Source organism: Populus trichocarpa, chromosome 4 (assembly GCF_000002775.5).
Source record: "Populus trichocarpa isolate Nisqually-1 chromosome 4, P.trichocarpa_v4.1, whole genome shotgun sequence".
Classification (NCBI taxonomy): Eukaryota; Viridiplantae; Streptophyta; class Magnoliopsida; order Malpighiales; family Salicaceae; genus Populus; species Populus trichocarpa.
This window is the reverse complement of record NC_037288.2, coordinates 6,642,172-6,764,067: the sequence shown is the minus strand read 5'-3', so window position 1 is coordinate 6,764,067 and position 121,896 is coordinate 6,642,172. Positions and strand designations below refer to the sequence as shown.

Genomic DNA, 121,896 nt, shown 5'->3' with positions numbered 1-121,896 from the left:
TATAAAGAGACTCTAATCCAAGTTTCTCTTGGTAGAACGCATTTTTATATATATAGAATAAATACTAAAATACATAGAAAAATAAAAATAAAATAATGTGAAATATATATATATATATATAAACATCCAATATTCTTTACCTAATAATGTTATTATTAGACTATTTGTTTATCAACTTTTTTACATATAAAAATAATAATAATTGTGGCTTGGTTCAAACATCAAACCCGTAACATAGTTTTTACTAAACGCACCCTCCCGTTCTAGCCTTCGCTTATTTAAACCCTGCACGTCCATCAAAGATGCCACAAGAACCTTTCCTCCTCTCCTCCCATATCTTCAAGCAAGACTATCCAAAGACTTGATCCAGCGCCAACAATGGATCAACTACAAAAATGTGATGCAAATTATGTTCCTCTCACCCCTGTAACTTTCTTGAAGAGAGCTAGTGCTGTTTATGCCAACCGCACCTCTGTTATCTATGAAGGCACCCGCTTCACATGGAGGCAAACTTATGAACGTTGCTGCCGCCTTGCTGATTCCCTCCGGTCCCTTAACGTCGGAAAGAACGATGTTGTAAGTTCATCAATCTTTGTTCTTGGATTTTCTTTTGACTTTTTGACGTATCGTATCATCATTTTTAATGTTTTTTTTGTTCTTTGTTTTGCTTATGTACGTAGGTGTCCGTGTTGGCTCCAAATATTCCAGCAGTATACGAGATGCATTTCGCTGTGCCTATGGCTGGAGCAGTTCTCAATACTATCAACACAAGGCTAGATGCCAAGAACATAGCCACCATTCTTATCCATTCAGGAGCTAAGGTTTTCTTCGTGGATTGCCAATACAAGGAGTTAGCGGATAAGGCCCTTCGATTCCTGGAAGGCCCTGTGCCATCAATTATTGCTAGTATCGATGACGTTGACACACCTACCGGTGTCCGATTCGGTCAGTTCGAGTATGAACAACTTGTCCAAAGGGGCAATCCAGGATACACAGGTGAACTAATTCAAGATGAATGGGATCCTATTGCCTTGAATTATACATCAGGAACAACATCTGCTCCGAAAGGAGTTGTTTATAGTCATAGAGGTGCTTATCTTAGCACTCTTAGCCTAATTCTTGGCTGGGAAATGGGAAGTGCGCCTGTTTACTTATGGTCTCTCCCCATGTTCCATTGCAATGGCTGGACATTCACTTGGGGTGTCGCTGCACGCGGCGGAACCAACGTTTGCATACGCAACACCAGTGCTAAAGACATGTACCAAAGCATTGCTGACCATAAGGTGACTCACATGTGTTGTGCACCAATTGTTTTCAACATTCTGCTTGAGGCCAAACCTCATGAGCGCCGCGAAATCACTTCACCGGTCGAAATACTCACAGGAGGTGCGCCCCCACCAGCCTCATTGCTTGAAAAGATTGAGTCTCTCGGATTCCACGTGACGCACGCCTATGGCCTCACTGAGGCTACTGGGCCAGCACTTGTGTGTGAATGGCAGACTAAGTGGAACAAGCTTCCACAGCAGGATCAGTCAAAACTCAAGGCAAGGCAAGGAATTAGCATACTGACACTTGCCGATGCAGACATTAAGGATTTGGACACCATGGCTAGCATGCCGCGTGATGGCAAGACAATGGGAGAGATTGTCCTAAGAGGGAGCAGTATCATGAAAGGTTACTTCAAGGATCCTGAGGCAACTTCCAAGGCCTTCAGGAATGGATGGTTTGTTACTGGAGATGTTGGTGTCATTCATCCTGATGGATACCTGGAAATTAAGGACAGGTCCAAAGATGTTATTATTTCTGGTGGTGAAAATATCAGCAGCGTAGAATTGGAGTCTGTACTCTATAGACATCCAAGAGTCCTGGAAGCAGCTGTGGTGGCAATGCCACATCCCAAATGGGGAGAAAGTCCCTGTGCATTCATCTCAGTGAAAAAGAATTCCAACGGCGAAACGAATGATGTTAAAGAATCTGAAATTATTGCTTACTGCAGGAAAAATCTTCCCCGTTTTATGATTCCAAAGAGGGTGGAATTTATGCCTGAGTTACCAAAAACTTCAACAGGAAAAATTCAGAAATTCCAGTTAAGGGAAGTGGCCAAAAATTTTGCTGTCAATGAGAAGTTGCCCAGCAAGAAACCTACTGGAAGCAGCACGCCTTCAGTTTCTGGTCAAGTCAATACAGAAGTTCCAGGATATGCTCATGAACAAGTTCTTGCTATGTCTCGTCTTTGAATTTTGAATTCAATACTTGATTAAACATTGAAATAAGATGTGTACAGGGTGGTTTACAACTTTTTAAGATTAATGAGCGTAATTTCTTCTTTTTGTCTTTATCTTTTTTTCCAATGAGAAATAGTTTTAAGAATTAAGAGGCTTCTCTTCTATCAATAAAATTTTATTTCTTCTATAAATATTAATGTTGCTCTCTTTTTTTTCCAATTATGTTTTGACTGTGACAATCAATATATATATATGATCATTTGAATGCTAAATTGCTGTTTAAAATGATTGTGTCTCATTCTTTTCATCTTCAACCAATTGCCATGTGATAGTACTCCACTAAAATTAGGTTTCCCAAATGTTAAAATTACAGGTAAATTATAGAGAACTTTGATTTGATGAGTACTGTAAATCAATAATAATAATCTTTAATAATTTGTATAATCAATCTCTAATAATATAAATAACACACAATGTTGTTTAAATATGAGATAAAATTGACTTACCTAGAAAACCATATCAAATAAAATTCTAAAACCTAACTAGAAAAAAATAATCTGAAATTAACTAAAATAATAATAATGAATACATCATCTAGGTCTATTTTAAGCATGTTCTCAATTTGAACCGACGCTTAAGGGTCAATTCTAGTACAAAACAAAATTTGTAGAACACTTTGACAAAATTGTAATCGATCCAACACTCAGATTGTTATGCATGTTTCATTTTAAAAACTCATTGATATATTTAGACTTATTTTTGAACTTGAATTTATTGATACACATAACATCTCAATATATTTAATTAAAAATAAATCATCCATGATAAGACTAGAAGATTCATAAAAGTATATTTTCTTGATGATGTCTCAAAATCTGATAAGCTTGGGAAAAATATTATTTGATATTTAGATAATGGTTAATCAAATGTTTATATCAATATTTTCATTTTCATAGCACAAGAAGTAAATAACTAATGTAGAAGTCCTGGTACCTATATATAAAATAGTCCCTTTTGGTGGGATTTAGAGACCCTTTAATAATAAAATCAATAACTTTAAAGGAGGAGTGTAATAAATAAAAGAAAAAACTTTAAATTTCTAAAACAAGAATGTTTGTTCTTGCTTTTATATGATAAACGCTCTAAGAATTAAGATATGAATGCTTGGATAGTAGAAAAAGATGATTCTTTTACTTAGGTGGTTTATGAGGTATTTATAATCTCCAAACATTGTTGTTTTGATGGAGTGGAGAGACCATAGAGTTATTTTCTTCTAATGACATTGATAAAAAATAAAAATATCTTACATATTATTAATGAGAAACAAATATCTTTTATAAATTATTAATGAGAAGAAAATATGATAGGCCCTCTGAGAGACATTTTACACATCTATGGATATAAGGAGATGATTAATTTAACATGAATAATTCATGTTAATAGTTTTAAGATATTAGTATTAGGAAAAAACCTTATGGTCCTTATATGGATCTTTAACCGCCTTTATACCTATTGGGTTTGGTGTGTAGCCAAACCTAGAGGAAACGAGTTTGGTGTTTTTCCAGACTCATGTTGCATTGAACTTAGCACATGTCTGAACCCATATAAGTTGGGTTTGATGATTCGTCAGACTCACGTTACCTTGAGCTCAGTACATGGTTGAACCCAAGTAAATTAGGTTTGGCGATTCGCTAAACTCACGTTGGACTCAACACATAGTTGACCCAAACAAGTTAGGTTTGGTGATTTGCCAAATCTACATTAACTTGGACTTAGCACATGACTAAACCCAAGTATATTAAATATATCAATATGCTATGTTCATGTTTTATTGGACTCAGCAAGTGATTGAATTCAAATATATTAAATCTAGTAATTTATTAAATTTATACTAACTTGGACTCTGTACACAACCAAACCAAGTGTGTCAAGTTTAAAAGCTTTCCAGACTTGCATTCACCGATATCATACCTAGTTATGAGTTTAACAAAGCATAAAAATCCCAATTCAAACATCATTTTTTAATATCTATTCTTGAAACTGTACCATGACCGACCGGCTTGGAAAATATGCTCCCTCACCTAGCTACTAAATAAATGGACAATGACGAGTGATTTCAAATATTGCTACGGACGCCATTAGACATTCAAAAAGTAGCGTCCATTGGAGACGAGAAGAGCCCCCCCACAAATTATATAGCAACATACATTACAATTCTCATGAAAATAATTCAAAACAAGAAACACAAATAACGAAAAAAAATGAATATATTTATAGCCACTTCCACCGTGCTGTGTTCAGTTAAGATGCTAACTTAGAAGCACTTTATTTTAAACTCGGGACATGACTAAATTCAAATAAATTGAGTGTTGTAATTTGTCAGATTTATGTTGACTTGAACTCAATACATGATCGAATTCAAATATATTAAATATGATAATTTGCTATATTCATGTTGTATTGAACTCAGCACGTAGTTGAACTCAAACATATTAAATCTAGCAAATTACTAGCTAAACCTATACCGTTAAACCCGACACATGACCGAGTCCAATATATTAAGTCTTGAAACTTTCCAGACCCACGTTAACTTGTATCATACCTTTTTATAGGTTTAAGCTTCTTAACAAAGCATAAAAACACTTGCAACCTATTCTTGAAACCATACCATGGAAAATATGCTCCCTCACCTAGCTACTAAATAAATGGACAATGACGAATGATTTCAAATGCTACACCATCGATCTACACCTTCAAAAAGGTAGCGTCCATTGGAGACTAGAAGAGGTCCCCCACAAAATAATTATATAACAACATACATTACATATTCTCATGAAAATAATTCAAAACAAGAAACACAAATAACGAAAAAATGAATATATTCATAGCATATCCCACTCTGCTGTGTTCAGGGCGGAGCCACGACACTTGGATTTGTAGCCAAAAAGAAAGCAAAAGTTCAAATTTACTAATTTTAGACATAAAATTTATAACTATTCAAGGCGAAGGACGGGAAAAAAAAAAATTTTTGCAGGGGGCGGGGCCTGACAGCCACACCCCTGCCTCCGCCCCTGGCAGTGTTGTCTCGAGTAAAATACTACGTTGTGTTGCAGTATGCATATATTTATTAGATCCAAACTAGAAAATCTAACCTCAACAGCGTAGCATTTCTGAGCTTTTGTTGTCGTCTTTTAAAAATATTTAAAAACACATTTAATTTTTTTTATTTTGTTTTACTTGAATTTTTTTATTTTTAAATTATTTTGATACGCAGATATAAAAGTAATTTTTAAAAATTAAAAAAAATATTATTTTAATATATATTTAAATAAAATATATTTTAAAAAGTAATCCTTATTACGGTTCAGCTCCGTATTTTATAACTAACCGATAAGAAAACTTGCTTTTTCTTGAGTGTACCAAATCGATAGAAAATATATTCTTAAAATTATAAAAAAAAATAAAATCTTGATCAATACTGATGAAAAAATTATTTTACAATAGAATGAAAACAGCGAATTTAGAGGTAGAAAATGAATAATAAATTCTTTTTTTTTTAAATAAAAATAAATTGAAGCGGACACCGAACATCCATGGTTGTATCGTATAGGAATATCAATTAATCTTCTCAACAACCCTTGTTTTGGCTTTTTCTTGATGCTGTCAATCGTTAGGGACATATCATATCGGTTTCTTCCTGTGCAATATAACCTAATTAATAATTGAGATTTAAGCTGCAATATATAAGTATAATTCAAATCGCAAGTTCTTGGATCAAAAAGAGACTCCTAACTATATAATAGTTTTTATTTGGTTCCTCAAATATTTTTTTTTTCCTAATAAGACCCTTCAAAGCTCATTCACAATCTTCTTTCAAATTCATGTAAATCTGGAAGAGTGTGGCTCAACTTGTCAAATTCTAAGTTTGTTTTCTAAGTATCACCGGTTCAAGTTCTATAAATTTCAGGGCTACTAGAGGCTTACATGGTCATTAACTTTAAGGCTCATGGGATTAATCGAGATGCGCGCAAGTTGGACCGGACACCCACGTTAATAAAGAAAATAATATACAAGTTTCAAAAATCTCTTTAATTAATATTTATCTCCTTTCCACTCTTTCAATAACTTCTTAGAGGAATTCCCAGAACAAATTGAAATTGAGTCTATGCCTCCCTCCCTCCCTCCCTCCCTCTAGATTAAATCAACTGACATCTGTTCTCTTGCAATAATCTCTCTTTGGTAATAATAAAAAAAAAAAAAAAAAAACTTGGAAGGGTCAAAACCTCCTCGAAGGGACCAAGAAAATGGTTGTTATAACTATCCCTTATTTGGAGTGTAGTGCAGTGTACAGGCAATTGCATTATATGACTGCTACCATGCCTTTAAAAAAACACAAATATTTGTGTTGGGCTCTATATTTTGTAGGTTTCCTGAAGGGGTTTTGGTTTGTTTTTAATACACAAGTGGGAGGAACGAAGCCAATACTACAAGAAGATGAGAATTATTAGCCTCATGGAGGACCATAGGCACTTTAACCTCTCAGCTGACATGTACTAGCTTGCAGCACATGAGCACAGGGATTGCACTTGTTCATACTTGTCCATTTCCCTTTGTTTTTTCTGAGACATATCATGTGGTGTTCTTTAGTTAATTTGGGTATATTAATTAAAGCTAAATTCAATTTTTTAACCACTAAGAATTCACTAATGTTTGATTATAACCCATATCTTGCAAAAAAAAAAAAAAGTTACCATAACCGAAGCACATGCTTCTCATATAATTTGATTGCTTGGAATATGTCTTGGAGGTGTAATGCCATCAAAAGGACAAAGCCAAATCTTTGATGATACAAATGTAATCTTTAGCTGGGCATATGTGGGATCGATGAAGTTGTTTGAGGGCCCTTTTTCTTAGAACGAAACAATACTAAGGTTGTTGAGGCTAGATAATTCACTTATAATTCTTCGAGTTTTGGATATATATATATATATATATAAAATGAATTGTCCATATTTTCAATGTCAATCTAAACAAGAAAGAAAACGAATAATTCTGAGAGTTGTAGTTTAATTGCTTTGTTATTTAAAGATTACAAGTTTGAGTTTTACATATGGTCGTTAATTTTAGGGCCCGTGAAATTAGTTGAGGTACACGCAAGCTAACATGGACATCTATATTAATAAAAAAAAAAGTCTTTTTGGGTCTAAAATTTTTTATTTTAAATTAAGTCTTTTAATGTTTTAAGATATTTTAATATCGGAATTCTATAGAAAAGTACCCGCACAGTACACCGACGTGCGGCACGAGTCTAGAAATCTGGATGGATGGCATCATGGTGGGCTCATTGTTTGAAAAGTGAAGGATTAGTCATTGAGCAATATGATTCCCCACTCTTTTACTAGTCTCTCTCATTCTTTGGATTTGGCCACACCAGAGTACATCAAGCTTTTTGTCAATTGTAGATGTTCTTCATAGTAGACTTTTCTAGCGCAAATAAAGCTAGGGATCTTGAAAACATTCCTAGTGCCATTATATTCATTGCATGTTTTAAGCTTTGTGACAAGTCAACAGGAACTATTAAAATTGGATCATAGAAATTAGCATTATTCATTTCAAAATGATCATCATTTATGTTTGTCTACGCGGTAACGTCACGTTTTAAATTTTAAAAAACATTATTTTTCAAATGCAATTTGAAAAATAGCCTAAAAAACTAATAACAACAAGAAAGGAGAATAAATATTATTGCCAACACTGCCAATTTTCCAATCTTGCTAAGGAAGTAGTCAAGGAAGATTTTATAGATTAAAGCTAAGCTCTTTCCTTCCACTTCTTTCAAGAAAGACTGGACTAAGATCCTGAGAAAACATCCAATCAAAATGAGTATTTGAGGATTCAGATTCTGGGAAAATGCCTCTGTATTCCTGTGGTTGCATTTTCCACAGAATTTCACTACCTGTGATGAAGACTTTCAGTAGACTTTTCATAATATCTTTTTCCTTGCGGAAACAGCCAGGTTGTTGTATTGTATAGGTTAACTTTGTACTTGTTTTTTTGAGGTCAATGTGGAAAGCAAAGCAAGTGGTTGTAGAATTCCGATTACTTTTTAAAATATATTCTATTTATAAATGTATTAAAATAATATTTTTTTTATTTTTAAAAAATTATTTTTGATATCAGCATATTAAAATAATTTAAAAATACTAAAAAAAATTTAATTTTAAATAAAAAAAAATTTAAATTTTTTAAAATAATTTTAAAAACGCTTTTAAAACAAACAGGGCAACCTTCCTTGAGCAAGACTTTAGTCATACATAGAAGTAAACAAAACCCCATAGGAAGAGTTAAATATGGAGTTTAGTTATTTTCTTGAGATATAAAAAATTGAGATAATAAAAATAAAAATTTATCCTTTTATTTTAAAAATATGAAAATTCAATCCAAAGTTGTTTTTTTTATGTCTTTACAATCTTTATATCTTCTTTTTTTATATATATAATGAAACACTAATTAAATATAATCCAAGAAAATGAAAAATAATTAGATATATGTTTTGCCTGTTAAAAAGTATTTAATTAATTGACATACATCATAACCATAATTTTACTCTAAAATCTTTCTTGAAATCTTAATTAAAAAAAAACTATAATTTATAACCTTTTTTTTTAATTTATATTTTCAAACTACAACCATAAAATCCATCAATACACGAAACATGAAAACATGAAAACATGGAAGGGAAGAAAGTCGGACCCAAAAATCCTGTGAAATGGTCAAATCTATAGTCCTCCATCAAAGTTGATCACAACCAAACAGCCTCCTATGTATTTGATCAAACCATCAGTGATTATTCAGATTGAGTCGTTTTGCAGTGGGCTTTGTCAATATTGTCTGTAGCTGCTGCCTGCTGTCGAATGCAAGCTCAGTTCAAGAAGAATAATACTTAGCGCAACCAAGTTCTTTAATTGAACATGGAATTTATTCATCCCTTTCTTAGGTTTTTACCTTGTACTATTAACCTATTCATCCCTTTCGATTTTCCCTTTTCTTTTTGGTCATTACAATGGCATGTTGGTATTTGATATTGGTGCACCTTTGGCTGCAGGCAGGACTGCAACTCTTGTCATCGGGGAAGAAAAGGAATCGAAACAATTGAGACAAGATTCTGGAATTTCTATAAATTAATTTTCACAAGTCTACAGAAGGAATTTGAGCTACAGTAAATCACCTAAATGCATTTGCCCCACAAAATACCACGATGTCCTCAGCTTCAGAGCCTAAGCGGCAAATCTACAACCCCTACGACATCTCCCTGAACCTGGCAAGGGCCTTCTTTTGAATCAGCGTTTTGTAACTATCCCCAGCCTGTACCTCAAGGCTAGGATCCAACTTCTTCTGCTGACTCCCAAGTCCTGCTCTCCTATCTATGGCTTGAGCTTGGACTGGTTCAATCATTCCACTTCCATCCTTCCCCAGTCCCTGCAAATCACATCGATCACCAAAAACCAGAGAAGACAATCCCCACAGTGAATAAGAATTAGAATCCAGTTACATGAATGCTGCAAAAGCATTGACCACCAGTATATTCGATTCAACTTTAGCAGTGTAGGGCAGCAAACAAGTAACAGAACATTGTAGCCATAAAAAGATGAGAGGAAAATCATATGATAGAAGTAATTTCGAATATTGGCAAAACTGTAATGAAACTAGTTGCATGCTTGATGCAAAAGCATTGACAACCAGTATATATGATTCAACTTTAACGGTGTAGGGCAGCAAGCAAGTAACAGAACATAGTGGCCATTAAGAGATGAGAGGAACATCATATGATAGAAGTCATTTCGAATATTGGCAAAACTGTACAGAAATGGAAGATTTTTTAAGAGCACTTTTGAGAATTTGCTTTCAAAATACTTAGAATATGATTATAGAAAAGGAAGAAAAGGCTGCACTAACTAAAACCCATATTTCACAAGGATGACTGGCATCGTTATCAGCAGTAACCAATGATTTACAGCCTACAACCCATTTCAAAAGAATAACCATTGCGAACAGTGGTCAATAAATTAGCAGTTAAAATTGTCAGGAGCAAGAGAAAGGAATGATACCGAGCCTTCTTGCCAGCCCATATTGCGAAGCATTCGATTGCCTACATTGCTCTCGCCAAGTGCCTTGTCAGCTGTAATCACCTCATAGCTCTGAGCATCTCCAATCCCACGTCCTCCTCCAACACCAGGGGGAAATGGCATTGAATCCAAAGCACTCCTTTTGAATGCAGACTCTCGATCTTTAAGAGATCACAAATAGAAAACACAAAGGATTCCTCACAAGTTAATATTTCTATCAAGACATAAAGTAAAGTGTTGGGACCCATTCACTCAGACCGAGAAGTTTGAGAAAACCAAGATCTGATAGATATCCAGGGCAACTAAGCAGACAGAAGTAAAAGGTACCAAGTACAGTGTTCCTAATATCTTATGACCTTGTAAAAATAAAGGTATAGTAAAAAACATATCGCTAAAACTTACGTGAATCCATGTCAGGCAAATCATCTCCCACAGAAGATGAACCATACAAACTCCTCCTTTCAGCTGCTCGATCCCTGTAGGAAGTCTGTGGTTGCTCCTTGTGAGTAGAAGCAGAAGGCAGTGGCATTTCAGAAAATCTCCTCTTTCCACTCACAGCAGCAACAGGTGGTGTGTAAGAGCCCAACGCAGATGCATCTGTCCTAAAAGGAGTTGCAGCTGGAAATGTATCAGAATTTGTTGATGAACCTGCCATAGTTAGTGGTATGGCAGCATTGGATGTAGAAACACCAGCAGATGGTATAGAATATGAAGTATCAGACTTCACAACACCTCGTCCAGAGCCCCTTATAACTCCCATCAAAGTCCCTCCTGAACTGTTGCTCGCAGGTCTTGGCTTCACTGGAGACTCCAAACCAGTAGTTTGGGCAGATGGGGTTGCGGCAACTCCTGAACTGGACATAGTGTTCTCCTTTGTGGTTGTTGAATCAGATTTAAACTTGCTCTTTGTGGATTGCCCAGCTGAAAAGAGCCTATCATCAGCTGGAACAGATGGGTGACTATCATCAAGAGCCACACGGGTGGCTTGTCCTTCATGACTCCTTTGCTTCCACATTGATAATACGTTGTTCATTTTCTTCTTGTTAGCCAAAATACTGCTCTTTGAAGCAAGTTTTATCTCTTTTGCCTTCTCCTTCTCTTTCTTCTCAGCAGCTAATGCTGCTGTAGCAGCAGCCTGGACTGCATCATGTAACGAGGCAGGCTTCTCCACGGATGATGTTATAGTAGCAGCCGGTGCAGAAATTACAACTTTTCTGTTACTGGAACCATCAGATGACTTGGAATTCTCGGACTGTTTACCAGAAGCTTTATTGTCACTGTTCTCCGTGTAAGGGATGTACTGCTGAGTTTGCTGGTCATATGTGTACCAAACCCCACTGTTACCATCATAATAAAGACCTGCATATTACAAGTGCATAATACTCAATCAAAGAGCCGATGACTTGCAAAGGAATTATGATTTCAGCTTAAACTCCTAAGATGACCCATGTAGAATGCTAGTAACAACTATTCAAACTGTATTCAAAGTTCTTGTCCTAGAAAATAATTCTAAACAGAGCATAAAACATTCCCCATGCTAGCAGGAAATATGATCACCTTAATGGCAAATGCACATTCTACTAGGGTTTAAACCTCACAAAGTTTCACTCCAAAACATACCAAACACCATATCAATCAGAAGGGGTATATGATTCCCCACCCAAATTCTTTTAACAGACATCCCCGTGGATACAAAAAAATTTATCTCATACAATGCAATTGCAATTCCACACCATGCCTGGGTCTCTGTGCACTTTCCGAGGAGCATGTTTTTAGTTCACAGCAACAAACATGAAAAAAATTCCTAGAAGACAACCACTTCACCACAGCAAAATAATCTCTTCCTGCCGAATCTTTGAAGATGTTCCCAACAGTGTTGTCAAATGGTGCCTGGGTGCTCGCTTAAGCGCCGGTGGGGAGGCGAGGCGAGGCGAAGCCGTGGCACCTTTCTTAGCCTGTGCATGGGAGGCAGGCGATAAAGGTGTCGCCTGATGAAAATTATATGACACTGACACTGACACTGACACTCAGGATTAGTTTGAAGAGACGTCTCTTTGATTTCTGCTTTTTTTTAAAAAATGACTTATATTTTGTCTTGTTCGTCTCCTTTTCTGGTCTTACACAAGAAAAAAACATAAGGGTAGTTTTGTAAAAAACATAGATTAAGGTAAAAAAGAAAAAAAGAAACCGACGTGAAAGTTAAAGATGAAAAGAAACAGACGTGAAAATTGAAACAAGAACAGAAACAACCACGAAACACCACCAAAGAAGAAGAGAAAGAAGTCAAGAGTGAAGACAGATAAAAAACAAAGGTATTCCTTATGATTTTTTTCTTCTATCATCTCATCTTTTTCTTTCTTAATTTCTCATATAAAAATTCTACTAAGTTATATCATATAAAAATTCTGTGGAGCTGGACCTATGTATGTGGCAAATTACAAAGATTATTTGACCAAGTCATGACACATGCAGTTTGCTTGTATATGATATATATTATATTCTATCAATACAAAGATTACTTTTATATATTTTTGACCATGACTAGACTAGTACACACAGTTTGCTTGTGCGTGTGTGAGTGTGTGTAGTCAATATGCGTACTGAACTTGGCCACTTTTTCTCGATTAATTGTTACAAACTTACATCATGTTGACCATGTGTGTACTTGGGGGCTTGCCACCTCACCTGTTTTCAACTTTTCATTATTCCAGCAGTAGTGGTACTGTGATTATTTATTTGTAATCCCTAGAACCAATACTAGACAACAAACAAAGTTGAGAGGTATATGAACATCAAGTGCTAGAACTACACATGAAGAGGGATCATGTTCTAGTTTTAAACAAGTGCAGTATGGTTTAAGAGATGAAGATTTGGATTATAATCATGAAATGGACGATATGGAGAGCTCAAGTGAAGGAGAGGAAAGCATTGATGAAGATGTTTTTGAAGATTAATGAACAATGATGATATTTAAGTTTGCGTTTTAATCTATTTGGCTACTTACTACTTTAAATTGTTTTGTTTTGTTTTGTTTTAAAGGTGAAAAATGTAACTTTATATGACTATATGGTATTTTATATTTTCTTTTGATTTTCTAATGATCTAATCTTAATTGGTATATATTTTAGATTTATATATCATAATATAATATTATACATTTAGTTTTTTATATCATACAGGTTGAGCGCCTTTGTTCATTCGAGTGAGCACCTAGGTGTGCGCCTAGCACCTCGGGCATTTTCTAGGCTTGGCGCTTATTAGCACCTTTCGCCTTTGACAACACTGGTTCCCAAGGAACAATAACCAAGTTTTAAATTTTCATCACAATTCTCCTCAACAAGGAACCAAATTGAAAACAACTTGTCCAAGGAAACTAGACACAAAATTGCATCTTCAGAAAACTAGAAGTGAAGGTCAAAATGTTCCTCAAAAGAAATTTATGAGATTAATTTATGGATCGCAAGCCTCTAAAAGTAAAGCAGGCATACAGTTAAGTAGCTCCCGTCAATTCATGGATGACAATGAAGTAAATCACAAGCAAATGCACCATACATGTAAAGTTGTAAGCACCTTATTCCGTTTTATAAACTCATGTAGTTGTCCCACTACATTTTTCCTACTGCATACAAATCACCATTGTCCAGGCAGTTATTAGAAGCTGGGAATTTCAAGCTCCAAAGTTAAAATAGAAATAACAGTCAAAAAATCTCCACTGACTGTATATGCCCACACAAACTTATCAAAAAAAAAAGTAGGTCATATGTTCCCAAAATATTCTGCCTAATCAGCACTTTTGCAAGATCTACAGGAACTATCTTAGCATTTGCTCTCAAAATCTCAGTGACTAGCTTGAAACTTAATGATTTTGTACTAGCAAGAATGCTAGCGTTCCTAGAAAGACAGTTAAACATGAACATGATTTCCAAGTTCCACACAGGAATAGTATTCCCTCCTTTTTCTCTGCACAAGAGTATAATCAGATAAAACTTCTTGACAGGAATAAAAATGAAAATATATCTTTATACTACTTCAGGGAGGGAAAAATCTATTAGCTTGTACCAGGGAGAAAACCCATGGATAAAGCATTTGCAAAGAGCCAAACACACCAGTTATCTATCCAATTATACCACAAAAATGAAAACAGCAATGCCCCTTCTGGATTTTTTTTTAACATGAAGACAACAATCAGAAACTTGCCATCTAGTAAAAGATGCCTAGATCAAGTTACGACATTCATTATAACAATAGCTCAAATCCACAATGCATGCAAAATGTTATCTTCCACTAGGTGCAAATCAAACAAGAAATGTAGAAGGAACCTGTATTTCCATCAAAGTAGAAGCCAGAAGCAGCATCATAGTAATAACCAGATGCTTCATCCCACACAAAAGCAGATTGTGCAGCAGAACCATCCTTTTGGACTGTAATCTCCCCACCAGCTTGCTCCTGCCCACCGACAGATTGTTTTTCATCTGGGTTATATTCCTTAGGTGCCCAGCCAACAGCGTCATACTAAAAGATGAAAAAATAAAATTTGAAGAACTCAAATATCATATTTAAAATCAGCATATTCAAAAACCAGAAAGCAAGCACAAAGAATTAAGATGAAGGGTACAGGTAGTAATATAACTAGAATATAACAATAATATTCACTAATATTCCAAGAGACAGAGAAGTGATAGGGACAAGAAGAGAATTCTTAGGAGTTATATCTCCATTCAATGAACCATAACAAAACCTGTGTCTAATGCATCAATGAAATCACAAAAAGATCAACATCAAAAAGTTCGAGCACAAATCCATTAACGTGGAAGTAGCACCTTGACAAACACCCAGACACATTCATCTAAAGTTTTCCTTGTCAACCTGACTGATTGCCATAAACAAATTACAAGTTGATAGTGAAATTTAGTCTTTGATCAAAAGAAATGCCTACAGCCTCACAGATAATAATATAAAAAACTTCCTAAAGTGGCTATTCTGAGGTATGAAATAGATGTATCATATCAGAATATCAATTTTCTCTAATCTGTTCATCAATCTTCACTTCACAGAACCATTTCTCCAGAAAAAGGGGCCTTTGATATGAAGGTATCTTTTACATTTCTATGGTACATAGTACATAGTACATAGTACAAGTACAATGTCAACTTTCTCCAACTTCCCCACCAACAATCACTTCATGAAAAGCTTTCAGTGACTTCAAATAACAGAAAATTAAAGTAGTTTCTAGGCTGTGTTGATTTTCTTCATCCAAAAAAAAGTTGTTTTTCCCTGGGCTTTCAAATTCTAAGTATGAGCAAACCATGTAAAATTTAGTGCTTCAATTTAAAATGTGCGACAAAAAAGAAAATACAATAGTTGAAGAAAAGATTCATTGATATACCTGTTGTGCAAATGCCGCTGCCTCAATCGCAGCAGCTGCTAAGCTGCTTGACTGCGATGGTCCTGACGACCCTGGGCCAAGAATGCTCTTTGCATATGCCACTCTTAAGATCTGCCCATTCTTCTCAAGAGTGGTTCCATTGGTCGCATCAAGGGCTTTAGTAGCATCCTCAACCTACAAGACAAGAACCATATGATTGCAAAGAATGCATCTATTATTTCTGCTAGGAACTCCCTTTTGTTGTGTCTCTAATTCTGAAAAGAGCAAGTAAAATCTTCATACAGAGGGGCAGGGGTCTTGCAGGATGCAGAGGCCATACAACTAAAATTTCAAAAGAAAATCTTTAAGTAACACAAAGTACCTAAAGTACATCAGTCTGAAATGGGATTTCATTGGGTAGCTAAGCTATAGATATCAGCAACATTCAAAATATGCGACAACCACCATGGTACCACTGTTTGTATTAGTTTTATAGCCTAGAATGGAAGGTGAAAGGAAAAACAATACCACCAAATCATAGTTTGTTGTATAATCTTTCTAAATAATTTCATCATAAAAATACCACTGAATCACTGTTATTAAGTTTACCTTAGCTCCTAACATATATTTGTCAGTTGTGTATTGTTTATAATAAATTTGGACTCGTAATTGTTTGAATTGCATGACAACCATCAAAGATTATTTTGACTAAGAAAAACTGGAAAGCAAAAAATAAGAGGAACAAAATATTCAACAAATCCAATCACCAATAACAAATGAATTTACCGAATGGAAATGTACAAAGGCAAATCCCCTTGAAACATGAGTAAACTTGTCTCTAACCAGTCGAAGATCCTGCAAATTAGGAAAGATAAAAGCATGAACATGCCAAAAAAGGGGGGGATTTTCTAATAAAACAAAAATGAATTTTACAGCATTTTGTACCTTAATTGGAGCATGCTTGGAAAACTCATAGCGAAGCATCTCCTCATCCGCATTTTCATCCAATCCACGAACAACCAAAACATGAGTTGGGCCTGATTAGGTGTCAGCTTAGCAAGTTGTGGCATATATATTAAAACATGTCAGGAAAAAAGAAACATTTCAAACCAACCTGCCTCAAATCCTTTCTTTCCTGAGGATGGTGGATTTGATAAAGTCATATCTGCTGATGGTGCATCATCAGTTCGTGGCTCATTGCACTGCAACATATAATAAAAGAGGCCATTCAACGATTTGTTTTCAAGGATCTTAATTCTCAAACCATTATAAAATCCACCAGAATCCCTGGGTAAAGTTTTTCTTTTCCATTTGCTGTAAAATCATTAAGCAAGAGCTCTGCACAAAAGAATTACAAGTCCATACTATTTAACCAAAGCACGTCACAAAGCAAAGTGGAAATCTATCCCTTGTACGAGACCCCTCTACTAGAGCTAAGGGGTCTTCAGCTTAAGTGAAAAGAGCACATGCTTAACACAAACGAGGGAAATAAAGGATCACTTGAAGAAGCTGAAACTTATTAGGGACTTCGGGAACAAGAAACATTGGGCACTTCACTTAATAGAAGGGAGAGGAAAAGGAGACTCGTCAAATCAGAAATAAGGCATAATGAGAGGTTAAGAAAAGGCTCTTATCACCATGGCATGTTAAAGGTGTCAATGTGACTTCCAACACACATTAACCTCCAAACAACACTAGAAAAAATAATGATTGTCATTTCAACACTTGACATGCGTGCTCAGCACCAGCGGGGAATTGTTCTTGCCGTGCTAGTGCTAACAAATGAAACTAATGGCTGATTGTGTATTCATAAAAAATTATAACTGTTCAACTTATAAAAAATCAAATAAGGAGAAAATGAGATGGAAAAACAAACCTGAAAGCAGGATGTACGCCTTGCAAAATTGACACAACCACAGATAGTGCACATCCAATCAGATGGCACTGTGATGTTTCTGTGCTGACCAGATTTCTCTTGACCAAAAGGCCCACCTGCCCCCCCAGTTGGTTTACTACTGAAAGACAACAGAAATCAAAGTGATAATGGTTATGCTTGAAGCCAAAAATGTGTCATAGGGCCACCATATGTATGTATAACGACATTAATGTAGCGTTTTCATCAAAAAATGCCACCATCAGTCAGATATTGAAGGAGAATAGTGCTAGGGAAGCCAGCAACAGCTAAAGTAAGAATGTATCTGGAATTCACCAGTATGTGAGATCCAACATACATGCACAATGTACAACTTCGAGATACTAGCATGGAATAAATAATCACAATTGACTTTCATGATACCACAATCATGGCAATGATGAAAGAGAAATACCTGTACTCAAAGAAAAGCTTTCGGCCATCAACAACAAGACCATCATCCCCAATCCTATCCATCATTGTGCATGCTGCTCCCTGTTTCAGACAAAAACATTATTTGAATGCCATTCATGAAAGAAAATGCAACCTTGCCAGATTAGGCAGATAGATACCACAGAAGGAAAATCAATAAAGGCAAATCCACGGGAGATGCCAGAATTCCTCTCTTTGATTACACGAACATGGCGAAGTGGTCCCCACTCAGCCTGATGGCCACAAAAAGCAAATAAATGTTATGAAAACATCTAATGAGGAAAAGCAACAGTGCCCGGATAAAGAGTGTAAACTAAGACATTACAAGTATCTGGTAAAGATCTTCCTCGGTTGTCTTCTGTGAGAGACCCTTCACAACAACGGTTGCAGATGGGGCCTACAAGAGACAGAATTCTTGTTAAAGCCCGGTGACTCACCACAGATCAAGCCAGGCAGTAAATAACAATAAAGAAGGCTGTATGTAACATACCACGTCATAATGGCCACGCTGACGCTTGTGTTCACGGTCCCTCCTCCTTTCACTCCTCTCATGCCTGCCACCATCATAGCTGTCCTCCCTTTGACTTCGGCTATGACTTCGGCTCCGAGGAGACCTTGATCTAGGACGATCATCATATCCACGAGACCGAGATCGTTCATGCCGTCTGTGTGGACTCTGAGATTTTTCCTGACTCAAACCTCTCTTGTCATGTTCTCGATCATGGGATCCACGCCTCCTCCAATTGCCATCTCTCCTGCTGCCTCTTTCATAATCAGAATCATAACTATGCCTACCATATTCATAATCCCTCTCATGGCTATCCTCCCTATTTTGATAAGAAGTGTGTGACTTATAGTCATAATCATCATATGCATAATCATCACGGTCACGTTCCCCAAACCTAGAAGCCCTATCAAGTCCGTGATCACGGTAGTTGTCGATGCTGTGGTTGCCATCCCGATCATGAACAGCATCTATATCATGGTAAGTATCGAAGTATGGTCTCTCATGTCTCCTTGACTCCCTATCAAGTGGGTATTCTTCTTCATAACTTCTCCTTCTTGATTGAGGCCAAACATCAACAGCAGGAGGTGGGGGATAGTTCTCTCTCTCTAGAATGTTCCGGGGGATGGCATGTCTTGGGTATCCATTATCCCTTGAATACCGGTCATTGATAAACCTCCTCTCATCATATGAACCACCACCCCTGCTAAAATAAAATAATTTAATGGAAGGGCAGACATGAAAAATCATGAGCCAAAGCTTGAAAAAGAAATAATGACAATAAGATTACAGACCACAACAAAGGAGACATTTAGAAAATATCAAGCATAAGAGGCTTCTGGAAAATCTTGCATGAAATAAATACCTTAAGCAACAAAACTCAAAAAGGAAAATAAGAGTACACAAATTTTCAAATAAAATATTTTACCATGAAAGCCCTGACAGCAAGCATCGGGCCTTACTTACCGGTAGTTAGGCTCATGGACTGCACCATACCCCTCCAGAGCCTGTGGATTCAAGAGAATAAGCTTATGTCAGCAACAAATACCAATCAAGATAGGAGGAGGTTACGCAAATCCATTCCATATCCTCACTGCCCCCAACAGCTTTCTCTTATTTTTCTTTTAAGGATGAGATAGATGATGCCCAAAAACTAATGGACAATCCTAAAAAATTTCTTGCATTTTTATCAGTATTTTTAAGGAGGAAACCACAATTACGCTGTTATTATCCCATCCTTGCTGAAGGCCATAGCGACCAGGATCCATGTCTTGCAAGCAAAACCACTCTGCAATGCTCTTTCTCGATGATCGAATGTTCTAATTCCTTTTATTCCCTGTAATATATGCACAAAAGAAACAGACACACAACAGTCATGCCCTTGAATCAACCTTTACTCAATAATTCCCCCACGTATCGAGTTCTTATTAGCCTTGACGTTCGTAAATCTTCAAATAAAATCAAATCCACTCCACAAACCAAGATTTAACCAAGACCGACTTGACCATTCCTCCAAAATTCTCTCAACAACAACGAAACAAATATAAAAGCCATGATCTTGATTAGCAGAAACCAAACACCGCATCCACAAAATAAAGTTATACAGGAAAAAAAAACTCAAATTGTGAATTGCGTTATAAAAACAAAATCAACAGAACAACTTCTTCATATTAACAGATAAAGATCGGCTAAAAATGCCACAATATTCTCTCCATTACAATTTACACTGCAAAATTAAAAAAAAAAAAAATTCAGATAAAACCAAACCCACTTCAGAAAATCAAGAGACAAACAAAACCCATTCCATCATTTGTCCAGAATTATCTAAAAAAAATATAAGCAATGATCTTGACAATCAAAACCCAACCCATAACTAAATATCATCCAAGATTCAATTATACACGAATCAAAAAAAAAAAAAAAAACCTCAAAAAATTGTGCATATCACTTCTAAAATCTCTCTTTTGACACAACAAAGTATAGAAAGTAGGGTTCTTATCATCGAATAACACAGAACCATCAGCTTAGTATCATAACTCAAATGAAAAAAAATCCCGCAAAATTGTGAATTTGCATAATAGAAATGTCTCTATCAAATAAAAAAAATCATAAAATAACAGAAACCCATCAGCTATATATATGTGTATGTATCTATAGTACAATTAATATTGCAAAATTTGAAGTGAGTCTTTAATTTTTGAAACTAAATCAAATCAGTGCATACCAGGCAAACCGTGGATGCGATTTGATATGAAAAAATAAGCGTTTTTCTCCGAATTGGGATTTGTTGTTTCTTCTTTCTCGTACCAACGATCGGTTCTTGTAACAAAGTTTGGTTCTTGCGATTGTTAGAATTGTTGTTGTTGTTGGGTTTTTGGTTTCGTCTATGTTTGCTTTTAGGGTTACGGACGTTTGTTTCCTCGGACGAAGAGACTTTTTGTCGATGACAAAAGTAAATAAAGCTAATTTGTTTAGGAGGTGTTTTGTTTTTTCACTCTTATTACTACTCTCCTTCGTATATTTTAAAATTAGTCCATACCTTATTTCATAATTTTATATTAATCTTTTTTAAGAAATCAAAGTGATAAAATCTAACTTTATGATTCAATTTGGCAAGATACTAATTCATGGCAGTGATAGAAAATCCAGATGTTATTTCAAGATATTTGGGTTAAAAAAATAATTAATTCAATTTGATTTAATTAAAAATTTAAGTACTCAATTCATAAAGTAAAAACTACTTAAAACACATTAATTATTTTAAAAAAAGAATTTGTCAAAATACTTTTATTTTGATTATTTAAAAAAAATATCAATTTAAATTAACCTACTTATCTTGTGATCGGATTTTAAAATTATAACTTTAGAACTTGGCCTAGCTAAATTAAATTTTTTTCTCTGTTTTTTTTTAGTCCCCCAATAAATACTAACTTTTTTATTGAGTCATCAATTTTATTCCACCCAAGTTTAATTAATTTTTTTTTAATTTAGTTTCTAATTCTTTAATAGCTCGTTAACTTAGTCTCACTTTTTATCCCGATCAAACTAAATAAAAACCTAACATGAAAGAGAAGTTGGGAAAGCATGAAGAAGAAGACAATTGACGAGTCGAATTAACATGATCTAGTTCGTGAATTTTACAGTTAACACATGTTTGTCATTAACGATTCAATATAATAGTCTCAAAATTAAACAAATGCATTAAATTTGCTTGACACGAAATATTTTTTTATGTTGTTACGATCACGTCTGTATTTTATTTTATTTTTAGTTGTTGAAAAAAAAATTACTATGTCCTACAGCAAAGCACAAGACAGCTGGCTAATACTCAACTAATCTCACAAGAATTTCTTAAACTATCTAGCTTTTGAAAGCATCGTGTAATTACAATTAAAAAACATGTAAGCAAGGCCATGGTCATGCTCAAATCGATCCCAAATGTCATTTTGAAGAATTTTGAAGAAATTGAGGAGAAAAAAAATAGTGTCACCATGGAAGACACTTCATTCTTTAAGTCTTAACGTCCTGTTTGTTTTTGCGTTTTAAAAGTATTTTTAAAAAAATTTAAAATTATTTTTTTACTTCAAATTAATATTTTTTGTGTTTTTAGATCATTTTGATATGCTTATTTTAAAAATAATTTTTAAAAAATAAAAAATATATTATTTTAATATATTTATAAGTAAAAATCACTTTAAAAACAACCACAACCACACTTCCAAACAGATTTTCATGTTCGAAGCTCCTAGCCTCATGTAGTCAAAAGCACAAATGCTAGCCTCATTTTTTTTATATAGCAATTCGTAGATATAATCCTTGTAAAAATGAATTGCATCATATATACAATGATAATGATCAAAATCCATAAAAAAAAAAATTACCAAAACCTTGAATTAATTATAATCAGAAACAAGTAAGTGAGCAACAGATGTTATTAGCTGGGCTCGTTTGTCATCATTAATCATGATTATGATAATCGAGCTAAACCACGGGCTAGCTTATTACCAGTTCTCGGAGTATAACACAAGCGGAAAGATAAAAAGAAAAAAGAAAAAAAAAGATTTGCTAAGATCTATAATGCCTTCGATAACCATGTAGGTGGTGGCTCAGTGGTAAGAGCTTGGGATTAAGAGATTTGCTCTTTTTGTGGTCTCAGGTTCAAGCCATGTGGTTGCTCATATGATGGCCACTGGAGGCTTACATGGTCGTTAACTTCAGGGCTCGTGGTATTAGTCGAGATACACATAAACTGGCCCGAACACCTACATTAAACTAAAAAAATAGGAAAGGTCCGAGGCTCAACTTTGTTGGAGTTGTAAGAGATTAGTAATGAATTTATAAGTTCGAGGGAAAACCTTATCTCTTGAAACATAAAAACAAATGCATTGCGTGGTGTTTAATATTAATAATAGTTGATTTTTAAAATATATTTTTTTTACTTGAAAATATATTAAAATAATTTTTTTAAAAAAATAAAATTTTAATATTAATATACCAAAACAACTTCAAAAAAATAATCAATTCTTTTAAAAAACACAGGCTAGTCACATAAACAAAGAGTGACTAAGATAATGTTTGAGAATATAGTTGAAATCGTATTTTTTAAAAATTTAAATTTTTTTATTTAAAATTATTTTTTTTTGTTTTTAAATTTTTTTAATATGCTAATGTCAAAAATAATTTTTTAAAAATAAAAAAAATATTATTTAATATATTTTCAAGCAAATAACATTTTACACCATAACCACCATGACACTCTAAAAAACATAGCCACCGCTGCAGGAAGTAGAAGAGAGCTTTTCATATGCAGACACCATAATATCACCACGATCATTTCTGATGACTATTCCAACTCCTTTATTGCCATTCTCCCAAACAACATCATCAGAATGAAGCTTGTAGGAGCCTCGAGAAGCAGTGCATGCATTAATGGGAAATTGTGGTCGATCTGAACACTATCTGTAGACTCTTTAAACTGGTACAAGATCAACAGGTCTGAGCTAGTTCTCATAAGATTGATAGGATGAAGGATCTATTGATGCTCGAAATTAACACTGCTTATTACGAGATTTCCAAATTGTCCATGCGACCACTGCTGCAATTTCCCCAACTGACGTATCTTACTCAAGAACTTCAAGAACCATCATCCAGTTTGATACGCAATAAAGGACTAGCGAACCACAAGGATTTAGCATGTGGTCAATGTCACAAAGACCACAAGTTATATCTACAACTGCCTCTCTTGTAAGAAGATTTGATCGAATAGAAGAGCTATTTTTCAAAGCCCTCCACAGGAAGTGTCTGATTTTAGGAGGGATGTGCGTCGCCCATCTACTATTCTGCTTCACTAGCATATTGTAGGCATTCTTACCTGTAAAAACTACATTCTTCATGTAAAGTCAAACAATTTTGTCAGGAGGCCTCCTTGGATATAAATTCAATTTATGATCCCTGAAAAGGGAGGAAGATGCTGTCAACAAGATCATTATTCCACTCCATACCATTATCAGCCGTTAAATCCCTCACGGTTGCATCTTCAGCCAGTACTTTTGGAGGAGTCCAAATCTTGAAACCGTTCTGTTGTGGCAACCATGCATCGTTCCAAACCTTTATGGACTCCCCCTTGCTCACTCTCTATCTTGCGCCTTTAAACAGAAAATGTCGTGCCTTAACAAATACTAAATATCCAAGTATAGTTTGGGTAATTTCCTACTGTGCAGTGAGGAAGCTTGATCACTGATCTCAGCGTAGAACAATAGGTGCCTGATCTAATTTCTGAAGTCTTAGATTCTTGACAGATTGAGAAGAGATCATTCCAATTCTCATCACCTAAAAATCTGTCCAACCGTTCCTACTTCCTACACATCTTGAGTTCCTACCCTTCCATTAGTCCATGTAAAACGAAAAGCAGTAAAGCCAATATCATGCAATTTACAATCATGCAAGACATAATGGAAAACTTGAATAAATTTTGATTCTCGAAGCTGCCCTCCTTTCTTCTCTTGCAGATACAGAATTTCATTAAGGTCCCCAAAAACCAGCCATGGAAGATTAGATTGTTGCCGAAGTTGTCTCAGCCAAGTCCATGTCTTATGTTTGTTTACATCTTCCATCCAAAACTCCAATTACCGTCAAGAACAAATTAGCATCTGGTTGCTTGACTTCCATATCTTCATATTGTTGAGCCTATATAAAATCAAACCTCCCTTTCTTTCACTATCTTCTCCATTAATTTCTTGTTGGTTGTTCCCACATTGCGGATTTCATACTTGCCATACTGTATCGCAGCTTAACATTATGAGTTTGATCTATTACTTTTTGCATTTTCCAGGTCATTGCATTGTTCTGTTGAGAGGCATTACGCTGCTTTTTTCCAATAAGGTCACTACAGTCAGCCATGGTGTGTTTTTACGCTTGGTTTCAGGTCTTGAGATTCTTTTCCCTTTTGTTTTTTTCGTTTCATAGTTGCTTCACTGTTTTTCTGCAGTTTGTTGGCTTCTTATGACTTGATTTGTCGGTCAGGTGGCAATTAGCTCCTTTGGCTTTCGTTACGGTCACCTTTGCTTGAACAACGTGTGTGTCTCTTACGTTTCACATGCTTTGCTACCCCTCACTGATATGTTTTTCCTTTTTTACAGATTTGGAACGCTAGTTGCTTTGGCCCGTTGTTCACTTCTTTGCCCTTATCTTCGATTGACCTCGCTTTGATTCGAACATACAAGGCATACTTTTTTCTTATTATCTGATATATTTTCTTATTATTAGCACTCTTCCCAAAGGTTGCTCTTTTCATCATTTATCTTTTTTTTTTTCAAAAACTATGGAAGCGGCTAAACCTCAATGACACTTTACCTCGTGAACCTCTTGTATATATTTGATTTTTGGTTGTCATTGAAAAGGTGTTTTCCCCCTTTTAGTTTGCTTGCTCATCTAGAATTCTACCCTCATATGTAGATTCCTTAATGCTTTTTAATTGTACTATGTTTTTCCATTAGTTTCATGATCTGCGCTACACCGCAGATTTATTTTTTATTTTTATAAAAAAATTAAATCTTGATGTTGGCAGAACCCAAGGCTATTTGGGTCGTGTATAACATGACCCAAGTCTATTTTGGGTTCTGCAGCATGCGGGACCCAAAGATAGGTGGGGCTTGGCGCAGTCCAAGCACCACGTGTGCGCTGGGATATGCCTAGCACTGAGACAGGAGCCCAAGCACCACGTGTTTCCACGTGGTTTTTTTTCGATATTAATAACAGTTTTTTAAAATTTATTATTGATAATAATAATAGTAGTAGTAGTAATTTTTAATTTTACCTTTCAAATCAAATCTATTGTTGTTTTTCCATGCTAAGAATAATTTTTTTCTAATTTAGTAATTATTTTATTAATAATATTAATTATTATAAAAATAATAATATTTATAACACAAAAGATAATATTTTTAATATTAATATTTTTCATTATAAGAAAAATAATAATGTGGCTTTATACAAACCCAATATGCTTTCAATTTTTTATTTTTACTCTCATCTCCCTCTCCTTCACAGCAAAACTAAGACAACAAACCTTTTTCCTTCCCCTGCATTATTTTCCAGTGGAGCTTTGTTTAAGCAAGACAATGTTGCTTCTTAGCATGGATAAAATCCTTTACTTTGATAAATCTGCTGCTAAAGGTGTTATAACCTTTTTTGCAGGTAATTTTTTTTTGTCATGTGTTTCCATCGCCTCCCTACATCAATTTTGTTCTTTTACATTGCTGCCATTGGTTTTAAGGAAGCGTTTGGGAAAGTGATTTAACCCGCGTTCCTAAAAAATTTGAAATTTTATTTTTTTGCTAAAATTTAATATGGTTTGTACGTTTTGGATCGTTTTGATGTGCTGATGTCAAAAATGATTTTTAAAAAATGAAAAAACATCATTGATATGCATTTTGGCACGAAAAGTTATTTGAAAAGCACCCGCAACTACACTGCCAAACACGCTCTAAATCAGTAATCAAAACATATTACTAAGCTTTTTATTTGTCTTAATTAAACTTATTGTCATTTTACTTTGTCTTTCTTCTGCTGAGCTTACAGATCTGCTAAAACAAATTCTACAACCTGCTGCTAAAGCTGTTTCGTTCTTATCATTTTACTTTGAGGTGCACTTGTCAGATTAGCTTTTCATTATGCTTAGCTACCTTTGTGAAAAAACAACTTTTTGCCCACACTGTCTGATGAACTGTTGAGTTTTGATTGATGTCTCACTAGACTTGATTTTGTGGTTGCTCACAACCAATTTCTTCTGGGATTTTATCCCAATTTTCTGGGTTCATTAATTGTCTCAGTCTCTTACAGAACTAAATCAAACACATCGTGGAAAAGGAATAAACTCAGTTTGCTCATCGTAACCATTTTATTTTAACATAATCATCAATATGATCAAATTAATCCCTAAACAAAATAGAGTTTTCATTGCATACTTCTTACTTATTCCATCTATATTACTTGAGGCAAGTCACCGTTTCCTCGTTTGTCTTTGTCTAGATGGTCGAATAAATTACATATTTGTATATATAGCCTTAGTTCAAATAGCCGACTATGATACCAAATGATTCATATTAGTCTTTGTCCAAACAACCAACCAATTCATACATATGAATCCATAGTCTTTATCTAAATAGCAAATTATGATACCCACAATCCACATTAATTTTTGTCTAAACGCCCGACTAATTTACACATTTATGTTCATAGTCTTTGTCCAAATGACCGACTAATTCACACATTCATATCCATAGCTTCAATCCAAATAGTCGACTGTAATACCGAACAATCCTTCCATTTATTTCTAATTCAAACACTTAACACATCATTCAAATTATAGTATATAATTTGTTTATTCACATTTCAAACATATAATACAACATGTATGATATTTTAATAAGAATAAGGTGTCGAGCACCTACCTACTCTTCTTGTTAAATGAGCTCCTTCTGCGGAAGGTCTAGCTCTAGTGCTTCTTTTAATTTGAAAAGAGATGCTATAATTAGTATATCATCCACGTCATATCATAAGTCTACATTCATATAACAAAATTCTATTCTCACTTAACATTTTTTTATTATAATTATTCTCTTTGATTCCAACATATTGTACTTTCAATATTTTTCCTTTTAACTATCTATTCCATACTATTTCATCTCATATTTAATTTCCTTATTCTTCCATGATATACACATATAACACACATTTTTTCCTTTATATAAATTTTATAGCTATTTTAATTCTTGAATTTTTCATATTAACAAAGAACTATTGCAATTCTAATTAAATCATTCCTTTTTTTAAATCAAGTATTTTATATAATCAAAATTTCATATATGGCTGGCTTAAGATGCTAACTTCCCATTGATTTGTAAGTTGATTCTTTCCATCATTTCACTCTAATTAACAATCATTTTATGCAAATTAACCCATTTGCAATTAATTTCTCTTTTTCCCTGAATTTTGCTCGAACTTTAGAAGAGAAATTAGAGATTTCTTTCCCCACACATATCCATACTTCAAAAATAATAATTAAATAGAGTAAATTTTGAAACCAATTTATCACTTCCTTTGCAAGCTTCTCTTCTAATTATTCTTCATTCTCCAGAAAGCCCTTGTTCTTATCTCACTAACTCTCAACTTTTCATCTCCTACAACCCTCTTAAATTCTTGATTTAAAGTGTTTTTTCCTTATTAATTCCACCTACAATATCCCAAAACCCTATCTTTACAGAAGATTTGAGTAAAAATATAAGAAAAAGACAATGCTTTTTTCCTTCCAATAATGGTCGCCAACCTCTATTTCTAGTGGGAGATAAATTTTTTACTTGATTTATGATCTTGCCACTAGTCAATGTTTCTTTGTTATTTTAAGTCAATTTCTCGGCCACCAGTATTATTTTATACTGTCAACCTACTAAATTTATATGTATTCCTCAACTGATATTTGGAAAAGCTTCACCTCAATTTATAACATATTTTTTATTTTTTTATTATTTATTTCTTTTCGTCAAGATTTATGTAATATCCCACATCGACGGGTGAGAGAGTAGTAGCTAGTCTTATTAAAAGTGCTGGTTGCTAACTTGTCATACGCGTTTTGGGATGTCAGACTCTGAAATGAGCTCGCATCACCGGGAACAAAATCATAAAAATGATAAGGTCAAAAGCGGACAATATATGACAGGTTAAGTCGGGCTGTTACAATTTACCACCATTCGACAAAGATTCATTAATTTTGTACTAAATGATGTGCAATTATTATTATGTTTGATTAAAACTTATTTAAATTTATCATAATACTTTTAATAAATTTTTTAAAGTTTTAGATTGAGGGTTTACAAAAATAAAAAATATCATTATATAAAAATAAAAAAATTTATCATGATTATCCACAACAAAATATATAAGAGGTGCATTTTTTTTTTTATAGTAAAACCCCTTTATAATGTTTCTGAGTGGACCTAGAAATGGACTTGATTTTGGCACAGAAAAATTAGCCTGAAGAAAAAAATAAAAAACCAAAATCAAAGGTCAAGAGGAGCAAGGTAATAAGTTATAAGTTTTAACTATGCTATTTTGATATTATTTTAATATGTTAATATGTTAAAAATAATTTTTAAAAATTAAAAAGATATTATTTGAATATATTTTTAAATAAAAAACACTTTAAAAAACAATCACAACCACACTCTCAAACACAGATTTTAAAGTTAGAGTTATTTTTTAAATTATTTTTTTGTTTAAAAATATATTAAAATAATATTTTTAAAAATTTATTTTTAATATTATAATTTTAAAACAATTTAAAAAAATAAAAAAATTTTTTTTTTAAAAAAAAATTAAATTTTAGCAAACTTGTATTTCGGTCGCATCTTTATATTAATAATGTTAAAAATATAGGGACTAAAGAGTTGTTTATCAAATATTTCATGTGATTATTACAGAGATTTATTTATTTATTTACTTAGGTTGTCTTTGTTAAAATGCAAACACCATGCATCCCTCCTTCTCGATCAATGGCCACCCATCGTCTCCCTCTTCCTCTTCCTCTTCTCTGACTAACAAACCCTAACTCTCTCTCTACAAACCTCAAGATTCCAATCTCAAGAAATGATGAAGAAGAATACCCTCATTTCCTTCTCTTTACTATTCTCCCTCTTTGCCTTCTCTTTCGCCATAGAAGATGATGTCACCTGCCTTGAAGGAGTCAAGAACTCCTTTACAGACCCCCTGGGTCGACTCACTTCTTGGGATTTCAACAACAACTCTGTTGCTTACATTTGTAAGCTCAACGGTGTTTCTTGCTGGAACGAGAAGGAGAACCGAATCATCAGTCTTCAATTGCCGCTGTTTCAGCTCTCAGGCAAGTTACCGGAGTCTCTCAAGTACTGTCATAGCTTAACAACGCTGGATCTTTCAAACAATGATCTTTCTGGGCCGATCCCACCTGAGATTTGTAACTGGTTGCCTTATGTAGTCACTCTTGATCTCTCCGGGAACAAGTTTTCAGGTCCGATCCCACCGGAGATTGTGAATTGTAAGTTCTTGAATAGTTTGATTTTGAGTGGAAATAAGCTGACTGGTTCGATTCCTTATGGTTTTGGTCGTCTTGACCGGTTGAAAAGGTTTTCAGTTGCTTCTAATGATCTGACCGGTTCGATACCGGAGGAGTTGGGGGTTTTTCCGAAGGATGCATTTGATGGGAATGAAGGGTTGTGCGGTAAGCCTCTAGGGAAGTGTGGTGGGTTGAGTAGTAAGAGTCTTGGCATTATAATTGTTGCTGGGGTTATTGGTGCTGGTGGGTCTTTGATTTTGGGGTTTGTGATTTGGTGGTGGTTGTTTGTTAAGGGAAAAAGCGGTGGTGGCAGTGGCGGCGTCGGCGGAAGTGGTGGTAAGGGTGATGATTCTAGTTGGATTGGGTTATTGAGGTCACATAAGCTGGTTCAAGTGACATTGTTTCAAAAACCTATTGTTAAGATCAAGTTGGCTGATATTTTGGCTGCTACTAATAGTTTTGATTTTGAGAATGTTGTGATTTCGACGAGGACTGGGGTTTCGTACCAGGCGGATTTGCCTGATGGATCTAGTCTTGCTATTAAGAGGCTTAATACTTGTAAGCTTGGTGAGAAGCAATTTAGGGGTGAAATGAATAGGTTAGGGCAGCTTAGGCATCCGAATTTGGTACCATTGTTGGGTTTTTGTGTTGTTGAGGTGGAAAAGCTTTTGGTATATAAGCATATGCCTAACGGGACTTTGTATTCTCAATTGCATGGGAGTGGATTTGGCATTGGTCAAACTAGTGTTTTGGATTGGCCTACGAGGGTGAGGGTTGGTGTTGGGGCGGCAAGAGGGCTTGCTTGGCTTCACCATGGGTGCCATCCACCATATATTCACCAGTATATTAGTTCCAACGTGATACTTCTTGATGATGATTTTGATGCAAGGATTACTGACTTTGGGTTGGCAAGGTTGATTAGTTCTCCTGATTCTAATGATAGTTCTTTTGTCCATGGAGATCTGGGGGAGTTTGGATATGTTGCTCCTGAGTATTCCAGCACTATGGTTGCATCGTTGAAAGGTGATGTTTATGGCTTTGGTGTTGTGCTTTTGGAGTTGGTCAGTGGACAAAAACCTTTAGATGTCAGTAATGCTGAGGAAGGATTCAAAGGGAATTTGGTGGATTGGGTTAATCAATTGGCGAGCATTGGTCGAAGCACAGATGCCATTGACAAAGCTCTAGTTGGGAAAGGTCATGATGATGAAATTATGCAGTTCTTGAAGGTTGCTTGGAGCTGTGTTGTTTCCAGGCCCAAGGATAGACCTACAATGTACCAAATCTATGAGTCTCTGAAGGGCATGGCTGAGAAACATGGTTTCTCTGACAAATACGATGAATTCCCACTGATCTTTGGCAAACAAGATCCTGATTATAAGGAGTAGCATAGGCAGAACAAGAAGAACAAAATATTGTTATCCTTGTGGAGAATAGTATCATTGGGGCATCTTTGCATGCCATGCTATGTTTCAAAAGACCTTAACTAAATGGTATGCTTCTTGTTATTGTGCTCAATTGTTGGATAATTATGTATATTTCATGAGGCATAAGGCATTGTAGCTTTAATGTAAGCTTTAATGCAGCCTAGGAAATTTTTTCTCTTCCCCACTTGCAAAATTGTTTCTGATTGATCTTTCATTTGTAAAATGTTTCTACTGGGAAAAAGCTTGTTTTCATTGAAGACGATGCTATGTTCATGTGACACAAAGTGATGACCTATATTCTATATTTGACTTCATGCTTTTACTGATGGTTTTTGTGCAGGTAGTAGTTATCTGTTAAGCTAATATTTTCCAACTTCCAAAAATCTGAATTGTGAGAAATTGAGGAATTAACGTGTCTGCAAATCATGATTAATCTGATCGGGTCCTTTGTTTCATGGTGTCTCAAGATTTCTTATACTTATTGTTCAATAAGTTTAGCAGTTTTCATTTTCACCTCGCATGATTTTGCAATGCACTGGATTATGCATTTGCAAATCAAATGAAGATTCACCTGCCTAGTTTGAGACTGCATTGATTCTTCCAAAGGCCCTGTTAACGGCCACTGGCCTGAGAATACCCTTCTCCAGTTTCCATTTTCCATTTTCCAGATTGTAGGGTATATACTCTTTGTAATTGATCGACATCATGTTTCTTGTTGATTTCTTTATGATTGCCTCATCAAGTTGTCCCAATACTCAAAATTGGAAACAAAAAACAGCTCGCAAGTCTTTCGAAGCTGAAGTTCCAACTGAAAACTCGCATGAAATCTTTAAACTTCAAATCAAGCTCCAGGGGAAATGGCAAGTTCTCCAGTACTAAATTGATGCCTTTAGCTCTGCCTTCTCTTTTTCACTTTTGTTGAGTGGAATAGATTCTTATTACTTGCCTTTTAAGATTCCTTTGTTCAAACTGCTCTTGGTACTACTGACCCAAAGACAAGTGGCATTCGAAAATTATAGAGCTAAGATAGCACTTGCCCTTCATGTCTGCCTCCATCCATGAGGATGTGACCCCATAAAAATCTCTTACTGCAGCTGGAGATGTAGCCACTAGTGCCTTCAACTGATCCATACAGACCATCTCCTAAAATGCCTTGGATTTATTCAGTTCTAGATTATTTCCGCTGCTGCAATTCAATGGAATTATTTTTGTCAACAAGGAGCTAAAAAGTGGAGCCCATTAAGCTCGAAATTAGGAGCCTGTTCGGCCTAGAGGTTGGCAATAGCGGTCTTGGTGTCGGTGTGAGCGCTCAGAACCAACCTTGAGGGGCAATCTCGTATTCGTGTCCATACTTCCTAGCTATTCACAATTGCTGCTTTCTCCACTGGCATGATCTCTTCCTGCTCAATTGATCAAGCTCATAAATCCACAGCAGAGAAGAAGAGGACAGTCATTTCAAATCCCAGAAGCACAAAGTTCTCGTGATGACATTTAAAGTTATCCCAAAAAGAGTGAGTTTGACAGTCAAAATTGTCTGGGTCATATGCATTGATTTTGACCTGGCTTTTTGTCCGGGACCATGAATGGTGACTTTTGAGCATGTGGGGCTGAGCTAACTTTATGCCTACATCTTCTACTTCTATACAAGTAATGCATGGCTTTTCTGTGCCTGGATTAGGGGCATTGCTCGTGTCCTTCAAGTGCATGAGCACATGTTCTTGACCCCACCCTCCATCAGTGACCTCCTCTGCGATAGATTTCAACTCATCTGTTCAATGCGCTGCTATTGTAGAAGAAGGGCAGGGAGTTCCAAACTTCCAATGGTGGATTTCATGTACAGGGCAAGAAGCTACAGATTTTATCTTTATAATTATTGTTTTTTTTCAAAGGAATGAATTTCAAGTTCCTGCAAGACTTTTCAATGCCTAACTTAAGTAGGTAGCTAGTAACCAGAAAGATCAATCAATTTCTTCCAAGCAGGCCTGCTTGAAATGTCCTCCCACCAAGCAGTCACTTTCCCTCTCTTTCACTGAGTGCCCTAATCCAGCTTTATTGACTATGGTGGCAGGCAGATGGTAAATCAACAAGACTGAAATTATGACCAGCTAGATATTTGCTTTTCCTAATTAGTTTTCACCAACTTGGAGTCACCTTGCTGCCCCATTCATGGCAGGATTTCAACTTGGAAGACAGTATTGAACACCAATTCTTTGAAACTGGGGGCTTCAACTTCTTTCTTCGTTGCATAGTATCGTACTGATCCTTGACCCGTGCCATGCAACGATTGGATCATTTTTTTTAACTTAAGAAAATATGAAGGCATTGTAGACGTATTTTTAAAAAGAAAAAAATCATAAATGCGAAAACCGATGCATATTGAGTGATATTGTTTTAGCTATTAAGTTGATGATATATTAAAAGATTTTTTTTTATTTAGATATTAAGATGATGATATATTAAATTGATCCAAAACATCTTTAATTAATTTGTAAAATTTGTAATCTAAATCATGAGATAGTAGTAATTTAAAAAAAAAAACATATCGAACCAAACTATGAAATCCAATTCTCAATCAACACATTGTCAAAGGAAAAAAATTTGGGAAAAAAATATTTTTTTTTAAAATGTGATGTAGGTCAACCCCGACAAACCTGCGAGACTCGTAACTCGAGGTATGAGAACGAGATAATTACATAGAAAGAAAATAAAAAAGATTATAAAGCTCAATTCCCAACCTAATGCGAAGGATGAAATAAAAAAAATCAACATGAAAAAAAAAACTCAAGACAACTCGGGTTAACCTGTAAGATCTTATTTTATATATTTTGTGAAACTATTTTTTATTTAATTATATGGTAACAAAAACATACGCTCGCAAAATTAAGAACTAATCAAATGTTGGAATGTTTGTTTAAGATCACGATAACGATATATAAAGTAAATCAAAACAAATTATGAATCTCAATTCAAAATCAATAAAATATTGAAGGATGAAATTGAAAAAAACAATTAAAAAAAAATCTAACATTGAAGGATAAAATAAAAGAAAATAAAAAAGATAGAAAAAAATCTAAATAAAAAACTATCCAAGTCAACTCGATTTAATCTTCCAAACCTAAACCCGAAGGAAAAATTAAGAAAATGTTAAAAAAAAAATTGATTAAAAAAATGTAGTGTGCAAATTGTGAAAATTAAGGACCTAACAATGTTTTTTGGTTGACTGGATATGAGGGTTTCGTATACTGAGGAAAACTTCCAACGCCTGGTTGGTGCTTAGTTTTGCAAAATAAACTTTAATTTTATTTATTTAAAACAATCAAGGCTTGAGGGATCAAATTTAAAACTAAAAACAATGGGATGAAATCAATCCGTTGGTATATTCTAGAGAGTTGAAAAAGAATTACTGCAAATGTCACTGCAACTGTTAACTCACCGATGAAATTATATATGGTTCTCCTATCAATGATATGCTAAATCGTACCGAGGGAATTACCAACGAAATAAAGCTGGTATTTTTTTGGCGTGCATGTTCCGTCTGTAAAGCCATCGATAAATTTATTAACGACGGACTCACCAATACACCAAAAATTACCAACGAGCGTTTTTCTGACAGACGTTTAGTGTAAATACCGACATAAATTCTTATTCGTAAAACTGATAAATCTGGTGGTGTAAAGAGAATGGTGGGACACTTTCAAAGCCACCTCAGAAGGCAACGTTTGGACATGAGATGATGCAGCCCATGCCGCCCAATCGCTATCGCATGTGTCGCACATGCCAGCTATTATTCTTTTAATAATATTCATATTATTCAAAAGACCAAATCATCATTTGTCAACTTATTTATTACAAAAAAAAATTTAATTTGAAAAGACAAAAAAGACCCTTGATGTATGTTTAATTTTTTTTCTATTAAGGATAATATATATAATTTTTAGATTTTTTCTTATAAATCTTATAATAACTAAATTAAGTACCATAATAAAAAAAACTATTTTACTCTCAATAGTTTTTTATTGAAAGGATAAAAAATAGTAATTACACTACTATGATTGATGAATGGTAATCTGTTTCTATGGGGTCTTGGTTAATTCACCATGGATCTTAGTTTTTTTTTTAAAAAAAAGAAATTAATGCCCCATACGCCAAAAAGCAGAACACTTGAAATAATAAAATAATTGTTAACGTTTTTCGTCTTTCACCCTGTTCATCTGTTACTCTTGGGACCGAAAACGCGGGATTTTTTTTGGTATAGAAATGATAGGCAGAACATAGCAAAAACGCATGCAAGACATGCATGCATGTTAATGACAGGCAACAATGGCACCAGCATTAAGCAGCTTCATATTGCATCCGAAGTCATCATATACATGACAGAAATACAAACAATGATAGTTTAGTCGTCAAATATCTGTGCAACGGAACAGAATTGATAGCGCCAAAGAAACAGCGATCGAGACTCCATTAATTGATGAGAAGCCATGGATATGAATCCAGAGCTAGGGTGGACAGCATCATCCTATATAAGCAAATCAAAAATAAATAAATAAATAAAAAAAAAAATAAAAATAACACAGATAACTTTCAAGATAAGAAAACATAAGAGACAGAATACACAGATAACTTTCAAGATAAGAAGACTTTGCTTGATGCACGAGCTAGTTAGATCACCATTCGAACATAAGAGTGATTTTGTCCTAATTGGGAGAAAAAAGGGATTGTTGGGGCTCCAGAAACGAGGCACTTGTAATTAAGAGCCATTCTAACTCCATTAATTTCCAAGTCAATTCTTTAAGCTCTAATCTACAGTATCATTCAAACAAAAGTTTATCATGGAAAATAGACGGGGGAAATCTCCAAGCAGTACCATATAAATTTGCAAGATCGCTGGATTATGAACATAAACTATCCAACAAAGAAATTAACAATCGAAGAAGCTAAATTACAACCAGGAGGATGCAGGAGTAGTCCAGCCATAAGGTAAACACACATATTGACGTACTATCTAGTGGACTTCATGCAACTATAAGATCTAGCAGAAAACATCGATATCTAGAAACTTGCTTTTACTCGAGCTATGGCTGATCTCCTTCTCTTTATAATAGGTATTCAGTGTCAAAAGAGAAGGCCTGAATTGGGAAGTGAAGGAGCCTCTGGAGTCGAAGAAATCCTGCAGGTAGGACGCTGATCTTGTCTCCTCCTTCTTATAAGCAGCAGAGAGCCCCTCACGGGCAATATCTTTAGACCCACTATCAGTAGCCATATCTAGGAAATAAAAAAGATACCGAAGAAACAGTAGTACAACTTTATTTCCACACAGAAAACTATGCTTCTATTTTTCTCTCTCGCACACTATGACTAGGGTTTTTTCAATGCCTTGTTGAAGACGAACGACTAACCTGATACATGCACACGCACTTATATACTCTCCTATACCGACCAAGGATGTATCCTGCCCTGATTCGGATGGCAGCTAGCTAGGGCCAACCTGGATTTACTCTGTTTCCAATATCCTCCATGTTAAGGAAATTTAATCCTGCTTAAATTTTGATTACTGAGAATATATACTTGACAACATTCATATCCTCTTCCGATTAGGATACAGATTCTCTATGTAGATTGAAACATGCGATAAATGCATGTTTACTTTTAATCCTTGGCTTAGATGTCAAATTACAAAACAGTCCCTAAACAAACAAATGGGCTTTCAATATATATAGTGATCGAAAGAATGAGAAACAATTTGGCAATAATATTTTCTTCTTCTTTTTTGTTCTTTCATTTATTGACTTTGTCTTGGTTTGTATTCAAATTTTGTGAGCTTTACAGGAAAATAAAAGCAAAGGCCACCTTCTCTCTGGAGACAGAACAAAAAAATATCATACATTCAAAATGCCAGACCACATGGTTTTTTTCCCTTCTCCTCCTCCTTGCAATTCTCTATAGCATTTAAGCCTTAAAATGGGATTAAATTTTGACCATGCATAATTTTTTTTTTATATAAAAAAGTTAGAATCATATATGGGGTATTGGTTTTAGCCATTTAGACGAGGCTTAAAATGGCTAGAATCCTTGTTGTTCGAGCCATGCTCGAACATCCTCTCCCTCGTACACTCGGACTCACCTAAGATGTAGAAAACATCATTCTCTTCACCAATAGTAGTACAACGATCACCATGAACCAATAATTAATACCACTACTAAAAAATTGATAAATACAAACGGAAATACCGAGGGAATATTTTCATCGGTAAATTTCCGAGGGATTTTACCGACGGAATTTACCGACGGAAATATTCCCTCGGTATATACCGACGGAATTACCGTGGGAAAAAAATTTAAAACAAAGCAAAAAAAAGAAAGATGACGTGTCATTTTTACCAACGGAAATACCGATGGAAAATGAAAATTCCATCGGTAAATTGTGAACACTGTTCATCATGTCAATTACAAAAAGAATCACCGACGGAATTTTCCAGGGAGTGTTATTTGGCGGTTTTATGAAAAAATTCAATTAATTTAAAATTTTCATTTAAATATTACAGACGTAATTGTTGGCGGTTTCTGAAAAAATTTTATGAAATTGAAAATTTAAATTAAATATTACCGATGGAATTACCGACGGAATAATTAAAAAATATTAATATTCAATTATCCGTCGGTAAATCTGTCGGTAACGCGTCCCAATAAAAAGCCTGAATCCCCTTATTTCACAAGAGACAGACTCATTTCTTCTCCTTATTCTTCTACTTATTCTTCTTCTTCTTCTTCTTCTTCACTATATGTAAAAAACATCAATATATATTTCTTTCTTTTCTTTTTTCTCCTCATCTCCTTCTCTTTTCCTCCATGCTTGGGTATGTCTTCTTCTTCTTTCTTCTTTTATCCTCTTAGTTTTTTTTTTTTAATTAATATGCTTAACGAAATATTTTTTCTCTCCTTAGCTTCACTTGCAACTACATTAAGGTAAGATTTTTTTTTTCTTCTTTTTTCATGATTTTTTTCACTATATTTGTTTTTTATTTTATTTTTAATTGTTTTTGTTCTTAATAATTGTATAAACGTTGTTGTGAGATTTTTTTTTTCATATGAGATCAATTTTTAGTTGATTTATTTATAGGATTTTTCAATTTTTAGCAATTGCAACTTTATTTTTTTAGTTGAATTTATTTTTTCGTTTTATTTATTTGTTGCAAATTTGTTTGAGTTGATTTTCTTATTCTTTTTTTCCAAGCATTTTGAGTATATATTATACAGTGTTAATTTATGCTAATTTAATTATTTTATAATTTTATAAAATGAATTTTTTTAAATGTTTTTAAATAATTACCGACGGAAATTCCATCGGTAATTCCGTCGGTAAATCCGTTGGTAAAAAAAAATTATTACCGAGGGATATACCGACGAAATGAAGCGGATAAATTTATTTTTTTATTACCAACGGAAAAAAAATTACCGAAGAAAGATTCACCGAAGAAGCATTTCCGTCGGTGATTCCGTCGGTAAATTAATTACCGATGAAATATGTGTCTTACGCCGACGGAAAAATTCCGTCAGTAAAACTGTTAAATCTTGTAGTGTACCAACTTCTCCATCAATGATATTTGTGTTTCTTCACTCATTATAAGATCACTCTTTATCATTGCTTCACTCAACACGAGTCATCTACAACTCTACGCACCATAAGGTATTCACAACATCACTCTCCACACTCTATGAGGTAAGTTAATATGATCAAAGTTTATAAATATCTTCGTCTCTAAATAAACAATAAATCAACTCCAAGATAACTCAAGTAATTCAAGTAAGAGCTTCATACAAACACAAGCATTTAAGTTCTAACAAGAACATTCACTATATATTCGCTCTCACTTTCTTTACTCTTTGATACATTTTTCTTTTTATATATTTATTGATTTAAGTATTAGAAAATTTCTTGTTCTTAATGGAGATTTTTGTTGTAAAAAATATCAATCATAGAAAAAAAACCTAAAATCAAGTCATATATTTTAGTTCAAGACACAATACTTGAAAAGATCAATTCAATTTTGAAGTATTCACCACTATCAAATTTCATTCTAACATTGAATGAATACTTGTTGTATGGGTGTATGCATGCTAATTTACATATTATGAATAAGAAAAAAAAACATTTTTTTCACACTAGGTATATAATTTTTATCAGGGTATAAATAAAAAAAATGTTAGATTAAATGTTAGAAATGTCTATATTAAAAAGTTTTCAACATTCAGAAAACTCTTGGCTTATGTTAGTAATTCTGGTTTGTTTTTTATTCTCAGAGAATAAAAGATTGAATAAATTTTAAGAAATAATATTCCAATTACAATACAAGCACTAGAGAGTAAGTGATAAATTATTTTAAAACTAGAGGATTGATTCCCTCAATTTACAACTTGAAATTCATATTTTACCAACAAGTTTGTAAATTGATTTATTTTACATACTGATATATATATGTGTGTTTATATGTTTATGTAGAAACCATTGTTAGGGGAACAACAATTTTGAGTTTCAGTTCATGTTTTTGTTGAAGGAGATGGCACTCTCGGAGATGGAATGATGAGAGATTTTGCATAAGCAAAGGCAAAGAAACTATCTTCTTGGTCTTGCTCGCATATGCCCTCTTTGTGAAGTTGTTGCAATCGTTAGCCTCTATCTCATCTAGTATCTGGCGATACATCAGCAAGGATGCCGAAATCTGCAACATCCAAAAACTTTGTGTGTTCACATGGAAATGAAAGCAAAAAAGATACTATCAACTATCAAAAGAACAACCTAGTTATGACTCTAAACTTCTCAGTCTGAAATGCTGATCCTTTCATTTCGTTTGCCATGATCACACTGTTACTTTGTTGGATTGCTTAAAAGATGAATTTCTGATATCTCGTTGCTCACGAGAGCTTTATAAGATGAAGCTTTGGATCTATTCACAGCAACAGCAATATCAAAAAGTAAAAAGAAAAAAAGGGCAAAGTCATAACTGAGAACAATTGCCAGGACCTTCCCCGGCTAGGCTTCCCTTGTGTGTGATTGCCTATGTAAGACAAGGAAATGACTGGTTTGTGTTAATTGGGGTGGTGCGTTTGTTCAAAGCCAAACATGTCACGATTTTCGATCTTCAATTAGTTTCATGATTTCCATTGTCCACTCAAGGCCTAGACAAATCGTTTTTGTCTTGAAATATCGAGAGATGTTGTTGATTGTTTACCGGCCATCGACTTGCAGCACTCAGTTCTGTCACTCCTTTCTCTGCCTCGTCAAAGAACATCCTTGCTCTCTTAATTTGATTCTTCATAAAGTTTCGCCATTTTTCTGTCACCTTTGCAGCAAATATGTCATCATCGGAAAGCCCTGCCTGTGTCAGCTCATCTTGTGGTAGATAACCCTTCCTCTTCTTGCGCTGCAAACAAAGCATCAGGAAAGGAAAGGGTAATGAAAAGAACTGCATGTACAAAAGGATGACTAATATAAACAAAGAAAAATAGGTAGGAAAAAAAAATTATATGATGAGAATCAGTTCACCGGAGACTACTCGATGCAGCATCCAACAAACAGCGGGTGCCAAGTATTTTTTAAGTTTGCGGCGTACAACACTCTGCACTTACTCTTCTCCGACATCCCTGAGTATGTTGGTGAGCTGATTAGCTATCCCTAATGCCAAGGCAGCATTATAAACACTCTCGGTTGGTGCCTGAGATTCAGGTGCAATACCCATTACTGGAACACTCAATAGTCCAACAGTCCCTGCAACATAATAACAGTAAAGATAGAGCTCATCGAAGTTTTTGTATCTTGATTTCGTCAGATCCATCCTCATTCCTTCAATCATATCTTTGAATGGCTGTAACAAGATGTCATAGGAAAGAGCATCAGATTGTGATTGACTTCATGTCAAGTGAGAAATAAATTAACATTTCAGTTTTAGGCCATGACTGCAAATAAATAAATAAATAAAATGTTTCCAATAGCTGCTAGAACGAAGTCAGAAAAACATGACTGCAGATACCCAATAAACACAGAAATAGCACTCTACATTCATGCTGGAAAATGATCTCAGAATTATCTACAGCTACAAAGGTCATTACAGTTCGAATGAAAGCTGCCAACTTACTTACACATTGCTTATAGAAATATACTGAAGTATCCTACAAACACGATACATTGCAACGCCAAAAATATTTTTGATTGGTAGTAGAGTAATTATTTTCCAGTTGAGATGTAATTTGATTTTAAAAGTACTGCCTAACCTGAATGTCAACAGGAAATTTAGCCACCGTGTCTGCTAGAGCAGCATCCATCATATCGAATGGACGTCCTTGGAAAAGATCTTCCAACCTTGCCTCCCACCTATCTAAAGCTGTCGGTGCAATGCGTGAAGCATTAGGCCCATCAACCAGCTCGTCGGTCCTCCTACACCACACTACATGTGCAGAAAACATTGTAAGAAAGAAGCAAAAGGCTGATTTTCTGTCTTGAGAGTCATCGTCTCTTACATCCATAGAACCTTCCGATATCATAAACTGCACAGAGCTGATCAAAATTGATTTCAATCATGAATTAGAAGAAAAACATTAAGGGTAAACATCAGGTGTTCGATATTGAAACCAGTTCACAGCATACGCTTCTCTTTGAGAAATATTGTCCACAAAATTCTGATTATCAAATTAATTAAAATTTGAAATAAACTCCTTGAAAAGAGCTCTCAAGGCTTCACATATATCCTAGACAGGAAAAGATCAGTTCTTATGGTTCTCATAACACATAATTAGCTCCACGATTAGCACCAATATTTCACAAACTTCAGAAAATAGATTTCTTCTTCCTTTAGATTTGTTTGCTCATTGTTTGATAATCAAATCACATAAGAACACATGTATGCTATATAGGATTGGAATCACCCTCCTCCAACTTCAAACTTCCCTTAATATTCCAAAGGGAAAAGAGAGAATGATCATTTCTGATAGAAAATCATATCTCTCACTCACCATATATTGCCCAATTAGCCCTTCGCCTTTCCAGGGTCATGAGCAAAGTTCCTGAGAAAGCAAAAAGCAAATTATAAAATCATCCACAAGTACAGCATATTCTGGATTCAAAACCCAGAAAGAGCCAAGAAATTAAAATTCCATTAACTGAACAACAGGAAGCTAACCCAAGTAAAATGTCTTGGCATACTCAGCACAAACTTCTCCGCACCGATCATAAGCTTCACTCAACAAGCTCGAAGTCCCTGGAAGAACAACATCTGGATTCACATCAAGATCACCTCTAGACAGACTAGACTTCAGTTCTTTCTTAACCAAAGCTGCCTGCTTCATCACCGCATTATAAACCATCTCATCGGATGACAAAACAGCCATTTCTCCAGCATGGCTTGCTACAATGCTTGATGTTACAGGCAATTTGCTTCTATTACTATTACCACCTAAATACCTCAGATATGTATTGATAGAACATGACTTCCATTTCTGTTCCCTACCCTGTTTTCCTCCAACCTTAGAAAACAAACTCCGATCTCTAGAATTACCAAACTTTGTTGTATCCGAAACCCTGATAGAATCCAGCAATCCAAAACCATTGGAAACCGTTGTGCTTGGTGTGGCACTACCAACCCAAAACAATGCTACAGCCATTTCAAAAAACTAATCTTTTTCCAACCACACTCTCTTGGAATCCTCCTTAAACAATCCCAATTCACTTAAAACACCAAAGTTTTCTTCATTTCAAGATAAACCCACTTCAACTTTTGAAGCAAGAATCATAAACAGCAGCTACCTTCTTCCCACGCGTAAAAAAAGCAAACAACTTTTTTCAAAAGGAACCCCTCAGACACCAGCTCTTAAATATATCGAAACAGAAAGAGAAGCTTTGTTTAGGCTATCTGTAATTGAAAAATTTAAAAAAACAATTCATAGTCAGAAACTATATAATAAGAAGATGATAAAGATTAATGTGCTATGATAAACTGATGATAAAAAGCCAACCTCTTGCACCACTCACTTAACAACAAGAGCTTTCTCCAATGAATTGATGAGACAATAAGTGTTTTTATAAGTAACGACTTCACATGAATTTGGAAAACTAACAACGACCACTAAGCAAACTCTCCACTCTTCCAGGGACTCTTACAGAAATAGTAGCAACGATTTTGTTTTGTTTAGTGTTTTTTTTCTGCTACTAACCCGGTGACTACAACCTTTTTGGTTAGAAAGCAAAGTAAATTTGTCTCTCTTATGTTATCATCTCGAATTTGAATTTAAGGAATAATTTTTTTTATTTAACATGGAAAATCAATTAATTATGATAGATGACTTGCCAAAAACTCCATGAAAAAAAAATAAAAGAGATTATTACATAAGCTTGCCTAATCATGATTTCGTTAACCTAAATTATAGATCAAATATTTGCCTAATCATTTCACTTGGTTTTATTCGTAGTGTTTAAGTTATTCTCATATCGGTTTTTATTTATTAAAACCACATTTCATTTTAATTGAAATTTAGACATGCTATATATATATATATATATATAAACTAAAACTAAAGGGAAAAATATTGTGCACTTAGATTTATTTGGTTTTAAGTAATGTTTTTATTTTATTTTATTATTATTATTATCATCAATGAGAGGCTCAAACATCAGATAACTAAGAGAGAGGTGAACCCCATTGTTAGTTTAGCTACTCGCTCATTGATTTTTAAATAATTTTTATTATTGGATTTGGAGCATTGACCTATTTGAGAAGTGAGAATCAAACTTTGAATTTAGACTTTCTGTTTTTGGCATGCCAAAAAAGTACCAAAAAAAAAAACAAAGAAATCCAAACAAGATGGGGACGTAACGTTGTAATAATAATAATAATAATAATAATAATAATAATAATAATAATAATAATAATAGTGTTTGTTTTTTAAAATATTTTTTATTTAGAAATATATTAAAATAATATTTTTTTAAAATTTTATTTTTAATATTAATATATTAAAATAATTTAAAAACATCAAAAAAATTAAACAGAAAAATTGAATTTTTAAAAATCTCTATTTGAGCAGCTCTCCCAAACAAAAGCGATAATGTTCGTATTGCGGCAGAAACATGGTTCTCAAAGAATTTGATTTTTTTAGTTTAAAATTAATTTATTTAGTATTTTTTAATTGTTTTAATATACTAATATTAAAAATAAATTTTAAAAAATAAAATAAAAATATTATTTTAATATATTTTCTAAAAAAAATATTTTAAAAAATAATCATTAGGATAATATCAATCATGCTCTTGATTACAAACAAAACTAAATTGTGATTAATTATTGGTCATGAAGTTGCTTAAACTTCAAATGGGTTTTGGGTTTTTGATGGCCGCTCTTGGTTTGATTTCTCCACTGTTCATGTAAAAACAAGATTCTTATAAATTTAAGAACCCAGGATACTTAATTTAGCACAATAAAATAATAACGTGTAAAGAAAAAATAGGTTTAAATTAAAAAAAGTGTATAAGTATTTCTAAATGAATTTTCAATAGGTGGTTTTAGGTCTTGTTTGGAAACCAGTGAAAACTACTTTCCTTTCAAATTTTAAAATTTTATTTTTTGTTTAAAATAATTTTTTTAATATATTTTCAGATCGTTTTAATTTGCTGATATCAAAAATAATTTTAAAAAATAAAAAAATTATTTTAATACATTTATAAATAAAAAACACTTAAAATTATAACCGTTACTACAATTCCAAAACACCCGGAGTTTATTTATACAATGTTATAGAATAATATAAATTATATCTTGGAACCTCACCTAATAGCTTAAGCTATTAGGTTGGGATAGTTCTTTGACATGGTATCAGAGCCTTGATGACTAAGCAGTCACGAGTTCGAATCTCACCATCCTTATTATTTTGATAAAAATTAAGCACAAGGTAATGTAGGTCTATGCAAGTTTCAAGCCCAAATGACTCTTTCACTTGAGGAAGTATGTTAGAAAATAATATAAATCATATCCTAAAATTTTATCTAATAATTTAAATTATTAAATTAAAATGATTTTTTAACCTACAATCTAATTACTAAGAACACGTAACATACCTGACAAGATAAGAGGCTGACCAGCAATTTTTTAGAGAAATTATGATGAGACATTGGGTTGTCGTTGCAAACTCTCTTTCAGTCCAATGAAAATAATAGACAAACCAATGTCTATTCCATTTCTCTATTTTTTCTTACTATCACATTCCCTTACATACCTATTCTATTTCATTTTTTTAATTATTTTTTGGATGTAAGGGTATCAACATTCTCACAAAGAAAAACAATGAAATTAAGCTACAATATTTTTTTATGGAATGAATTAGTAGGAAAAGAAAATGAAGGAGGCTAAACGAATTTCAAGAAGGCTAATTTGTGACTAAACACAATGAAAATTATGTCGAAGGACTAAGTTATAATATATCTTAAAGAACAAGGACTAAACAATGATTTACTCTATTCTAAATTCTCGTATATGGGCATCCTTCACTGTCTTGCGGAGAAACAGCAGACAAACAAAGAAAGAGATGGAAGATGCAGGGCAAGACGAAGGTTTTGAAAGATTTCTAAAATGGGCAGCAAACCTTGGAATCTCAGATTGCACCACGAACCTTTCTCTTCACCCTCAAAGCCCCACTTCTTGTTTAGGCCATTCCCTCACTGTCTCTCACTTCCCTGATGCAGGAGGGTAAGTACACACACACACACGCACACACTACACAACTCTGACATGCACTGTTTATGCTGTTATCTGTATCTGTTGATAATTTTTGGAATTGGGTTTTGGGTGCAGGAGAGGTTTAGCTGCTGTTAGGGATTTAAAGAAAGGAGAGTTGGTACTTAGAGTTCCAAAATCTGTTTTGATCACAAGAGATAGTTTATTGAAAGATGAGAAACTTTGTTCTTTTGTCAATAATAATACCTACTCTTCTCTCTCCCCAACCCAGGTATGGTTTTTCGAGTTTTTCTTTTATTATTCTTTCATTTATTTGTGAGTATTTTGGTTAATATTTTGTTTGTAGAGATAAAAGATAGGAACTTTGGCTTTTGATTGTTAAAAATTTCATTTCTTTAATTCCTTTTTGATTGTTTTTGAGCTCTTGACTTCACTGTATTGATTTGTGTGATACTGAGAGGACTAATTGTTGGAGTGATTCTTTGATTAGTGTAGAATTTGATGGTTTTATTTGAATTTGAGGTTGCTGAGGTTCTGACTTGGAAAGAATGAAATGCAGATATTGGCTGTGTGTTTGTTATACGAAATGGGTAAAGGGAAGAGTTCATGGTGGTACCCTTACTTGATGCATCTGCCACGCAGTTATGACGTGCTAGCAAGTTTCAGTGAGTTTGAAATGCAAGCTTTGCAAGTTCAGTATCTGATTTTCTTCTTTTTGATTGTTGGTTAGGTTTGATATCAATGAGTTCTGGTTTTTGAGATAGGAATGATATCTGAGATATCTGGAGTTATTGTTAGGTGGATGATGCTATCTGGACTGCAGAAAAGGCTGTGTCGAAGGCGAAATCAGAGTGGAAAGAAGCTAATTCACTGATGGATGCCCTTAAGCTTAAACCACAACTTCTCACATTCAGGGCTTGGATTTGGGCCTCAGCAACTGTGAGATACTTTTACCTCTTCCATTGAAAGTAATTGAAACTATATGAATCATTGTGTTTTCATACATCAATGCTGTTTTTTCATCAGTGTACATGGTTAGAAAAATTAGACTTCCTGGCAGATTCCAGCACCTGTGTGCGAGTAAATGGTCCATGAAGGTGACAGAATAGAATGACATTTGCATTGGCCAGAAGCGATACCTTAGATATTCAATCTTTCTTTAAGTACAGTACATTTGTTTCTTGTGAGTGATCACTTGTACTGTGTATGATTGCAGGCTTGTAAGTTATCCTACAAGGATTTCATGTGGATTCATTTAGCTTGTGTATATTCTGTCTTGTGCTTGGTTGTTTCTACCCATGCCTTAATGTTTTTGGAATTGAAGACTTTCAACTTGATCCCATTTCTAGATATCCTCACGGGCATTGCACATACCATGGGATGAAGCTGGGTGTTTATGTCCAGTTGGAGACTTGTTTAATTATGCTGCTCCTGGAGAGGAGTCAAATGACCTTGAAAACGTGGTGCATTGGATGAATGCCTCTTCTTTGGAAGATTCTTCTTTGTCAAATGGGGAAACCACAGATGACTTTATTGGAGATCAACCAGATATAGGTTTGGAGCGTTTGACAGATGGTGGCTTCGATGAAAACATGGCTGCATATTGCTTTTATGCCAGGAAAAATTACAAGAAGGGAACTCAGGTATTACGAGCTCCTTGTGAATTAGATTACATGTGTAAACTTTGTTCAATTGTCAATGATTTGTTATATCTTGTTTCATGCCTCTGTCTAGAATTGTATCATGCCTGTCACAATATTAAATTACAGCTTTTGTTGTTTGTGTAGTTTCATAGATGCAGAGCTGTTGGCTGCTATTCTTTTCTTCTTTACTGTGCCTTTTGTTCTGCAGGTTCTCCTAGGCTATGGAACATACACAAATTTGGAGCTTCTTGAACACTACGGGTTTCTCCTTAATGAAAATCCAAATGACAAAGTTTTTATTCCCTTGGAACCTAGCATGTATTCCTTCATTTCATGGCCCAAGGTATCGATGTATATCCACCAAGACGGGAAGCCATCTTTTGCCTTATTGTCTGCTTTGCGTTTATGGGCAACCCCGCCAAATCAGAGGAGATCCATCAGTCACCTGGTTTACTCTGGCTCTCGACTTTCGGTATACAATGAGATATCTGTCTTGAAATGGATATCAAAGAACTGCGCCCTGATTTTGAGTAATTTGCCGACAGTAATTGAAGAAGACAGCTTGCTGTTATCCACCATCAACAAAATCGAGAATTTTGACAAGCCTACAGAGCTCGGGAAGCTGCTGTGCGCTTCCGGTGGTGAGGCACGTGCTTTCTTAGAAGCCAGTGATCTGCAGAAAGGGAAAAATGGTTCTGAGCTGATGTTTTCTGGCAAGACAAAAAGGGTCATAGAGAGGTGGAAACTAGCAGTTCAATGGAGGATCAGCTATAAGAAAACCCTGATTGATTGTATTTCCTATTGTACTGTAACTATCAATTCTCTCTCAAGTCAAACTATCTTGGCCATGAGAACTAAATAATGCATGTAATTTTGGATACCAGAAAGATCATTTAACGCACTTGTTAACGTTCTCTCCTTCATTCATCTTGTTTTAGCCACCACAAGTAGTTTTCACCTGGGAAGCATTTGCATGAGCCACCTTCATCTTTTCTGCTATCAGGTTTCTACCATTGTTGGCTGTAGAATATGATTCTTGTACTTTCATTCAAGTTACTAGATGTCGACTTATTCATCATCAGGTCAATTTAGGTTTTCTAATTGAACATTCAAATTCTAACTTTAACCATATCATTGGTTAAGTCAAGCATCTTCCATGGTTAAGTCAAGTATTTTCCATGTAAATTTATAGCTGTTTTTTAAAATATTTTTTATGAACATTAAAATTATTCAAAATTATATAAAAAAATAATTCTTTTCTGAATTTCTTTTTTCTTTTAATGTTCATTCAGTTGGAAGATTTCTTATCAAACTGCAATCCAGAGCCATGTTTATCATATCAAGTATTCACCTTCAACTAACAGGGAAATTGTTATTAAGTCGAGATTTCAGCAGCTGTGGAACCTAATTAACACCAATAATAATGTATCTAAAATTAAAAAACTGAAAGCGGTTGAGATTTTTTTAATTTTAAATAAATCAGGACGATGGATCAGAATCCTGGCTTGGTTCTCAAAAGAGAAAAATCGCTCAGTTTATTCAGCTTCGATCATTTGGGGAAATAATCATCATCTCCATCGCTTAAATTCCATTAATGTTTCTCCAATCTCTATCATTTAACATTATCAAAAGTAAATTTTTTTTATTTTTTTAATTTCAAATAAATCAGGACGATGGATCAGAATCCTGGCTTGGTTCTCAAAAGAGAAAAATCGCTCAGTTTATTCAGCTTCGATCATTTGGGGAAATAATCATCATCTCCATCGCTTCAATTCCATTAATGTTTCTCCAAACTCTATCATTTAACATTATCAAAAGTAAATTTTTTTTATTTTTTTAATTTCAAATAAATCAGGACGATGGATCAGAATCCTGGCTTGGTTCTCAAAAGAGAAAAATCGCTCAGTTTATTCAGCTTCGATCATTTGGGGAAATAATCATCATCTCCATCTCTTCAATTCCACTAATTTTTCTCCAAACTCTATCATTTAACATTATCAAAAGTAAATTTTTTTTATAAAAAAAAAAATGAAAAAAATTTAGTTGAAGATGGATCAGAAATCTGGCTTGGATCTCTCGAAAGAGAAAAATCGCTCAGTTTGTTCACCTTCGATCATCTGGGGAAATAATCATCACCTCCATCTCCGCCTTACTAATTTTTTTTTAAAAAATCAAAATAAAAAAAAATCATAAAACATCTCCAAATATGCATACAACAGAGGGCATAGTGTAAAAATCTAATGAACTCCTAAATGGGTTTTGCAGAAACGGAAAATAACATATAGCGTCAGCTCATACGCAACGCTTATGCTGTAAAAACCGCTGGAAACCAGTAGATGAAGCATTGAAAAATAACTTAATTGACCTAAGAAAGAAAATATTCGAAGCCGAGCAGGCAAATCAGAAGATAAGAAATTGGAAAGTCTACAGAGACGCTTATGGTTTAGAAGAATGAGGAATTGGCTTGGGAAGAGGGGTTTATAAAGGTGAAGGAAGGGAGGGTTTGCTGCTGTTTCTAAAACCCTAGAGCAAGTGGGCTTCTGCCACGTGTACTGACGTATAGGCAGAATAGAGTTCGATTTCGGGCTGTTTGGGCTGGACCGTGCCCAAACCCAACAAATGAGTGGATCTTAGGAGAGTTTGGGTCGTTTCGAATTAGTCCCCAAACAACTCAAATTATTAATTAGTTTTCCTTTTTTTTTTATGCATATAATTGTAATTCATCCTTTTCTAGAAAATATCAAAATATTTTTTTTTATTTTATAAAAAAAAAGCAAAAAAAAAATAAAAAATATATATATATATATATATATATATATATATATATATATATATATATATATATATATATATATGCTTGCAAAACCGAACCTTTTCTTTTCCTCTCCGTTATCGTTTTGCTTTTGCTTTGTAGCAAAATCCAAAAAATACCAAACCCTATTTCTTTCCAACATAAGCAAAAAGCTAGTTTCGTGTGCATGCAATTGCCAAATATTAAGACTTGTGGTCCAATGTATCCATTTTTTGTTCCCTACCACTAATTTTGGAATGAGTCAAGAGTTACCTAACTAGAAGGTCTCGAGCTTGAATATGGATCCAAACCGGAAGTTAGCATGGTTCAGAAGCTACAACATCATTTTCCTAGCTTTCGAACAAGCAACAGAAAAATAGAGAGACGTGTCCCTTGTTTCTTGTTGTTTTTGTGTCTTTTGTTTTGTTTGATGATAATAATCACGCATTTGAGAAATTTGAAGTTAATAAAGAAGTAAATTGTCATTTTTCTTGATCTGGTGAGAGATTTAATCTAAAAGAAAAACAAAGAGTTGAGGTGAAAGTGGCAGATTTGTGCTGGGGCCTTCACCTATTCTTTCCCTAGTTCTTCCTTGCGAGCACGGAAAGGAAAGAATATTGAGCATTGCTTTGAGTGATAGCCTTTTTTAGTAACCAAGAATCTCTTCGAAGCTCTTAAAATTCCTTTCTTTTTCTTTTCCTCCTCTTGCACCCGCCTTTAAGCATCCTTTACCCTGAGAACAAAATCTATCAGCCAATCACTTGATTACAACCAAAGCAAACCCATTTTCATGCACCAATCAAACACGTACCATCGCTCTATAAATTGGTTATTCTAAACAAGAGTTGATCAAAAACATTCTGTGACCATTTTCTTACCTTCAAAACTCGTGTTGTGGTCAAAAAACAGAGCGTTACTACAAATGGCAACCTTGAAGAGGTCTGACTCTATAGCTGACAACATGCCAGAAGCCTTGAAACAAAGCAGGTACCACATGAAGAGATGTTTTGCCAAGTACATAGAAAAGGGAAGGAGAACAATGAAGCTTCAGCAATTACTTGATGAAATGGAGAATGTTATAGATGATCAGGTTGAAAGAACCAGGGTCCTGCAAGGTTTACTAGGTGACATTTGGTTTTCTATTCAGGTTTGTATTCTGGTCATTTCTTTATTGGTAAAAGGCAATTTCATCCTTTTAGTTTACATGGGTTTCATTTTTTATCCTTGGAACTTTTGAAATTAGTGTAATATAATTACTCCTATGATTTGCAGGAAGCAGTTGTTAATCCACCTTATGTAGCTTTATCCATTAGACCAAGCCCTGGATTCTGGGAATTTGTGAAGGTGAACTCTGCTGATCTTTCGGTTGAGGGCATCACTGCTACAGACTACTTGAAATTCAAGGAAATGATATATGATGAGAACTGGTACGCTATAGTCTATACACTTCTGTTTAGTCTTCAGTATTTGACCGAGTTTTTCTACTAAAAAACCTGTTGTCTTTGCAGGGCAAAGGATGCTAATGCATTGGAAGTCGATTTCGGAGCATTTGATTTCTCTGTGCCTCACTTGACCTTATCTTCTTCCATTGGAAATGGACTTGGTTTTGTTTCTAAGTTTGCAACTTCAAAGCTAAGCGGCCGCCTGGAGAGTGCTCAGCCTCTGGTGGATTACTTGCTATCTCTGAATCATGAAGGAGAAGTATGAACGAAACAACTTCATTTTCTATACAGAAAGTTTCAAGTCCTTGTATATATGATTTCTGATGCCTCTGAATTTGCAGAAACTAATGATAAATGAGACCCTTAGCTCTGTCAGAAAGCTTCGGATGGCACTGATAGTTGCTGAAGCTTACCTCTCGGGACTTCCGAAGGACACCCAATATCAGAATTTTGAGACAAGGTGAACATTTTTGTCATCAGACACTGATATTTCACATTATCAGACCCTGGAAATTGATGCTCTTTGTTTCGCAGCTTCAAAGCGTGGGGCTTCGAGAAGGGATGGGGTAATACTGCAGAGAGAGTGAAGGAGACGATGAGATGTCTCTCAGAAGTTCTCCAAGCACCGGATCCATTGAACATGGAGAATTTTTTTAGCAGGCTGCCAACTGTATTCAATGTTGTAATTTTCTCTCCTCACGGTTACTTTGGTCAAGCAGATGTCCTCGGTTTGCCAGATACTGGTGGACAGGTATGAATTTCAATTCCCTGATGCTGTAAAAACAAGCCTACTGATACTTGCTATTCTCGATCACAAACCTGCGCTACTACTCTAAACAGGTGGTCTACATTCTAGACCAAGTTAAAGCCTTGGAAGATGAATTGCTGCTTAGGATTGAGCAACAAGGACTTAACATAAAACCTCAAATTGTTGTGGTAAGTTCATTAACCTCACAAGGAATGACTAAATAATCAGGGTTTCAGGAGTTTGTCTAATCATGTTCTTGCCTAAACAGGTCACGCGACTCATTCCTGAAGCTCGGGGAACAAAGTGCAACCAGGAATTGGAATCGATTAATGGCACCAAGCATTCAAACATCCTTAGGGTGCCATTCAGCATAGAAAATAAGGTCCTCCGCCAGTGGGTTTCTCGTTTCGATGTCTATCCCTATCTCGAGAAGTTTACTCAGGCATGTTTTGAACTATCAGATAATTCATTCATCTTCTGGGGGTTCCTGTCATTATTGAATGTACTCGTCTGTTTTTATATCAGGATGTTATAACCAAGCTCCTAGACCTCATGCAAAGAAAGCCGGATCTCATCATCGGAAACTACACTGATGGGAATTTAGCAGCAACTCTCATGGCTAGTAAACTTGGGATAACTCAGGCAACTATTGCACATGCTTTGGAGAAGACGAAGTACGAAAATTCAGATGTCAAGTGGAAGGAATTAGACCCTAAGTACCACTTCTCATGCCAATTTATGGCTGATACAATTGCCATGAATGCAACCGATTTCATCATAGCAAGTACATATCAGGAGATTGCAGGAAGGTAAGAAAATTATCCACGCATCTCTGAAAAATTCTCCATTAAACCATAAAAATGTATTAAAAACCATGTTATATTGTTTGCAGCAAAGATAGACCTGGGCAGTATGAGAGCCATGCTTCATTCACACTGCCAGGGCTCTGCAGAGTCGTATCTGGCATCGACGTCTTTGATCCGAAGTTCAACATTGCTGCACCTGGGGCTGATCAATCTGTCTATTTCCCATACACGGAGAAACAAAGTCGATTCACAAAGTTTCATCCTGCCATTGAAGAATTGTTGTATAGCAAAGTGGTCAATGATGAACACATGTAAGTACTCAGAGATCATTTACTTAAGATCGTCATTAAGAATCACTAGAACTACCCAGCATCTTATCTGAAATTATTTGAACAACAGTGGATATTTAGAGGACAAGAAGAAGCCTATTATCTTCTCGATGGCAAGGCTCGATACAGTGAAGAACCTTACTGGACTAACCGAGTGGTATGGGAAGAACAAGAGACTGAGAGGCTTAGTTAATCTTGTTATAGTTGGTGGATTCTTTGATCCAAACAAATCTAAAGACAGAGAAGAAATGGCTGAAATAACGAAGATGCATGGATTGATAAAGAAGTACCGACTCAACGGTCAGTTCCGATGGATAGCAGCTCAGACTGATAGAAATCGCAATGGAGAACTGTACCGTTGTATCGCTGATACAAAGGGAGCTTTCGTGCAGCCAGCTCTCTATGAAGCATTTGGACTCACAGTCATCGAGGCTATGAACTGCGGATTGCCCACCTTTGCAACCAACCAAGGAGGCCCAGCTGAAATAATCGTTGACGGGATCTCAGGATTCCATATTGATCCCCAAAATGGAGATGAGTCGAGCAACATTATCGCCGATTTCTTTGAGAAGTGCAAGGTGGATCCAGGATACTGGAATAAGTTTGCGGCAGAAGGGTTGAAACGGATAAACGAATGGTAAGTACACTTGCGACATACAACATCCTCAATTTTGTTCTTTCCCTTATGTTTACTAACCGAATCATTATTCGCTTTGTTTTGCAGCTATACATGGAAGATCTATGCAAAGAAATTGTTGAACATGGGTAACATGTATAGTTTCTGGAGGCAGCTCAACAAGGAGCAGAAACTAGCCAAGCAGAGATACATCCAGATGCTCTATAATCTTCAATTCAGGAGATTGGTACGCACTCTCTACTTTCTACTTACAGCTTTACAATCAACAATAACAGGACTCCTGAAAATTTTCACATGCCCCTCATGTAACACTTCTAGGCAATGAATGTGCCTATCCCAACTGAAGAAGCTCAAAAGCCAGCAAAGCAAGGAAGTTGATCCTCCAAAAGTACCAATTCTTTTCTGGACAATTTCTTTGATGCAATTTCTTTTTTCACTTTTCTTACATTACATGCAAGCTAACTTGCAGATTTTGAATCGTGCAGTACAAGACGAGCTCAGTCGTGATTGCAGAGGCACGACTACAAACCTGAATAGCAAATTTGTTTGGATCCCGCAGTAAAGGAACTCATACCATTTTCACCCTACATCCAGGTTGTTTGGAGCTTAAGCTGTAATCAGGAAGCATGGATCAGGACAGCAATCATCCTGTGCCACCTGACGTTACTTAATATGTTTATCCATAATGTTTTTTATCTACTACTTTCTGAATTCAACTTCAGTGTGTATGATCACTGAAAATAAAAAAATTGGCTGTGTACTGTAATAAACCGTCGAGAGTTTTCAATTTTATAATAATGAAGATTTGAAGTGTGAAATTTGGTAACTGATCTAGCACATAATAGCACTCAAAAATTCTCTTCGCACACTTCTATAATGTAAGCTCAGGAATAATACACCCTCTTGATGGACACAAATTATGAATCAAGGTACGCATCTTAATTCTCATATACGCATCTCAAGTTCTCAACAGAGAAATGTTACATGGTGGAAAACATAGTAAGTAAAAGCTACTGTTGTTAAAATAATCAGGATTCTAACTTGCATGAAATACAACTGTAATTTTCTTCACAACATGTTCAGTAAAGGATCATCCTCATCCTGAGGATTCTCTAGAGCCATCATGTGTTCCTTGAATGAAGCTGCAGCTTCTTCTCTCCTCTCAAGTTGCCCAAGTTTGTCAAATACATGGGCCATCAAATAGAAAGCTTCCGCAGCCAACTCATGATACTGTCCAACAAAAGCAACACCATCAATTATAATAATGAAACCCTAAAGAAAGAGCCGGCGTTGTTGCTATGTTCTGGAAAATTTAGGTTAATAAACATGTGTGAAAATGTTAAATTTTACAAGTAGAAAAGGAAAAGGAAGACTGAGCAGAAAAACGCTCCAACAATATCCTGTGTTTAGAGAAGTTGCAGAATAGGTGATATGTAATATTGCAAATACTGAAATAATATGGAACCAAAGAACTAATCTTTGATTGCCGAAGAAAAAAACATCTAATCTTTTTCAGAATTTGGACAAAAGAAACTCCTATATTTGACAACCGAATGCATGATATTCAAATACTTATATTCAGACATCTACAAACCTCCAACACTTGAAGCTCATCAGAAGCTTGCCTCAAAAGATCTAACACAACCTCAGAATCTTCAAAAACTGAGAAAATTCAACAAAAAAGAAAGTTATTTTGGAATTTTTTTTAAAAAAAATATGTTTAACCCAACAATGAGCCCCCCTTCCCCTAGGGAAAAAGAAATGGAGATGAGAGAGTGGAACCTGAATAGCTTGGATCAGATAAATAGCATTTTGCTTCAGTGATCTGAGCCCTCGCTTGGAGCTCCAACCCTCCATGACCAAGAATCATGGGTAGAGCCCCATGTATAAGGGTCAGAGCCCTCTTTGCATGATTTGATCCTAATGAGAGCCACAACTCAGCCAAGGTAAGAGTGGCTGATGCCTTGAGTAGATCCAAATTAAATGACTGGCAAAATGAGAGGCTTGCTAATGCATAAGGAAGGCCTAAAACAGCATTGCCTGATTTCTGATGACACGTAAAAGAAGTTTTATATCATTTCTGCACTTCGACATATAAATATTCCAAAGAGAATTCACTACACTACCACATGACGGATAGCCCCTATAAGGGCTAAATTCATCCATCCAGATTTATTATGCAAACTAACCACATAATAGTGCTTTAATGGATACAATGAGTTTACCTGCTCATCAAAAGAATACCTACGGACATACATTCAAATGATAAAATATATCCAAATGCATCGATGTCAGGGGAAATAAAGAAAACACTGCAAGATTGACCAAGTTAGTGTCAAGAAATTCAATGGCCCTTCAGGGTAATCAGAGGTCACCATGTGCAAGTCCTCTGTCTAATATTTCCATTTCATCTTCGGGCAAGCTAATGGGCTGTATTTTGCCCCTTTTCCCCTATTCATTTAGGAGAGGAATAGAAAACCAAGTTTAACAATAGCATCGTACAAAAGTTTTCCAACATCTTGAAATAACAAGATAGGTCACTTCAAAGGAAGCTAAATCTATCAACACTTGTCAAATCTGTCATTGTACCTTGTGAATTTCTGCCAGCAAAAGAAGAACAGTGGCATTCTGAACCTGCATATTGAATTTGTAACACATGCAAAAGAGAGAATGTGCAACAGCGGCAGCCTGCAAAAGACTGACATATCAGAAAGGAAAGGAATATTACTGAACCTAAAGCCATGGAAAAACAATTAAACAGTTTGGGGAATGAATAGTGAGACATCCAGGAAGGGAAGATGCAGTACCGACTTGCAAAAAGGGAATAATCTTTTGGTTATTGCCTCGTGCTTGTTGTTTAGTTTACAGCCTCATTTTCTACTTTCTGTACCAGCTCTACCACCATAAAACTTCATTTGATTCAGCTTTTACAGGACCGTCCATTAATACAACACTTAACCCGGAAACCAATAGACTCCAGCATACACACATGGCTATGGTGGACTGATTATTGGGATTGATTTAGTTTTCTTGGCTCTAGCACTCTACAGGGTACAAATGAAAAAGATATCCAGGAGACTTCTAAATTTTGTTCAATTGGTGCTGTGATTAGTAGGCATTTCCATGTTCAATTACGAGTTTAATCAGATACTGTTCTCATTTAGCTGTTGGTTTCTGTATTGAAGCAGGAGTCTCCACTTCGCAAAGTTTATAAAACTTGGTTAGCTATCAATATTAATGCCACCATCACTCATTCCTATCATCACCAATACTATTACCATTGCCACCCCACAACCAATACCATCACCCCTGACCATCATCACCAACTCTAGCATCAATAACACCACCACCCTTCTTTGCCATCACAACTATCATATATGCATCAACACCATAACCTTCATGATTGTCACCATTGCTGTCACTTACCAACACCAATAGCTGACGAGGTACAAGAAGATCAACTTTCAAGATATTTGTAATTTATAGGTCTGTAGTATTTTTGTAATTTAGGAAGTTTTCTTATAGTGATATTTGCAATAATTAAGAGTTGTTATTTTAAAATATTATATTTCCTATTTTAGTTGGTACTCTTCCAGGCTTTTGAGTGCCTATAAAAGTGCACTTGTGCGTTATATTTGAAAGCAGTGTATGGATGCGAGAGGCAGATTTGCCTCTTCTTTCTCAGTTCTTGTGGATTAAGAACCCTATTTCTTTGTGGATTCAGAAACTTTGAATAAAACTGGGACATTAGGTGGTCACTTTACCTAGACCTACCTTCCAAATACTCTCTCTCCCTCTCCAGCAGTTGGCTTTTACAATAAAGCATGCAAATCTAATTCTCTGGGAAGCTGAGCACCCACAGAGTTTGCACGTGATTCTTATTAAGCTCTAATAATCATAATAACATACATGTGTGCGTGTGTTCAACATTGAATTTGCAGTAAATTAGCAATTCATGAAATGTAGTAAATTATGCCATCCTGCCCCTTCCAGGAATTAGCTTCTAAAGAATCCATGCAGGGTAAAGACTATTACTCATTTCCATCAACATGAAACAGTAACCCTCAATGTTATTTCATTAAAATTTAAGTAAATCAAGTAGAAGACATTACATGTCAAAATATGTATACCTGGCTGAATTGATTTGCTGCAAGCAATGTGCGAGCATGGCGAAGGCTTGCTTCAGTCTTCAGATCTTTGTCCACACCACTGACAGATGATGCCAGAACTCCAAGTTCATCACATACTTGTTGTGCTAGCTTCAGATTTCCTCTGAATACCAAAGTAATTTTACCTTAGTTGAAGAGGAAGTTCTAATTCAAAACATTTTAATATACATCAAAGAGATGTATAATACTATAGTCAGTAGCCTCACCGATGCAAAGCACACTCATGGAGTAGCTGCAGTTTTACTAGCAAAATTACAGATTTTGAGACAGTTAAGAACTTCTCTTCAGCTACTTTAAGAGCAGCAAAGGCCTCTGGTGGTAGAGAGAAGGAAAAACAGAATAAGTAAAACAATGGGTCAAGGAAGAATGGTAAACATACAATTTTGAGCACAAGCATATATGTTTTTGAATAGTTAACATATGAGTTTGAATGTGAACGTGTAAGAGCATGTAACAAAATGCTGAATTATGGAGAAGAAAAAGACTTTCTACGCTGTATAACCTTTTTTTTCTTTCAAAACTACAAGTTTATGCAAATTTACCAATACAAACAAAAATGAAATATGCCTATTTACACTCATTATTTCCTTTTTGAAGGAAGATTTTGCTACGCTGTCAGAGGGAGAATGTTTACAAAGAGACTGCAACTTGTCAGCTCTTTACAACCCCTTCTCCCAAGCCAGAAGCAAAAAGCAGCCTGGTGGCAAAATACAAATTTGGGAATTTGATTCAATTGCCAAATATAAGATAATTTCAAAAACTTTCAACTGCTTCTGAATAGTGACTGGTTCATGTATTGAAATCTAAAAGCTTATAAAAGAACCCCATGGTGTTTCAGACATGCATTAAGAACATACTGTGAAGCTAATAGGAAGATGTTCAAGCATTCAATCTGACCTTTGTATCCTCGAAATACTGCTAAATGCTGGATGAGCTTTGCATGTACTGAAGCTGCATCAGATGAACTTAAAACAACCAACACAATACAAGAATAAGAAACGAATAGTGAATAGTGAATAATAGCAACACATGAACAAATCTTCTGATACTTCAGCTAAAGTTTACCTTGAAGCATCAGCAAAGCAAGTGGCATAAACCAGCGAATTTATTCGAGCAAGAGGAGCACTTTAAAAAAGGAAAAAGAAACGTGAGCAATCAAACAAGACACTTAGAAGCAATAAGAGAAAAAAATGCTTTTCACAATATAAGACATCCAATTAAGAGTCCAATAATTCTCAAACAAACCAACAAAAGTAATACAAGCATGTAAGATTGCACTAAACAAGAACACATTGAAGCTGCCCTTATTAAGAGAGAGCTTTTGTTAAATCTTTGAAAGGAGTGCTCAAAAGAGCATAATGCAAGTGTGACTAGGAATGGAAATCTAGACTAGTAAATTTCATCTCTCAGTTTCTACTGTCACATTCTTTTAATGTCTAATTATAATCTTCTTTAAGTTACAAGGCAACAGAGCATCGAAAGAAAAACTTAAAAAGCAGAAAAAATAAGTTATTAACAACATGAATATAGTTCCGCTTCCTGAGTCCTAGCTTCAAAGTCTAAATAAATTAAGAAAATAAATCCCTGGAAAAATAGAAAAAGAGAGAAGAAGATTTAAAAATGTCAACATCAACCAAAAGGGCAATCATATGAAAAATAGACTGAGGATTTTTCATTGGAAGCTTCACCTCCACCCAATCAAAAGTGGACTACTCTATGCTGCTCAAGACATCAGAAGAGCTATGCAGGTCAGGTAACAAATGGGTTGAATAAAATGTGAATGCTATGATAATGGAATGAAGAAGTCCCAAACTATCCAACATACGCACACATATGAAGACATGCATATACACATAACACTTATGCACAGACAAAGAAAGTACCCTTAATATCTGTATCATATCCAGATCCATAAATTAGAAAGAAAAGGCAGACAAGTTCATGCATCACACGTTCAAAGTTTTTTTCAAAGGAAATAAGCAGGCAAATTTTACCAAAAGGTAAAAGTCATGCACAAAAAGGTGACAAGTAATATTGAAGGGTCCTCATTAATTCACCTGCCATACATCTCCCAAGCAGTGGAGCGCATTATGTATGAAGAACCTAATAATTGCAAAACAGATTTGGGAACTGAGCTGAGTTGCGTAAAGAATCGGTGTGCATCACAATTGTTTCGATGTGCATTCTCTTGGGGCAACAATGGTGAATCCATTGACTTTGGAAGATTGTTGAGCCATGTTGTACTAAAAACACCATCAGTTGTCATTGTGGAGCTTTCAGAGCCAAATTCGCTAATCAAATGAGAACATAATCTTAATTCCTGCAACAAGGAAATAGGAAACGGAAAGGGTTTTCATAAAATACTAATTCTGCATGTTACAAGATTTAGAAAAACTGTAAATAGAATCACCAAAGGCACCAAATACCTTGCAAACATTGATTGGAAATGTTCTCAGCTTCATGGAAGCTTTGGGACCAAATGACAGCAGAGGTCTTTGCACATGCTGCAAATCAAAATATAACTGAAATAAGTAGCTTGTGACAGTATAAAGGTCAAAGAACTTTTACACAAGTCTCCAACTGCTGAATCAACATTTAACTAAAATATGCGATGGATTCAAATAAACAAGGCTAATTGTACAAGACCCCCCTGAACTATTGGTCAAAGTACATCAGTCCCTGGAGTGAAAAGTTTGCACTGGTAGTCCCTGAACTAATCATTTGATTCAATTTAGTCTGTGTTAGTGAAAATTAGGTTTCCATCCACATTATAATGGAATTGGCATGTGAAAGTCACATGACCTCATTAAAAAAATATCCTAATATATATTTACATATTTCTTTTAATAAAATTGAAATAAAATTTGATAAAACCAGTAATAATTTGAACGAAAACCTAATTTTCACTAATCGCAGACTACATTGAATCAAACAATTACAGGGACTACTAGCATGGAATTTTTGGTCCAGGGACTAATGGTACTTTGACCAATAGTTCAAGGGTCTGGTACAATTTAGCCAATAAACAAAACCAGAACATATTCAACAGAACACGTCTAAGTTCAAAATTTGAACCAAACCAGCATTTGGTAGCATTGTGTGGTAATATTTCAACAGAACAAGAACAAATTGGATTCTCAGAGACATTTATTTATCTCTGGTCAAATTCTATGCCTACTAACTCTACCAACATGTAATTTAATACTTAATATCGTCACTCTTTCTGCATATTATTTGTGACTTCAAACTTTGGGAACAAACTAACAGTGTCCACGATATAGCCCTCCCCATGAATTGTTTCCACAGAACCAGAACAAATTGGATCCTCAAAGACATTATACTGCTTGGTTTTGGGAGCAGAATATTACCACAAAAAAATGCAAACATTCTTTTCACAATAAGACTAGCAACTCATAGGTTTAAACACAACATTGAAACAACCTTTAAATCTCTAAAACAAGCCAAATGCATCAGCACTAGACTGACCCACTCTCCAGTATAAGTCCCAAGCAAGTGTATTGCAAAAACAGTATTTAAAAGGAACTTCATATGTGCTTCTTTTCTGTGTTTTTTATGCTAGTTTGCATGTCTACTCACTACAAAAGCAAGCGAACAGCAGCCACCTTGTTCACTGAAATATTTCTTATTTGCACAACATAGTAACAAACTACTGGAAACAACATAGGTTTGGTAATAAATGTCTGTGTAGAATTTGTGAGCCCACTTTCTCCTCTTACCGGGTTTTTAACTCACCGATAAAGGTAGGAAGACACAGGTAAAGAAACAGAAGATTCTAGAACTGACCCACTGTTTCATATTGAACAATAAACTACATATTTAACAAACAATAAACTATCACAAGAACACTGGCCTAAACACATTCGTAATATACTACAGTACTCTTCAAGAAAAGAAAATAATAGTAATAGGCTGCTAAGATGAAACTCTAGTGATTCCCAGTCTCACCAGTAAATCAAATTTGGCCAGAGCAAGATGATTGGAAGCAACCAATCGTTTCAACTTTAAACTTTCTGCTCTCTTCAGAGACTCCCTCAAGAGAACAAACAATTGTTGCCCAACAGACAATGAAGTGTCCATGCTGGTTATAGGTGAGAAAGAAGTTCCAAGTACTCCTGCTGAGCTTGAGCAACCAAATTCAGACAATACATTGCATATAGCTGCTAAAGTGTACGCAAGACAACTCTCATTACTTTGCTGCAACAATAATCAGCCATCATCATACAAACAATAATTAGAATTAAGAATAGATACAGCACTACAGTGTCCGGCAAAGCCTCTAAAATTGTGTTGCAACAAAAAGAACTATAACAACAAAAATTCATTCCACATCTCCTTAAATTTATGTGTTATGTTTAACCAAGAGACTAGGAGACAGCACTGAGATTGAGCCTATCGAGTTGGAAAACCATTTTGATATGATTTGTTATGTCCACAGTGCTTGTTTAAATACATGATTTGGAAGGCTGATTGTGGCTTTGTTTTGAAAATAGAAGGGAGTCATTTCTTGATTTTTTTTTTCAAAAAGCAGTTTGGTAAAATACTCAAAACACTCACTATGCCCTATCTTAGAGATCCAGGAATATTAAGAAGGCTAAGGTAGTAGGGTTTGAAAATACACAGACCCAGGAGCAGGTTAATATCTTCTCAAGTTTCTATATTTTTCCATGCAAATTCGTGCAGAGGATGATAGGCAACCCTTGTTGTAATGCATTTTAAAATTCAGGTAAGCATTTTAAATTTTGGTAGCTTAAATAAATCATTCAATTCAAGCTCAAGCATCACCCCAACTAGATGCCTGTCCAAAGAACCACAAAAAAAAAAAATATTCCTCAAAATGCAGAAATAGCTTTCAGAAAAGTACATACATGTGCATGAATATAAGAAATCATGATTTGAGAAGTGTGAAAAAACACTAAATAAGGAGATTACCTGTTGAGAAAAACGAACTGCTTCAGTTAAAACCTGAAAGTACAAGCAAAACAATTACTGAATGGAAACAATCACAAACATGAAAAGTAGAACATTTCACATGCCCCTAATTGGACTCAAATGAAGCAAGCTCAAGTATCCCTGACCACCCAATAATTCCCTGAGAATTGGCAAGGTAGCATAATTGAAGCTTTAGCTCAAAATCAAGTTCTGAACCAAAAACTTTTGGTGAGCTTGCAGAGATCCAACTTGTTAAGTTTTCAGTCAGTAAGAATTAGGCAAAACTAGTACAATAATTACTAGTTTTTCTTAAGAGAGATTTTTCTCATGCTTACTTGCAAAGCTTGCTTAGGATGCCCAAAGTGTAAATGCATCATCCCCAAATATATCAGGCCAATCTCATATCTTCCAGAGCTATTGGACCCAGAAGAAGATGGAGCTGAATCAAATCCCTCGGCCCCTGCACTTTGGTGACAACATTGGTAAAATAAGGCCACTTTCTTACCCAAAGTATAAAATAAGTTCATTTGAGATAGGAAAAAGATTACAGATGGTGTCAATTATATAACTAATTCAAAGATACCATCTATTCCAAGTGGTGATTGTCAAGGTGAAATGAAGTTTGATAACTTGCACTTGGCCTACACAAAATTGAATTTTCTTCAACATATTTTGGTTTTCATAAGCAACAGCAATGACCAATCAGTCCAGCCTAAAGAATAACCTTTGAGGAAAAGAAAAAAAAAAGAATGAGAGAAATCTGATGAAATGTTGGGTTTTATTGTGTTACTAAAAAGAACAAGAAATCACGCATTGAAGGTATTGACTCCAACATTTTGTTTACCATTAGTCATTCAATTCCATTCAAATTAAGGCAAATTGATTCTCTGCTCATGAGAACATGTTTAAGGAAAAACACCTGGAAAGGCCCACAACTCAATGCACCAAAAGGAAGAGAAGAAAGTGACCCCGTCCAACAAAACTTGCCTTGCTAAAATAGAGATCCTTGAAAATCCTCAACATTACTCCGGTGGCTATCACCAAACAAATACAAACATAAAACATCTACAGAGAATTTAACAATGCTTCCTCCTCCCAAAACCCGCCAAATGCAGTAAGAACAAAACCTTCACCCCACTTAGAGAAACCGAGTGTACACTTAAGTAATATCACGTTCTACATATCCCTAGTTAATAGATAACTTTGCTTCTCCCATCTATCACAAGGCATAACATGTATCAGGAGATCGGCCTTGTAAGGCCCCCAAACCTATCAAAAATCCATAATATTAACTCTCAAAGTATCATCATCCAAACGAAACTGAGATGGCGTATTGGCTGTCCAGGTACAATTGACTTGGGGTCCAAGTATGAGGGGACCCCTCTGGAGCCCACATCAAAGTATTAACTCTCAAAGAAAATCAAAACTATGGATTTGAAAAACCAATAGAAGATCCTGAGTTTTTCTGGAGAGACTCCATGAAATTGCTAGCTGCAAGAAGTTACTTCCCCCTAAAATAAGAAATTTAAATATTCAAGCATTAACATAGAGCAAGTTGCGGCAATAGATTAAATGGGAAAGATACAAAAAAAGAGATTCCTGTACCCACAAGTTCTCCAGATGAGGATATGAGCATTTTGACTCTATATTTAACTAGTGTGAAAACATGAGGAGAAAAAAAGGGGGCTACTGATTAACAAATGGAACTTTTTGCAGACACCATGATGCCGCTGGAATTTCCAAGCGGAGACCTCGATTAAAAACAGATAAATTATATAAGTTCCAATGAACATTTAAATTCTGGCACTTCGGAGTTATATAGACAGCCGAATCTTTTTGTTACCTATAATCAAAGTAGCGATGAAGATTATCCAAAGCGGCAAAATAATCATCATGATACAGGCTGTTCAAATATCGTAAGAAGTGAACCTGGATCAAGCGCATCCATAAAAAATGATTACAAAACAAATGAATATACATATAATAGGCTCACCAATATAAATAAACATGCTAACTTACACGATGTAGCTCAGGTGCCAATTTTTTAATCTGCCTTAAAACAAGCTCAAAAGAGTTTAAAGAGAAAGAACTGTCATGCCTGCAACCAGAAAAAAACAGGATATTAATTTATCAGTTTCAAACTAAACTGCAATTTAAACAGTGAAGAAACAGTACATTAATAGCAGTTGGTTGTGACACTTACTTTTCAATTGCATCTGCTTGCTCCATTAAGTAACCTTGTACCTGCCAGTTTGTTCTTAGGAATATCTCCCCATAGGGATCAACATCTCTCAATTCATTTCCTGGAGGATGTACATATGCACTAGTTTCTCCACATTTGTCACCATGTTTGGAACTTGGATCTGCAACAACCTCTATATCTGCAAGTTTTGATTTATCATTCTCAAAATCTGATGGTAATATCTTCATCACATTAATAAACTGAGGAATACTCAGAAATTTGGACATAGTTTTAGATCCACAGTGTTTGCATGCATTATAAATTCACAAATCACTAAGTGAATTTTTGTGGAACACCACAAAAGTTAAGTAACAAAAAGATCTGTTGGGTTAAACTACCCATAGCCAGATATTAAAGGAGGAGAAAAAACCATCATAATATTTCGTGAAAAGTGCTCAATCTTCAAGTGTGCATGCCAGCACAAGTAGATAACAGATAATTATTATACCTTCAACCAATCCAGAAAGTGCTTTAGGCCCGTGAAGGTGAAAAGGAACTCTTTCACTGGCCTGTTTCCTTGCTTCAATTTCTTCATTAACTTTTCCGAACATGAAATTCTCCAAGTCCATGTTCTCATATTCTGATAATGTCTCCAAATCATTACTGGACTCGTCTAAAAGCCGTGTCTCATATGGCATGCAGCTTGACATGGCTTCTTTACAATAACTCCCAATATTTGTCAAAAGATGGCACAAACCCTGCATTACATTTTTTAATCATAAACACCTAGTCATGCAAACAATAAAAAGAAAGCATCAAATCATTCAATTTCACTTCTTATTCAAAATCAAGTTTCTGCCTTTCTGCCTTCTCCATTTCATTTAGAGGAAAACAATGATCATATCAAGCATGATGGAACACTAAACAAATGAACAGTTATGACCACGAGCAAGAATACAGCAATACCTCAAACGATAAGAGATTAAATGTGAGAATGCAACGACGGAGAAACAATCCCAGATTGCTATTTGGGTCCAAAATAACTTGATTATCTTCCATAACAACTGAATCCAATCCTCCAAGTATCCCTGACACCACAACACGAAAACTCCCAACTAATTTAACACAAACACATAAAACCCAACAAAAAGAATTAAGCAAAAGGGTATTAAAAAGGACCAGAAACTAACCTCTCATTTCAGTAAAGAAGCTAAATAAATCATCCGGCGCTGATAAAGATGATAACCTGCTTGTCAAATGATCTATCAACCAATGCCCCAATGACCCACTGATTTCCTTCAATTGATTCAACAACTCCTCTAGCTTTGGCTCCAATATATCATCATAAGACTGCAACATCAAATCCACACATTTATCAAAAAATCAAAATTTTATTCTTTTGCACTTAAGGCCATGTTTGGCTCGCTTAAAAACTGAAAATACAAAATAATCTTTTATTTTCCTTTAAAAAACGAGAAATTAAAGTTTCTAAACAGAACCCGTTACTCAAAATCATCAAAAGATTCAAATTTTATAAAAAGAAATCCACAATTAAAAAGCTTAATCACTTAAGGACATGTTTGGTTCTTTCCAGAATTTAAAATACAACAACAACAACAACAACAACAACAACAAACATTTTTCCTTCAAAAACGAGAAATTAAAAATTCTAAATGGAATCCATTATTCATTACATCTCTAAATTCAAATCCAATACAATTAAAAAACAATTGTTAATCAAAATTGGACTTCCAATAATAAGCGAACCAAACACTGCCTTAAGACTCTCTCTAAAAAAAAATGACTTTCGCAACAGTACTAACTTTTGTGAGGGCTAATAAGTAGAGCCCAAGACGGTTGTGTTGAGAGACGGAGGAGAAAGGGAACGGTGGTGTTGTTTGAGCAGGTAATGCGTAGGTTTGAAGAAGTAAACAAACTGAGACTTTGTGTGGTGTCAATGCAAACGCGTTTGTCATCGGAGGTGGCTGCGGTGGCGATGCCATTTTGGGTTTTCTCTCTCAGTGTTGAGAGATTTGGTGAAGTGACTGGTATACTGATGGAGATGGTTTTGGGGTTTTGGGATTTTTGGGGTTTCGAAAAGTACCGGCAAATAAATGTTTTAAAAAACTAAAAACAAGTTGGTTTTTTCTCTCAACAACATGAATATGATTTATTCTTTAAAAAACATAAAATTACGGGTATGATTTCAATTTGAGGTTTTTTTTTTTGTATTAAATAACATTTGTTTTTTTTTTAATTTTAGTTTACCTTTAAAAGTTTTTTGTACAAGTTTTTGTGCATTTAATTTAGGTATATTTTTTCAATTTGGTAAAAAAAAAAAATACGTTTTATAATTCAATAAGAACATTTGCAATCCCTGATAAATAAATTGCAGGAGGACATCTATGGATGGACTCTTAGTCTCAATGGCTTTGAATCTAAGTCTGTTTTTGGCTTTGTTTCTTCCAAACTATTCTCAAGTATGAACATTCTGTCGATCCAAAAAATCATCCAACCGTTGTTCTATTCATGCCACCAAACTTCAATCATCTCATTCCTGAATATATGTCTCTGTTTTTTTAGGCTGATTTATTTTTCTATTTTTATTTATTTTCTTACCAATAAAAAGCAAAGAGACAGATAAAATAACCTCAAAAAGGTAAAATTAAAAAACCTTTAATCACCTTAATTGAAAAAAAGAAGAAGATAAATTAGGTGTCCTTTTGCTTTCTTTTTTGACCATCAAAATTAACTGATATTTTATTTTTATATTGAGGCTTGGTTTGATGTGAGAATAAAAAACAAAAAAAAAAAATATGAAAGGAGCAACAAGCTTTGGTGGTGGAGGCAAGGATGATTCTTCTGCTGCTGTTTCTACCAAGAACAATAAACCCAAATGTATGATAATCGATCTTTCTTTTCTTCTATTTTTGAAATCCAATATGTTCCAATTTATGATTTTTGTGGTTTTTTTATTGATTTGATTTGAATTATCACTACCCTTTATGTTAAATCTTGTTGGTAATTGGGAAAGTCTTGATCTTTTTAATTTTCTTGAAATGGGTTTTTGCTTGTTTTTGTAAAGGTGATTGCTTTTGTTGGGTTCTTATTGAATTATAGAGGTTGTGATTGTGTTTTTTATTGGAAATCTGTGGATTAGTTTATTTTTTGGTAAACAATAAATGGTTTTTATTAAAATGTTGGTTCTTTACGTGTATATTTACCTGCATTGCATTTTTATCCGGCGCATCTGATGCTTACACCTGTTGAAATGCTGCTGTTTCAATTTCCGTGTGGGTGCTGGATTTTGCAAAATCAAATCATGGCCTGTGATTCTGAGTGAAAATCTTTGGACTGATTTTTGTTTGTTCTTGGTGGATGCAGATTCTAGATTCACACAGCAAGAGCTTTCTGCGTGTAAACCTATTTTAACACCAGGATGGGTATGGCCTAGAATATTTTACTGTTGATTTCTGTTGTCTTCTGCTGCTTTAGTTTATTACTGTTCTTTGTTTTTAACTACTCGTACCTCTTGATTGTTTTCAGGTCATTTCATCATTCATTGTTATTGGAGTTGTGTTTATCCCTATAGGCCTTGCTTCCTTGTTTGCATCAGAACATGTATGTCTAATTTAATCTTGTTTGATTTCGTTGCTAATTGCCTTGTTTATTAGATGGCACTAACATGAAGCTCTGTTTGTTCCCCATCTTGCAATATCTAGTTGGTGGAAATTGTGGAACGATATGACATAGATTGCATTCCTCCTGCTTATAGAAATAACAGCCTACATTACATACAAGCCAGCGAAACAAACAAGACGTGCACTAGGACCTTCAATGTTAGTCCAATTTCCTTACTTGATGTTCTTAAAGAAATTTGAAATTCACCCTTTTATTTCCATCTTCCTTCTTTCAATCCAAGCTGTGTTTTCATTTTTTTTCAAGATGCCTTAACTAAAGACCTTTTCAGGTTCCAAAGCATATGAAAAGTCCTGTTTTCATCTATTACGAGCTTGATAACTATTACCAAAACCATCGCCGGTAAGTAGAAGATATATATTTATGGTTGTGTGCCTTTTATGTTTCTTCATAGGGTAATAACTTTTCTTATTCATTAAGGGATTAGATTTATAAATGTCATTTTCCTCCATGCAAGTTGTTGTTCTCAGAAAATCTGACGTTACACCTGCTAAATACACTTATTTTGAGTTATTTTTTAGTATGAAAGCTTCTCTTCTAAGGTTGCTTTGACCTGTAAGACCTTCAAAAGTGGTACAGGCTTATGACACCTTGAAAAGAGGGACTTCATCATGATTATACTTATCCATCTAATCATGGCTATATGGTAAGCGTGTTGTTATTCTTGAGATCACCAAGGCGTTTAATTGAAGAACAACTACCTTCTGTGGTCTTCAATTTCTCCCATTCTTACCTTCTGTGCTACTATGGAGGTTTGACTTATCAGAGGAATGGAAAAAAAATAGAGACAAAGCTGTTAAATGTGTGGATTGTCACATCAGATGATGGAATTGAGAGTTTGAAAGAGCAAAAGTGTTTCAATTGTTGCTCAACTTAGAAAACATAATAAAATACAAAAACGTAACTGATTTTGTCAGCTGTATGCTTTCTCCATATTTTCTTGTCTGTTCCTGAGCTTGCGCATGGAATTTACAAATTATTCATGCATTTCCTTTCCTTGCAAATTACACTTATGCTGTTTACGGGTTGTGAAATTTGAATTTAGCTCAGTTGATGATATGGTCTGCTAGTAATACAGAACTCTTTGGTGATATTTTTAGCTGCTTGATATTTCATTCCCCATTCTCTATAAAATTAGATGGTTTTCACTCCTCAATTTGGTGAAACTTGCAATTATGCAAATCCTCATGGAAAATTTTCTTTGGACATATCCCAGAACCCAGATTCACATTTGTCAGCATGGAAAGGGAAGTGGAAAAATCACTACTAAGGTCAAATTTGGAGTTGACAATTCAACTTTGGTTATGTAGGCTGCATTGCAAGTGATGTTGTACTTATAAATAATTTGTTGTACCATTCTAGCTATTTGCTCATTCTCATTTGAGAGTCTGGATTGATCTGTTGGTCTGCACCCATATTACCATTTCCATTTTTGTTAATATGCACAATATGTGAATTTGAATTAAAGTTTCACTTAGAGATTTTGAATCATTTTGGGTTTCCTTACTTTGCTATGATATGAACTTTCCTCATAAGTTACTGATAAATTTTCATCGATTGTGGAAACCTCATTGTGGTTGAATGTGCTCTTCACCTATGTGATCAATGTACTGCTTAGGCTGTTACCACCTTGTGCTTGAGTTCTGATATCGTTTGACATGCTTCTGCTATTTGAAATGTGAAAAAATGGTTTACAGATATGTAAAAAGTCGAAGTGATACACAGTTGCGAGGCAAGGCCAGTGAAAGTGCTACAGAAACCTGTGAACCAGAAGCAGTCACTTCGAATGGACAACCAATTGTTCCCTGTGGCCTTGTTGCTTGGAGTTTGTTCAATGACACCTACAGGTTTTCAGTCAAAAACGAGGTTTTAGATGTCAGCAAAAAGAACATCGCTTGGAAAAGTGACCAGGAGAATAAATTTGGTTCTGATGTTTATCCTAAAAATTTCCAGAGTGGAAGCTTGATTGGGGGTGGAAAACTCAATTCAAGCATACCTGTAAGTATTTCCAGGTTTTAGATGTCATATAGTTTGTTTATCCATTAAATATACTTGATTTTCCTCCTTTTTTTTGTTCCGCAAGTAGTTCTTTGCCTTCTCCCCCTTCTAAATCTATCTAGTTGCTGGTTTTTCATGAAATAGTTGAGTGAACAAGTAGATCTAATTGTATGGATGCGCACTGCAGCACTGCCAACGTTCAGAAAACCATATGGAAAGATAGAAAGGGACCTTCCTGCTAACACTACAATTACGGTTATCATTCAGAATAATTATAATACTTACAGTTTTGGAGGCAAAAAGAAGCTGGTTCTTTCAACCACGAGTTGTTTAGGTGGAAAAGATAATTTCTTGGGCAGTGCGTATCTCTTTGTTGGTGGCTTGTGCTTGTTCTTGGCAGTGTGCTTCATGCTTGTTTATGTGTTAAGGCCAAGGTGAGAACGGTTCAAAAATCTTATTAATTGCTCGTTTTTCTCTGCTGACGACAGTAAATCTTCCTATGCTTTGATGGAAATATTCATATTTAACTTTTGAGATTATATATATGCTTTGTGCAGGCCCATTGGCGATCCATCCTACTTATCTTGGAACAGGAATCCAGGAGGATATGTGAATTAGAACTCTAAACCATGTTCTGTCAATTTGCAAGTTTGTGATCCACCTTCTAGCCATGCTCCTGCACAAGCTTCATTTCTATCACACCAAACCAACAGTTCCATATAGGAATCTAGGGCTTTGCATTCTGATAAATGCAATGACATATTGTCATTAACTTAATATATGATAGGCTGATTTTCGTCGTTTCATTTTGCCCTGTTGCTTGTGGTTTTTTACAATGAGATGCGACGCTGGTCAGATAAATCCCTTCCTTGTAAGCTTCCAAAGCCTCTTCTGCTTTCATAATAATCAAGTTAAATAACATTATTTGCTGAGATACAGAAAGACTATCAGAAGCATTTAATGGCTGATACAAATAGAATAAAGGACTTGATGTGTGCTGTTGTGGTCATTAGCAAGCAAGTATTGTGGGTTCCAAGGAAGTGGAGATATCTCTGTTACGCATATTGGCATCAATGCTTACAATCCCTTCTCCTGCATATTGAGAAGAAAACTCGTAAGCAGTATTTCAATGTTTTACAGTGTAAGAAGAGGATGTTCCCTTAGCAATGTTCCTAGTGTATGTTTTTTAATAATTTCCAGTGGGAAACAGAGCTTCAATGAGATCTGCTAAAACCAGTTGAGGTTGGGAGACTGCTCCATCATTCCAGTCTTCACATTTATGATTCATCAAGATGGGCAACAGAAGGCTCAGATGGAGCAGTCAAAACATTTATTTTAATTGTTTTTTAAGTTGCATGTTGATCTGTCGAGTTGACTCACATCAGATAAACTTTCATCCGATTTTATTTAAAACTTGTTCTGGGACAAAGGCTAAATCATCTGTCTAGGGTCGAGTTTAATAACTCTGTAATCTTTAGCCATAAACAGAACTTGCACATAGAATTGCATGCAATTCTTCCAAGCCATCAGGGTTTGAGGTGTTGCAGGTGATCTTATTGATAGAGTTGTCAGTATTTTCTCCACCTGCATCTTCCACATACTGCTTTCAAGTTATAATACATTCGATCCACATTAATTAAAGAACAGGAAATGATATATTACTTCAGTGTTTAAATTTGTCTTCTGTTACCTTCAACTTGTATGTCTCCTTTGTAAGAGACCATACGCCCTGAAAATTGTTGAGCCTAACATAACCAAAGAAACCCTAGAACATTGAATTGAAGGAACACGAGCATATGCATGTTCATGTCTTATGCTAAACTAACATTATCATACTGAATCCAAGCTACTATTGATTTGAAGTAATTCTCTTTGATCTGAAAAAAAAAAAAGAAGAAGAAAATTTGCTCATCAAATCAAATTTAACAGAAGCAAATAGTTCTCCTGAATCAATAAACTAACCGTAATAATGTCTGAGATGTGATGTGGTTGATACTCACTGCATCATAGACTTTGGTGGCTCTCGTCTCAAGATTTACAGAAACTCCCAAGAACTTTATCCACTCTGCTCGCTGTCATTTGCACTCAATTAATTTTTTTTATCTTACAGTGTTTCAAAAGATAGCTCTTGCCATCAACAACATTCTTAATAACTTTATATATATATTCCCAACATTCACTGTGGAGCTTGCAGCATTTGCACCTTGAAGATATCCACAAATGGACAACACAGCCAAAACGTTAACAGGATATTTTGCACCCTAGAAGAAGAAGACATGGTGATTGGTGAATACTGAAGAAGAAACAAAACACTCTTTCTATCTACAACAGATCAGCTGATCTAGCTTGTAATATATCAGCATTAAGATCGAACATTAATGCATTGTTGGCTATGTGTACAGGGAGAAAATTAAGGTTAATTTAGCAGCTTTAGGAATGGCATGGGGCTTGTGGTTGCGGGGGACAAAGTAGTTGAAAATAGGAAGTGAATAATTTGATGGCAAACTTCGGCATGTGCGGTTGCATGGATGGATTATACTTTAGTCTCTCTTTTCTTAATACAGCTACAACTTAGTCCTTCATGTCTGAACACCTATAAGTTAATTAGTCCCTTGATCGTTGTCTTTTTTAAAATATCAATTGGTTTTTTCTTTGTGAATTTAAATTTAAATAAACAACATATGGTTTAATAAGATAAACGATCAACATCAACGAGTCAAGGGACTAACTTGTATATTTTCAAACATGAAGGACTAAGTTATAATCATGCTAAAAACTTAGAGACTAAAGTATGGTTTATTCATTAAACAACGAGAGTCACCAACAAAGTTGTCCTCATCAAGCAATGAAATGATCAAGTCTCTTTTCTTTTTCTTTTAAAAGATAATGATATTTGTGTTTGATCAGTGTCTCAAAATAGAAATAGAAAAAATAAAAATATATTTGAGTAAGAGATATTCTTTTTATTTCTATTATCTTTGTTTTTTTTTTTAATCTCGAAACATTAACAAGACACTATTAAGATCCTGTTTGTTTTTGTGTTTCAAAAGTGTTTTTAAAAAAAAATTAAATTTTTTTATTTTTTTCTTTGCTCGAAAATTAATATTTTTTTAATGTTTTTAGATCATTTTGATGCGTTGTTATCAAAAATAATTTTTAAAAAATAAAAAATATCATTTTAATACATTTCTTAATAAAAAAATACTTTAAAAAGAAACCGCATCTACACTCCCGAACACGCTCTAAATCAAGCAAGTGATACGACTAAAACCAAATTTCACATTAGAGGCAGATTTGACATGCAAAGGAATATTACATAAGTATAAATAGAAGTGAAAATGCATTAGAATCAAACTTGACACCAAAAGAATATGAAAGTTTTATTAATCTAATTCAATTACATTTATTCAATTACTATAAGTTTGAGTATAGAATACAAAGGTATATTTATCTATTAGAATACATTAGACTCCAACGTTAGAGATGGCAAAATTTTATGCCTTCCCAACTCAACATTAACTATAGTTAGATGGTAAATTAATGAAATCAAGAATCAAGTCAAGAGGCCATGGCGTGGTTCGCCAATATGGTACAAAGAGCAAAAGAAATGGTTAGAAACAGCCCTAGCTTCTTCAGAAACAAACCAAGTTTACTCCCTTCACCACCTCTTATGGTAACCAACAAATCTTTTTCCTTCTCATTGTCATCCCTCTTGATGATTAGTTTTCCTGCAGGCTTCTTCATTGGGTTGACATTTTTGCTAGGGCAAAAACCTTCCTCTTCTACACTTCCACTTCTCATGAAGTCATCCGTTAATTTCCCATTTTCCACATTTTCTCCCAAGTAAAAACAATGCATCAAGAGAATGACAATCATACAAACAACATTACTTGATAAGTACCTCCAAGGATACTGCGCTGATGATTTTCTTCCAGTGAAGTTTTCCTTTGCAGTAGTCTTGGATGGTTTTTTGTCATACCTTTGTGAATTTTCTACTTTCTCTATGGAAAAGTTTGCGGCCACCACTGCTGGATTCAGGTAGATTTTAACAGTCTGTGATGGGACTAATTGGTGGAAGAATGTCTCGGTTGCTTGGCGAGTCGAGACGAAAAGTCCATGATTAACTTTGATCTCCTCCACAACTTCAAAGCTTGGTGAACTAGCCAGATCATCCACAATATTGCTCTCCTCTATGAAGTTATCATCATTAGGCTCATCATTGATGAATCCAAGTGAAAAGTCCTCACTGTCATTGAATCTCATGCAGTCACCAGTATGTTCATTTTCTCCTGCAAATTAATCGATTTTCTCATTAAGAAAGAAAAAAATAAAAACAAATAATAAGGGAGGTGACTGAATTAAGACACGGAGATAAAAAAAATAATAAAATACCCAGAACTCCATGCTCTTCTCTACTCCTGAAATTTGAAATATTTTCTATTGGAACAATCTTGGTTTCCTCCGTAAAACTCTGTACAATGAGGAAGGAGAAGGATTGAGTACTCATATTTCTTCAACTAGGAGTGAAGAAGTTGCTAGGTTAATTTATGCAAAGATCAAAAGCTGCATACCTTCTCTAGTTCGTCATTTGACATTCCAACCCATCTCAGGTTCTCTACCATCCTCTCTGCCTTGAACGTTTCATCTAGGTCACTCATCTCTATAGACATGCTGCTTGTACTAGGGTCAACCCATGGTTTGTCAGCCCATCTTGTAGAGTTCATCATCATGTCACTGTACACATTATGCTGGACATCCTTCCCAGCCATGAAAGTGAAATCATGATCAGCAGTGGCATAGTTTCCACCCCAAGTATCTTGAAAACTAGATTGGTTTATCAATTCTTGAGATGCATGAGCTACCGAAAGAATTTCTTGCAAAATGTCTGTTTGATGAGTGCTTGTGCTTTCTGGCATGGAAGGTTGATGCATCATTTTTATGTCAGTAAATCCAAACTGAGGGAAATCCTCCACTTCCAATGGAGGCAATGTGAACCTATGCTGCAACCTTGCACACTCTAGCGCTATATCAACCTGCCAAAACCAATGAATGTAAGAAAAATTTAATTTCTATTTATACTATCAAAGATTTAATTTTTGCAGACCATTTTAATCATCTTTTTTTTTTTCGCGACGGTCTATCTACCGCAAATTTAAAGGTTTTGCTAGATTATGACTATCATAATCACAATAGATAATATTTTTTACCTTTGATGGTGGGTAAGGAACTGTTGAATAGTTTGGAAATTGTGGAGCTGACATGCCAAATGATCCATCCATGGACTGTATCCATTTCCCATTTCTTGATTCACCGATGTTGAGAGGGGATCCGATGGCACGGTAGCTGGTTGAGCAATTACCTACATTTCTATGCATAGTATAATTTGTACTCTCATATTCTTCACATCTTCCATGATTTTCAGAATATTGTTCAATGCTAGAAGAATGTTCACAAGGCATTTGATTTGTCGTAGAATCATAATGCTCTCCAATCTTTGGGATATTTGCAGTCCTTTTTGACACACGACATAGTGCATATGCATCCTGCATAGGTTCAACCAGGAAAAGCTTAATTATAATCAAATCATATCACAAACTCATGCATTTAATTATCACCAAAACACATCTATATAAATGTGTGTGTGTGTGTGTGAAGATATATAAGGGTGATGAGAATATGAGTTGCACCTGCAAGCCAGTATTAATTTCGCATTCTCGCTCATCAAGGCGATATTCATGCATAACCCAACCTGTTCTAGCACCATGGGGAGCTCTTCCTCTGTAGTAAACTAGGGTTTTCTTCATGCCAACAGCCCGCATTTGGGAGATCACTTTTCTATCCTTGCCAGTGGCCTTCCAATATCCAGCTTTAGTTGCTCGATTAGTCCTCGATCCATTCGGATACTTGCGGTCTCGAGGACTAAAGAAGTACCACTCTAGATCTTTGCTTGGCAACAATGATTTTCCTGCAATATGTTTCAATGATTAAGCATGTTAATATAATATATAAATATGTTTTGTTATTTATTTTATTGTTCATAGAGGCATCTAGATGGAAGATTAAAAAAGAAAAAGGTAGAAAAAACAATGACTTCAATCCACAGATGAAACAAAGACTAGAACATATTCCATTGAAGGAATGCAAATAAAGCATTGCGTGACACACTTTCGCTGACAATGCAATCTGTTCCTTTCCTCAAGGGCTTTTTGACTTGGAAATCATTTGGTAAATTGATAGGACTTCATGTTCACAACAGGAACCCTAAAGATGGAGGGACCATATGTCTTGTACGTAGTCCCAAGTACACTTCACTTCCTTTAATTACTGCTAGAAATATTCTTGTTATATTGTAGTATATATGTTATGTTATTATAAAGTTTAAGATTTTTTACCAATAAAGCATGATCAATGCATGTAAATGGATTTAAAAACATAATTGTTAGACAAGAAGAAGAACAAGAATCCCTAAAGAGTATTTGAAGTCATTCTCTGTCTCTCCTTTGGAAAGGCATCGCGGCTAGCTTAGCTTCTTGCATTCACCTTCTTCTTCTTCTTTTCATAAAAAATCCAACATATTTTGATGGAAGAAACATAAAAAAAAGTGTGTCTCATATTCTCCAAATAATTAGGGTTTTTGTTTTTTTGATCCAACATGAGGATCGATTAAGTTCAAGAAAGCCTGCAAATTAAACTAGAATGCTGTCATCATGTGGTCTACCCTAGTAGCAGATATTAGGGCTTGAAGCAATCAAAAACCAATAAAGAGTTGCATGTCTAATTAATAGCCAAGGATGATTGATTAACCTAAATTAATCTGAATTAAATTTTTAATTGTAATTGATATATACACTAGTTATATGTTCCAAAGCTATCATACAAGAAAGGGATAAAAACACTGTATATATTTTGCTTTTTCTCCCAAATATTCTTTATCCCTCTGCTCACTCAATCTTTATTTGGTTCATGTAATATGGATCATGCAAGCAAGCTAATATAGAGAATTTTCTTTCTTTCTTTATGCACAAGAATGCAAGGAAAGGAGTGATGATCAATGGACTCGGGGGTTGAGATATTATCATACCTGGTAAATCCCATGGCTCACACTTGTAGAGATCAACTTCAGGGATGATCTCTAATTCAATCCTATGTGCATTGATCTTTCTTCTGAGGTAGTAAGCAACGAGTTCTTCGTCGGTAGGGTGGAAACGAAAGCCAGGAGGCAATGAAACAGGAGCCATCTCTTTAATTTAATTCCTTTGAGACTTCTTCTGATCTTGATCAAGAAATATCTATATGAAACTCAAAAAAAGATAGCTAGCCTCGTTCTCAAAAAATGAGACCAGCCCTTATTGGAGAGTAATATAATCAGCAACTGTACAGCAAGTCTCTGCACGCAATCAAATGTAAGACACAAAAGTTAGTCTTGTAATCTAATTTTGATTAAACAATTGAACAAAGAAAATTTGAGGATCATTTAGATGTCATGATCGTGCATGTATTTTAAAGTATTATGCATGATCAGGACACATATGGGATGGAGGGAGGGAGATCAGAGAGATGTGACCTTGCAGAAGAAGCAGTACCTAAGGCATGCAAGAGAAGGTAGCTAGCTAGCTTGAGAGAGCAAAGATCACAAGTTGGATGGAGAGGGAAAATGAGGGAGCTGGTTGGCGTTTTGATATAAGAACAAAAAGAGGAGAAGAAAAAGCAAAAGGCGGTCCTGGTTTGCCACCGGCCCCAAGACTTGCACTTTTCCCTTTTCAATTGTTTTTTTCCCCTATCAAATGATTCTTGTTTTCTTTCAATTCAAGCTAGTTTACTCTCTCAATCTCTCTCCATTTATCCCATGCTTCATCCTTATCCTTTCTCGGAATCTCAACTCCACATGACACAATTCCTATATTTTGATGCATTGCCACCCTTTCCATGGTGGATTTAGTATCTACTGTTATACCTTAACGACAAACTGTCCTAGCCGAATTGCGGCTGCATTTCTTAACTGAAATTGTTGTCTGTTCCACATGCTTAATTCCTCGTGAAATTTCAAGCAATCTTACCTCTTTAAACTACTCCATGATCCAATGTGTTTCGTTAATTGTTAGAATCAGTTCTTGGATCAAAAAGGTTCTGCTAAAGTTTGTGATGTAAACTGATGTAAACTCCCTTGCAAAAGAGAGATAATGTTATCCTTATCTAATCATTTCAACTCAAAATTTTAAGTTATTAAGTTATTAGATGACTTTTAAAATATAATTTATATTATTTTTTAAAACATCCCATTAAGTTAAAAATTTCTAAACTTGAAGTTTGCATAAACCATATTTTCTTGTGCTAGAAAATAATAAAATTTAAACTCATAATTATTTAGTAAGTAATCTCTAATATCATGTTAAAGAATTATATCAATTCAAAAACTTAAATTATTAAATAAAATTTTAAGATATAATTTATATTATTTTAAAATATATACATGTATGAAGTAAATGGCCTTCTTCGGGATTGGGATTGTTGTCCGGGTGCTGGCCAACTCCTGAGCTTTTCGTTGTAGTTGGGGAAGAAAATGAGAGTGCTGGGTCTTGTCCGTCGAATTGTTTTTAACAGAATCACACAAATAATTACCAACTCGAAAAGACTTGCATATTTACGCATGCATGTATGTATAAAGATTGCTGTAGATATTTCAGTTTTCAGGCGATCGAAAGAGATCCTCTACATGATTAGTCATAGTACGTACACAGATCATTCGCAGCAATCACAACGATGACTACAGTTTGAAATAATTTGAGCGTGCTACTCTATCTGTGATGATCACTCTCTTGAGTAACAAAGTTTTTCTTCTTTTCAGTGACTAAGGTGTTGAAAGAAAATTATTTTCAACAAAGAGTAATGCGAAATAAAATAATTAACACAAATTCCACCGAAAGATTTCTCTTGAACAAGTTTTTGAGACATATACTTCATATGAATGGAAGTTTTTGAAGAACTAGCTTAAGGAAGCTGGAGTAGTTTTACGTAAAATGTTAAGATTAATCCTTAAGAGTTTCTGGGTAATACAGCCCTATTCACGTTCTAAATCAGTGAAAAATCCATACCCACATGCATTGTGCACAGATTGAAAATCAAGAGTGGTAACAGGCCATAACCTAGCTAGTTGCCAAGCTACAGAAGAACTAAAGACGTACAGGTATCATATATAGGAACTGATAGGATGGGTTCACAAGGGGTCATGTGGGGCCAGCTTTTGCCACGTGAAGGAAAGGTGACACGTGGCATAATGGGATCGCTTGTAAGCCTTCTTGAACTTTTTTTTTTTTTTGCAAGTGATGACAAATGATTCTCTGCCATGCATGCTTTTCCTTTACATCAATCAATCTTTTGGTGCTTTTCCTCCTTTTTGGAGTTTTATTCATGCTTTACTCATCATGCTTGTCTTTTTCATTTGCTTGCATCTTCTTTAACTTGGTTTTTTTTTTCTTTAACAACCCAACAATTTATATATATATATATATATATATATATATATATATATATATGTATGTATAACCATGCATCATTGATTGTTTACAGGAAAATTTAGGAGAAAGAAGATATTACACATTAATTAAAATTTCAATATTAAAAATGTGAAATGTTCAACACATTATTTTAAAACTTGGATCATTTTTATCCACGAGATCTAAATTCGAATTGAATTTTATATTAAATTAATAAAAATTGACTTAATAGGTTAACTAACGATCTAATCAACCAGATTAAAACTCAAATAAAATTTGATTTGAATTTTAAAATATTTTTAAAATGATATCATTTTAATTTTGTTAAAAAAATTATTTTACATTGATATAAATTGATCCACTCAACTCTTGATTCGGATCTTAGATTGAACCAGGTTTTATAACTATAGTTGAAAATTTAATTTTCTTTTCTTTTCTTGGCCAAGGACATGAAACGTGTGTGTATTACTCAAAGAAGTGTGTGTATATATATATATATATATGCTTGTCAAAGCTGTTTGAAAGAGTTAATTATACATGGGATAGCTCTTCCATCGAAGTTGGATAAAGAAAAGAAAACCCATATCCAAACTCAATCTTCATGTACTTGATTGTTTTACAAAATCTTCTTTCAAAATAGGCTGGCTAGATGCTTGTTGCTATAATAAATTGGATTTGGAAATTTTTTAATAATGAAACTATCATTGGGTGGCAAGAAATGTTGGATTCTTCCAAGGAAAAAGGCACGTTCGAACACATTCAAACCAATATAGAATGATTAGAGGAGTTCGCCATGATGCATTATTCTATTCCTCGAGAAGAAGAAATGGTGAATATAAATCATTGTTTTTTTTCATAATTAACTCAGATTTAAATACGAATTATTCACTAATAAATTATTGCTATTGCCGAAAGAGAAACCTCATTATGTTCTCTTTGTGGTCTTCAGTCTCTCTCACGTACGTCATATATATAGACTCACAGTCTCACATGAATCAAAAGCCCGAAAGTGGAAAGGAAAAGAGAAATTATTTAATATATTAGATGTGTTTGTTTCTTACGTGGGAAAAGCAATCTCTTGTTTCTTCGACTAGAGAGAAAAATAAATAAATAAATAAACATTTTGATTCAACTAACATTCTTGTCTATTTTAACAATAGTTTTTTATACATGTTATGCCGCCTATCAGATAATTTTTTATAACCTTATAAAAATACTAGAAAATTAAAATTTTGATATATAATGAATAAAAAACTTTTAAAATATTAAAATGGTGACACATTGGATGATACTTTGTAAAAAAAATTACGACAAAAACACATTAGATCAATCCGAGCCAACAATGTTTAACCTACAAAACTTTCGATTTGGGACATGAGCCTGTAATGACCTCATGGAATCCAAATCAAAACAAATTAGAAAGCTCAATTCTAATTAACCAAAAAAACAATTAAGAAAAAAATCCAAAAAAAATAACTTGAGCAAACCTAGAATGGTGGCCCGTGTTATGCTGCTGCTCGAACCAAATTGTTTCTAACGTTAAAAAAAAAAGGATGCTCACGTGTGCCAGTGTTTTTAAAGAAGAAAGAAAAACTCAAGACTCGGGTCATTAACTTAGCTGGATCCATTAAGACGAGTTAATTTAATAACACGATTTAAAACATTAACAAAGAATAATAAATAAAAAGATATCATCTTTAAAATTAGTGAAAAATCATATAGAAACAAAAAAAACATAGAGCTCAATCTCCAAATAAAAGGAAATTGTGCATGGTAAAAGGAAATTTTAAGAACCCCTAGACCAAAGTAATTTTTTTTATTTTTTTTAAAGGTAATCAAATAATTTCACCATACAAAAAATTACAAGAAAACTAAGATATCCCCAAACAATTCTAGAATGACAAATGAACTTCGTGTGAAAACTCTTTTATGTACCAGTTCATTGATTTTTTTAGTGAAGGGCAAAAATATAATATTACTATTACAATCCATAATAAAACACAACATGTGCACATTACTTTAGGTTTTTATAATTTAAACTATTCTAATGGAGTGATTTTTCAAGTATATCATATTAGATAAATATTAGCTTAATTATTATTTCAAACAAGTTCTTAATCACTATGTCAATAAAACAAGAACACTTAGCATTTGATTATTATCTTATAAAAGAAAAGACCAAAACAATTAGAATAGAAACATATTTAATTGAAAAGACAAAAAAATAAAAAAAATGTTTTTATAATAATTTTTTCTGTGAATTTATATATTTTCAAGCAAGAAGTATAAAAATGAATGTTTCCTTTGTCCCTATTATTTTTTTTTTTTTTTTTTTTTTGTGTGTCTTGAGATAAAAGCCAAGCTTGAAACAACGTCCATGTAGAAATGTGAGAGAACCTTTTTTATCGATGACTGTACAGAGGAGGGCATGGCATATATAGGCAAAAGACTTAAACACTACATGAAGCTTTAATTACATGAAACTTTTCCCATCTCGTGCAAAAAACTTCATCTTCAGAACTTGGATCATCCACCTCAAGTTGCTGAGATATTTAGATGAGTCATTTGCTGAATAACTTGACAACATACCTAATCCGGGATCTGTACAGAGCTTACAGAGAAGGATCCTAAGAGAAATTATACAATCGCTGCCCTTTTCGGTGTGAGAATCAATATATAGCAACCTACTGTAAAAAAAGTAAAAATCAGCTCTTTTCCTGATTTTGATTTGATTTGTTGTATCCTTCAATGCCATAATGCTGGTATACCATAGCTTCATTCTCCTCCCACCATCGCCCTGCTTCTTTCTCGGCAAATCGTTTACGGCTGCAAAATATACATCAAGCATGTATGATCAGTTAACAGATATTTGAACCCTGTATTTAACAGATTCCAGCGCTTATTATTAACATGGAAAACAAATTACCTGAACCTGACTCGCTTTAGACCCTTTTCTCCGCCTGGTGAAACTGTAAATGTAATGTATACACCAGGTTCGTACTGTTCTACCCATTCGAGCTTTGAGGCGTTAGTTCCCTTCCGTCGAGGATCTGTTGTCGAGTCATGTAAATCTTCCCCTGGCATACTGTTTTCATGGCACAACTCTCTCCCATCCAAGGACTTTAGCGAATTGGAAAACACAATAGGAGAGCTAGATAAACTTTCTACGTTGCAGTCTTTTGGCAATCTAACTCGAAGAGGTGAATGAGTTGAAGCAAACACAGTAGGGGTATCTGTGTAGTCAGGTCTGGTCTGAGGCTGATACGGATCCCCTCCGTCTTCTGCTGCTTTCCTAACTGAGACTTTATCGGACATTGCATGAAGCTGAAAGAACAAGTATTAACGATTTTTTAGTTGAATTTACTCAGCTCCTGAACATCTTAATTGCTGAACTCCAATCTCTTATGAATTGACACGAGCTAACAAAGTTCGGTCGGTGAGTTTTGTTTAACTTGTCTTGCGAAGAATGTTAAAGACTTACAAGTACGTAAAGAAGCAAAACATTAAACCAACCCACAGAATGGCAGAAGGAAAGAGAATCACCCTTAGTACCAAAGCTTTAATTATCCCATTTGCTGCTTTACGCTTAGCTGCTTCCTCCCTAGCCAGTAACCAAGTTTTCTCTATTGTTTGTTGACATTCTTGAATCTTCTGGCTTCCAGTTTGACATTGCATTTCGAGGCCCTTCGCCTGTTAGAAACAAAAGAACTCTGAAGAGCCGAGCAGAATATATTCAAGCCAAAGCCAGCACAGAATCAACTATTTTGTGCAACAGGTATTCTTTACATGATAAACTTGCATGAAAAAGTGACAAGAAACTCAAGCCATCCACTGGCTGAAACAAAAACAGTCAAGAAAAGAATAATTGATGTAGTGCTGCTGATGGAAAAGGCTAACCCTTCGATCACATCACCATTGGTGTGAAGACCAGTTGTATAAAAAATGCTTCTATGCATGCATGTGAGTGTGCTTGTGATGAAGAAAGTGAGACAAGTGTGGCACAATGGAAGGCAAAAAAATCATCAAGATAAGCAATTAGATTTTGAAGCTAAAACAACATATAGAGGCATTACCTGTGCTCTTAGTCTCTCAACTTCTTCAACAAGAATATTGTTTGACTCATGTTTATCTTCTTCCAAATTCAAGGAACTGGAACTGGAAGATATTGGTTCCAGGGGATGTACAGAATCCTTTCTGTAGCAAGATTCAAATATAGCAGGACATGAAACTTGTCCCCATCGTGGCAATCCAGCTGAAATAGAAGGGACAGTTTCTAAATGCTGCTGCTTTTCCCCTTGGTTTCTCGAGGTCTTCCTTTCACCAGGTTGGCTTTCAAGAGATGGCCGACTCATCAACTGTAGACGATGCCCAGGCGGGGTTGCTCCACCCCTTTCTTCTTTTTCGTCAGATAAGGCCTTCTGTTGGGACAACAGCTTCCTGGAACCTCCACCTGGATGTGTAATATTGTGCAAACTGTTAAAACATGAATCACAGACTCTACAAAGCTTGCTTTTATTAGGTGCCAAAGATGCATTGATGAGCTTCTTGCTACTACATGCTCGGCAGAACAGAAGGCCACAATTATAGCAGTTATGCTTCTTCCTTGTAAATCCAAAGGGCATTCTACAACCTTTACAAGCTGATTGATCACTAACAGATATAGATTTGTGCAAACAGATTGCAGCAGTTAAATTTGATCCACAAGCTATACTTTGAACCTGTCTATCTCTCAAAGCCTCAACCAAAGTTGGTACATTTCTATCTTCTACATTGCCTAATCCTAATTGTCCATTTGTCCCCTTCCCCCATGTATATACACTTCCACCTGATGTCAAGGCGGCAACATGGTATGACCCGGATGATATCTCCTTAACAAACTCCTCTTTAAGCTTTCCTTCAACGATTGCAATTGATTTATTCTTGGCCTGTGGATTCCCCAACTGTCCATGCACTGAGCTTCCCATTGTATAGATCTTTCCTGTCCTGGTAAGTGCAACGGTCAGCATTCTTCCACAAGAAACTTGAACAAAATCATGTTCCACAAGCTGTGCGACACATGTTGGTTGAAGCTTTTTCTCCAGATCAGCATGCCCAAGCCTCCCTTTATCACCATCTCCCCATGTAAATAATTTCCCACCAACACCATTAAACTTGAACCGGTCAAAAATGACGTCCACAATAGCAGCAGTGTGCCATGATCCACATGCAACAGATTTTACCCACAAACCTTTAAGAGATTCAACTTCTTTGGGATGAGAAACACTTTGAAGATTCCCATGACCGAGAACCCCAAAAGTTCCATCCCCATATGTAAATAACTGCCCCGATGAGGACACAGCTGCTGTATGCCAGTCCCCACAAGCAACATTTGATATACTGACACCAGCCAAGGGACCTGAAATTTGACGTGGTAACCACTGGCTTCCAGTTCTCTCCTCGCACACCAAATTACCTCCATATTTGTTCTCACCCCAGACAAACAGTTCACCAGAATCTGTCAGAGCACAAGTTTGATATTCACCACAAGCAACAAATTTCACAAGGAAACCATCTAAGGATTCAACAATTGTTGGAGAGCTCACATCCATGTCAACTTTATGCCCAAGCTTTCCTCGACTCCCCTCACCCCAGCAGAAAACTTCCCCTCGTTTGGTGATTAAGGCAGCATGGTTCCTTCCTAAAGATATATTTCTTACATCTAACATCACGGTGGGTTCCAGCAATTTTGGCAATAAAGAATCCACTTGCAATGTACTGTGGTAACCAAAATGGTTGCTCACACACCCTATATTTCCTCCTCCTGCTCCTTCTCCCCAGATTAAAACATCCTTTAGGACGTCATTTTTCTCTGTTCGTTGAGACCTATGATTCGAACCAATAATTCTATGACACATATTCTTTTGGAACTCTGCAAACCCATTATCAGATCCATTTTTCTTGATATTTTGTGGTTCAGCATTTGGAGTATGTGGAATTAAGAAATCCTCCACAGTTTGTAATAGTGGAAGACTCGCTTCTGAGAAACAAAGGCTATCAGAAGAAAGAGACAATCCATCGGAAAAACCCCTGTCTGAAATCGACTGCATAGGACTTCCATATAAGCTATGCACCTTCAATGTAGAATTGCATAAAACACACAAAAAAATGTAACATATCAGTGAAAACTATAATATTTTCAGTTGTATAGCACAGTATCATATAGAAATGATAGTAAAGAACATGGAAAGAGGATAAACAACTAGCGCGTGGAACTTCTCCAAAGAAAGAATGGTATATAGCACTCATAACTAGATAAACCAAATAAAGCTTCAGCACCGTATACCTAGCTCCATAGTAAGATCTTATATAGTAATAAATTTGGAGTTTGGAAACTGCAGGCATCATGAGTGAAAAATGCAGAGCGCGAGAACAGGAAAATACACAATAAGCTAATTACTGACCACCTGTTGACAAAAGTAATCAAATAATTCACGAAGGATTACAAGTCTACTTTCAAACCTGAATTGTTTGTCTCATTGAGTGATTTTCCCCTTAATTACCCCAAAACAACATGCATATGCTACTGCAACTTTTGACCATTTCAGCACAGAAGCTCAATTGACTAGATAATTCCTAATTCTTTTCGAGAATGTCATCAATATCGTCTGTGCACAAGTGACTTTTGCATAAGACCAACATTTTGGAAAATAAAAAAGCTCTTAAATTTGTGAAAGTAACCACAAGAAAAAGGGATGTTGTTAAAACCTGCGACAATTCAGTGTCATCCTCCAGAATTCCTAGATTATGTTTTCTTCTGATAAAGCCAGCTGGACTATTTACACAGCTTTGTGCTACTCTGTGGTTCTTCAGGGCACAAAAAGGCCTAGAATGGTGACACTTGGATATCACAGCCCTTAAGCCTATAAACCAAGAATCAGCCTGCGCATTGTCCTTGCATATCTACATGAAAGATAATGAATAAAAACAGTAATGAAGCCATAGATCTTAACCAGAAACATGATCTGTTCATAAAAGAGTCAAATTCACAAGTTACCAAATCAAGTGAGCTCGAGTGGTCACCATTTGTATATATAAGTGAAAATGATTGATTCTCTTTATCTGGTTGAAGTTGCCTCTGAAAATAGAAAAGTGAGAAGTGAAATAAGCATTCATAGAAACTGTAAAAAGGCATCAACTTCAACAAGATACAGATTAAGGGACACGGCTTAATATCAATGAGCATCCTTGATTACGTACAGTCCTTTGTCCAGGAACAATCGTCGTAACTAAGCTCAGTCTCAATTGTTTCTCCTCCTGTCCGGAATACCAAATCAAGTACTTCTCATCCTGAAATGCAAAATCAAAACAACCTTTTCACTTAATTTATCATAAAACCAGAGAAGAAACAAGAAACAGCAATATTCGCATCAACATGTGCTGCATACTAATCAAATGTTGGCGATTCTAACACTTGAAAGGACAATGATTTGTCTAGTCTTGATCAAGTAAAGAGTTCTGCCTCCATACAGCTGATCATATTTCTCCCACAAATTACCAACTTTATTCCATATAAAACTTACATACCGTTGAAAGCCTAAATGGACAGAACTTGGGCTTTCCTCTTCTTCCACATTTCAGTAGTTGTGCACCCTTCTTCATAGCCAGAATTGCCTGCGCATCATTGCACAGATTTCTTAAGAATCTTGAATCCCAATAAAAAATGGAAAAAAGTTACAAACAAGTTAAGAACTTGGGATTTCATCAACCACCACAATCTGAGTCAGTATCTACCACATTCATAATTACACAATTCAAAAATTATCAGAAATTTTTAAAATTTAATTTGGTATCGCACTATTAGCATAATTAGGTAAATTCAAAGAAATTTATGATTCTAAACTCTAATTCTTAAGCTGGTCAGAGCAAAATTAAAGAAAAAACTGAAACTTTATAGCAAGGTCCGAATTGAAAACAAAAGAAAAATGAAATCAAGAATTGAGTTTAAAAAAATGGAAATGAAGGTTGGTAATCAGAATCCAAAGAGAGCCTTAAAGCCAAGAAATTACAGAAACTGAATCAAAAAAAAAATTTTTTTCCTGTAGGTACAAGAAAGAAACATTTAGGCAAAATATTTATAAATACAATGTGTCTGCTTAAACTTTTACAGTGATTAACACAGAGAAAGAGATGAAGAACAGATGACATGAATGTCAAACAGGCTAAAATCAGTAACCTTTCAATCTATAACAGAAGAATTACACATAAACAGCCTCCCTTATGATACCCCATATAGAAAACCACCATAGAATGTAACAGAAGACATGAAAGACAATCTAGAAAATGTAACCAAACCAAAAAAGAAGAAGAAGAAAGAAAACCCAGAAAAAAGACATTGTTATTTTCCAACAGAAAGAGAGAGAAGAGAGAAACCTGTTCAACAGTTCTGTCAAAGGGGACTGTAGTTAAGGATTCTTCACCCATTTTCAGGCAGAGAATTTCATGCACTGCTAAATCACACAAGCACAGAGACAGAGAGAGAACAATCCAGAAGGAGACAAGAGAAGCAGAATGAGAGGGGGGGGAAGGCAAGTGGTAGCTACTACAGGTGGGTGAAGAATATCCCTCCCTATAAGACTAGCTTTCAGACACCACAGTCAGTGACTTAAAACTACTATAAAAAGAAAGAAAGAATGCCTCTCTTTCTCTCTCTCTCTGTAAGAAAATGTTGAGTAGAGAGACAGATACGGAACAGGGACACTGCCTGCAAGGATGTTCAGTAGCAGAAAATATTATTATTGTTATTGTTATTAATATTGTAAGTAAGCAAGTATAGTTTGGCTGGTTTTGTTCATAGTTTATACTTTATAGTGTGTGTGGGTGTGCCCATCAGTTTCTTTCTTCCATTACTGTTTTTGTTCACTTTGTAAGTCGTGCAGTGAGAGAGAGAGTAACAGAGAGAGAGAGAGAGAGAGAGAGATGGCGTATTATAAATCTTATTAAGTGCTGATTGCCCGTGTTCACCGTAACATTTGAACTTTCTATTTTCTTCCTAGTTTGTATACCCAAAAAACAATTAACTATAAAAACAATATTCAAGTTTTACGAAATTTTGTGACATTAACATTAAACTGTTTTGGAAAAAAGAAAATTATCAAGATAAGCTTTTTTCTTAAATTAATCTCTTGTTTATTGTAGTCCATGCAATATTTTTAATTAAAATCATTGTTTATGTTTTTTAAAAAAACTATAATAGTTAAATCAAAATAGTATATCTATATTTTGTGTGATTAAAAACTAAAAACATTATAAATTTAATAAAATCATGTTTAAAATATATTTAAAAATATTAATAATATAAATTTGATTTCAATTGAATTTTTATGAGTAATTTATTATTAGAATTATTATTTTCATATCAATACATAATAATTGAAAAAATAATTACTAAAATTCAAATAAAAATTTATAATAATATTTCATAATTATGTCAAAATTAAAGAGTAAGTGAATCTATTAAATATTTTTTGAAGTGTAAAAAAAAACCAAAATAAAAAAAAATATAGCAAAGCGTCAGGCCTAACCAATAGCAAACTACGCACATTTAGCCTTGTTTTATTTGTCATCTGCCTCTTAATTTTTTTAAAAAAAATATGAAAGGCAATATGAAATAAAAATATTACACTCACTCACTAACCTCTTGGTTCTGAACCACACCTTAACCAATTAAGCTAAGATATAAATTTATAATTAAACTAATATATTAACTCGTTTTGTTGTTTATATAAACAGCGACCACACCATAAAAAAACACAATTTTTTTAACAGCATAGTATAATACTCAACCCGGGTTGATTAAATTTTAAACTCAAAACATATATGTGGTGGGTTGACTCGGGATAAAATAAAAAAAAATAAAATAAAAAAGCCAAGGGTTTTTCATGGTAGTCACCCCCCAGCACACATAGATAAAGAGAGTGTTTTTTTTTTTAATTTTGATTATCAAACTTTTTTTATTTTCAATTACTACTTTTTATGATCAAATTAGTGACTAATTTCTTCTAATTTGTTATAGAAAAACACAATAAAAATATAGAGAATCTAAGTATAAAACCAAAAAAATGACGTGGCTAATATAAAATTCATACAAAAAGTTTTTTTTATTCCTTTATTCTTCTTCTTTTTCTATCACAATAACTTTAGTTATCTCAAGTTTTATTTTGGTTAAAAAAATTTATTTTTTTTTATTTTTCAATCTCTAATTTGAAAGATAAGAGAGTTTTCATAAAATAATAAAAAAGAGATAAAATCATCACTTGACCACATTGAAGCCATGAAAAAAGGATCATTCTTAATGTTAAAAGGGTTCCATTTGAAAAGAAAGTTTCATTGAGGTATTTTTTTTCCCTTTATATTACTTGAAAACATAGATTGGGGTTTAGAGATGATTTTATTTTATTTTTTGATTTTGTGTTTTTAAATGAATTTAAATGTGTTTTGAGTTATTTATATTATAAGGATTTTTAAGTATTTTTTATGTTAAAATAAATTGAAAAATAAATTTTTTGGTAAAAAAAACCCCTAACTGATTTTTTAACCACTCTTTTATGGTCAAAAACTGGGTAGGCAGACGCATGTTGTCTACCTTTATTTATTTTTTAAAAAATAGAGGTAATAAAAAAAGAAAAAAGAAAAGATCATACCCCGCATGTCTGGCCTTTTCTTTAACGAGTAAGACACATTAGGCCACTCAGGCCTATACTTGACCCTTTTCTTAACTTTAATTTTTTTAATTTGAATTAATTAAAATAGAATGATTAAATATAAACATGGGATGCTAGACCTTGCAGATATTAAGTTTCAACTGAAATTAATTAAAATAAATTAATTTAAAAAAAATTTAGATTTTTAAATAAAATATCATTTAATTTTTACTTTATTTTCAAATAAGATTATAATATTTTTTTACTATTAGTAGGCTTCTTTCTGTGCATCCCTATATTATATTTTTCTCCTTCAATTCTTTTTTGATTAAATAAAAAATTAGTTCCAAAAAATAAAGTTATTAATCCATTACTCATGTTGTAAAACTATATATTTTGATTCATATCTATTTCTTAATTTTTTTCATTTTAGTTTCTAACTGTGGTATCAACTTTCTCTCTTTTTGTTTGCATTTTTGGATGCATATTATTCTAGATATATTTAATTAAATATATATATAAATTTTTTTATTAGATCTTTTATATTAAAAAAACACGTTGAAAACCTTTACAAGTTGATTTTTCAAACGTAAAGCCATGTCAACTTATTTTATTACAAGTTGTTTATGAAAATAACTTTTAAATTGACTCAAAATAAAAATAAAAAATCAAGCCAAAAATATTCTAAGTTATTTCTTTCTAATCTAGTTCTAGCACATCCTGTTTTGACCTTTTTTTTCCCTGCTTTTTATTTTATTTTGAGTTTCAAATTTATATCTGTGTGAGGATTGATGATATGTAAGGCCAGTGGTGGAAAGAGAGGGAAACAGAGAAAAAAATAATATCTTGATTGCTTTTTATGGAAATTCCTTTAGTTCTGGTTAAATTGCTATAATTCAACATAAAATTATTTTCTAAGCAAATATTTTGCATTTAATTGCCATTAATGCAGTAATTAAAGAGGTAATAATATCCTCGGTGTTATAGCAGAAAAAACATCATTTCAATCAAAGTTCTGAGGATATGAGAGATCCATACTGGATAGTAAAATTAAAATCGCAACATATTCAACGGTAGTAGTAGAATATAAGAATTTCTAATTTCTAATAATAGAGAGAGCATAATTATAGGAAACTATTGCATTATGATGAGAAATCCTTTAATTTTCTTTCGAGTCAAATTTCCTAAGAGAATTGTGCTTTCCCCCCTCTTTCCCTGTTATCCCCGGTCCGACCAAAACATAACTTTTACTTGTTCAAATAACAATTAAGGTGAAGCAGGTGAGGAACAATAAATCTCTTTATTATAAATAAATTCATTTTGCAAGTTTGTTATTACGGGTAGCTTCTATAAAAGGTCAGACTAATGACATATACAATACTTAAATTCTTGATGTAGATGCTACATAGTTGGTTCTCATCCTTCAGAGATTACAAGTGTAATAGGAGCATCTATCGACAAAAAATCATCCTAAGATGATCATCTCATGACTATTAAGAACGAATGAAATCATATGGTTCTTTTCTACTGAATAAAATAATTTTAATTATTAAACATTTTAAAATATAATTTATATTATTTTTTAAGATATAATAAAAGATGAATACACAAGATGGTCGGCAAGAGCCCCAACCCTTGCAAAATATTTTTTTCCACAATCATTTTAAATCTTAACCCTAAAATTAGTAAATAGAAGACAATATATATATATATTGCGGTGCAGAATGAACAGCATTGTCTCGCGGGGGACAGGCTCCAAAATTTGTTGGATAAAGGATGTGCAAGAAAGGCAGCCATTGTTTCTGAGGTTAGGGACAGCCCAAGTAGAGAGAAACCAGAGATTTGCTTGTGATGTCAACGTGTACACTACAAGATTTCTGGAGAAAAACAACTGTTCTCTACATGTTTTTCCATTACATCCAAAGTTTGTTGTGCAAGAAGTCAGCTATGCTCTGCTTCTCTGACACCTCTGTTGTAACTTCCAAGTACGTAGGACCCCTCACTGCTTCTTCTTGACTTCTGAGATGTGTAGCTTCTCTACATTATTTTTCTTCACCTAATTTAAAGCATGTATGTTTTTATGTTGTAAAAATATTTAAAAAATAATTATTTTTTTTTTAAATTTTAAAACATGTCTAAAGCATGTTTGTTTTTTTATTTTTTTACTTTAAATTAATTTTTTTTATTGTTTTTAAATTGTTTTAATATGTTAATATTAAAAATAATTTTTAAAAAATAAAAAAAAATATTATTTTAATATATTTTAAAAAAAAAACACTTAAAAAAAAAACAATTCTATTCTCTCAGCGTAATATTAGAGCAGTGTACCTTCACCATTCTCAGCACAATATTAGAGCCTTTCTCTTCTAAGGTTTATCTCGTGTGATAAATGAGTATATACACTATTATATTCCCTTATATTATCCTTTAGGATTTCAATTAAAAACAAATCATGATTGTAATTCCGGGCCTTCACAATTTTGCCGAATTAATTTATTTTTTTATTAAAATGATAATTTTTTTTTTTAAAAAAAAGAAAATGGTGATATATATATAATCACTGAAATTCAACCATCAATGATGATTTATATAATTGGGAAAGCTAAATCAATCAAATTATCCAGGGAAGAATTGAATATAAATGATAGGAGCTGCAATCACATGTAAAAAGTAAATTATAGCAAGCAGAAGTAGATTGAAATCAACAAATTCTTCAAGGTTGTGAACAGCTTGGAGGCAGCCCTGAGCCACTTGCTACACCGGAAGCTGCCAATGCAACATATTACCTAACACAGAGACCTCAGTTTTGCTTATCTTTTTGTTTGCTTCTGCTTCTTTCAAAGACAATGCCAGCACTGCACATGGCCTTTCTTTGCCTTATTTTTCAAAGAGAACGGCAGCATATACTCTTGTTTGTAGGGTTTTTTCTTTCCTTCTATCGTGCCATGCACACCAAAATATAGCTAGCCTTTTCCACTTCATAGATTGACATGAATTCTAGGTGAAAAATTGGCATGAATTCATGTTTGCTATGGGATCCGGATAGGATTACAACAATTCTTAAATTAATTTTATATAAATTATATTGTTCCATTTACATTAATCATAATGTACAGTACATGTAATTAATAATATCTATATTACTAAATATAAAAAAGCACAAAAGAGGAGAAAGAGCACAAAAAAAAACCTAATTTATAGGCTATGATAGCCCACACGTGACATTTAATTTATAATTAAAAAAAGTCACACCTGCTCTATTGGGAGTAGTTTATATATTGATATATAATTAAGATTGTGGGCTAACTATATAAGCCAGAATAACTTCTCCAATTAGTATAGTTGATGTTACACTTTACATCTAGGGGTTAGGGTTTGTTAATTTAATAATGCAAACTTTAAGAGAAATTGCATGTGCCTTGCACATCATATTATTATTATTATTATTATTATTATTGCAATGGAAAGGGACTTTCAATGTAAACATACGAGTGAGAATATTATTTACTAGAATAATATTTTATGGTTTTGCCTCTCATAAAAAAAAATAACACAGGCTATTAAAATCTTTTCATAAAACCTATTAGTTATTATTAAATTGATTAGGAGCAAATATCATTAAAAGTAAAAAATTTAAAATTGACGACAAGAAACTTTTTTATTTTTCATAAAGGTTTTTTTAGTTATTATCATGTCAACTGATTGATAATTTGATATTTGACCTAATATAAAAAATAAATATAAAAAACAAAAAGCATAATGAAACGACTAAAATATTTTTATAAATCAAAGAAATAAATTAGTCTTGAGAGGATTTTTTTGTCTTTTCACAATTATTTTTTTTATTATTACTAAATAAGTTGAGAGGCAATTTAGTATTTGAATAAATATGAAAATAAAAAGGTTGGAGCACGTGTGATGCATTCTCCGACATGTGTGGCGCCTTCTGGAATTTGAAAATGCCTTTCAATTATGTTATTAGAAACGTTGCTATTTTTTTTTTTTTGGTGGTGTGGTGTATGTTAACGTGGTATAGTGTATATCAACAATGATGGTCTAATTTATCAACACATGGATTTTCCACCCTTTTTGTTTTATCTCCCTTTAAAATTATAGCTTTACCTTCAATATAGTATATGGTACTAAAGAAACATCAAACCCCCTCCTCGAAATATTTGAAACAAAGATCAGCACTCACTGTGCTAGGGTACCAAACCCTAAATGTGTCCTTTCCATGGCTATTTTTAATAGCCTCATGGCATAGCTCCATTGAATCAATAAAAAGGAGAGAGCACTAAATTCAAATAGCACCTGTAGAAGGCACACTTCGAGGAAAGCATCACTTTGAGGAAACACTGCCAAGGGATTGAGAGCAGAGATTATTCAATGAAAAGCTGCAAAATGAAGCAGCATTGATCTGCTGCTACATAGAAACAGACACCTTCTATCTGTAAAAAAAAAAAAAACAAAGTTTCTTGATATTAGTGAACCTAAAGCACTGCCATGCGAGCTAAATCATTTCCTCTCGTCAAAACCCTTTTTTTTTTTCCTTCGAACTTACTGTTCACTGCCTATTTTGATCTAAGGAAACCTATGCGTTTGGACCCATCCTTATCCGACGGAACCCGACTTTTACCCGACGTAAAAAAGGGTGTGGATGCATTCATCCCATTCTTCTTCCTCCTCAATCCATTCATTTTTAACTTGAAACGGTTAAATAATTATAATTTTTTAAAAACATTATACTTAATATACATATTTTTTATTAATAAATTTTAAAAATATATAAAACGCAACTCAATACAAACTCATAAAAAGACTTGATATTAAATTATGGTATATTATATTTGACAAAACCCTATGGACAATGTACACAGGAGCATGTGCGAAACAAAAACCTATCTATTAAAAAGAACTAAAATACCATGGGGAAGTATTGTAACCTGAGAATCATTATCATTGTTTATAATGATGTTTTTTTTCCACCTAAAAAAAACTTAAAACAAGCATTCAAGAACATTAAAGTCTTTCCACACGTTCCATTTATTATTATTAAATAAAACAGGTATAAATAAGTTTTTTTTTTTAATCTTGATTGCATGATAAAACAATCTATATATATCCTTGGAAGCAAAAAAAATTAAACATGGTGTCAAGATATATTTTTATATTTTTCACAAAGATTTTTTTTGCTATTATAATTGAAGCTGGGGTACTTTAGTATTTGCATAAATATAAAAATAACAAACAATTAAAATACACAGTAAAAATATAAAAATATTCTTAAAATAAAAAAAAGTTAAACCTAAGGTCAAAGGTTTTTTTTATATATATAATTACAAAGTCAGCTCATGGGCAATTTCGTATTTGGCTAAATAAAAAAAGATGAGCGCGAGTGTATAGCACCTGGGGGCATGAGGGAGGCGCCTGCACCCTTTAAGCGGCACGTGTGACATCTCCTGGTATGCAAAAATACCTTTTTATCGTGTCGTTGGAAGAGTCATTGGTCCTCTTCTTGTTAGTGCGACATGTGTTTCTGTTGATGGTCCAGTTTGGCGCCAATAAGTTTTTTTTTCCCATTATTCTCTCTCTTCTCCCCCGAAGATTACAACTTTGCTCTCTTAGTTGTTGACATCTCAACTTCAATCTTTATTTTTTTTTTGTTTATCATGGTCATTTTGTAGAAGTTTTATTTGTTTTCAATTTCATCCTTCAATCTCAAATTATTAAATATTATATTCTCCAATGTAGTCCTCATTATTTGAATTTATAATTTTTATCCTTGATCTTTTTATAAAAGTTTTAGTGGTTTTTAATTTCATTCTTCAATTCAAATTGATGATATTATGTTTTTCAATTTAGTTATCGTAGTTTTGATTTCTATTTTTTTTCTTGGCTCTTTTGTAAAAATTATTATTCTTTTCAATTTTACCCTTTAATTACAATATCATTTTTATTTTTTATGTCAATTTTTATCTTCATTTTTTTTACTTTTTAATGAAATTGATTTTTAAAAAAAGTTTCACCATTCAATTAAATATAAAATTTATTTTAGATTTTAATTTTAATCTCCATTCTTTTAATTGCTATTTTTTAAAATTCTTTTGTATAATTAAAAAAAATCATCCTTCAATATTTGATTGATTAAGAATTAGATTTTATAATTTTTTTCAGATTAGATATTTCAGGTTTAATGACTTGGGTCACAAATTTTTTTTTAAAAAAAGAATTTTATAATCTTTTTTATTTTTTTATCAGGTTATTCAAATCTAATAATATGAACTTTATAATTTTATTTTGTCAATTTCTTTACCTCATTTCAACATTTGAATAATCCGGCCCTCCTGCAGCAAATGATCAGAGACACCAATGCTAGTTCATTTCTATCCATTATTGTACCTATTTTAAACCTTTTTTTTTTCTTCCACTTCAGAGCTTTGTATTATTGAGTTTGATGTGCACTTAATTGTTTTTTGACTTGATTAAAAATATTTAATAATTTAAAGATGAGATAGATAAAATTATTGCAGAAATCGTCATATAAAATTATAGACTAAATCAATACAAAATTTACAAATTATTTTACTATGAATACATTATGAATTATTTTTTAATATATTATTAAATGTGAAAATATTTATATTCTAGAAGCGATTTAATAAATAAATTTAATTATTTATAATAGTTTTATTAATTTAATTCATAAATAAATGGTTAATAATTTCTTGAACTAGACATGATAGAAGACAGGTGATGATGATGATAGGCCATCCAGTTGGCAGGACAAGAGCCTGACTTGGCTACCTTAATTGACTGCCTAACAAAGGAGTGACGAGACTCAAATACGTTATGCATATCATCCAAAAGAAATTCGAAGCTCATAAGGTTGTGTTTAAACGAACCAGATACTTAAATATATACTACAAGGAATTTAAAAATATTCATTCAAATATATATAAGGTTGTGTTTGGTTAATGTCTTATGACAAGAGAAACATATTAAAAAAAAATATATATATATATATATTTTATTGGAGAGACAAAAATAAATACATCAAATAAATTTGTATCTGTAACAAAAAATTTCTGTTTTTTTTTTTAAAAAATTAAATAGAATTGGTGCAAGACTGTATAACGTTAATTTCATATCTTACACAGAACATCCATATAAATCTCTCTCTCTCTCTCTCTCTCTCTCTATATATATATATATATATATATATATATATATATATATATATATTCCATGAATACAATACAATTTCCATCTGAGCTTTGGATTCTTTCGAACCATGGTCAACAAGAATCTTGAAGATTTCATCCCAGACAAATAGTTGAAGTTAGTTCGGAAAGAAGAGGGCCTTTTGTGACTAATCAAGGAAGTTGGCTTTTAGTTAAAATAATTAACATAAAAAAATGGATGATTATCCTTTTCATGTTGTGATTAATTGTACCGCAGACATGCCTGGGGGTATAACCTAAGACAAACGTCCAAGATTATGATCCAAATCTAACAATGATATATTAATGCGAAAATAATGACAATTTAGGTTCCCCACGATCATAGAGCACTTGGTTTAATCATTTCAATCAAAAAGAGATTAGTGATGGGAAATGCGATTAGTGTGGCCAATTTAATTAATTGAGATTTAGAGATTTCTAGCTATATCTTTTTTCTTAAAAATGTTTAATTGAGATTTAGAGATTTAAAATTGTTTTAGACTTAGAGAATTCCATTTTCAATCATATTTCAGCCCGGAAAAAAAAAACACCCTAGACACCTTTAAAATATATCCATATCCTTTAACAACCTAGAAATTGGCTCTAAAACCCACAATCAATTCAAAATAAAAAAATCTTTTTGAATTCAGATCTATAATTGCAAGCAATTTTAAGAAAAAAAGACACCTTGTATAAACTTTTTCCATCGAAAGAAATTCATTAACACCAAAACCACCTGTTTTCATGGTTGGAATTGGTCTCAACCATGATTTTCTCTCTCCACTATCAAAATTCGGTCGCTTTCTCTCTTCTTTCTAAAACTAGAAACCAAAAAATAAAGAAAATAAAGTTTGAGATCAAAATTGAATTTTATAAATTATTAAGGACTTAAACTTTATAATTTGAAAGTTTGAGGACCAATTAATTGTATGTTTAGCCTAAAGTTTAGAAGAAGAAAACATCTTCTTTTGCCACTTTTTCCATCCCCTAGCTTTGAATCTTGCTCTTTCTTAATAAATGTGTTTTAATTGATCATTAATTTAGGCCTATAAGGGTGTAATAATTAAAAAAAAAGACTAAAAAAAGACAAATCACCGTGGCAATCCATATTGATTTGATCCTTGATGATCAATGGCATGACATGGGGAACAATATTTTTCTCATGTCTTTTAGAGTATTTATTAATAATTTAAGAATTAAAAATCTCAACCATAGTTATTAAACTTGACCCGGGAGTCGACTTGACACAAGGCTTGGGTCACGAGCTGAGTAGGTTAACCTTGGTTGATCAAATTTTAAAAAAAAATTAAAACGATGTCATTTTGATTTTCTTGAAATTAATAGTTTTCAACTAGGTCACGAGTTAATTCATTTAGTTAATCAAGTCAACTCTAAGTTAACGTTTTTAGACCCAACCTCGGTTAGTGGGCTGATTTATCGGATCCTGGATCGACCCATGAAGCTAAGCTAAATTAAATAATAGTGACGTTAACTAAATATAAAGAGTTTAAGTAATTAGTAAGTTTGAGAAACAATATTTCTTCTTTTATTAATAGAAACAATAAAGTGCGTTGTCAAAACACTGTGAAAATCATTGTGCACGCAGACACAAGAGACTATTCATTGTGACAATTAAATTATGCTTTTGTCCTTTTAAGAAAAAAAGGGATTCCTTGGTTTGTAGGGTAATTCGATCTTTTTCAATGGCTTATTGGTCATTAAATGATTTTTAAGGGGTATTTTTGTCTTCTTTACTTTTTTTTGGAAGAGTGAAATGATTTATTTATCCTTAGAAAAAAAAAGATCTATTTACAAAGGATATTTTGGTATTTTTCCTTTTTTGTTTTAAGAACAATCAAATAACTTTTTTGCCCCTAGAATAAAAAAATATAAAGGCATGTGTTCAGGGGCGATTTCATCTTTTTACTTTGGTTTTTTAGTTGATTTCAGAATCATGAAGGGTATTTTAAACCTTTTGTGCTTAATAATTGTTTTTTAATCAAAAAATTGTAGGCACGTTTTCCTCATGCAATTGCGCGTGTGTGACACCTGCACTTTTTGGGTGGCATGTAGGGCATCTTCGGGTGGTCAAATCTGTTGTTTCGCCATGTCATTGGAAGCGCCTTTTCTTCATCTTTCTCCTAGTGCGGTGTGTGATGGTAGTTGACGGGCGGTTTGTCGCCATTGAATGTTTATTTTTTTCTTTCTTTTTTTCTCTTTTTTCTAGAGAAAGTGCATGTTTGTTCTTTTCTTTTTATTTTTCAATTTCAATCCCTATTATTTTTTATCATTTATTTTTATCCTTGAACCTTTTAGAAAAGTTTTTAATGTTTTTAATTTAGTTCTTAAATTACAGTCTATCATATTTTATTTTTTTCTAATTCGATTCGTATTCTTTTGATTTTGAATTTTTTTTACTTGGCTCTTTTATTAAAGTTTTGTTGATTTCAATTCCATCCTTTAATCAAAATTTATGTTGTTTTATTTTTTCTAATTTATCCCTCATTCTTTTAATTTCATTTTTCTTTTGTTAAAGTTTTTTTTCTTTTCGATTTAACTCTCCAATTTAAACTTTCTTGATGCCCTCTAATTTATTTTTTATTTTGATATTCACCCTCAATTTTTTAATTATATTTTTTTATGTGATTGGTTTTTTCTCCTTTTTCATCATTCGGTGTTTGATTTGTTGGGGATTAAACTTTATTGTTTTTCCATTTGTTGTATTTTTTATATAATAACACGAGTTACGAGTTTTAAGAGGATATAGTTAGGGATCCTTTTTTCTCATTTTATTTTATGATTTTATCATTCTGCATTATTATTATTTTTAGAAAAAGAGTTGTTTTGTGTTTATCTTCAATTTATTTTCTACCGGTTTATCCCGGTCTCATGACTAGGCCACAAGTTTTGCAAGACTTTTTGAATAGAGGTTTTTTTTTAATGTTTTGTTTTGTATTTAATTTTTGAAGAATTTATCTTTATTTTATATAGATAAGCTTTATTTTATAAAAATATTTATTTTAAAATAATATTTTTAATATGTTTAGCCTTGCATAATATTTTTTCATTTTTTTTACTCAATCAATTTTATATATGTTTCTATTTTTATTATCTTTTTTTTAGTTTAATAAACAAATTTAGAAGACACAAACATGTAAATATTTTATTTTATGAGATCAAATATCTTGATCTACGTATATCTCTCAATTTTTTTAATTTCTCTTGTTAATGATTTTTTTTGTTTATTTATATTTATGATTATCAGTTTATTTAATTATATGTCTGAATAAACTTTTTAATTTATACTTTAAATTTTTTTATGTAAAAAATATATTGAAATATATAGTCATTAAACCATTTTTTTTAAAATATGACCGATGATAGAGCGTATGTTAAATAGCCAATGTTAGTGTGTGGGTGTGTTTATATATATATATATATTAAGTAATACTCTAAAAGGCGTGGGGAAAGCACTGTAGCTTCCCCACGCCTTTCACTTATTAATATATTATATTATTATAATTATTATATTATTATAATTATTATATTATATTATAATTATTATTACTATCCTTTCACTTATTAATATATTATATTATTATAATTATTATATTATATTATAATTATATTATATTATAGAACTGTCTTTATTTTTTTTTGTTTTTTTTAATGAATTTTTTTGTTTGATTTAGTTTGTTAATGTTAAATTTTTTTTATTTAGTTATCAGATTTTTATGATACGGATCCCGGGTTTGATGGGTTAACCTGGTTTGATGAGTTAACCCGGATTTTTTTTCTTTTTAATTAATTTTTTTCGTTTAGTTTAGTTTGTTGATGTTAAATTTCTTTCTATTTAATTATCAAACTTTCATGACACGTATCCTGGGCTTGACGGGTTAACTTGCTTTGATGGGTTAACCCAGTTAAATCTGGGTAAACCCGTCAATTTTTTTTTCTATTTAGTTATCAAACTTTCATGACACGAATCCCAGGTTTTACGGGTTAACTTGGTTTGAAGGGTTAACCCAATTAATTCAGATTTTTTTTCTTTTTCTTCATTAGTTTTTTTCTTCCTGTTAGTTTTTTTTCTTTGTTTTTTTTAATTAATCTATTTAATTATCACACTTTTATGACACGACCTTATAGCTAGACCCACATCCAATATTCTTGGGTCCGGTGTTGCAGTCAGGCTCACTTAAACTTAGATCATGCAAGTTTAATGTTATTATTAATATTATAAATATTACTTTTAGGTTAGGCGTTGCAGCCAAACCCAAGACTTTTGAGTATAGCTTTGCAGAAAAAACCAAAACTTTTAAATCTTAGTTTTTTTTATATTTTTTATGGACAAAACATAACCCGCGACATCGTACGGGTCATGTAACTAGTATATATATATAGCCCGTAGCCTAAATTGTGATAATACTGAGATGCCTTTTTCCCCTTTAACTAGTTTAATTATTTTTTGTAATATATAGATGAAAGACTTTGTACAGCCAATGTTATGCCAAGTACAACCACAAATTACTCTATAAATTTTCTCCGAGGCAACATTCCTTTAACAAGCTTTAATTTGAGTATATAGTACCAAAAGCCTCACTCAAAGCAAGCTCGCATCTATGAGAATTATTATTATTTTGACTAACGTAAGAGAATTATTATTATGGGAGAGGGCTTCTTTTTTTTTATCTGTTTTGTGGCCAGGGTGAAAAGGAAGAGTGTCTTATGGTACAGGAGGACAGTGATGGAAGAGATGGGCTTTATTGAATGTCTCGAAAGGTATCTCTCTCTCTCTCTTTTATATATATATATATATATATATATATATATATATATATATATATATATATATATTGTATATTGTAGTAAAGTAAAGTAATGGAGGTCCAAGTAATAGGGTTTTCTTGCCAGAGTGCTCATGTCTTTTATAAAGTCTCCAAAATAACCATTGTGTAACCTTCCATTGACAAACAAACTTGAGACACATTAGTTACTGCTTGCCCTAAGTCCACACCATTTTATGTCTTTGGATGATGATGATGAATGGCTGAGGGCCACCCCCTCCTCCTCAATTCCTACCTGTGCTGTCCATTTTGCGTTTCTTGTCGCTCTCTGACCTCTTCTGTTCTTCTCAATTAATCACATAGGAGAGTTCACGTGGTGGTGTATAGTTTTCTTTTTCTTTTTTATTATTTATTCTAATCAAAGTTATTAAAACTCATGACCCAACTCACCACTAAAAAAATTGAATACCACCGATGAAATATTTTATAGATTTTTTGGGTTTCTGATCCAAATTGTTCGGTATAGTATAGATTATGTTTTGTGAAGATGAAGGAAAAAATCAATATTTGTTGCTGCATGTCTCAGATTATTTCCCCACTCCGCTGACGTCTGAATTTACCTTTAAATTTTAATTTTGCTTATCATCTTGATTTTCTGCCATTAGCATGTCCAGGAATTCCTTTTCAATCACTCCGTTTTCATTTTTTGTTTGTCGACTGATTCTCAATCTCCACATATCCTTTATAGAAACACAGAGCATAGGAGATGACTGTGAAGGCAAAACATAATCTACACTATACCGAACAATTTGGATCAGAAACCCAAAAAATAAAAGGCAAATGGGCACTTGAGGGAAGGAAATACACTTATACTATATCAAATAATATTTCTTGAATTTTTAAGTATTTTTATTCCATCAGCAATTTCATCAATAATTAGTGATGGAAAATATCATTTCTGTAATTCCATTATTGTTTGATAATTTTCCGGTAATGACACAAATCTCAGGTCATATATTAAACAAGTGGACTTAGATCAATCAAAATAATGATGTTATTTTTAAAAAAAGCTAAAAAGTCGAATTAGGTTTTGATTGGATCACGAATTTATTTATCTCGTAACTCTCACTTGTTTTTAAAATATAACTCGAGTTAGGAATACAACTTGGATCAGGTTCTGGATCCACTCACCGCGCTAAACTAGATTTAATAAAAATTGCATTTAAGTATCCTTTTCAATCATGGAGATAACTTGGCCTACGAATGACACAGGAATTTTGTTTTTCTCAAATTTTCATCCCGGGTCATTCAAACATGAGAGGAGGTTGTACGAAAGTATTTTTCATTGATGTACTAATTTTGATTAAGACAATTTGCTTAAAACTGATTTTCTAAAAAAAAAAAAAGAAGTTCTAACATGCAGAAAACTAGCATTAGAACGTGTTTACTATTGAAGAAAAATCCAAAGGGGTCAAGAGTACTGATAAGATTGTTCAATAACTTTTAAAAGATTCTTTTTATGATGCATTAAAATCATCCAATCTGCTTTTGTTATGACTCAGACATTTCAAGAATTCTTTGAGAGGTTTCTCAAATTGCTTCTTGTGTAGACAACATATTCACCTAACCAAGTGATGAGTTACATCTACTATAAGATGGACAACTACGTATTTGGACACTAAATTTTAATACAAGACTCCATGATTGTTAATTAATCCTTATCTCTATTATTGAGGGTCTGTGTGTAGTACTCCTACACTAGCATCCTAGGGCTAGTCCTCGGTGACAAGAACCGAGCTAATCCATTGAAGACTATGATCCATGCATGCATTGCAAAAGTTCTCCACTTAGACCTTCACGTGTGCACTTGTCTTTTAATTTTTGGGATAGTTCACATAACTCTCTATCCCATTGTTTTATGCATTTGGTTAGCCGGATTCTGATTGACTAGTCTATCAATGAGGTTTAATTTCATGTAGTCAGATGGTTAGGGTTTTGTTATTCTACGACTAATGAATCAATCAAACATGTTTTCATATAAATTTATATATTAGTTGAGATTATAAGGAGAAATTTTTAAGATATATATTTATATTAGTTTTATACATCAAGAAAAATAAATTTAACACGGAACGTGTTGCAAATATATATGGTTATGGATCACATAGACAAGATTAAGCACGAAAAGAAATTCACTAAGAAACTTGGATATATCAAATATAAAGTCCAACAAAAATAACTATAACTTTATATATATCCGACTTTTAAATCATATTCAAAATTTACTTAATGATTTTACAAGCACAGATATATAAGGGATCGCTTCGTCGATCATCCGACACACATGTTATCTTAAATTAGACACAATTAGAATGTTGTTTTAATATTATATTATTGAATTACAAACTTTTCTTAAGAAAATATCATAATTTTCTCTTTAAGGCCATGCAGTTTAGAACCTTAGTTTTTACTCACGCTACACGCACCATTAAAACTCTTCTAAATATTAGCCACAAAAAATTAAATCTAAAAATGAAAAAATAGCAAACCTTAGGGGTTAATAAAGTGACACTTTAAGGAGTAATTATGCTAGTTGCAAATTCAAGCACCAATTAGCAACCAAGAAAAATACAAACTTTGAATTAATTTTATCTCTCTTATAATTCACTCCTTCAGTAGTGTCGAGTCTTGACTTGTACCAACGACGTGTCATGGGGTTTGGCCATTTGGGCAGGATGAATACAAACCCTTGGATTGGACTATATATATATATTATGGGTAAAAAACATGGGAGGGTTTTGTTAGATTGAAGAAGGAGGCAGCTTGGGACATGTGGGTCTCAAAAATGGAGCTTGTCACAAACCCTAGATCACAGATGGAATGGGCGTCTGAACGAGAAGGGATGCATCGGACACATTTAATTAATGATATGCCCTAAAGGCTTCATGTCCACATGCCTATGGAAGATGCTACAAGACATTGGCATTGCTCTTGCTGACAAACAGGTATAGACATGCTACAAAAGTGCTTCCTCCTCGACCATACATGCCTGATCCATGCACTTCAGTACCCCTGAAGAAATCTTGGAAGAGTAGTACTTGTGCTGGTGGGTTCCATTGCTATAAATCAGTGCATGATGCCCAGTACTAGCAGCGGCTCTAGATCCCGAGACACCTTCAACGTGACAGTTCTTTCTGGCATGCACAGAGAGTAAGGCTTTGATGGCATGTATATATAATACATGGAAGGGAAGATATATAGCCTAGCCTACAACAGACTGATACATTGATCAATTGGTCATCAATACATGTCGACAAGCTTGAGGTCACCCTCTCGATCGTGCAAAACTCACTGCCAGCTATATTTCAATGCCCTACATGAACACAGATCATCACTCACCGTGGGTCAGGTGATTTGTTTTTTTAAAAAAAACAAATAACCATCCAAGCTTATCAAATATATTTTTTTAAAAAAAATTAATTATAAATTAAAAAGTCTATATATGTATTTAATTAAATACATTAAAAATTATTTGTGTTATTAAATACGAAAAATAAGATGTTAACGTGCCTATTCAACTCGCCTCGCTGGGGTTCGACTAATTTTTTTTTCTAATACAAAAGAATTATTGTGTATATGTTATTAATGTGTTTTTTAATATCGAGTAAAAAATATAATCGTGAATTAAAAAATCGAATCTTACGTATAATAAATTATAGTAAAGATCATATACGTTAATAAAAACATGTAAAATCTTAAGCTAATTTTTAACGTAATAAAAGAATAAAACAATACTGCAATTGATTAAGTGAAACACTATTTTCTTAGTCTTTATATAATAGTTTTTCAAAAAACAAAAATGAAAAGAAAGAAACTTAGAAAACAAATTACAAAAGAATAAAGATAAGAACAAAAATAATGGTATAAATAGTTAGGTCAAGTATAGAGTGATAAATATTCAAAATATAAGAAATAAAAAATAATTCCAAAAAAAGTGTAAAGAAAAAAAAGAAAAAACTAAAAAAATATTACAAAAAATAAAGATAAGAAAAAAATGGTGATAAATAGACCAAGTGTAAAATGATAAAAATATCAAGTATAAAGAGAAAAAAATAAGAACAAATGTTTTCTAAAATATAAAAAAAATTATAATTTTACCACCAAAAACAATTGGCAAAATTTATAATTATACTAATATTTCTATATAAAAACATCATTGTTTTTAGTATTTGTATAATAATATTATCACTGATAACCATGGAAATAATTACTTTGAGATGTCAATGGGGTTTATATACAATTTCATAGGGAGAATCATAGTTTTAAAAAATCTAATATGAAAATATAATTATAATGCACTGGATCGATGAGAAAAAAAAGGTCAGGGTGGCAAATTCGCGAAGCTTTTCAAATATTATAAAATGAGAGTGCAGGTTCTTCTATACATTTATATCTTGAATCTGTTCTTAAAATATAAGAGATGCATTTTTAAAATTATTTAGAAAAAAAACTAGTTCCTTGCAAGTGTGTTTGTTGTGGGTTGTACCTAATTTTTTTAAAATGTAATAAAATAATATCTAGATTTTAATTTTTTTTTTGGTATTGCTATTAAATTCAGTCTCACGAATTAAACTTAAATAATTATGATGTGACTTTTTAATTAATATTTAGTAAACTTATCAAACCCGCAACTCGAGTTACGGACTTCACTAGATTAAATTAATTTTTTTATATTATTATCTAATAAAAAATACAAAATTTAATTTACCATCATCCAAATATTAAAAAATAAAATTCAATAAAAGCTCTACAAGTGATGAATTAAAAAAAAAAAGATATGAAAAGATAAAAAAATTCCAACCACATTCTTTGATTAATATTTAGTCAATTCACTAAATTTATCATCCGAGTTATGAACTTTATTAAATTAATTTTTTTAAAAAAAAATTATGAGATAAAACTCATATTAAATAATGAAATTAATTTTTTTTTAATAAAAAATAATAAAAAAATCTATGAAAAGATACAAGTAAAAATATTGCAACCACACTAGGTTCAGCTTATCCAAATTCCAAAGTAGCCAAGTGCGTGGCCCATTATTTATTTATTTTTTGATAAGATCGTCTGTGTTTTTTTAAATCAAGACGCTTCTCCTGCATGCAAGTGTATTTGAAATTGTAATTGTAGTTGTAGTATTTTTTATTTAAAAATATATTAAAATAATATATATTTTTATTTTTTAAAAATTATTTTTGATATTAGTACATTTAAATGATCTAAAAATATCAAAAAAATATTAATTTAAAACAAAAAAAAAATTCAAATTTTTTCAAAAGCGCGTTTTGGAACACAAAATCAAACAGACCCTTAATCAACTGAACTAAGAACTATTTTATTCTAAAATGCTTAAAATAATATATTGATTGGTTTAATTGTTTATATGAATAATTAAATCAACCCTGTAAGTTAATTGATAATATAGAAAAAAAGAAGAACCCATATGAAAATTGAACGTGCAAGGATAATTTTTAATTCTTGATTTAAAAGTTTTGTTTTTACTTGATTATTTTGTACATCTTTGATCATTTATGAGTTCAAATTTAATTGGATTGATTTTATTTTAAAATTTTGTTATGAGATAAAACCCCATACTAAATAATAAAATTAAAAGAAAAAAATATATAAAAAAATTAAAAAATCTCAACCTAACTTTTGATTAATATTAATCAACCTACTTAACCCCGCAATTCCGGTCACGTACTTCACTAAATCAAATTAATTATGTTATTATATTATATTATAAAAAATAAAAAAAATAATTTCACATATATAAAGGATAAGATTGAATAAAAACTTAAAAAAAAAAAGAAGAAGATAAAAACAAATTGTTAAAAAAGGTGCAAATAAAAGTAGCCCAACCACACTGGGTTGAGCTCGTCCAAAATAGCCGAGTGCGTGGCCCATTAATATATATATATTTTTTCTTTTGATAAGGTTGTCCATGTTTATTTTAAATTAAATAGCATGGATAACATGGCTCGTACTCATGAACTTATGTTTATCCCGCATGCATGCATGTTCTAATCAACTGAGAATTATTTTTTTTCTAAAATGTTTAAAATAATATATTAATTAGTTTAATTGTTTATATAAATAGTTAAATCAATTACACGTTTTAATTATGTTAATAATAGCATTGAAAAAAAAAACACGTGTGAAATTTGAACGTGTAAGGATAATGTTTAATTCTTGATTTAAAAGTTTTATTTTTATTTGATCGATTTTGTACACCTGTGACCATCCATGAGTTCAAATTTAATTGATGCCACTCATCTCCTTTGTCGTCAAACAATGAGAATATTTTGCACTCTACCAGAAAAATCAATGGGGATATTTCAAGAATTGGGCTGCATGGGCCCAGTAACACTCTTGTCTTATGTTCTTGACTAGGGCTCGGCCTAGTTTCTTTGGTTTTCGCATATTTTTAGTACTTGTTTATTTTTGTATTTTTAAAAAAATTAAATTTTATTTTATTTTTTTATTTTAAAATAATATATATTTGATGTTTTTAGATCATTTTGATATATTTTTGAATAAAAAGGATTCGAGGTTTATATCAAAAATTAAACGAGTTAACCTAAATTGATCTACATCAATCCAAAACAATATTGTTTAAAGATTTTTTTAAAAAAAAATACTTAAACAATGGTATTTTAAATTAAAAAAAGAAGAAGATCGGATTTGTCCAGCTCGAACAGGTTAAGACTTGACTTGCCAAGTCTATCAAGTTTGACCATATTGATTTCTACCTTATTTATTTTAAAACTTGATTTGGTTATTAGGTTGATCCATCAAGTTGATTTTATTCACTTTAATCATGGGGACTAGACCAAGAGGATTCATAAAAATAAAAAAAACATATGTATCCTTTTTTACATCTTAATAGTTTGGTTAGTAGAAGTAGTAGCATGGAGTGGCTGTTATACATAGCAATAACACCTTGATGGTTTCTAAAATTAGGTCATCAACTATAGATGAATCAAAGGAGAGCCCAATAAGGTCGCATTGTCAATGGGCCTAACCATACTTTTTTTATTTTAGAAAAATAAAATTATTCTTTGATGTTTATATATATATAAAACAAACTCTTTAATTTTTTTTTGATTGGATGTTAATATAACACTAACATTATAACAAGTAATATTTAAATTCCACTCCACCTTTAATCAAGGAAAAGAAAAACCAATTATATCAAAATTAAAAAAACAATAAAACTACAAGTTCATTAAATTATTGAATTGGAGTGATTAAAGAATTTTATTTAATATTATTTAGGACTTTTAATTATTGAATTGGATCCTTATTATTATTTTTTATTATTGTCTTATATGACTTCTACTCTTTTGAACAAAATAATTCACAAAAATTATATTATTCTTTTTGAAAAAATTTATTTATTAAAAAAATATGTATTAGAGTAATACTCATGGAATTTTTATTAGTTATATTCACATGACATATAATTAAAAATAACACTTTCAAATAAAAATATATTTATTCTAATGCCATATTATTATACTAAAAGTTAATAAAACCCTCAATAAATCTTTTTTTTTCTAAATAATGCACTTTATATATATATATATATATATAAACATAACAATTTCATAATATTAAAGCTTAAATATTAGCTTACAAAAACATCATAGAAAAATAACCTTAGAAACGGTTAACTAACCTTAAACCCCTCACAACGGTTCTTTTCCTTACCTTAAACCCTACAAAAGCACACCGCCAGCACCGCCATATCTCTTACAGTTAAACACCATGGCTCAAATCCTCCGCGGTTACGAACTCCGTCTCCTCCGCTGCACCCTAACACCGCCGCCTCCGCCGTCTGATTCCCCTTCTCCATGTCCACCGTCCGATCCTAACAACCTTCACTCCCACATCAATTTCCTCCTCACTTGTATCCAATCAGGAAATTACCTCCAAGCTCTCTTCTCTGACTCTGCCAAACTCGTCACTGCGTCAACACAACTTGACTCAACTAAGTCACCCGACCGAGTTTACAATGAGTTGGTGGAGCGAGTTGAGCAGTTTATAAGGGATGGTGGCGGCGGCGGCGATGAAGAAGATGGTTTCAGAGTTATTCTGGTCATTTGTGTTGCTATTGCTGCGTTCTTTTGCTTCATTCAGGGTAACATTACTGGGTAGGCTTTTTTCCCCTTTCTTAGGTACATTTTTCAAGTGGGATTTGATTATTTTGTTTATGTATGTATATATTTTTTTATTTTTGTTCATTTTTTTTCAACTGTTTTTTTTTTAATTATGAATTTGTTTGTCTATGTATATATATATGATTTTTATTGATGGTTTTGTTTTTCGTTTTTTGGTGTTTATTAAATTTGTTTTTTAGGCCAGTGAGTGAGATACCTGAATGCCCTTTGCTATTGAAAGTTGAAGAATCTATAGAATGGGATAGTTGGGCTCGAAATCAGCTTATATCAGATGGCGCCCATTTGCTTGGGAAGTTCTCCAATCTTGAGGTACTGATATTTTGGTTTGCTAATGCAATTCATTGGTGTATTTAATTTGCAAGATGATGACTTGGGTCTATAATTTTTAGTTATGCATGAAGTGAAATAGTGTTTTTGAGGGCAACTGTCGTGTAAAGTTTTCCCTTTTCAGTTGTTTCATGTTTTATTAATTGATAGCAGGAAATGAACTGTGGTTTTTAGCTTGTTCATAAAAGCATCTAGCTTATTGAATTTGAATTGTTCATACCAATCAATTTTGTTTTGTTGTTCTGTAGTGTATAGTTTTTGCTAAAATGTTGGTCATGAAGGCAAAAGATTTGTTATTTGAAGGAAGCATCTCTTCGGCATATGGAATCAGAAGCATTTCATGGTGGCTTGCTAGGGTCTTGCTTGTTGAACAAAGGATTTTGGATGAGCTATCTTCTTCATTATTTGATTTATTGCAAGTGTCTATGGGTGAAACCCTACGCCATTTTGGCACCTTGGAACATGTAGCAAATTACTGGGGTGATGAGTTGGGTAATGAAGAAGCAGCTGATATTGTCTCAACAGTCCACTTGGAAGCAGGAATAATGGAACAGACCTATGGACATGTCGATTCGTGCAGGTATTAGATATTTGTTAACTTAAGCTTTGAGGTTGACCTAACTTGTATTGCATCCTTATGTAGTCAGAGATTAGAAAAATTATTCTGGAGATGCTTATCTGTTTCCTTTTTGCTGTGAAACCTTCCTATCGTTCTGTTTATCAGTTACAATAGTTTTTGTATTCATGTGCCTTTGTTTTGTTATACTTTCTGATTAATGTTGGTAGCATTAAAGCAAGGCTTAATTCGATGTAGTTTCATTTGTTTTCTTCCATAAAATTGGTGCGATTTCTTGATTTACACATTTTGTTGAACATAAGTAACGAATCTTGAAAAAAATAGTAAATCCAGGCGGGGTTACTTCAAAATATGTAAATGTTGGCCATAACAGATCTTTAAGTAATTACAGTCTTTTAATCACTTAGTTGTCTGCCTTTAAATTCTTTTTTCTGAAGCATTTCTGCGGTGTCAGACTGCATCTTGAATCAGCTGAAGTAGCATCAGGGATTCAGCTTTCCCTTACGGGGGTTCTTGGCTATCGAACCGTGCATCAGGTAAATAATTTTAAATGCACTATTTCTGAATCTTTTGGAAGTTTCCTTATTGGCTTCAGGGATCATTCTTGTACACAGGTAGAACCGAAGCAACAAAGGCTACTTGTTGTGGATAGAAGCTCATCACACACTGGCAGTACCAGCTCCACAATGAGCCCTGACATCAAGACACGTGATTCTACTACTGCTAAGAATGATCAGCATGAAATATCTCAAGCCTCTGACATTCATAGGACACCAGTATTATTGGAGACTGGTGACAAGTCTGAAATTGGAGCACAAGGTAATCAAAATGTTGCTCCTCGTGGTGCTGCCCCTTTAAAAGCAGTTCAACAGGCAGTGATTCTGGCACGGTGCCTTTTGATTGAAATAAGCAGTCGACATGATGAGCTTCAAAGTAAGTTTCTTGAATACATCTGATCTGTGAAATGAACTGTCTGATTGAGTTTTGTGATCAACCCCATATTACTTATTCCAATAGAAACTAGCCAGTTTTTACTGCATTTAAGTAATGACCAATAAACTGTTTCCTTAATCCCCAATTTAACTCTGGTTCAACATAAAGTTCATGTGGAACAGAAATTCTAATATTCTCACATTAATATTCTTTTGGAAGTAGATGGTGTGGTAAAGCATGGAATGCTCTCTTGTAAATTTGAGGGTAGGGAAGGATGCTTATGCAGTGGCCGTTTTGGAAATATAGTAGAAGCTGTCTTTTTTAAAAAAAAATTATTTTTCAAGTAGATTATAGGGGATGCTATGTACCTTTCCCCTTGTGGTTGGCGCAAAATTTCTTCTTTTAAGGCCTAATTTTCCTGGACCTTCTGAGTTGACTGAGACTAGGCAAAAACCCATTGTGTTTGTTGAACACAGTAGGTTCTTTGATTCTTTGATGTACTTGCTGTTCATTTTTATTGGCCTTCTTTATTTGCATTTGTTAGGGGTTTTTTTTTTTTTTTAAAAAAAAAAAAACTTGCATGCGAGGAGTTTTAAGGACTCTCACTCTCTTTATGTGGGTGCTTGATTGGTGTTACATGATATATGAATCCCTTGATCTAATAGTTTAAGATTCAATCAAATACTCTTCCGTCTAATTTCTTTCATCTCTCTATTGTTAAGGGGTGCAGTTGTTTGAACAATATTGGTGGCTCCTCTTTCGTTTAGTTATGCTGTAATTTCTGTTTCAGGATGGGATATGGCTCCATTCATAGAGACCATCGATTCTCAGCCCACATCATTCTTTACTGTAAGTTGATAGAAGCTTGTGCTTTTTGTTTCCTTGAGTAGTAGATATCGCATAAAAATGAAAATTACAGAGGGGATAAGTGCACTTGAGGTCCTTGGCTCATTGAGCTTTTTAACAACTTTTTTATTAATATGGTTTATGAACTCATTGATTTTTGCCAATATTGTCCTTCAGGGAAAGGGAAATAATTTAGTTTTTAACTTTTGAATTCAAACAATAACTGATATTAGCACTTTCATCAGACACAGTCCATTTGAATCTATATGTGGCTATGTTTTGTGGTTGTCGTCTATACGTGTAAGGGTTGCTTCTGAAGCTTTGAAGGTTTTATGCTTGCCAGTATTTTGTCATGCATTTAGTAAGAAAAATGATCTAATTTTGATCGTACACTCCTAAGATTTTTGTGTTCCTGCTTGATTTCCTTGTTTAGTTACGGTGTTTTTGTGACCTCCTACGTATCCGATGGGAAAAAACTCGTTCTCGCACAAAGCAGCGTGCTTTAGAGATGATGGAGAAATTGGTATGCTGCACATCCTTCTCCCATATCAGTCTGGTCTTCTGTTAATATTAAGTTGTTTGGGCTTCGTTATTTACATTTTCCTTTTGAATCATTTGTTCTTCCCATCCGTTTCCCAACATTTCTTTAAATTGTCAGCACCTGTTTGTGCTAAATACATAATTATTGGTACAAGAAATACGCTAAACACAATCAAGAATTGGGAAATTTTGGGTTATTTGATCTTTTCCTTCTAATAATTATGCTATGGCATGCGATTATGACTAAATGCTGTCCACATTGTCTGTCACAAAATCACCCTCAACATTTTTTTCCTAGAAAAAAAAAAAAACAGAGAAAAGAGGGAAAAGAGGCTTACCATCTGAATGTGTCTGAACAACAGCCAAAAAACATGTGACCCAAAGAGCTTAACTATTGCTCATAGGAAATACAATAATGATTTGACCTTCTGTTGAGGCTTTTGTGGAAGCTGAGAATATTCTATATTTATGATATAACATGGGATCAGAGCTAAATTTTGTAACTATATAAGGGAGGAAAAACAGAGAATGGTAAAACATGATACTAAGTTGAGGTCTATACAGGCTTCTTGTATTTAAATTCATGCCTTTTCAGTGACTGCATATAATAATACTATTTTTCTTGTTAATCCTTGCCAGTAGATTATGTTCTTTAACCTTTTGTAATTGTTATTCAGTATAGCATCCAGCACTAATTATTTCTCCACCACTTTGCTCCATGTACTACTACTACCTTTTCAATGCTAGGGTATTTGAGTTCTCGAACACTCCCTTGGGGGGAGTGCAGAAGGGAGTTGTTTGATTGAGAATTTCACAGATACTGTTTGCAATTATTTCAGGTTGAGGGCATGCACAACTCTTTGCCTGGAGTGGCACAAAGGATTCCATTTTGTTATATCGCCAATATACCTACTATTCCTGCCCTGCGAAAGTAATTTTTTTTCCTTCTGTCTGCAAATGGCACTATGTTTCCATTTATAGTTCCTTAACTACATTTTAGTGATATGAAATATTTGTTAAAATTGAAAATGTGTTTAATTATTTTCTTAATCATTTCTAATTCCTTGTTTCATTTTTTTCTGATTTAGAGAACATGGTGAACTTCTAATTAGTTGTGGCTTGATGGGAGAGGCAATTACAATCTTTGAGAGTTTAGAGTTATGGGACAACTTAATATACTGCTACTGGTGAGATCACCCATGATAGCCTTGGTCAAACTGACATCAACTTGTTCTTATCTCTTCTTGTCAATTTTTTGCACTTTTGTTTTTTTTGTTTGTTTCCTGCTGCCAGTGGGAGTCTCATACAAGATACTGCATAAAAACAGCTTATTGGAGAAAAAGGCAGCAGCTGTTCAACTCATCAAGAAACGGCTGTCTGAAATGCCTAACGACCCGAGGTTATGGTATGTTTGGTTCCATTTATTTAATATTCTCTTTCAAGTCTTTCGTTCTTTTTTCCTGTTTGATTTGTGAAACTATGGTAATCAAGTAGTAAGTTTAGGTTTTTATAAGCTATTGTTGTCATTGAGAAAGATTTTCTTATCCAAGACAGACGTCACTGATGAGCTCATGTTGAGTTAGTGAATGCTGTGAGATCGAAGGGGATGTAAAGTGTATGTAATGGATTAATCTCTAGTAATTCGACTAATCTTATGTTAAAGCAATTGCTCTTATTAAGTTCAATTGTTGTTGTGGTTGTGCTGTTTTCTTTTCCTGGGAGAAACATGGCTCAATGATTTTCTAACATTTTGAGAAAAAAACGCCTGGGAAGGACAGCATTTTCTGAATATGGTGTGACCATACTATAAAATGCAAAAACAATTCATAGAACTTCAGCTTGAACCAAATTAATTTCTGTTAAAGAGTTTAATCAAATTGAATTAAGAAAGGTAGGCCAACTCAGTTTTTTTTTCTTACATTAAAATTTCAGTTTTCAAAGACTAGAACAGTGAGGTTTGTTTAGATTAGTAAGTTGCACAACAATGAAGGTTCCTTTTCTTTTTTTTTTGTATTTTAAGGAATTGGTTATGCTGTCATCAAGATGATTGCACCTTACGTGTGTGCTTAATATATGCTAGATGTCAGCTTTTTCAACATTATCTTCCGGCTTAGGAAATGTGGAATATGCTTGTTGTTTCTTGTGGAGAATGGCATGTTTCCTCAAGTAGGGTGGAGGTCTATTATTTATGCACTCAGATGCGTTTTGGGAGCACAAATGGCTGTAAAAACTTGTAGAAGTGACTTCCTGTGCTTTAATTTGTGATATTTAGATCAGGTTTCTAGAATGCTAAAACAATCATTCTCTATCGAAGTAGTTTTTACAGCATGACACGCAAAATTGTTTACTTGGCCTCCTGCAACCTGCTTATGAGCATTTAGAATTGCATGTCACTTAGCTGCTATTTAGATGAACTAAAAGGCCCTTTTGGTTTTATTTTCTTCCATTTAATAATCTTTGTATTCCTTGCTCCTATATATATATATGTTCTGTGTGTGCATGCGCATGTGCACTCAATGGACCCATTTTGCAATGATATTTCCTACTTTCATTTTTTTTAGTTGAAATTGAGATTTGAGCTCCTTTGCTTTCCAAGAAAGATGTTATGGTTTTAATTTGTTCAATGGACCCTCTCTCAACTGAATGGTTAGCATACTCCGTTTCACATGTGAGAACTTATTTTGCAGGTGTTCGTTGGGCGATGTTACAAATGATGATAGCTGTTATGAAAAAGCCATTGAAGTTTCAAATAATAAGTCTGCACGAGCCAAGGTGATTTTCATTCAATACAAATAAATTGTCAATGATTTGCTTATATGATGATGCACTTTTAATATTATTGCTTTCTGTATGCCAGCGATCTCTTGCTCGTAGCGCTTACAATAGAGGAGACTATGAAACATCTAAAATCATGTGGTATGTTTACCTGTTCCCCTTCCTTTTCTGCTTCTATAATTGAATCTGATTATATTGTCAAACAGGGATAGATCCTGATTGCAAACTATTTCTTGGTTTAATTACAGGGAGGCTGCACTGGCCCTGAATTCTTTATATCCAGATGGTTGGTTTGCTCTTGGTTCTGCTGCATTGAAGGTAACTTGTGCATCTAGAACATATTGAAAAATCTTTCTACAGCGTGGTTACAGATTTTAAGACTTACTTAAAATAATGATGCAGGCTAGGGATGTTGATAAGGCACTGGTTGGGTTTACTAAAGCTGTTCAATTTGATCCTGAGAATGGGGAGGCTTGGAATAATATTGCTTGTTTGTATGTTATATTCACTTTAGTTATTTTGCTGTTTGTCCATCCCAAATTGACTCTCTCTCTCTCTCTCTCTCTTAATGCATCAAAGTCCCCCGCAAACAAAGATACAAATTACCAATGACCTTGACATGGTGGAACATAAAACATAAATTCTACTAGACCACTAGGGAAGCTGCAGCTAAAGCATAAACAACTATCAAGGACACTTTCCACTTTTGGCCCTTTGTTGCAGGCAGTAGTACTGGCCTACCCTTGATATAATGCTCTTTTAATTATCTTATATTGACATTATGTTTGCTGAAAGATAATTATTTCTAGATGCTTAAATGTCACACACACACACACACAATCTTTTTCATTCTTTGAGAACGGCCATCTTCATTCTTAATTATGGCACCCCTCATTGACAACAGACATATGATAAGGAAGAGGAGCGAAGAGGCCTTCATTGCATTCAATGAAGCCCTGAAGTTCAAGTATGTCTTTCCTTGTTAAATACTGGATGTGCATGTTCACATTTTCTTTCTTTGTACTAAAGTTGGCATATAACTTCATGATAGACGAGACAGCTGGCAGATGTGGGCACAATATAGTCATGTTGCCTTGGACGTTGGCAATGTTCATAAGGTACACCTGCATATGCACTTTGTTCCTTTCACCCTGCATATAAGTCCACATCCAACATGTTTCTAGAACTACCATCAGGTGCATTCTGATCTGATGTCAAATTTTAAAAATGTTTAAGCATCATAGGATATGCTTTAAGCAGGCTCTCAGGGACACAATTCTGTTTAAAATGCTAGTGCTGTACTGCAGGTGACTCTGCAGCACTGATTTATAAAATTCCACTTTGGCACATCATAGAACTTGTTGACTGACATGTTAATAGTAGAGTATTTTTGTCATGGTTTTGCAGGCTCTGGAATCTGTTCGGATGGTTTTGAATATAACCAGTGGCAAAGCTACTGGTAAAGAAATTGATGCCGATATATTAGAGAGAATTATGTTAGAAATAGAAGAGCGGATTTCAAGGAGACCTTTTAAGCCCCCCAGTGTGTCGGATGATACTAGTCTTACCACTCAACATTGCCCTGATGATTCTCATAATGATTCCATAAACAAATCAGAACAAAGAATTGCAGTTGGAAGGTCACGCGAAACTGAGCAGCTGGTGGACTTGCTTGGAAAAATCCTACAGCAGGTTTGCAAATACTTTAATGTTACCCTTTTCCATAGCAAAGTTTCATGCATGTGCATATTATAGTGTTTACCATTTTGGGCACAGTTTTGATGATTAGATTTGTACAATTTCATAAGTAATCTCTTTCATTCAATCTGTGATGTCTGTCTGTTGATTACTGCATTTAGCATGTTCAAAACTAAATGGGCTTTAAAATCTTGTTATTGGCTATTTTGATTATGTTTGAATGGCTGCAGTCGTATATTTCTGATTGTTTTGATTATCTTTCTTGACAAAAGTGGCATATAGACATGTTATAAATATGGTAGATTCATTTTAACATCTCTGTTTTACGTTTCAGATAGTTAAAAGAGTAAGTAGAGCAGATATTTGGGGCTTATATGCAAGGTGGCACAAACTTAAAGGAGATCTCACAATGTGCTCTGAAGCCCTATTGAAGCAAGTTAGATCATATCAGGTATATACATATAGAGTAATAATTATTATATTATGTTATTGCGACTCGATATTACTGTTTTTGATTCATTTCTGGAGCTTGTTTGTAGTACACAATCATTGCATATGTGACTGAGTAGGCTATGCATTCGACAAATTGATACTTAACACGTCATGTTATGGTCCTGTCAAATCATAATTTTTGTGTGTATGTTTTCATTACACATAATTACATCAATTTTCTAGTTTTCTAGTCATTCATTTGTTAGAGAATAATATAAATCATATCTTGGAACCTCACTTAATAGCTTAAGCTATTGAGTTGAGTTGGTTCTTTGATATCACTTACTGTAGCATCATAAATCAGGTTACTATTAGAAGAGAGATAATTGTACATTCTGAAATCTTAAATATGCATACACCAACAACCAAGCCTCAATCCGAAACTAGTTGGGGTTAAATGTGCATGATGTACAGGGAGGGAGGGATGTGACTGAGTAGGCTATGCATTTAACAAATGGATACTTAACATGACATGTTATGGTCTTGTCAAATCATAATTTTTGTATGTTTTCATTACACATAATTACGTCATGTTTTCACTACACATAAGGAGGGAGGGAGGGAGGGATGTGACTGAGTAGGCAATGCATTTGTGTTATGGTCTTGTCAAATCATAATTTTTGCGTGTATGTTTTCATTACACATAATTACATCATGTTTTCAATACCGTCCATTGAAGTGTTGCAGAAAATGATTCCAATACTGTCCTCTTTTGGCCTTGATGCTTGTTCTGCACCACTTCATTCTACTAACAGGTTTCTTTTGGTGGTAGCCCCATCCTCACTACCCAAAACTTATGCCCCCATCTTTCTGGTGTATCAATCCATCTTCATTCACATGGCGTTTGCATCTGCATCAACGCCCAATGCCCCTCTTATAGTAGCTTATCCTTACAAGTCATTTTCTTTTTCCTTTCAGATTCTTCTATCTTGTCCTTGCATATTGAACTTGATTGTTTCTTTTCTTCTGTTTTCCTAACGCACATGTCTGACACTAGCAACCTATGCTAAGTTGTGATTGCCTCCCTGGTCCAAGGTTTGGTCAACTGTCCTTGGAAGGAAAAAAGTCTACTAACCACTGATAAAAATTAATTTGATGAGATCTCTCTAAAGCAGTTTTTGTTAACACTAAATGATAGACGAAGTCAAATTCTTAAAATAGCCCCTGAATCTGTGGCCCCTGCCACCATCTGAAAACAATTTTTATTGCTTTCATGCGCCAATTGGATTGAAGTTTCCTCCTGTGATATCTTTTGCTCATAGGTGCTCCTTGGATTAGCTTATCCAAATATTTCCAAAATTCATTCTGTGTCCATGTCCAAACCCACATGTGATGGCCATGACATTAATTACGATAACTGTCTCCTAATGTTTGATGGGTTTGCTAGTTTTTTTAGTCTGCACCGTTATTGGGTATTGCTTGATATTCACTCATACCAGATGCAGAGATTCATCATGTCCTTACAAACAGATTTATTTTAGTTTCAAAGGCCATTGTTAGAATTGATTGTTTCTGTTAATTAGTTAAACTCTTTCTCAGGGATCTGATTTGTGGAAAGATAGAGATCGATTTAAACTTTACGCACGGGCATCATTGGAACTGTG

General features: G+C 33.7%; 10 protein-coding genes, 4 non-coding genes and 1 pseudogene across 21 annotated transcripts in view; 6 read left to right on the top strand and 9 right to left on the bottom strand.

The window, feature by feature from the left end:
- Positions 1-296: 296 nt before the first annotated feature.
- On the top strand, positions 297-2,416 carry LOC7487416 (trans-cinnamate:CoA ligase, peroxisomal). Its single transcript, XM_002305201.4, has 2 exons — positions 297-576; positions 681-2,416. Exons 1-2 carry the CDS (start codon positions 379-381, stop codon positions 2,235-2,237), a joined length of 1,755 nt encoding a protein of 584 aa, XP_002305237.1. The 5' UTR covers positions 297-378; the 3' UTR covers positions 2,238-2,416.
- A 6,961-nt stretch (positions 2,417-9,377) lies between these two features.
- LOC7487417 (SUPPRESSOR OF ABI3-5) lies at positions 9,378-20,955 on the bottom strand. Of its 3 annotated transcripts, none has more exons than XM_024598419.2 (16): positions 20,790-20,955; positions 19,786-19,901; positions 19,532-19,572; positions 18,551-19,271; positions 18,386-18,457; positions 18,201-18,293; positions 18,044-18,123; positions 17,593-17,731; positions 16,831-16,918; positions 16,662-16,753; positions 16,503-16,571; positions 15,738-15,911; positions 14,671-14,863; positions 10,754-11,710; positions 10,334-10,512; positions 9,378-9,704 (listed from the first exon to the last, which is right to left on the bottom strand). In XM_024598419.2, exons 2-16 carry the CDS (start codon positions 19,831-19,833, stop codon positions 9,525-9,527), a joined length of 3,126 nt encoding a protein of 1,041 aa, XP_024454187.1. In that variant the 5' UTR covers positions 19,834-19,901; positions 20,790-20,955; the 3' UTR covers positions 9,378-9,524. The 3 variants fall into 3 exon arrangements, with proteins under 3 accessions (XP_024454187.1, XP_024454189.1, XP_024454188.1); XM_024598421.2 differs by having other exon boundaries at positions 17,593-17,728; XM_024598420.2 differs by having other exon boundaries at positions 18,551-19,268.
- An 8,602-nt stretch (positions 20,956-29,557) lies between these two features.
- On the top strand, positions 29,558-31,833 carry LOC7493582 (probable inactive receptor kinase At1g27190). The gene has a single exon (XM_002305202.4). The coding sequence runs from the start codon at positions 29,708-29,710 to the stop codon at positions 31,535-31,537; it is 1,830 nt and encodes a 609-aa protein (XP_002305238.3). The 5' UTR covers positions 29,558-29,707; the 3' UTR covers positions 31,538-31,833.
- An 8,100-nt stretch (positions 31,834-39,933) lies between these two features.
- LOC18097570 (phytoene synthase 2, chloroplastic-like) lies at positions 39,934-43,466 on the bottom strand (annotated as a pseudogene).
- Positions 43,467-46,098: 2,632 nt separating this feature from the next.
- Positions 46,099-48,859, top strand: LOC7493585 (protein SET DOMAIN GROUP 40). The gene is made up of 6 exons (XM_024598750.2): positions 46,099-46,305; positions 46,411-46,564; positions 46,853-46,984; positions 47,092-47,232; positions 47,643-47,936; positions 48,145-48,859. The coding sequence occupies exons 1-6, from the start codon at positions 46,145-46,147 to the stop codon at positions 48,796-48,798; spliced, it is 1,536 nt and encodes a 511-aa protein (XP_024454518.2). The 5' UTR covers positions 46,099-46,144; the 3' UTR covers positions 48,799-48,859.
- A 564-nt stretch (positions 48,860-49,423) lies between these two features.
- Positions 49,424-49,514, bottom strand: LOC127905279 (small nucleolar RNA Z103). The gene has a single exon (XR_008059128.1). It is a non-coding gene; the product is annotated as a small nucleolar RNA Z103 (small nucleolar RNA).
- Positions 49,515-49,609: 95 nt separating this feature from the next.
- On the bottom strand, positions 49,610-49,700 carry LOC112327379 (small nucleolar RNA Z103). The gene has a single exon (XR_002981597.2). It is a non-coding gene; the product is annotated as a small nucleolar RNA Z103 (small nucleolar RNA).
- A 95-nt stretch (positions 49,701-49,795) lies between these two features.
- LOC112327378 (small nucleolar RNA Z103) lies at positions 49,796-49,886 on the bottom strand. Its single transcript, XR_002981596.1, has one exon. It is a non-coding gene; the product is annotated as a small nucleolar RNA Z103 (small nucleolar RNA).
- A 99-nt stretch (positions 49,887-49,985) lies between these two features.
- LOC112327377 (small nucleolar RNA Z103) lies at positions 49,986-50,078 on the bottom strand. The gene has a single exon (XR_002981595.1). It is a non-coding gene; the product is annotated as a small nucleolar RNA Z103 (small nucleolar RNA).
- A 1,193-nt stretch (positions 50,079-51,271) lies between these two features.
- On the top strand, positions 51,272-55,515 carry LOC7487419 (sucrose synthase 6). Of its 2 annotated transcripts, none has more exons than XM_002305204.3 (13): positions 51,272-51,874; positions 52,000-52,154; positions 52,236-52,428; positions 52,511-52,629; positions 52,704-52,920; positions 53,010-53,105; positions 53,186-53,359; positions 53,443-53,726; positions 53,810-54,034; positions 54,123-54,689; positions 54,777-54,915; positions 55,008-55,077; positions 55,175-55,515. In XM_002305204.3, the coding sequence occupies exons 1-12, from the start codon at positions 51,650-51,652 to the stop codon at positions 55,065-55,067; spliced, it is 2,454 nt and encodes an 817-aa protein (XP_002305240.2). In that variant the 5' UTR covers positions 51,272-51,649; the 3' UTR covers positions 55,068-55,077; positions 55,175-55,515. The 2 variants fall into 2 exon arrangements, with proteins under 2 accessions (XP_002305240.2, XP_024454511.1); XM_024598743.1 differs by having other exon boundaries at positions 55,159-55,515.
- Positions 55,516-55,606: 91 nt separating this feature from the next.
- LOC18097569 (anaphase-promoting complex subunit 5) lies at positions 55,607-68,160 on the bottom strand. 2 transcript variants are annotated; one of them, XM_006384079.3, is made up of 20 exons: positions 67,814-68,157; positions 67,181-67,340; positions 66,957-67,078; positions 66,499-66,748; positions 66,012-66,189; positions 65,828-65,906; positions 65,652-65,737; positions 64,144-64,273; positions 63,809-63,841; positions 62,825-63,073; positions 61,285-61,362; positions 60,916-61,178; positions 59,924-59,983; positions 59,756-59,823; positions 59,065-59,170; positions 58,820-58,961; positions 57,279-57,377; positions 56,472-56,736; positions 56,284-56,351; positions 55,607-55,919 (listed from the first exon to the last, which is right to left on the bottom strand). In XM_006384079.3, exons 1-20 carry the CDS (start codon positions 67,991-67,993, stop codon positions 55,758-55,760), a joined length of 2,778 nt encoding a protein of 925 aa, XP_006384141.3. In that variant the 5' UTR covers positions 67,994-68,157; the 3' UTR covers positions 55,607-55,757. The 2 variants fall into 2 exon arrangements, with proteins under 2 accessions (XP_006384141.3, XP_024454510.2); XM_024598742.2 differs by lacking the exons at positions 56,284-56,351; positions 56,472-56,736 and having other exon boundaries at positions 67,814-68,160.
- Positions 68,161-68,325: 165 nt separating this feature from the next.
- LOC18097568 (putative ALA-interacting subunit 4) lies at positions 68,326-72,493 on the top strand. Of its 2 annotated transcripts, XM_006384078.3 has the most exons (8): positions 68,363-68,888; positions 69,375-69,433; positions 69,537-69,611; positions 69,713-69,829; positions 69,961-70,031; positions 71,387-71,687; positions 71,832-72,121; positions 72,245-72,493. In XM_006384078.3, exons 1-8 carry the CDS (start codon positions 68,807-68,809, stop codon positions 72,303-72,305), a joined length of 1,056 nt encoding a protein of 351 aa, XP_006384140.3. In that variant the 5' UTR covers positions 68,363-68,806; the 3' UTR covers positions 72,306-72,493. The 2 variants fall into 2 exon arrangements, with proteins under 2 accessions (XP_024454513.1, XP_006384140.3); XM_024598745.2 differs by lacking the exon at positions 72,245-72,493 and having other exon boundaries at positions 68,326-68,888; positions 71,875-72,053.
- A 2,554-nt stretch (positions 72,494-75,047) lies between these two features.
- On the bottom strand, positions 75,048-79,372 carry LOC7487420 (NAC domain-containing protein 54). 2 transcript variants are annotated; one of them, XM_002305867.3, is made up of 7 exons: positions 79,252-79,372; positions 78,769-79,074; positions 77,375-77,652; positions 76,895-77,230; positions 76,259-76,720; positions 76,080-76,158; positions 75,048-75,976 (listed from the first exon to the last, which is right to left on the bottom strand). In XM_002305867.3, exons 2-7 carry the CDS (start codon positions 78,923-78,925, stop codon positions 75,246-75,248), a joined length of 2,043 nt encoding a protein of 680 aa, XP_002305903.1. In that variant the 5' UTR covers positions 78,926-79,074; positions 79,252-79,372; the 3' UTR covers positions 75,048-75,245. The 2 variants fall into 2 exon arrangements, with proteins under 2 accessions (XP_002305903.1, XP_024454966.1); XM_024599198.2 differs by having other exon boundaries at positions 79,271-79,347.
- A 4,187-nt stretch (positions 79,373-83,559) lies between these two features.
- Positions 83,560-90,074, bottom strand: LOC7493586 (PH, RCC1 and FYVE domains-containing protein 1). Its single transcript, XM_002305868.4, has 9 exons — positions 89,591-90,074; positions 88,745-88,831; positions 88,418-88,507; positions 88,215-88,295; positions 87,926-88,120; positions 85,255-87,291; positions 84,725-84,871; positions 84,108-84,505; positions 83,560-84,007 (listed from the first exon to the last, which is right to left on the bottom strand). Exons 1-9 carry the CDS (start codon positions 89,639-89,641, stop codon positions 83,887-83,889), a joined length of 3,207 nt encoding a protein of 1,068 aa, XP_002305904.4. The 5' UTR covers positions 89,642-90,074; the 3' UTR covers positions 83,560-83,886.
- Positions 90,075-111,583: 21,509 nt separating this feature from the next.
- The window catches only part of LOC7493587 (uncharacterized), an 11,466-nt gene continuing 1,153 nt past the window's right edge, over positions 111,584-121,896 (top strand). The window contains exons 1-19 of one of the 2 annotated variants that reach the window (XM_024600021.2): positions 111,584-112,077; positions 112,284-112,413; positions 112,680-113,011; positions 113,463-113,544; positions 113,623-113,941; positions 114,732-114,790; positions 115,221-115,310; positions 116,167-116,258; positions 116,416-116,514; positions 116,655-116,732; positions 118,015-118,099; positions 118,185-118,243; positions 118,351-118,420; positions 118,505-118,596; positions 119,007-119,069; positions 119,154-119,220; positions 119,510-119,794; positions 120,135-120,251; positions 121,832-121,896. The exon at positions 121,832-121,896 is cut by the window's right edge and continues 88 nt beyond it. In XM_024600021.2, coding sequence (XP_024455789.2) covers positions 111,692-112,077; positions 112,284-112,413; positions 112,680-113,011; positions 113,463-113,544; positions 113,623-113,941; positions 114,732-114,790; positions 115,221-115,310; positions 116,167-116,258; positions 116,416-116,514; positions 116,655-116,732; positions 118,015-118,099; positions 118,185-118,243; positions 118,351-118,420; positions 118,505-118,596; positions 119,007-119,069; positions 119,154-119,220; positions 119,510-119,794; positions 120,135-120,251; positions 121,832-121,896 — 2,570 coding nt within the window. In that variant the 5' untranslated portion in view covers positions 111,584-111,691. Of the gene's footprint in view, positions 112,078-112,283; positions 112,414-112,679; positions 113,012-113,462; positions 113,545-113,622; positions 113,942-114,731; positions 114,791-115,220; positions 115,311-116,166; positions 116,259-116,415; positions 116,515-116,654; positions 116,733-118,014; positions 118,100-118,184; positions 118,244-118,350; positions 118,421-118,504; positions 118,597-119,006; positions 119,070-119,153; positions 119,221-119,509; positions 119,795-120,134; positions 120,252-121,831 lie in introns of those variants that run through there. The other variant, XM_024600023.2, reaches the window with a different exon arrangement.

Excerpts from the sequence above, each read along its gene's own strand:
- LOC7493586 (XM_002305868.4), bottom strand. The coding sequence starts at position 89,641 with ATGGGTGAAGAATCCTTAACTACAGTCCCCTTTGACAGAACTGTTGAA. Across the intron at positions 87,292-87,925 it reads ATGACACTGAATTGTCGCAG|GTGCATAGCTTATATGGAAG; the intron begins GTTTTAACAACA and ends TCTACATTGAAG. Across the intron at positions 84,008-84,107 it reads CTAAAGCGAGTCAGGTTCAG|CCGTAAACGATTTGCCGAGA; the intron begins GTAATTTGTTTT and ends TATATTTTGCAG.
- LOC7493582 (XM_002305202.4), top strand. The coding sequence starts at position 29,708 with ATGATGAAGAAGAATACCCTCATTTCCTTCTCTTTACTATTCTCCCTC.
- LOC7487416 (XM_002305201.4), top strand. The coding sequence starts at position 379 with ATGGATCAACTACAAAAATGTGATGCAAATTATGTTCCTCTCACCCCT. Across the intron at positions 577-680 it reads ACGTCGGAAAGAACGATGTT|GTGTCCGTGTTGGCTCCAAA; the intron begins GTAAGTTCATCA and ends TTATGTACGTAG.
- LOC7493585 (XM_024598750.2), top strand. The coding sequence starts at position 46,145 with ATGGAAGATGCAGGGCAAGACGAAGGTTTTGAAAGATTTCTAAAATGG. Across the intron at positions 46,985-47,091 it reads TTGAAATGCAAGCTTTGCAA|GTGGATGATGCTATCTGGAC; the intron begins GTTCAGTATCTG and ends AGTTATTGTTAG. Across the intron at positions 47,937-48,144 it reads ATTACAAGAAGGGAACTCAG|GTTCTCCTAGGCTATGGAAC; the intron begins GTATTACGAGCT and ends TTTGTTCTGCAG.
- LOC18097569 (XM_006384079.3), bottom strand. The coding sequence starts at position 67,993 with ATGGCATCGCCACCGCAGCCACCTCCGATGACAAACGCGTTTGCATTG. Across the intron at positions 59,824-59,923 it reads TGCTTTGCTGATGCTTCAAG|TTCATCTGATGCAGCTTCAG; the intron begins GTAAACTTTAGC and ends GGTTGTTTTAAG. Across the intron at positions 56,737-57,278 it reads TGCTGGCAGAAATTCACAAG|AAATCAGGCAATGCTGTTTT; the intron begins GTACAATGACAG and ends ACGTGTCATCAG.
- LOC7487420 (XM_002305867.3), bottom strand. The coding sequence starts at position 78,925 with ATGGCTCCTGTTTCATTGCCTCCTGGCTTTCGTTTCCACCCTACCGAC. Across the intron at positions 77,231-77,374 it reads AAATTAATACTGGCTTGCAG|GATGCATATGCACTATGTCG; the intron begins GTGCAACTCATA and ends GAACCTATGCAG. Across the intron at positions 75,977-76,079 it reads AGAAGAGCATGGAGTTCTGG|GAGAAAATGAACATACTGGT; the intron begins GTATTTTATTAT and ends ATTAATTTGCAG.
- LOC18097568 (XM_006384078.3), top strand. The coding sequence starts at position 68,807 with ATGAAAGGAGCAACAAGCTTTGGTGGTGGAGGCAAGGATGATTCTTCT. Across the intron at positions 69,612-69,712 it reads CCTTGTTTGCATCAGAACAT|TTGGTGGAAATTGTGGAACG; the intron begins GTATGTCTAATT and ends TGCAATATCTAG. Across the intron at positions 72,122-72,244 it reads GTTTATGTGTTAAGGCCAAG|GCCCATTGGCGATCCATCCT; the intron begins GTGAGAACGGTT and ends TGCTTTGTGCAG.
- LOC7487419 (XM_002305204.3), top strand. The coding sequence starts at position 51,650 with ATGGCAACCTTGAAGAGGTCTGACTCTATAGCTGACAACATGCCAGAA. Across the intron at positions 51,875-51,999 it reads ACATTTGGTTTTCTATTCAG|GAAGCAGTTGTTAATCCACC; the intron begins GTTTGTATTCTG and ends TATGATTTGCAG. Across the intron at positions 54,916-55,007 it reads ATCTTCAATTCAGGAGATTG|GCAATGAATGTGCCTATCCC; the intron begins GTACGCACTCTC and ends TAACACTTCTAG.
- LOC7487417 (XM_024598419.2), bottom strand. The coding sequence starts at position 19,833 with ATGGATCCTGGTCGCTATGGCCTTCAGCAAGGATGGGATAATAACAGC. Across the intron at positions 19,573-19,785 it reads AAGGATGGGATAATAACAGC|GCTCTGGAGGGGTATGGTGC; the intron begins GTAATTGTGGTT and ends TTGAATCCACAG. Across the intron at positions 10,513-10,753 it reads TTTGCCTGACATGGATTCAC|ATCGAGAGTCTGCATTCAAA; the intron begins GTAAGTTTTAGC and ends GATCTCTTAAAG.